The 112,523-nt window shown below is 41.2% G+C and overlaps 6 protein-coding genes and 2 long non-coding RNA genes across 12 annotated transcripts; 4 read left to right on the forward strand and 4 right to left on the reverse strand.

The window, feature by feature from the left end:
- Positions 1 to 2,328: 2,328 nt before the first annotated feature.
- On the reverse strand, positions 2,329 to 5,619 carry LOC111065713. Its single transcript, XM_022354080.2, has one exon. The coding sequence runs from the start codon at positions 5,470 to 5,472 to the stop codon at positions 2,950 to 2,952; it is 2,523 nt and encodes an 840-aa protein (XP_022209772.2). The 5' UTR covers positions 5,473 to 5,619; the 3' UTR covers positions 2,329 to 2,949.
- Positions 5,620 to 5,653: 34 nt separating this feature from the next.
- On the reverse strand, positions 5,654 to 40,012 carry LOC121404760. The gene is made up of 2 exons (XR_005968192.1): positions 39,398 to 40,012; positions 5,654 to 6,766 (listed from the first exon to the last, which is right to left on the reverse strand). It is a non-coding gene; the product is annotated as an uncharacterized LOC121404760 (long non-coding RNA).
- A 4,460-nt stretch (positions 40,013 to 44,472) lies between these two features.
- LOC111065103 (seminase-like) lies at positions 44,473 to 45,471 on the forward strand. Its single transcript, XM_022353090.2, has one exon. It carries the CDS (start codon positions 44,513 to 44,515, stop codon positions 45,395 to 45,397), a length of 885 nt encoding a protein of 294 aa, XP_022208782.2. The 5' UTR covers positions 44,473 to 44,512; the 3' UTR covers positions 45,398 to 45,471.
- Positions 45,472 to 45,851: 380 nt separating this feature from the next.
- Positions 45,852 to 47,144, forward strand: LOC111065094 (proteasome subunit beta type-2-like). Its single transcript, XM_022353076.2, has 3 exons — positions 45,852 to 46,099; positions 46,168 to 46,350; positions 46,405 to 47,144. Exons 1-3 carry the CDS (start codon positions 46,011 to 46,013, stop codon positions 47,069 to 47,071), a joined length of 939 nt encoding a protein of 312 aa, XP_022208768.2. The 5' UTR covers positions 45,852 to 46,010; the 3' UTR covers positions 47,072 to 47,144.
- Positions 47,145 to 47,309: 165 nt separating this feature from the next.
- LOC111065085 (protein HGH1 homolog) lies at positions 47,310 to 48,915 on the forward strand. The gene is made up of 5 exons (XM_022353064.2): positions 47,310 to 47,470; positions 47,576 to 47,763; positions 47,828 to 48,331; positions 48,400 to 48,617; positions 48,679 to 48,915. The coding sequence occupies exons 1-5, from the start codon at positions 47,386 to 47,388 to the stop codon at positions 48,788 to 48,790; spliced, it is 1,107 nt and encodes a 368-aa protein (XP_022208756.2). The 5' UTR covers positions 47,310 to 47,385; the 3' UTR covers positions 48,791 to 48,915.
- Positions 48,916 to 50,015: 1,100 nt separating this feature from the next.
- On the reverse strand, positions 50,016 to 50,707 carry LOC111065125. Its single transcript, XM_022353129.1, has 2 exons — positions 50,607 to 50,707; positions 50,016 to 50,524 (listed from the first exon to the last, which is right to left on the reverse strand). The coding sequence occupies exons 1-2, from the start codon at positions 50,611 to 50,613 to the stop codon at positions 50,085 to 50,087; spliced, it is 447 nt and encodes a 148-aa protein (XP_022208821.1). The 5' UTR covers positions 50,614 to 50,707; the 3' UTR covers positions 50,016 to 50,084.
- Positions 50,708 to 50,819: 112 nt separating this feature from the next.
- LOC111065107 lies at positions 50,820 to 69,951 on the reverse strand. Of its 3 annotated transcripts, none has more exons than XM_022353118.2 (5): positions 69,674 to 69,951; positions 53,061 to 53,238; positions 52,826 to 53,002; positions 52,619 to 52,733; positions 50,820 to 52,464 (listed from the first exon to the last, which is right to left on the reverse strand). In XM_022353118.2, the coding sequence occupies exons 2-5, from the start codon at positions 53,134 to 53,136 to the stop codon at positions 52,323 to 52,325; spliced, it is 510 nt and encodes a 169-aa protein (XP_022208810.1). In that variant the 5' UTR covers positions 53,137 to 53,238; positions 69,674 to 69,951; the 3' UTR covers positions 50,820 to 52,322. The 3 variants fall into 3 exon arrangements, with proteins under 3 accessions (XP_022208810.1, XP_022208796.1, XP_022208804.1); XM_022353104.2 differs by having other exon boundaries at positions 69,589 to 69,951; XM_022353112.2 differs by lacking the exon at positions 69,674 to 69,951 and adding an exon at positions 69,083 to 69,190.
- Positions 69,952 to 93,412: 23,461 nt separating this feature from the next.
- LOC111065135 lies at positions 93,413 to 95,739 on the forward strand. 3 transcript variants are annotated; one of them, XR_002606963.2, is made up of 4 exons: positions 93,413 to 94,299; positions 94,358 to 94,734; positions 95,263 to 95,371; positions 95,428 to 95,739. It is a non-coding gene; the product is annotated as an uncharacterized LOC111065135 (long non-coding RNA). The 3 variants fall into 3 exon arrangements; XR_002606961.2 differs by having other exon boundaries at positions 93,413 to 94,734; XR_002606962.2 differs by having other exon boundaries at positions 93,413 to 94,734; positions 95,302 to 95,371.
- The last annotated feature ends 16,784 nt before the right edge of the window (positions 95,740 to 112,523 follow it).

Below are 112,523 nucleotides of genomic sequence, written 5' to 3' on the forward strand. Positions count from 1 at the left end.
TACTGGTGCCTGGTGCCAGGTGCCAAGCGATTAGTCACGCCTCCCATTTGCCGGCAAAACTGCAATCAGAGTTGTCAACGCCCATGCGCGCCGCCGCCACTTGGCTTCATCTGGGTACTTTATCTCTAGTTCTCTCTCCCTCTGATGCTAAATGTTCGGGTGGTGCTCGACTTTTTTGTTTGTTTGAGTAGCAAACCCGTTGATGCCAATCACCGACTCCCATATAGAGCAGACATCTCGGTTCCAGCTGCACCTGCCCCATGCCCGTGGCCATCATTTGTGGCAATCATATTATACAATATATCCAGACCGAGAACAATTCATTTTTTTGAATTTTGTGTATTATGAAATGAAACACGCGTTCGCCTCAATCAGACCAAATCAAATGTGTATGGAATATTGGTTGTTGCTGCTTGCTGCGGGTATTTCTTTTTGGTTTTATGAATCAATTAATACGCTTATGGGCAGAAGCAGAAGCAGAACCAGCAGCAGAGGCTGAAAATGCTGAATGAAATGTTGAACTTGTGCGCCCCTTTGGTCTGGTTAAGTGTTTGTTCGTGTTCTAGAGCTCTTGTCGGCAGGGCAGGGAAGTTGAGAGCAGTGCGAATATGTCGAGTAGAGTTTGGATCGATGAATTCACTCGCAGAGTGTTGGTTGGCAAATTGCTCTGGCATCCAATATGCTGTAAACTTTCCGTTGTTCAAATTAATTGGTTGGTGAAAATGTTTCAGCTCAAAAACTCTTCGCTCCTCTGTCGGCTGCAGAACGGATCTGTGGCGTGGGTTATAGCTTAGCGGCAAACAAGTTTCAAGCTTCCAATTGAAATGCCCTCCCAATAAAAAGTCAGCAGATTAATTCTTTTAAGACACATAATCTTTTATTTGAATAGAGTTTTGTTGCTTGGTGTGTTGTTTGGTTTGGTTGATGTTTCTTTTTCTTTCGATTTTCGATTAATAATTAATTTGCAGTTATTATTTTTTTCTTTCTCTTTCTCTTTTCTTTTTTGCTGCTGCAATTTGGGTTTTTGTTTCGGTTTCTTTTCAGATTAAAAGCTAATTTGTCACATTGAATTATGTTTTTGTAGGTTTTGTTTTTGCTTTTGCTTTGCGCTTACAATTAATCGTAATGTTTAAGCGAATGACAGTTGAAATAAATTTGAAAAAAAAAAATATCACTATATACTAGTAATGTATACATATATGCTTTGTGTGTGTGTTTATGTATGTAGTATATAAACTATTAATACATATGTTTTAAGTTATTTCTCAATGCATTTCGTAAAGACATTCTTACATTCTTGTCTGTTGGTTTTCCTATCCGCTCAACATCATCACAATAATTGGTTTTGAAATACATTTTCTTTGTCCGAACACACATGCATAAATATTTATAGATATACCGTATGGTATATGGTATATGTATGCACACACACTCCATCCATGTATATAAAATATAAACTTTAGAAATATAAATTCGAGGTTGGTTTTTTGTGTTGTATTTTGTTTGTGTGTGTGTGTGTGTGTTTGTGGAAAGCGAGTCAGTTTGGGCAGCGGATAATCAAAGCGGGCTAAAAGCGAACTTAGGATATAAAGCTTTCTGGCCTGGAGCAAACGGCCAAGCGAAAGAAGAGACAAATGCCAGGGCCATTAGAGAGCACTGCAGACCCAAGTATGTTTAATACATGAGCCGAGGCCCCCCCACCAACGAGGAGGGGGCTCTGACTTCTGACCTACTCGCACAGCCGCCGTCCATTTCTCACTTGAAATTAAAACTAATGAGGTATTTAGCTGCACGCAATGCCATGAATTCTATACAAAGAAAATTGACTTTAATGGACCGACCGCCCGCTCTAAAATAAGTTACTGACTGACTGACTGACTGACTGTCTCTCTGGCTGTCACTCTGGCTGTCTCTCTGGCTGTCTGACTGGTTAAGCTGCGACTACAGCTGCAGCTGAGGGCGACCATTGCATTGATTGACGCGCTTTCAATATGAAAACTGCGGCCATGCAATGGTCGCACCCTAGGCCACGGCCACAGGACACGGCAGACGAATGGCCAGACGGGACAGACAGGGCGACAGTTTGAAAAGCACTGCTCGGCACTAGGTGCTCGGTTGTAAGAACTACTACACTTATGGCTCGTATGGCTCTAGAATACACATATGCTTTGCACATTGACTTAATTAACTTATAATTGAATGTTTAGCGTTTCTCGTTTCTCGTTTCTCTTAGCCAGAATGTTTTGGAGTTAAAGCTTTTCGTGTTTGTTTGTTTGTTTTGTTTGTTTGTCTAATAAATATTTACACAGATCTCTCTAATAATATTAATAATAATAATAATAGTTCTAGTATAAAGTTAATATAAATAATAAATTAGCTGGAGCTTTCGTGTGTGACTGGTTTAAAACTGTGCTGTCTTTGCTATATTTTCTCGATTGGTTTTTCGATTTGTGTTTTGGGTTTTGTGTTTGAGTAAAAACATTAAATGTTCATATGATACTTAGGTACATTGATTCCTATCCTTGGCTTGGTTCCAGTTTACAGTTTGATAATTTCTTATACGAATTTCATTTAATTTGACTTGTACACAGATGTTTCTATATTGTTTTGTTAAACTTTTTCTTTTTAAAGGTACTTTTGTTTTTTACGCTTATTTTTTGTTATTCTTTGTTTTTTTTTGTATGCACATCAAACTGTTTGAACAGTTTGACAAGCACTCGCATATATCGTTTTTCTTTCTTTCCTTCTTTCTTTCCTTTTGTTTTTCTTGTTTTTTTTTTGGCATGAGAAGCTTCTAGGACAGCATTTTTTCGGCTTACAAATTCAAAGTCAAACACTTTTTGTTGTCTTTGCTAATTGGTAACTTACAAATTACGAATACTGTTTTTAGAATTCTTCAGCAAGTGAGTGTACTCCGTTCTCCGTTCTCCGCGGGCAGACCGACCTCCCTTAGACCTCTGTGGGCATGCCACAGTTGGACTGCAGCTTCTTGGAGCCGCGAAAGAACATCTCGAAGAGGCGGCCATGGCGCGCCTGGTACTTACGCGGCGTTGGCGGACTCAGTGAGATGTGCTCCACAATGGTGATGCCGCGCTGCAGTTTGGGGCGCATTTGCCTTGTCTGCGACGGTGGTGGTGGTGGTGGTGGGGCTGGAGCCGTAGTCGCTGGCGGCGAGGGCAGGTCCTCGGACTCTGCCGATCCTCGTGTTGTCGCCCCAAAGTTGATGATGGTGCTGCAGCTGCTGTTGGGCCGCAGCGTCAGCGTTGTGTGGACCGCTGCGGGCTGGCACTGGCTGACGAGGGAGCTCTGGGGCGTCAGATAGCGACAACTGTTGCTACTGTACTGGGAGAGTTTGCTGCTGTTTCGCTGCAACTGGGCGGCATGGGGTCCGGCCACGATTCCGCCCCCACCAGTGCCATTGGTCTTGATGCTGCTGCTGCAGTGGCGCTGCAGGGAGCTCGACGAGTCCAGGCCAAAGAGCCGCTTGACTCCGCGGCGCACCCGCTTGTTGCGGTAGGCGAAGATGAAGGGCGAACTGAGGTTGGCCAGCAGTATCATGAAGATGGCCAGCTGCGAGGAGCCCCCAAAGTTGGCCGCCGAGAGGCGTGCCTGCAGCAGCACCAGCAGCCCAAAGGGCAGGTAGGAGACCACGAACATGATCACCACCAGGATGCTGATGCGGGCGGCACGCGACTCCTCGCGGTACTTGAACAGCGAGCTGGCATTGCTCAGTCGGTGACGCAGCGAGCTCATGTAGCTGAGGGCCTTGGGCGAGGCGTGGATGGCGGGTATCTGGAGGGCGTGGCCCGAGGGTCCGCCCAAGCTGCCATGCAGCTGGTGCTGATGTTGCAGCTGCTGGTGGCGGGGCGAGCTAAAGTGCGGGTGGTGCTGCTGTGGATTCTGCAGGCTCTGCTGGTGCTGGTGCTGCTGCTGCTGCTGCTGGTGATGCTGCTGGATCGACTGCTGCTGCTGGAGCTGTGCGTGCCCCAGCAGATGCGGCGATCCACACTCGTCGCTCAGCGAGTCCTGGCGCAGTTCCGTGTACTTGTGCAGATTGGGGGAGCTGTGCACCTGGCGGATGCCCTGCAGCCGGTTCGTCTCGCGCAGATCCTGCGAGGAGGTGCCCAGCAGCGGCAGCTGGCGGGCCGAATAGTTCCGCTTGATCTCGCCGCTGGCTGTCTGGAGGGTGAGCAGAATGTTCTGGTTGCGATCGGCCAGCGTCTGCTCCGGCACGGGCATTAGCTGGATGCCAACGTTGCTGTCCGCATCGGCGTCCGAGCCTCCGTCATCGGAAATGGTCGGCAGGAGCACCTTGGCCGCCGAGTCGCGGCGCAGGCAGCTGGGTGAGCTGCGCTGCTGGCGCTGATCGATTTGCATCTGAAGACCGCCCACACTGGCGCTGCCTCCACCGCCGCTGCAGCCGCCATGGGAGCTGGCCGAGGAGATGGAATGCCGGTGCACGCACAGGCTGTTGGCATACTGGCTGTTGGTCTGTGCTGCCTGGTGGGCTCCCGTCAGATTGAGGGCGCTCTGCAGCAGCGGCGAGGATCCGTTCTGCCGCATCCGCAGTCCGTTGCCGCGTGCCTCGCTGAAGATGCGCCAGTACATGCCGCAAACGAAGCCAAAGGGCAGCAGGATAATCACGATGAAGTACACGCAGGCGTAGATCACACCGAAGATGCTGTTGGAGCTGGTGATGTGGAAGAAGGTGGCCGCCAGACGCCGCTGCCGGCTCAGCAGTGTGTCCGCCTCAAAGTCGAGCACCCGGAAGGCGGACAGCGCCCCAAAGAGTATGCCAATGACCCAGGTGAGGGCGATGAAGACCCATGTCTTCACGCCCGAAATGCGGCTGTGGTAGCGCAGGGGATCGGTGACTGCACACCACGTGTCTCCCACCACGAGGAGCACAGCGAGGGCGCCCAGGGCGGCCGTCATGTCGATGGACCAGCAGCGCATCTCTACAGGCGGCAGCACCAGCGCCGGTGTGGGCGCCGGACTGGGTGTGCTGGCAAAGGCGCTGAGGTTATCCCCGTGGGTTTCCGTCTCCGTGATGACGATGCCGCCATCGCCCCGCTCGTCGATGGTCAGCTCCTGGCAGTAGGTGGCATTGCACTTGAAGATGGTCTCGATGGTGTCGCCATCTGTGACGTTTCGCCGCACCACGATGCCGTCCTGCTCGACCACCTGGCCTTGGCGTCGGATGGTAACCTGATGGTTGCCCGGCTTCGAGTAGAACTCGATGCTCTCCGCTGCGGGACTGCCGGACTGAGCCTCGTTGAGGCTCCTGACGCCGCCCAGAAAGAGTGTGGGCGCGAGAATGCAGCAGCCGATCAGATTGATGGCCAGCAGATTGATGGTGAAACGATTGGCTGTGGTGCGGAGTCCGGGCGTGATCCAGAACGCGCACAGCGCCAATAGGTTGATGAGGAACGAGACGAGCAGCAGGGCCAAAATGAGAAAATCTATGGCCATTCTTGTGGCTATTTCTGTTGGAGTTTCCCGGCAGATGGTTGCACGCACATCACTTTACAGTTCGACAGTCACTCTGTCTGTCTGATTTCGAATTTAATTTTTCGATATTAATTTTTGTTTTGTTTTCTTTTGTTTGGTTTTATTTTGGTTAGCTTTTTTTTGCTGTTGCTGTTTTGTTTTGGTTTTGGTTTCGGCTTTGCGCTTATGTGTGTTTGGCTTTGCTTATGACACAAATTTCACTCGCTTTTAACGTTTCTTTTCTGGTATCTTTTTTTTCACAAACTTTCAGCCAATTTCTGTTGTATTTCTGTTGTATCTTTTCCCGACAACAAAACTTTTCGTACTTTTGTTGTTTTTTTGGTTGAAAATGTTTGCCGTGCCGCGGTACGGATTTTTTTTTGTTTCTTGTTTCTTGCGAACGCTTGCTAATTTACACGCGAAGTTCGTCGTCGTCGTCGTCGTCGTGTTCAACAAAATAATACGATATTCCCACTGCCAATATGTGGTTTCGGTTTGTGTGTTTTAAGTGATTTATTTCTCGCGGTGTAGGGCGCGCACCGATCGAGCACGATCTTCACTGCGAAGCGTTCCAAGCACAACTGTCGTGTGGGGCTGCCGAAGCGCCCCCAAATATACGCGAAGCGAGACTGGCCGACTGGGAGACTGGGAGAGAGCGGAAGGCCCCCCACAACAGGGTATATTTTATGGAAGGGTATGGCGAGCGCTGTGAGAGCGGTGAGCGCTGTGAGAGCAAGCGAGAGCGTTGTGGCTGCCTAACTGTGATTTGCAATTCCCACGCTCCGACTTTGAATGCTGCTGCAAGTTGTTCCTCTGCCCGCCTCCTGCTGTCTGTCTGTGTGCGTTGCCAGCCTGTTGCCAGCCGGTCTTTATCACAGAGTCTCTGCCTCCGTTTGTGGCTCTTGCTGCTACTTTTGCTGCCGCTTCTGTCCTAGTTCACGATGCCCGGCAATACAAATTGTATAATCTCTTTTTTCTTTGTTGCAATGGCAATTGCCGCTTCACTTTTGCTCTGTATTACATCAGAGCTCGATGCTACTGGAGCGGTAGTTGGCTACGTTGCGGTAGGGGGTGGTTGGGTGGTTGGGTGTTCTCTCTGCAACATCCAGTGCAGTGCTGCAGCAGCAGTGGCAGCAGCAGTGGTGGGGTGGCCACGCTCTATTTTCCTAACCATAAAAATTGCATTTTTATTGGGCCGACCGCTGTGCAAATAAACAACGACACAACACTTATTGTTTCGCGTTTCTTCTCCTTCTGCCAGCTGATGAAATTCTCACTGCAAGAGAAAGAGAGAGAGATGGAGAGTGTGAGTGTGAATGAGAGATATACATAAAGAGAAAGAGAGAGAGAGAGAGAGTGAGAGGGTGAGATATGTAAGCGATAAGGCTGTGATTGTGGGGACTATGCTATTATTATTATTTCTGTTTTGATTGTGAAATTAAAAGCAAATACAAACTGGACCAACATGAGACAGCAGATATTCGCGTGGAGAGAAGAGAGAAAGAGAGAAGAGGCTGGCTGTCTGGTGCCCAAACCGCTTTTACGAGTGTACCCTGTAGTCGTAGAGCACAAGGGTATTATGGTACTCGAGCTTCAACTCACTATAAATAAATAAATAATATTGCCTGCCAAATATTTCTGCCAGAATTAATTCCCAAATTAATATCCATCCAATATTTAAATATTCCATTTAATGAAATGGTATCCAATAGTCTCTAGACTCTAGACGTGTCTTCCCTGTGTTTCCAACCCACAATGAGTCAGACGCGGTGTAGCTTGGCTTATATATTTAAAAATGGCACGCGTCTGCTATGACTACATTTCTTATCGACTGCATGATAAGGAAGAAATATTTCACAAGGGCAAGGAAGCAGCCAGAAGTGTCTCTCTCTCTGTGTGAGATGGACTTCAGTTCAGTTGACATGGAAAACAAAAACTAGTTGTTTACCAACTACGCATTATACCCCTTGGCGCTCGGCCCTCGGCCATCGACCGCCGATCAGCCGCTTACAACATGTCTCCAATGAGCTCATCGTCATAAAGTATCTGACGCAGTAGCCAGAGATACAAACACTCGAAGCCATTTAGCCAATTGCCTCTACTCGAGATCATCCAAAACGCTCTATGGAACGCACACGAGTCCCATCTTTATGCCGATCAGCGTCAGAATTAACCACCAGCACATCACATCATTGAACACGCGACCAACGACTGTGAAAAATCAACAGAAATCGTTTTCATCTTGGGCGACTTTTTTTTCTGTTCATTTCGGTGTCAGGCCTGAGCGGCGATTGCATGCCCTACTTACACTCTCGTAGGAGATACATATAGGTATATATTTTTATAAATAGCCGGCGTGTCCACAAATGAGTCGTGAAAATGCCAGAAGATGCCAATGAAGGATGGCCAATAAAGATGGTGCAATTAATTGCTGATTTTACTCAGAATCAAGTCAGGGCTGAATTATTACAATTATGTATATCTCTACGATAATTATGGTATATAATTCATATTTTTTGTTGACTAATAGAATATCATCAGGGTTAAATGTTCAACATCAAGGAAATAGTTGATTGTAAATAAGTTTTAATATATTTAAAAAATAAATCTTAACCCAATCTGATACCCTGCCACAGCTGAAAAGTTCAAAACGAAAACCTCCGCCCACTAATTTGAGTGTTATCAGTCAACTGAGAGTTCGATCAGTGTCCGTCAGCCATCGATCAGTCATATGTTGAAGCCCACACCCCCTAGAAACCAACCAATCATCTATCCATCCATCCATCCATCGCGTGTGATGTTGTGTCAATAAGGTGCCTGCCTAACTAATTCGTATTTGCATTGGGTTCAGTGAAAGATACGTGTATCTATTATCTACGGCACTTTAAAGTGTGAGAGCGATCTTTTAGCGGCACTTTAGGGGTGTGAATTTAACGCTCGTTTCAACGCCTCATCATCCAAGTAGAAAAAAAAAATGCCATCATCGTGGTGATATGATATTCTTTACTTGAGTCTGAAAACTCTTATCAGTTATATTGAAGGCAGTGCATTGAAATATTTCGATTATTTATTGATAGTTGAACACAAAAGGCAATTTGCACTTGATCAAATATGAGTGCAAGTGTTGATAATACAATACAAACACTGATTGTTAAGGCATACTCGTACAGAGGCAAAACGCAGTTTTGAATTTACTTTGTTCTCAAATTGGAGCTTCCGCTCGCGTGCAGAATCTAAAATTCTTAGAATTTTATTAAATTCATGGGGAAGAATATGCCTATAAGTATATGCATACATATATATTCAGACTCGGGAGATCAAAGTCGATTTGCCGCACAGAAACGTGCTATTCTGTATATATTATACTCTTGCAGCGGGTATTCTAATTAGTGGGGGAGAATGCTGCCATTAATTGGAAAAAGAATTTCCAAATATATTTACAAAGCAGAATGGATAGAGCCAAGGCACAGCATCGGCTGATTCATTCCCTATAGTTTCTGAAATCTGCAAATCTGTTATTTAAATTCTTACGAAAATTTTATTTATTTACTTGCATAAACAATTCAAAACATAGCTAAAGTCTACGTATGAGTTGTTGCTGAATTGATGAATTTTTTTGTTCTGATTTAGGTACAAAAAAATGCCTATTTTCTTTAAAAATATTCCTCGCGAAAATATGCTCATTTCCGGCTTTATCTGGGCTTTTTGATATTAGTGGTGTGTCTCCGTTTTCTATATGCACGTATCATACATATATCCAAGCTATCCCAGTATCAGATACAACGCCCTTTTGTTGTATAAATATGCTTTTTATTAATCGCGACAATTGCATTGAGATTTGCCGGAACAAGTGTTTGCGGCTCCGTCTGGAGGTGGCTGGGATATAAATATACCGGCTTCTGTCTATTTGTCCGGCTGTACGTTGTCTAGGGCGTAGTCTTAGTAGCTGAACTGCCCGCCCTCGTAACTGTTGGACTGTTGGCACTGTGTCTGGCGAGTCTGGCGGGCAAATAATTTGCACATTTGCATGACTTGGCATGAAACAGTCACAACATTCGCTGGCATTAATAAGATAAATTTTGCAGCATGAGTAAACGAATCGTTAGAACTTCTTCGCCTTAAGCCACTCCCAGGGTGAAGCGCAAAAAATACCCGAGAACAAAGTGCCTACACAATTTACATGTTAATGTCAGGCGGAAAGTTGTGCGCTGGCCAACTAAAGAGGCTGGTCGGGTCTTCGGTCAAACGGCGGTGAGTCCCCAGCAGGCACGTGATCTGGACTGATCACTCGATCAATGTGAACAACATGAATAACAGCAGCAAAACAGCCACAGAGATACACAATAATAAAAATCTATATCAGCGTGATTCCCTGGCCTGGACAAAGAAGTTGTGAAGCAGCTCTACGAGTAAGCCCCAGCCGGTTTTCGTCTCTCTCTCTGTCTCTGTCTCTCTCTCTCTCTCTCTGTCTCTTGTTTTTAAGCAATGTGACGTCACTTTTAACGTTCGTTTTTGTATGCATTTCGAAGCTTGAATCTGAAAATATTTAAATAAAGTTTTTGCACTCACTTATGGACTGCACCCAGGGTATCCCCAGTCCCCTCCAAGACCAAACACATAAGTTTATCAGCAGCAAAATTAAAGCACTTAAGACCCATAAGACCATAAATAAAATTCATATAAATGATATTTAACCCATATTTGTTGCTGGGCCGACAGCCACCCCCACACCCACTCCAAAATGGGTGTGAATTTCGTTTTGTGCACTTGTCCATACGGTTATGGCGTGTGCATTCCCCTACCCCCACTCCACCGCAAGTCCAAAAATGGGCAGACTGCGGCGATAGGGACAGGCCCTGACTGAAGCAGCAGAGTCATTAATTTACAACGCCATGGTCCGACCGTGGTGTGCAGTCCAGTCCAGACCCGTCCCGTCCCGTCCAGTTCAGTTCAGTCCAGGGACTTGTACTTTTGATCATCATGATGTCACATGTCCTTGGGCTGGTTAAATGCTCATCAATCGCAGGGTAATAATGATGGGCCTCATCGAGTCAGTTGATTGCATTGCCCGATTGGGCGAAAGCTGGGGGGGATTTAAGACGAGTTGAAGACCTGATAACAGCTGCGCAGTATGGTAATGCAGGCATAATGAATATTTGCGCGTTGAAATGATTGCCAATGAGTGGGCACTTCTAGGCCTGAACACTTTTATTATATAACTCTGCACACTAAAAGCTGCTTGAGTGATGGCTGTACCGCCACTTCCGTTTCTAAAACTTACACAATCCGCCCAAAGATCAACAATCAATAGCAGCGATTCCATTAGTTATATTTTTTTTTTCATCTATATATTTTCAATAGGCCCAGTCAGAGGCGCTAATTGGTTTGGCACTTGGTCAGAGTCATCTTGGTTCTCCAACTCAAAATAATTAGACACTTTTATAATGCCTAGTGCCTAATGCCTTCCTTAGCCTAGGTATTTTCTGTTAATTGACAGCCCTACGCTATACGTTGGCCACACCCCTCAAACTGGGGATGACTCGCAGCGAGGAGACAGGTTGGACAAAATGTGTGTCATTTCCGCTAATACCCATATTTATTGAATAATAATGGAATATTGACAGTTTCCGTTACATGATAAGATTACGCAGAAAGGAAACTGCGGGCAGTACTCCTACTCCTACTCATATTCGTATTCGAGAGAGACAATCAGAGAGTAAGCCCAGCTTGGCCACTCCACATCCACAAACCCCATTCAATTAGCTCTGACCCTTGGGCTTAGACTTTCTCCTCTCACGGGGAATATGGGGAATATATATAAACATTATTTTTTTTTTTCTTTTATCCGCTTATAATTGAATCAAATGCGGTATAGTCAGTGCCATTGGCATCGCCAACAGCAAAAGCAAAGGCAACAAGCAAACGCAAAGGCAAAGGCGAAAGCAGAAAGGCAAATATTGGCACAACTTTTTATCTGAGGGATGTAACTTTGTTGTCAGCTCCAGCTGGCATCACCCACCACCCTGACATGGGGTTACTCCTCTGCTGTGCCATGCTATCAATATAAGTGTATCTATAAGTATGATAAATTTTCTGTTACAAACACACAGATTCATAAACATTCCATACGTAAAAAAAAAAAAAAAAAAAAAAACAAATTGCAGTTGCTGCGAACTTTTCCTAGACAAACTTGTACATGTTACAATATTTATACTGCTCATGAACATATATTGTTATTGCGGTTTGGCTTTTTGCGGTTAACGGAATGCAAATGTACGAAGAATACGATTTAATTGCTGTTCATGTTTTCCAGAATGGAAAACTTACAAAGCAAACAGGCTCCGAGGCAGGCGCTTATGGGCATTATGGCCCACTCATTCACTCACTCACTCACTCACTCTCTCTCTCTTCGCTCACCCTATTAGTTCTAGTGGAAAACTTTTCCATTAACTCGTTAACTCTCTGGAACAACAATAGGCTGGCGCTGCTGCTGCTGCTGCTGCCGCCAGGCTCGCAGCCACGACATTAACATCATTGTCTCTGTTTGTTGTCGTCGCTGTCTGGCCGTCTGGCCGTCTGGCTGTCATCAATTCTGTGTGACGTTTTCTTCCTATCGAGCAGCAGTGGAATAAAATTGATATTATGCATACATAATAAGTACAACTGAAGTCCACAGAAATTAAACATGCAAATGCACTGAAATTGCTGAGTGGCTTCGATCAGAAGTGGTAGCGTGCGGTTAATTCGATTCGACTGCGTTGGGGGAGTCTCTCAATAGCTTTAGCCAGACAATAACATGGCTAACAGCGTGTATAACTACGCAGCGTAACGGTTTAAATGCCTCGCTAAGCTTGACCTTGAATTGAAATCAACGGTGGCTCAACTCAATCAGAGCTTCTTCCACCCAAATCCATATCGATTACAAAGCACATAGAACAAAGACCAACCAGAGGTATACCAATTGCGTTGAATTCAATTAAAAACTTCAAAGTTTTAGGGCAGAGGGAGAGCAGCCGTGCCAATGCATTCTGTCAGACAATAGAGCTGCGCTCAGTATTGGTTGATTGGAAATATTTGCTGTGCCTGTCAAAAGTGAAATGAGAACAGCCACCAACCCATTCCACTCTCTCTCTCTCGCTGACCTCTCAAGCCTCCCATCGGTGACCCTCAACGATGCCTGAGCACTAACTAAGCTAATCAATTACCTAGTTCTGCCAGTCGACAGCATAATTAGTTAGCTTGTTCAAAGGCTGGTTTCAATTACAGCATGGGAACAGCATCTCCAAAAGGTGTACGACTCAGATAGCAATCTCTCAGAATTAATTATTATTTTGCGTTTGGCTTTAATCGGCGCCCTTTTTTGTGTTCAACAAAATTACATCTTTATTTGATATAATTGTCAATATTATTTTCACATTATATATAATATATATAATTATCCCAATTTTAAAATGAAACAATTTGTACACAAGCAGCGAGTGGCTGCCCTCTCCTTTTTTTGATTTTGATAATAGTTTTCAGTGGTATTAATTCCATATTTAAAGTAATTTTTAATGCGCTATATTAAAACACATTGTCACATGGAAATAATACCGGCATTTCATCAATTCATATATGTTTTATTTATAATCCTATCATTTGTGTATTTCTGCCCAAAAAAAAAAAATAAAAGAACCTAAAGGAAACACCTTTAAAGACTCATTAATTCTGTGTCAATCATTTGTTTAACAATATAATTATATAATGCATTTTGAATGATAATATGGATGCATTTGCTAATTTGCATGACGTTGTCAGATCGATGTGGTAATTTGCTTTCTGCGAATTCCAATTTATGGCTACCCGCCCATGCGAGTGCCGTGAGGGTTCAACGCACTTGCAGCATTGTCATCGAATTTCAGATTCAAATTACCCAAGCGGCAAGAGGCGACAAATTCATCAAAATGGAACTACATACTCGTACTCGTACAACAAAGGGGGCTGGGGCTGGGGCTGGGGCTGCCGCTCTGGGCCGGGGAAAGTGGGGTCAAAGTGTGGTTTTTTTTTCGGGTCATATGAAGGAGAGCCCCAGGGCTACATACACACTTCGGACCAGCTCTTGTCTCTGTTTCGTCCTCCTTTTTCCTCCTGGCTGTTGACATTTTAGTGGTGCTCGAACTTAAATTGAGTTTTGAGGTTTGCCTTTGTCACACACACACACAGCCGGTTAATGGATGACGGCTCCCGACTAATTGGCAGTTTTATTTATCTTATTGTGACCCAATTATTTTCCTATTCTGTGACTATCCAGGGCGAGGTCAGCCATCAAGAATGAGGCCTACATTGTGCGTCGCTTGGCTTGGCCTTTTTCCCAGTGGACAAGCAAAATATACGACAGACTGTGCCCCATTGATAATTTATGGGAAAACATCTTGGATTCACTATTCAGTTGGAAATAGTTTCCCTTGAGTCTGTTTGGCCTTAGCCAAGACCAGCCACGACCATGTCAGGCCTAGAAATATGATTGACAAGTTTGGCGCATTGAAAACAAATAGCATTTTAAATATTTCACAATTCAAATTTCCACGTAAATGTGTCGAGATCGAAAAGAGTTATTGAGCGTTAATTATAAATTCCCAATACCATCGATATGTGCGGAACTAACGAAATCCGTCCTTGTCTTTGCACTACGCCGCCGATAAGGTGGGTTCTTCAACCTGCCGCTTCTATCTAGCACGTGGCCGGATGAGTCAACATATTCAAATTTCAATAAATCAGATAGGTACATATTACTTTATATATATTTGATTGATGGATGCGGCTGGCGCCGAACGCAGCTTTTAGAAAGCTAATTTTTAGAAATTAACATTACTTTCTGGGAAATTTCTGGGCACATCTTTCATTTATATATCTTATCACAAGCAAAAAAAAAAATGAATTTCTAGATATGAAATTACGAAAAATTGATAACTTGATAACTCTCTGTTGACAATAAAAGTCTTTAGATAAATAAATCCGAACTCTGGTAAAAATATTGCTCTAAGTGCACAAATTTGAAAATAAATTTTAATTTTAATTTACATTTTTGTATTAATAACAAAAAATTGTTCCCAAATCTTATCTTTAATTTAGAACCAAATTTTCTAGAAATTTTTTTATTCTTGTATGATAATTTAAAAAATCTTGTAAACTTTTGCCTGCTGCCAAGAATCTCTTACAGCTCTTATCAGTTTGTTATCTCGCTCGTGTATCTTGTATCTTTTGCTTGTGTCATGCAGCAGACAAGCATGTATCTATTCTATTTACGGTTATGTGGCTGACAATTTCATTTCATCATGTTGTTTTGCATGCACGAAATTTTACTTTCCTGGCATGGTTTACTTTTATTCCTGAATATATAAATTCTTTATTGTATCTGTAGTGCATATTTTATGATTGATTATAGCCCAAGCAAACAAAATCTCCTGACTGGAATAAAGTTTATCACATGTCTGTGTTCTCTGGTGAATTTCCACCGCAAAGCAATTAAGTTCTTTATGGCCGTCAATTGAGATCACAAAACACCCAGATATTTGTCACTTTCCACTTGCCAGTCACCTTGAATCATGGCTCTCAGTTGGGGGCTTGCTGCATTAGGTTTGGCTGATGGGTTTTTTCAACATACCAGCGATAGCCATCAAGTGCTGCGCCCTGCGACTTATCAGTCTAGCGATAAAGGTTGGGGAAAGGGTGGAGACTGGAGACTGAACTTTGAGTAAATATTTGCCAGACTCTGTTCGGTTGCTACCTGTGTGGGCTGGGCCGTGCGCTTAAGGGAGCCGCCCTTCATTAGATCCGCCCACATATAATGACCCAAATGTCTGGCGTGGAATGTGACAGAGATTACTATGCGACTCTTATCATCAACGCCCCTGCGGTTAGGTGTCGTCTTATCAAAGAGTGCGAATTAGTGGGCGTGAATGGTGGTGGGTTGGGGCAGTCATTAATTAAATTCATAATTGTTGCACTTGAGTATGGGCCAGGTTGAGGGTTTTTCTTAATTAAAACCCATTTACATTTACATTTACGAGTGCCAGTGTGAGTGCGAGTGGGGGTACCAGTGTGTTCGGTTAACCGAACCGTTTAGTTTTATTGGCCTAAATAATATTGTTAAGCGGCACGCTAGGCCGTCCAGCAACCCCCTGCCTTTCCTTTGATTCCGAGTAGCAGTAGGGCAGCGCACCAGCTGTCGACCACAATGGAGGCCTTTTGTTGGCGCACTTCATAAAACAGAATGAACGCTGAATAAATAAATATCTGTGCGTTTGTGTAAACAGAGTTTAATCGGGTTGGTAAAACAGTTTAACCAAAAAAGTATTATTTTATTTTATTATTTTATAATTGCTTCAGACTGCACTTGGTGCGACCTCTTGGCGGCTTGCCTCAGCTATTATTGTCTCCCTGCTAGCCGCCCGCCCTGCCTCCCGCAGCTGTGTTGAATGGGCAAGAGGAAAAAACCCCAGCCGGCACACCACGCTCAAGGCCGTCGAGTCTCTCGCATGGAAATTGTGTAAAAGAAAAGTCCCAGCCAGATAAACAGTTCAATGCTCTACGGCAAGTTCTCGTCCACTCTATCGCAACAGATGAGTAATTTATATGGAAACACTTCACTCCACACGGCAGTAACAACTTTATTTACAACTCTGATGGCGGCTATATTTTCATTTAACTTTAGTAAGCTACAATGTACTCGCGTATGTCTTTAAAAAGTCATCTGAATATGGGGAATGAATTGCATTTTGTTAATGAACACTAATTGCACAGAAATCATACAAATTTTGTTACAGATCTCAAGCTGAATGATCTGTTAATGGCAAGACTTAAACCAGATGAGTAATTGATTTTCGAGAAGGTTCATACAGTCGTGTAAATGGTAGTGTAGCGAATCGAAATCAGAAGGAAAAGTTCACTTCATTTGAAACGTTTAATTTTCTTTAATTTTAAAGGTGATAATTTATCTATAGCGTAGAATACTTCCAGCTTTATAGCACTTTAATTTATTAATTTTGCTATGAACATAAATATTTGATAAAAATAGATTTCTAAAGGTGTGAACCGAAGAAGTATTCCTGTCTTAATACGCGAAACCTCGAAAACTCGAAACCTTTTTTCTCAATAATTACTCAATATTTAAGCTGAATTAAAGTTAAATCAATTTGTCAGATAGTTCTTGTGCTCTTTGCTGCTTAGATTCCTTTCCAAACATATCAAGGTTAAGAATCTGTGCATTAGTCAAGCAGTTTATATTATAATTTAAATTTTGTGAACACTTCCCCTTCAATAATATTGCGTTAACCATAAATGTCCATAAAAAATATAAGTAAAAAGACCAACTTTGCGTTCAACTTGTAAGTCGTTAGAGATATTGTTGGAAATAAGTTGCTTGTGTAGTTGAATCTGTTGGTATTTATAGAGTTTTGGTTTCGTGGCATAGTTGCGCCAAAGTTAGTAAATTTAGTTGCCACAGATATATACATGTGTGTGTGTGTGTGCACGACCACAATGAAAAATACAAAAATGTAATTAAAAGTTTGTGATTATCCCACGTAAAAAAGTAACCAAAATCGAACAAATGCAAACAAAGTTAATTGCTGGCCAATTGTTATTATAATCATCGTTTGCGGCTTCCATCGAATGACGTTTCTAACGAAAGTCGGGAGTTCAATGAACTGGGTTCTATTCGGCACCGGAGTAGTTGCCACTTGGGCTTCAGGTTGCCAACTTGGAGACCGACCTCCTCTGTCCACTCCCCAGACCGTTCAACGTCCAACCAGCCATGGCTTTGGGTAATTGCTGTTGTTGCGGTCATAAAATGCAATCGTGTAGAAAATTGCAAGGTTGCAAAAAAAACTACGGCAACAAATATTATACTCAAATGAGCAGCAGCAGTGACAGCGCCATAGGAAAGTGCCTGCCACAGAATTCAGCACAGAATCGAATTAAACTGTTTGATTAAAGTTGCCATAACGAGGCAAACTTTGACCCTTGACGTAGGTTGCGGCTGTCATCGAAGTTACTGGAAGCTGATCACATGGAAAGTGCCCAATTAAAGGCGATACCGATCCACTGGTACCACTGAATATTCATAATCAGCAATTTGCCAATGGTCTCTAATGGGTGCTACTCACTCCGGATATTAACAAAGGCGGACCTAAGTAGACATTCCATCCGAACCTGTTATTAGATTTACTCTGGAAATTACCTCATAAATTGAAGTGCAAGTCATGAACTGGGCTAAATATTCAGTTACAAAGGTGGCCAGCCAATTCGTATAAATGGGAGGGATGGGGAAGGGTCAATGGATGTCAAGCTCTAGAAGATATTGCATCTAAATAAAGGTAAATAAAGGTGCAAGATTTGATTCAAAATAATAGAAAACTTTCTTTGAGGCTGATATCTATAAGAACGATATTTAAAAATAATGAAGAGCAATTTATTAGAAATAAACCAATTACCAAGCAATTATTATATAATTTATGCAAAATACAAATTAATTGGCTTTTTAAAGCGTTTAAAAATGAATCTTTCAGATTAATTTGTTCCTTAAATTTCAGAAAGTGGGAATAACATTCCAAATCAGGTCTTAGATAATAGCATACCATTAAATACTATAGGTATATAAATATGTAGTAATAAAAATAGTCAACAGGAAAACTGTAATAAAATTACTTGAGTTTACAGTCCGAAGAAATTGCCCCTTCGATGTTTTACAACAAAGTTTTGGACCGGACCATTTTTCTGTATCAATCTCACCCAGTATTTGCAAACACAAAGATAGAATTTATTACTAAATTGTTAAAGTATTCAAGAGTATCAATTACAAATATTTCCTCCATTAGGAACTCAAATTACGCCGCAAATATTAAGCAGCCTCTGCGACTTAATCAAATTCTTCGAATATCTTCAAAACAAATCGAGTTTGAAACGCAATTGTCCCAACCCACAGCTAAAACTGACTTTAAATCTTCAATTACACGAACTCAACCGAATTATTCGCTTTGATTGCTTCAAAACTTTGTTTTCGTTGATTTATTCTTTCAATTTCCTTTCGTTTTTGTTTTTTTTTTTTTTGCGCCAAATGGTACGTGCCACAGCATAACCCAAAGGAATTTATATTTCATGTTTTTCAATGAAAAACAAATTATATAAAATGGTGAAATGCCAGCCAAAGAACCCGCAGAGACGTTGATGGAAAAAAAATGGTATATCAAATGGCATTTAATTCCGCGGAACAAGTGTTTGCAGTGTAAACAGACAAAAAAGTAAAGACAATTGCTGACCGGAGGCCAGTCGGGCACGCTGATAAAGTTAACACCTTTAAGCCAAAGGCGAAAGCCGAAACCAAAAAGAAAAAGAACAAAAAAAAAAACAAAGAACAATTCGCAGACAAGATAATCGAACAATTTTGCAAACACGAGTTCCGTCAGTCAACTGACACTTTTTCGTGTCCAATTCGAAGAGGGGGGAAGGGGAGATGTTCGTGGTTAGAGGACACATGGCAGGCTGACAATCGATATGACATGAAGGAGAACCAGGGACAGTTCGTCTGTTACGCAGCCTCTGGGCACCTTGGACATCCGTATCCGAATGTGAATCTGAATCTGAATCCGAGTGGGAGTCAAAGGCCCAATACCAGAGAGAGAGAGAGAGAGAGAGAGTGATGGATGAGGCCAACACTGACATGGAGAAAGCCTCAATCATGTCACAAGCGAAAGGTACATAAGTAGTGGCCATGATTAGAAAGTGGCCACGGGACTGAGATAAGGTCGGACATTCTCTGACTGATAGCAAGTGCCTGAAAACGTGAGTAGAGTTTCGCTTCGTTTACTTTTGGCAGCCAGCCAAAAGACAAAAACCAAATTGTATTTCTATTAATGAATGAAACGCACATATACTCATGCAGTGGCTGGGCGTGTGTGTGTCTCCCCTACCGCTGATTGAATTGTGGCATAGAGGCAGAGGAAATATCGCCAACGCACAGCTTGAGTTAATAAGCAGACGCACGGCACCACACGGCGTATGCGTAATTTTTGTATTTTGTATTAAGAGAAAAAAGTTCCGTGCCATGCGTTTGCGTATTCATTTATTTATTTGTTGTAAACCAAATGCTAAGAATAGCCAAAGTTTGACGTCGCTTCTTGGCTGTGTAAATCATATAATAGAACAGCAGCAGGGAAAAAGGAAAATTCTTTCAATGACTTTATTGGAAAATTGCACCGTGAACGGAAATATTCACGTGGGAAAATCTACAAGTTTTTAGTTAAATTCTCAAATTTCAAATGTCAGGGTGAGAGACCTGCTTTGAGAACCCACAACGAATGACCTATATTTTCAGCTAGTATTTTCTCGCTCTCTCTCGCTCTTCATTTTTCCCATAAACTAAATGTGGGTGAGTTTGTTGGCTTAACCATAAAGCAAAATATACGGCAACAACAACAAAATTAATATTGGCTATATATTCTGTGTGTGTGTGTGTGTGTGTGTACTTGTACTTTGCTTAGGCGAACGTACTAAAACGTCTCTATAGCCGCAACATTTTGTTTATCGAACAAACATATAACGTCATTTGGCTGCTTCCTTGCTGGGTTCTCTGTTCAGCTGTTTAGCTGGCTCTGTGTGCGCCTCTCATATGATTAGCAATTTCAAAAAAGTTGACACTCGACTGACGCATGAGTCGTTTTGTTGTACCCGCTACCCGTGGAGCAGAAGGGGTATATTGTATGTCATCTGCCAAAGGGTAAGTACATTATAATCTTCTGAATATATTTTTTCTATTTCTCTGACTACTATTTAGTACAAGTTTTAGCTATTATAGCTTAGAATATGTGGAACTTTTGTATGGGGTTTTCACTCTAATTACAAGTAGGGAGTATCTTATAGTCTGCATATCAATCATAGCAACTTTTCATTGCCTTAATAAATATTATTGATGCTCTGTGCGGTCCACACAATATTCTGACTCTGGCCAGAGTCGTTTCTGTTGATTGGAAAAGCAATTAGAACTCGACCATTCATACAATCCATGCAGACCATGCCATGTCATGCTGGTGCGAAGAGGCTAGGGATATAGATACGGGATTAAACTGTAAGATTTATGGCTTAGCCATCAAAATTTATGGCTATGGAAAGAAACAATTTTCGCTCTCCAGCGTAAATGAAGAGAAGTGTTAAGTAGCATATAACCAAGCGTTTAATATATGTACACACATGCATGTATATCGCATATACATAGAGAGCATGCGGATATGAGAGGAGCACTTTGGTTGATGGCTGAATCTGGATGCCCCTAACAGCTTCACACGCGCTCTGAAAGAGAGGAGACCATGGCCAGAGCAAGTGGCTTCAAGTGGCTTCATTTTTATGGCATCTCATGGCAAGCATTTGGCTGCCGCATTAATATATCATCATAAACAGGGGGTCCAGCTAGGAAATATGAGCCATTAGCAGATCCAGTTCGCTACGGCAGAGGACCAAGGGTGCGAGGCAGAGAAATCGCACATAAAATGTGCAAGCTGGGCAAAAAGATTGCACTTCAAAGTAAAAAGCAATTGTGCATTGGACATTTATGAGTAGCGGAGCAGCAGAGCAGAGAGTGTCAGACACTTGCAGGGGGTGCAGAGGAGATTCCTTTGATAAGACGTTAAGTTACTCATCGACCTCAGACAATAGCATCATAAAGATAAGTACGAGATTACAGCGTGGATTTCTTTGCTTAGTTATTTTGAGCTGTAATCTAAATGCAAGATATAGAAAATAGCTGCACCATTAAATGTACTGCAAGGCAAACCTAAAGCTTCTAATTCTCTTATTTCCTGTGAAGGAAAATGCTAGAAGCTAGACTTGGATTAACTATAGCTATTAAAATATGATCGAACATTCTAGAGCAGCTTCTACATGATGTAATACAGCTAGTAAAAAGAAAGGCTTGGTCTGACATTTGCATGTAGTTTGCATATTGTGCACCCCAGACATGAGTTTACCAGCTAATCTGTCTGGAAAGGTGCAATTATCTGTGTAATACCTTTTTATTAACTGTGCGACCTTTCCCACTCCAATTGAAACATCGCCAACGAGCACTTACAGTACGTACTTCTGTGCTGTAGTAGTTCCTCAATGCTCAATCTCAGCCGCCTGGCAACAGCAACAGAATCGCCTGAACTCAACTTGAGTAGAGCAGAATGGGCTTGCGGAAAACTTCAATGCTGCAATGTTTGGCCAATGTTCAAAGCCTCTTGAAGCAGCCACTCAACAATAAATAGTGAACGACAATAAATAAGCTCAAGTGCTCAGTCGCATCGGCATCGGCATCCCCAGAGAGTGGCAGGGAAATAATAATAGTACGAGAGTATAAAAGGAAACCATCAATCAGGCAATCAGTCAATACAAAAGTGTGTGTTTATGTAAGCCGCTCTGCATAAAACACACATGGCCATGGCAGGACGTGGCCAGTGTGTGCCTAAAACTTGATTACTACATCTAGAGTGCTAATCAAAAGTTGCAATTCCAGTGGAAACAATGAGGCCAGGCCGGAGCAGAGCAGAGCAACACCAGAGGCTTTATGTAACTTTTAGGGATTCCGGATGTCAGGAGAATTTCATAAAATTTCGACAGCAGCTTGGCCTGGTCAGGGGATTCTTTTTCGCTTGCGCTCTCACACACACTGCCCTGCTCTCCCTCTCACTCTCTCTCTGTGTGCACGTGCCTGGAAAATAACTATGATTTTCGGAAATAATACACACAGACACACAAGACCCAACATGTGTTGGTGGTGGTGGGGGGGGAGGCAAAAGCTGATTGAAATTTTTTGGGCGCCAGGCAAAGTCAGCAGCTGCTATGGCTAAGCCTAACAATCACTCGAATACTCTTTCAATAAAATGCAGAATGCTAAAACTGATTTAGAGAATAATAATAGAAAATAGTAAATAATTTCTTTGCATGCACGAAAACTTTATAAAATAGTTGATGCACTCCACACTCCACTCAATGACATTGGGAATGCTGTTTTTTGCATATGAAATTCTTTTCTTTTGTAACAATTGAAGAATGATTGCCAAACTGTGGACAGTGCCTGGTACCTGGGGCCAATTACGTATTCTCCTCCATCTCCACTGGCCGAACACAAAGGACTACAAAAGAGTGTCCTACCCTGCCCCAAGGCCAGTGTGTTCTTTTATTGTCATATACTCGTAATATATTCATTACTATTGCGAAGCAATTGCTTTTTATGTACCCATCTGCTTGAGTCCTCTAGCGCTTATTCCCGTGCGCTCAACTTTAATTGAAATTATTCGTAACAGAGGCACAAGTTTTGGGAATTCATTTCGTTCACAGTTTCAGCTAACAAAAGGAAAAAGTATCTCTGGAAAATACTTAGTTAACTTTATTTCACACAAAGAATACAGGAACCTACGTGATTTCTGTTAATAATTGAATGGGAAATAGTTTTTTCCTTCACCTGAATATTGGAATGCATATATGGAGGTTTATTTTACCTTTGCCACATGGACTGGTAGGTTATTTACATATTTATTGGCCAATTTCTGTACGAGTATATTACTTTGGGGTCTCGTTGACTTTTGTAGTCCCTTTTGGTGCAGGCCGCACCATCGACTGACCGAGCTTCAATTTAAGGAACTCATTTCATTCTATTTTTATTCAACAAAAGGACCCAACAAAAGGGTAGAGGGACATAGTTGTAGTCAATAGACCTCTAATGAAGTTTTATCCTTTTTCAAGCTATACACAGACCATCGAAGTGATTTCCCATAATAATTGAATGAGAATGGTTTGCCCTTTCCTTACAAATCACCGCCACGTGGAGGGTATTCAGTGATTGGCCTATGGCCTGCTGGGATATCCCATCCCCATACCCATCCCATTGGGGATTGTTTGCAATTGCTTACCCTTCTGGCTGAGTCCTCGAACACGCCTGCCTGCCTGGCTGCCTGCCTCTCAAGCCCCAATGAAATTAGCCCCCGTCGAGTGGATGGCAGCGACAACAGGCGGCGTCCTTGACATTGTGGGCTGGCAGGCAAACTGCAAAATAAACAGGCAAATAACAGTTTAATATGCAGCCCGCAGTGGCAGTGGCAGTGCCAATGGGTGTGGGTGTGTGTGTGGGTGTGCAGTAGGCGTCTTGGCCTGCTCCTGACTTATTAACATTTTATGCGCGGCTCGAGAATCGAAATGAGAATTCCAACTGAAATATGACAATAAACAAAGTCTCCACTAAATAGTTGTGTCAATAGAGCGAAAAAGCAATAATATCTTTATAGTCGCTGCTGGCTCAAGCTCTGGGACCTAACTCAATTTTCTGTGACACGTAACGAAGGTCAAAAGGTGGCTTCGAATAAAACTCTCAAATGACAATAGAAGTTGGCCAAAGTAGCAAAGGTTGCGGGTCATAAATCAATGGATAAAGGACTCTGATTATGAACTAGGTCTCCGGAGGTCCTCGGAGGTCACCGGAGTTCTCCTGCTTGGGGAAATTGTTTGTCCAAGGCCAAGGGTTCAAGTTATGTCAGCTAATGTTCAACAACTGACTCATTCTGGGCAGACCAGGCCCATGGCTGATCCGTTTTCCCCTCTTTACACCACCGCGCAATGTTTGTCAATGACAAATTGTGAAGTTGCCATTTCGCATTTACCTGTCGTCTCTGTGAGGGCATCTTGAGTGGTTCCATTTAAAACGATTAGTGAAATTGTTTGCGGCCCTTTGGCAGGCTGACAGACTGACTGACTGACGGACTGACTGACTGTGTCTGTTGGCATCAGTATCAACATCGGCATTGGCATTGGCATCGGTATTTCCATCGGCAAAAACTCGTATCAATTGAAGCGAAACTTCAGCAACGTCAAAGTTCAAAAAGTGCCACTCAACGAAGTCTCCGCTCCTTCCCAGCTATTGAGAGGTCTACCAAAATATTTTCTCTGGCTCCCATCGGATCGGGATGGGGGTCGGGGTCGGTGTCGGAGGTTCTTCGCTGTGTGTATTTGTGTTGAATGAAGATTGACAGCTTAATGTATTTCGCGCTCATAAGAACTCAAATACTCGTGCAGCCACTAGACGAGAGGCCTCCTCCTCCTCCTCCTCCGCCGCCGCCTCATCCTCCTTCTGGCCTGCTCTTTTTGTGTACTAATTTCCCGTCGGAGCCATTATTTGATGTGTGGCAGGCAAGCAGGCAGCCGGCACGCAAAATTCACATTTGTCTGCAGCTCGGCCTTAAGTGCAACAATTAGCAAATTAAATAACAACTTTTGCATAAGCTTCAACTTGGGCATTGGCCCATGCTCAGGGCTCTCTGTGCTCTCTGGGCTCTCGAAACTTTCTTTGTTTTTTTTTGTAGCTCCATTTACTGTCACTGACATTGAAAGGCAATTAAAAATAACGCTGCTCCTGCTCTCGAGCTCTCGCCCCGGGCCAATTGTGCTCGAAGAAATTCTTTTGACTGTTCAAGTTTCCGTGGACATTTTATACTTTCAAATCAAATTGCTGGGGCATAATTTCTAATTGAAAGCAGTTAAGGCCTTTTCATTCCCACTGATTTATGAATGTCACCCGGGTTGTCTGCGGTGGCTCAGCTGATGCCATAAATTACGGGCAAATCAATTGGGAGGGGAATTCTACGATTGCACAATCCACGATTTTGGTGTGTGTGGAATTTTTCTGGAAGCATTTTGCGAGCACGCTCTGGCTGCATGATGGATTTGGGAGTTCACGAGCTGAGCTCAGCTGAGGCCTAAGTCACGCATGTCAAATGTTGTTTTCATTTCGTTTTTATTATGTGCGAAGCTGCGAGCTTCAATAAAAACAAACGCGCAAGAGTTAAATGAGCTTAAAGTTTGTGTACATCATATAAGATTTTTTGTTTTATTTTTGTTTCGTTTTGTTCCTTTGATGCTTCATTAGCAAATTTATAAATAATGCACAAGTCAGCGGAAAGAGAAGGAACTGTGCCAAAATAACTTATTAATCATTGCAATAGTTAAAACGAATCTTTAATTGATCTTTGGCTACATTTTTGTGGGAAATGTTTTCGCGCTACTATCGAAACTATTTTCATAAATCTTTACTCAAAATTTCCTTTTGAAAAATAAATTTCCGAGCGCCTGAAAGCTACGCAATTCGTTAAATTCTTTTAGTAAAATCATGTGTCATCTTTGCACAATATTTTCTTTTCATTTTTTGTCAAGCTTTGTCGACACACACAGAACTTGTTGCTTGGAGAGGAGAGGCTACAAAAATCAGGCACAAAACACACAGATTTCCATATGCATACAAAACTTAAAAGACAGCAAGAAAAAAACCAAAAACATAAAAAAAAAAAAAAATCACCAAGCCAAGCCAGCCAGTCAGCCAAGTAACCATAAAAAAACGAAACCAAGTCAAAAGGCTGACTGAGGGAGATTGTTGTGGGGATGAGCAGAGGTGTTAATGGCCTTAATAGCCAAACGTGACGAGCGTCAAGTGGACAAACAAGCGACAGAGTGTGAACCAGCCAAACAAATCAGCTCAGAAACAGTGACCAGAAGAGCGAAGAGGGGAGAAAAAACATTCCCCCCCAACCACCACCTCCACCATCAACATCGATGTATGCTTTAGATTGGAGTGGGGAACAGGATGCCGGCACGTGGCTAAAAACGAACTTAATACGCTCAGAGCGATCTCCACTGCAGGGATGCTGCTGCCTGGACGAGCCTCTCCTCGGACAAAAAGGATTGAATTACCCACAGTACCAGTCTCAGTCTCCGTCTCCGTCTCGTGTAATGTGTGGTATGGTGTGGTGTGGGTTAATGTCCTGCCGTACCTTAACCTCTGGGCGCTGGGTGCTGGGTGCTGGGTGCTTAGCCTGTGCCTCCATCTGGGTTAGTGGCACAAAACTATTGAGAGCCCATCCACATCACTATTGACCATCGATCGTACATTTCGGTTCGCACTCCGGACTCTTGTGTGGCCTGTGTGGTGGTCAGGCCGTGTCAGGTCATGATGCATGGGCCGGGGCATTATTGATTACAAATTGAATTATGCAGCTTTCGTTTGGCCCTTTGCGACATCCATCATACGCCGCACACCAACCAAACTCTATGTAAATTACATGCACACACGGCTGATTGATTGAAACAGAAAACTGTAGGCTGCAGGCTGCAGCTCTCGTTGCCGCTGCAATTTGGCCTTAAAAGCACTCCGGCAAACGCAATTACAGCTCGGCGCCAAATTCAATTGATTTAAATGCATTTATTTTAAATATTGCATTACATTTCCGCTGATGGGAAAATGCATTTTGTTTTTGCTTAAACAAATTGGCTCGAGTTAAACAGAAATATTTTAAGTTTGCTGAACAACAAAATGTAGCAAAAAAAAAATAAAACAAAGAGTAAGCGCGAGGGTCGAGACTTTAAATACCCTTACATCGATTTTTTTCCAGCATTTTGGATGCAATTTTCAGTAGCTTTTGCTTTGGAAAAATGTGTAAATAGAAACAGTGAAAGCTGCGTAATAATAATTACATTAATGCCGATCGAATCGGAAATGTTTGCTTCCCTTTGTAGCAAACTGCTGCGTAAAATCATTGCAGCCGCTGGCAAGGGTATACAAATAATAGCTTTTCGACTGTTTGCCTTTTGGCCACGACCTGTCCAGGGGATGCTCTCAGAGGGGTAGACAGATTGAGAGAAAGGGAGCTGGCAAGCTGGCAAGGGGTTGAGCCCAGAGGCAACAGTGCGGTTCATTAAACTCGTGCAAATAAATAATATGCAAATAGCGTTCATAATAAACGCGATAAATGCAAGCACAGTTTTCATTCTTGCAAATATCACGCCAAGAATTGCACTTCTTAACCCGCTGCCACAGCCACAGCCCCACCCACACTAAGGTGCATTGGCTTTTTGAAAATTTAAGGTTGAAGGGCGCACACACGCAGCTCGGACACGGGCAGGGGCAGGGGCATGCTCTGCTCTTCTGCGCCTCAGGATTATTATTGTCTGAGGCATTGACAGGCATCTGGCGACAATGGAGGCGACTCCCGGCAACCGGGTTCAAGGTGCACGTGGGCGATGCGACTGGGGTGAGTCAACCAAGCAAGAATATTGCAAAGAATACTGAATGGCATATCCAAAGGTTGAGCATCAATAGACGAGGGGTTTTCTCTAGACATATTGTTCCTAGATGAATCCATGAAAGTTCACATTTCTAGCAAAGGTTTAGCGAGCATAGAACATATTCTGCATAAATGCAAATAGTTCTCAATTCGCTGTTGGAATGGAATAAGTCGGTAAATTCTGTATCAGCAGAACTCCATTCTATGAGACTGAAATAATTATTAAAGTTGTTCCTTTGATTATTAAAAGTTCTTCTTACTGTTCGCTCCTCTCAGATTTTGTATCCAGGAAGCACTTAAAAACTTCTTTAAATAATTAAATTGGTTCATTTCTGGCCAGTAACCGAACCAGTTTCGCTTCACATTTAACACTTTAATTTCAATATTTGTACATCTATTCCCCAACACTCTCAAGTGCCAATCCGGCGTACAGTTGCCGCAAAATGTAGCGCCCAGCCAGCACATTCCGCACTTCGCTATTGGCTTCAAGGTGAAATCGGGCAGCACCGGCTAATGCCCCATATTTATGCATTAACAGTAACCGCCGTTCATCCGCAGCCACACCGAACCCAACCCAACCCAACCCAGTTTCAGACACGCGTCAAAGTTTACCTTAATCGCGAGCAGAGCTGCACAAAATTTCGCACAAAATAATTCTACGAGAGAGTAGGCGTCGAGTGTATGACATGTGATTATTGTTGTTGTTGTCTGCTGCCTGCCATATCATCAATATTGGCGATAAATATTCATAAAGGCCAAGAAAAGGCAGGCAGCGGGCAGCCATAAAAAATGTTTGCCCAACCATTTAGCAGGGCTAAAGCTGCCTTTTCGCAGGCATGTTGCTACACTTTGAGTTTCCCTCTCCCGATCTACGAGCGTATGTTTTTTACTATTGTTTGATTTGTTGCCAAAAATATACGGCGTCAATTGAATGTGCAAATAATCCCCCTCGGGGTTTTATATTGTTTTTTTTTGCTGTTGTTGTTGCCATATTCAAAGGGAAGCTATGAGCACGACTCGTTTGTTTGGGGACTGCGTTTAATCTTCTCGATTGGCAGGGAAATGCCAGTGAAATTTATGTGACTTGTGGCGCAACAAATGGGACACATTTTCCCTGGAAGCAGCAACAGCACTAGCAGCAGCGCTGCCTTAAACACTTTCCGAATGATTGATTGACCCCTGACTTTGTGCGCATTAACCATACCATTCGCTTCACTTCACACACACAAGTTGCTCCATTTTATTGCCTGGCCTTTTGCTGTACTGTCCCCGCCAACGCCCCCTCGGTCAATTGATTCGTATCTGTAGCAGCACTTTTCACTCTGCTCTTTGCATATTCTCAATAACAACGGGATCAGGATCTGGCATTGAGCCATTTTGAATACTGATTTCCCAGCCCCTTCCAAACGTTTTCTGGCAATCGCTGGTGTGATTTTCTGATGAGATTTTGTGGGGCCTCCATCAAATGCCAAAGGTGAGTCGACATGCCCACACTGAACAGTGAACTGACCAGCCGCAGATCCACTAATAGCATTTCAAGTTTCATATGCAAGGACACGACCTGTATGCGCATTTTCATATTTGATTAGCTGCCACAGTGTGTTCCATTCTGGGGCTGCAGTTCGCTTGGCTGGCCACAGAGCGAGAGTGGTGGCCTTTTTAATATGACAATCAACGGAGCAGAAGCCAATCAGGCCACCGGGTTGGTGGGGGGGGAACAATGGCTGCAGATATCGGATCAACTGGAAAAAGAGATGACATAAAGCCACAAGCGCTCGATGATGCGATTATGGGGGATGCCAGAGACACCAAATGGGATGGGTCTGAGGTGTCTTTTAACTTTTGCCTTGGGCCATGCCATGCCATGCATTGAACTGTAACAAAATTGGCTTCTGGATCAGAGAGAGACAGAGACAGAGACCCGTTGCTGACAAATGCCAAACTTTGATCTGGGGGTGGAGCAAACAAAGAATGCAACACAATTGGGCATCAATCATGCGCAAAATTGATTAGTTTAACATTTTTGCCAGAGTCGTTTTGTCCTAGGGAAATATTTGTGTGCGCTTCTTCTGACACGCCTCATCGTTATTAATGAAATTCTCTAGCCAGATATAGTGGCAAGGACCTGGGCGACTGCCGCCCGGATGCAGCACAAGTGTCGAGTGTCAAGGCGAAAAGGAAAACTGAGATGAAGCTAGCTGGCTGGCAAGTGTTGAAAGCTTAACTTTAATTTCCGCACAAACATGCTGTTCAATAGATAAAACGTCTGTCCCCGTCCCCGTCCCCCCATCAGTCAGTCATTCAGTCAGGCACACGGCTTTGGTAATGGCCAGCAAACTAAGCCGGGGGGGAATGGCTGTGCAGAATGTATAGCATACTCTCGAGCGCATCGCAACGCGACACTGAACACGCGCTGCTCGGGCAGATTGCGTCAGGCACTTGGCCAATTCATAAAAGCCAACAGCGATGACTACTCAAAGCCATTTCCGTTGCATTTCAGTAAAAATGACAATTTTCGCATCGTGCTGCAGGCACTCCTCAAAGTTCCTCACGCTTCCTCCTGTTCCTGCTCCTCGTTAAATATTTTCTGTAGCGGAAATGCACTGGCAAAGTGCAAAAGGATTTCCGGCTTAGGGCTGCTCTAGCTCCAGTTCCAGTTCCACTTCCAGTTGCAGCTGCAGCTGAATGCCTTTGCCCATATCAACGCCTCGGTTGATTAATGCCAAAGCGATTGGCTGGCTGGCTGGCGAAATTGCATCAAAGCGTTGAGTGGCGGAAACTGCATTTCCTGTGGCACGGCTGGAGCATGGCAAATGAATGCAATTAGCGGCACTCTGAGAGCCTGTCAGCTGGGCTCAGCCTGCCCCCTTAAGCCTGGGCCAAAGCCATTCACACGAAGACATCTCAGTTTATGGCTCACACACACCCTTTGGGCGACCCCCAAGGATGACAGGCTGTTCGCCGTTGTGTAATTTACGAGTCTGCAACCGCACCCCCACAATCTGCACCTTTGCAGGCTTCCGCTATCTGTGGCTGTGGCTGTGGCTCCTTCCACAAATTACACGCCCAAAGTATGCATTAAAGTTTTATATGTCACTCATACGCCATGTTGCACTTTCCGATGCCAGGCCCAGGCCGTAAACATTTCCCCCAAGTGTTTTTTTTTTTCCAGCTGACTCCTTTCAGGAGGCGCACAAACTTTACACGTCACTGTTTTTTTTTACTTTTTCCTTTATTTTTTTTGTTGTTTGTTGCTGTTGCTGTGAAATATGTTGCGGGAAACGTTGGAAAAATCGTTGCCCAGCCACTCAGGACAGCAAATGCGCATATCGGAAACAAACTTTGTCTGCTGTGCCTTTTTACTTGTTGTTAATTTAGTGGAAAATTGTTTTTGCTATGTGCAAAATGGCTGGGCGAACGGTTGGCGTGTGGTGTTGTGCTTGCGGTTTGTTAGGTGTCTGATTAAAATTTCCTGTCTTTGGGGACGAAACAGAAACGACCACTTAATGAACATTATTTTATCAGAGATTTATTTATTTTTTGCCACCTCTGACGAATGCCTGTGGTTGCTTCTGGCTGCTGTCTAGACATGGACACTGCACGCACTCCCACAGCAGATCCTAACTCATATGTTTGCCTATTACTGGCAACTGGAATGGGGAATAAACAGCTAATATTTGTCTCTCAATTCGACGCCTCGTGTGTCAGCGATTACCCCGAGGCTGGCTGGTTATTTGCGGCTGCCATTGTAAATTAGAACACTCATACGCAGTGTGTCTACGCGCTATCTGTCATTGACAGCCGCATCATCCAGCCACCAGACCAGATCCGACGACCCAACCAATGACGATTAGTTGGCACGTGGATAAATGCGGCTGCTGGTAAATCCTCTGACGTGGATACCGACGAGGAGAGCGAATGTTTTGCATGTGATTATGCACTTGCCTCCAGGGCCCACGCGTATCGGGCTTCCTTCACGTGTTGCGACCGCGTAGGGTTTCACGTCACATTTTGTACGGTTCGTAAAATGCTTTTTCACGTTTCGTGTGTCCCCGAACACGTGAGACGGTCTGACACGTTTAGCCCAGAGTCGAGGAAAAATATAAATATAAAACTCAAGCAATGAAAATTAATGTACATATTTTCATGACATGGCAAACAATTTGCATATCAAGTGCCAGAGCCAGTGCCACAGCCACAGTCGCATGCAACAAACAACAAAACAGAATGGAAGCCGAATGGATGGCAGAGGGAAATATTTAAAATATTTTATTGTTTTTTTTCATATGCATATGAATGCTGATTGCCATTAGCCGTCGAGTGGCATTGCGATTGTGCGAGTGTGTGGCGGCCGGAGAGTCCTTCAAGTGGTCCCACAAAAACTTTGCAGCCGGTGCAAACACAACCCCAACTCGGGCTATGAATGAAGAATAAATAGCGCACAAATTAAATTTGGATTGTGATTTCCCCCATTCCCCCCTTCTTCTCATTCATATAGCCGACCAAAGGGAGGGAGAGCAAAAACTGTTTGGGCATCCAAAAAATACAAGAGTTTCCGGCAGCAACACAAAGCAGTTGAAAACAAAAATAAGGCCCGCAGTCATGCAAAAATTATATTGGCTTTGTTTTCCGAGTGGTGGCTGGGGGTGCTGGCTCCATGGCTCCTGCCTTCCGGCTCTCTTGGCTCAGCTGTGTCCACTGACCGAGTTAGGACTGTTAAGGAGTCCACTCGCCACCAAGGGGAGAGCTCTGTTTATTCGGCATCAGGCAACAGGCAACAGAGTCAGAGTCAGCAGCTGCTGCTGCTGCAACAGAAGCAGCAGCAAATAAGCCACACAATGCGAGCTCCTGACTTTGGCCCTGAGCAACACAGCAGCAGGAGCAGCAGCAACAGCAGCAAAAGCAGCAGCAGTTGTACCACAACCTGTCTAGATATTAGTTTGGGCTTCTGTTGCATAATTTTGGGCTTACAGTTGACAGGACACAACTCCTGACTGCCAGGCAAAGGCAAATTCAGCATCAACAAACACACTCAAGTGGCCACCACCTACCTGTCCACCTCCAGCTTCGCGCCAGCCAGACCCAGACAACCTTTTTATTTAAGTAATTATGCGTAGATAAAAATTCTCCGAGAGCCACACGGAAATGGGTTCAACCTTTGTTGCTATGGCAGACAGCTCTTGGCTGTGTGCGTGTGTGTGTGTGTGTGTGTGTAAGTGAGAGCTGCTTAAGTGCTTGCCGGGGCTCAGCCGCAGCAGTGCTGCTAAAATGCTTGGCTTTTTCTAGCCAGCTGGAAAAGAAACCAAGCTGTAGGTAGTGAGGAAAATTGTGCATATTTTTTAGCAGTGGCTTTGCTTAAGCCATCACTGTCGCTTCGTTGTTAAAGCACATGCAACACACATGCGCCTGCCTGCCTGCATTTCGTTTTTTGTCTTTTGCACTGGACTTGTGCAAACATCGCAGTCCAACAAAAAAAGAAATATATAGAAAAATAGTCAAATAGCAAAAGTAAAAGCATTTACCACCGACAAAGTGTCTGTGTGATGTTGTTAGAAGCTGCCCCCCTGCTTCATGTCACCTCTGGCACTGTCGGACCCCACAGAAACCTTCAGTGCTGTCCTCAACGCATTTTTCTTTTTGTTTCTGCTATCTTTGTGCAGGGACAAAAGCGTTTTGGTCGAGTGCGACGACAGTAGCATATTTTGAGCTTGAAATACAGCGAAAAAAAATGGGACAGGGAGTGAGGCAGGGACAAGCAGCGTAGACAGGCATTTCACCTTCGCTGAAATGTATGCCAGACGTGTTCTGGCAGAGAGAGAGAGAACGAAAGGGTTGCTGTTGGTTACTACTGGGGCTATAAGGACGCACGACCCACGCAGCTTTGGCTATGCAAATCCCGCTGATGGAGTAAGGACTTATAAACAATTTACGCTTTGAACTTGAGCTGAAGCTTCGAGGTCTAATGCAATTTGTTTGTGGCATTGAGAGGATGCTGAAGCCAGCGCTAGAGCTGGAGCTGAAGCTGAAGCTGTTGCTGAGTATATGAGTGTCATGAGCTTGCACATACATAATTGCATTTCATTGTGATTGCTCGTTGCCGTTCCCATTCCTAGCCTTGGGCGCCACCACCACTCAATCCTCCCTCTTATCTGTCCAGCACTGCGCACTGCACTTAATCAAATTGAGCGCCCTGGCAAATGTCAGTGAACCTTGAGGGGATGCGATGTGGATTCCATGCAATTATTTGCCACAGTTGTCCGCACAGTTGGCACAAGGTTCAAGAACAACAAAACGGAGCTGCTCGGCATGAACTTGACGATTGTCAGGACATTCGCCTGAGTGCTGGCGGAGAGCAGTAAAAATGGGAGAAGCAAAAGCACAAGTAGCAAAAAACCAACACGCCATCGTCACGTACAAAGCGCTCTCAGTCTATCCCACTCTTCCCCCGCTCTTTCTGTGGGTGCGAAACTAGTTTTTGCATGCCCTAGGACTAGGGTCCATGCCGGGCAGCCCAGAGATCTGTCACCTGAAGAATTCTGCGTTTGAGCTCTGCGCTGCTATGGTCTCTGAAATTTTACATTTTACATTTCCGTTCTGCTGCCCGCTGGCCGAGACGAGACCAGACCAGACTATAAAGTAATTTGTTTAATTCCATTAGGGCACTCGTCTACGTGCCCGGCATGAAAAATATCCGCACAGCGATGGGCCACCCAGGGTACTGGGTACTGGGTACTGAGTCCCGGGTCCGGGTCCGATACACGCAGCATGCATCGGGCATTGAAAATTTGTGCCAATTAGAGGCGCCTTGTTTCTGGTCTATGCGGGCACCATGGGGCGTCCCGACATGGCCAGAGGGCAGAGCGCGCTCTCTCTCTCCCTCTCTCTCCCTGCCTTCAATTTAAATCAAATGTTTTGTTTCCTTGGACATTTTTTTGAGTCCCTGGTGGGGCTGTGGCACGGCGTGGAGTGTACATATATTTTAATGAATTTTTAATGCACTCTTGCCTTGCACTTTCAATCGTGCCCGTGTTTGCCAACTTGTCAAGTTCGATGGCAGGCACTGGGGCCAGGCACCAGCTGCTGGCAGCCCGTTGCGTAAGTCCGGGCTTGACACAATTGGAATGCGCGTGGACATGTTGTCACAGCAGCACAGGTGCTGCTTGGATTAGCATTGAAAAATAGCTTCTTGTGTGTCAGCCAGAAGGAAAATAGGAACAGGAGCCAGCACCAGGAATTGATTGTATGAAGCGGAGACTAACAAGACTGCCTGCCATAAAGATGAATGGCAGTCAATCAGAACTAACGAATATCAATGGCAGTAAGGGGTTGGGGTTGGGGTTGGGTTGGGGTTGGGCTTGCTTCCAGCTATCTAGAACATTTTCATTAGCCATTCCCCTGGCGATACATTAACGTGAATTATTCATGCACGATGACAGCTATGCGCCTCTGTGTGTCTGTCTCACTGAATGATGGCCATAAATATATTACCTCTGACTGCCACTACCAGCAGCTCATCGCCTCCTGCTGCAGGTGTCTCGCGTGCCACAGAGCGAAAGGATAAACTCGGGTTAGTTGTGGACGCTCAAGGAGCTGGGCCAATTAACCGCCGCGGTACACCTGCAGCTAATGGCTGGCCACTCTAATGCTTTTGTGTTGGCTGCATGCGATGCGCTGGTTATATCATCAGCAGCACAGGTTAAATATAAACCAGCCAACACACGACTTTAATATCAATAAAAATAATACTATCAACCTACACGTGGATGGCCATACCCCGTTGCCACATACGCAGACACTTTACGGGCGACTCGTATTCCGAGTGTGTGTGTGTGTGTGTGTGTGTGTTTGATAACCATAAAAAAAAATAAAAAGGAAATAGAACTGGGTGGAGTCAGTGTCCGGGTTCCATGGATAGTTCCACCTCTGGCCTGCATTCTATTCTCTTTTACTTTTGACGCCTTCCACCGGTGTGGCCTGACTCGCCTATCGATTTTCCAGTTAAACCGCCGCCATTTTTAATGGCTTTCATTACTTGCGCTTGTCTTGTCTTTACCTTTTACTTTTACCTTCATCATTTTTTTTTGCGTTCTTCTTTCCCCCTTGCCCTGTTGCTCTTTCGCAGCCTTTTTTGCTGACTTTTTCTGCGTGAGTTGATTAAGAGGCGGCGGGGGGCGAGCCATCATCATCCAGGCATCCGTCTTGGCGTCAACTCTCATTTATCATGGAATTTAATTATGATGCGCATAATTTCTTCACCGGCAGCCTCCTTATTAAAGATGTCACGTGTACGTGGCAGCCAATGGTGCGGAATGGAGCCCTGGACAAAGGCGAGTTAATAATGCATGCTCGACCATTTGGGTGCCTGTTGCGTGTGGACTGAGAGACATTACGCATACGCCGCATGTTACGATAAACCGCTAACGGGCCACAAAATACCTGCCAGCAGCCAATGCCCTCTGCTGGTCCACACTCCCGTACGTAAAACACTTCCGGCTAGAAGAGAGAGGGTCCAAAAACCAAAGGCACCTACCTAGGGCCAAGCAACCATGACGCCATGACGCCATGAGGCAGCGGCAGAGGCCAGCACACACTTTCAAAAAATCTGTCTGTGGCGTAGGATTTTCATCATTAAATATTTACACTTTCATAAATGTGTGAGTGCATTCAGAGGTGCTTAAATATTTTACGGCCATAGCGGCAGCCAGTGAAGGTAAAAGTCTCCTCCGCTGCCGCTGCCCCACTGCTGTTCCGCTCCTGCTGCGATACACCAGCCCAAAAAGCCAAAAACAAATGTGAAAAGCAACAGAGAACTCAGGACTTGGGCTTGGGCAAAACCCATGCAAGCGTGAAAATTTACAGCAGCAACAACCAATGCAATGTTTGTCAGTCATCTGTGTGACGCCTCCTCCCACTCGCATCTCACTCTATACATTTCATTTGTATATTTTTGGCTCATTAAAAGGCAGCACAAAAAAGAAAGGTACAAAGATGTTCGGCATCGTAATTGTTGTGAAGTGACAGTCGGACACAAAGACTGAAAGCTTTGAATATGATATGGGGGTAGGGTGGGCAGGTTTTTGGGTCTAGATCTGGGTCTGGGTCTGGCTCTGTGCTCCTGTTAACAAGTTCATCTGTTGCTGTTTTTTTTTTTTCAGGGCGCAGTTCATTTGTGTGGGGATGTCAAGTTAGTTCATGCAGAAAAACCGAAATATTTTAATGTAATTATATGGAAAACAGGCGGATAAACAGATGCGTAAGTGCGTATGTAAATTATCGCCACTGTGTGGCATATTTACACCATTAAAACTGTGCAATTGTTAGGCAGCAGCAGCGCACTCAATAGCCAGCCAAAAGGATTTGATTTATGTATGTGCTCTGCCCCCCCACTTAAAAGTTAATCATATTTATGGATCAATCACTTAATTGCTACACTCCGAACTGCCATTGTGGGCGGCGGCTGCTCTCGAAATAGATTTGCATTTGCCAACTCCCACCCCCACCCATTAAATGCAATTGTAATGGCCATTCGGCCTCTCTCGCTCTCTGTGTCTGTCGGCTGAATAATTTATTATCTGTAATGTGTTCGTTTCGGCCCCCATTAATATGATGCTCGAGAACGACCAATAAAAATACATGCGACAATTTTCGACTAATGTTGACCATAAAACAGGGCACAAAAATAACAATAACAATAACAACAACAACAAAAGTAACCAACCATAAACATAGACAAACAAACCAAGAACACATGGATATATTTTCACAGGCGCTAATTAAAATATACAAGCCGCAAAATGACAGCAACAGCAAAAATAGCAAAAACAACAACAAAAAGTCAGCCAGTCAGCCAGCCAGCCGCAGTACCCACAATGCGTCAAATGTGGCGCATACGTAATGTATAATTAAACACACACAAGCAAACGCCACACACACACACATACCACAGAGTCACACACACACACACGCAAAGGGAGTAAGTCTAACCAAGAAGCGGTTGGTACCAGGACTACCACTAGTTTGGGTTGCTATTTCACCTTCCCCTTTCCCAATTTCCGTTTCCTGTCATTCCCTCAGCGCTGTTCGTGCGTTTGCCTAATTGAAAGTAAGCAACAGCATTACAAAGGTAAAAAAAATACCTACACTGCTGCTATATATTTAAAATCTAATATTGGTAGAATTCTGTGCAATCCTAAATTTACTCAGGACATCTTTAAGTAGGCGTCCCGAGTATCCCGTAGATGCCACGTAGTTGGCACAAATTGTTCGCAATTTTCTACGATGACAGCGCGTTAAGTTTCCGGAACTTCATGCTAATACAGACGGATATCCCGTCCCGTCTTGTCTCGTCTTTGATGACCAATAATAGCTGGGAGTCGGGTGGCCTTCAGCCTGTAGCTACAAGTAATCAGCATACCCATGACTCTAACCGGGTAGAGTCATTTAAATTACTCACAAGACGCGTTTGCTGCCAAATGGGGCCATAAAACTGCATTGTCTTTATTTTTAGTTTGATGCCAAGGCACGTAATGTTAATGTTTGTCTTTTGGCTTGACACAGAGCCCACAACAGACACTAGCAAGCAGGCATGCAGGCAGGCAGGCAGCAGGCAGGCACAGGCACTCCTCTCACAAAGATACAAAGGCAGTAAGTTAAATTAAAATTTCATGGCTGCCCGTCCGTGCTCGAGGAGTCAGTTGCTTTCATCTCATTGGCTCCTTCTGCTCGGCACCTGCTAATCAAATCAGCGACATTTCTGTGTATAAAGGGAATATGCTTTGGCATCTGTGGCATCCTCAAGGAGCTTGTCTCACATGCCAGGCAGCTTAATCGTCAGACAGAGCGGATTATCAAGTGAACAGATTTGTCAGAGAGTTTTGTAATTGAACGGATTCCAAATAATTGATGAGCATTTATCACAGATTGACGTGTGCAGATATCGAAGGTATCGTAAGTGTATAAATTCTTAATGCGAAGTTTAATTTAACTTAACTAACTTAATACGAGTATGAGAGAAGTTTTATAATTTCAACAAAATATTTAATCATTAAAAATATTTGGAAATAGAAAACTGAAATTTTCTATCTCAATTATTGTGTGATCCAAAATATTTATAATTTGATAATAGGCAAAAAAAAAGTATATATTTTCGTATATAATATATATATACATCTAATTTATGTTTCAGTGTTTAAAACAAATCACAGCTTCAATTCGTAATTAATACAAAATTAACCCCTTTATAATTTAAAACTATTTTTCAATCGATCAAAAAGAAATGTCACATACGAGTATTTTAAAGGAGTATTTTATCCGAGGATAAATTAGGAAAGCATAGTCCGATAATAACCACTCCATAAGAACCCAAAATAAATTACCCAAAATGCATTAAAAACTGTACAAAATTCATGCAGAATTTTCACAATTTGCCCGACAACAAAATACATTTTTAAATACTCGCAATAAATTCTAAGGCTGTCCGAACTCATTCCACTAAACTTTGACACGTAAAGCTACTGGTTAGCTCTCAAAGAGAATCACTGAGCAAAACATTTCATAATTACTATGCAGAAATCCAGAGTGTCGACCAGCACTCTTCACGAATTAAGTTTGGTCAGAAAGCACTCTGGCTGGCCGCACAATATTCACAACACCAAAACCGAGGAAAATATTTTCCAAAATTTAATTAGATTTTCTGCGGCGCAAAAACTTTTGAAGGCCTGAATGCACAAAAGTTTTGGTAAACTATTCAGGCTGAACAGGTAAGCGAAAAATAGACGACAAAAATTACTCACTTAGTTTGTAGTTCTGTGCGGATCGGAAGAAGTTTCGTGCGAGCTTTCACTTTTAACTGTCAGAACTGAGTGGCGGGTTCGTTATTATTATTAAATGATATGATAGGCGCTGATCGTTAATTAATTTTTACAATTTACTGGACTGGCTGCTGCGGTTATTAATGCACTCCGTGAGGGACTGTTTTGCACTGTCTCCGGTCTCCGGTGACAGGAGATGATAGAGAGAGAGATGGCTGGCAGGCAGGTTGCTGCTGCTGTCTCGTTTATATGCAAATGACCCAACAAGTCGGCGGCGACTGATTCGAAACTTCAAAACTCTTGGCGCAGCGAGTGCAGCGGCGGCGGGACCAAGCCCGAAACCGAAACCGAACCGAACCCGACCCGAAGTCGAACCGCAACGAGTCCTGAAACAGGAACGAGGACATCCACAGCACAGTGTTACCAACAACAACAGCAACCCCCACTGCTTCTGTGCTCTGTGCTGCCATATCGACAGGACTGGCAGTCCTGGGGGACTGGGTAGTTGGTCTCGTGCTCGTGCTCGGAACTCGGAACTCCAACTCGGTCACTCGGGTCTCGTGTCGGGGGGCTCTGCTGGCTGCTTGCTGCGTTCAGGGTTCGTTGCGAACTGTTGGCTTATTTTTTTCTGCACCCGCCGTTGGTCCGCGTTCCGTTTGCTACTCACTTCCTGCACACACGTTCGAGTTGCAAGCTCCTTCCACTACGCCAGGGTGGCTGGTAAACACAACATGGATGTGGCTATGGCTGCTGACAGCTACGTTTTTTGGCACTTTCCTCCCGACGTGACGTAACTTTTCGCTTGGCGGCGACACTTGTTGGATCGTTGTTGTTGCCATTAACGCGTACGAGTAGTCGTAACTGTGCAGTCGTAACTTGGCAGAAGTTGGTTCATCTGTGAGCAGCAGCTTCCTTGCAGTGGACATGCTAATGGAACCGGAAAACTTCCGCCAAGTTTCAGACTCTACAGAAAAGTTGACAAAAGTTTTGTGGCGTTCTGAGCTTATTGATTATACATTGATTTCGGCTACGGGCACTGTTATCTGGCTGCCCAATTTACACTGTCTAATCTTCAGTTATCTGTGGATAAAGCGAAAGAAGGTCAAAGGTTACACAGGCCACTCCACTGCTGCCTCTCTCCGATTCGGCGGGGTTCCTTAAGGGGTTCCCATATTTCATTTCCCGCACCCCCAGCAAAACGTCAAAGACTACCGCAACAATAAAACGTGTAGCAGCCCCAACAACGCAACACAACACAACACAACAGCCACCCACACCCACACCCACACAGACCTGCCCAACCCACACCCCAACCCATGGCATATCCCTGTGCCACATGTTCGCTTGCAACACGTTCGATGTGGCAGCTACGTCTCAGTCACAGAGTGGATTAAAAACGTTAACTTCGCCGGTTGAAAGTATTTTTGGGTAGGGCGGTAGGGCGGGAAGTGAATGCTTAGGCATGCCCCCAGTCGTTTAGGGGGGGTTAGGTAACTTTTGCTTTTAATTGGGTCTTGAGGGTGCTGCAAATGCACCTTTGCTAGGGGCTCCAACCCTAGCATGGGGCTAGCTATCACATGTCCGAGTTCATGGCGGTCATTAGCTTCGATACTTGAGGGCCTTTGGGGCAGCCGAAAAGGTCAGTTGGTCACATTAGCAAAGCGGAGCAGCATCACCGAACCGACATGGACTCAAAGGCGGATCTCATAAAAGTTTCGATTACAGGTTGCTGGATTTTTTTTTGGTCCGTTGCATAAAAGAAGGTTTTTATCTCAAGCCAGACGTCGGTCAAGCACCTCTCTCGACTGCGTGAGAGATTGTGAGGCTATCGGGTTACGCAGCAGCCCGCAGCCAGTCAAGTTATTAACCTCAGGCTTCAGGCCTGATCTCGGGCTAACAGTGCACAAAAATTTTACGGCATGTTGGCATGGCAACAACAGGAAACTCCAGCAATTTGCTAGTTGAAATGAAACTGTCAAAAAGCCATCGCAGTGGGGAACACCCACAAACGGAAGGTGCACCACACAGCTCCGAAATTGTCACTTGGCTGTAACTCAAGATCAAAGGAAGACCATTACACTGATCAATGAACCCAGAGTCCGCTACCAGCGACGTTCCGGATCCAGACATCAACGTCATCTCTGCCTCTGCTTCCGATCTGTCTGCACTCGATCGGATCTTTGGGATCTTTGGGATGGTTTTTTTTTTTTTGAGCTTCCTGAAGAATCAATTACACATCCAGTCTCTGGAGAGCAACAGATGTCGCCCCGGCAAAGAGATCACTAACCAGCTCAAATTACACCAGACACGACAGAGCAATCATTTTTTTGTAGCCTTCATAAAAAAAAAAAAGGAAATGTTCCTCTTCCTTTGCATTGCGGAATAGTCTATGCAATAAAAGCTGCAGGACAATGGCAGTGCCATCAACAGGGATATCAGATGAAACACGTGGCTCCCTGCACCACCACACCACTGCTCCCCTTGCCAGAGATAACTAAGAGGAATTGTTTTCAGTTGCATGGCAAACAAACAAAAAAAAGTTGCTGTTATTGTTGCTGATGCGACTAGCAAAATGTAAAAAGTAAAAAGATTTCTATGGAAATCATTAAAAATGCGGGACTTTTCAGTTTTAATAAGACGCACACAGTGGGTCGGGGGGTGGGGAAAGGGAAAGACCCCCCCCGCAACTTAAAGAAGGGGAAGTTGTTGCCAATCGAAAAACAAAAGCAAGTCACAAGATTTTGTACGGAAATTACAAACAATTTGTATGCAGACGGTCGGCCAACATTTTGTTAAAGATTTTAGCACCACAAACAGAGCGCAATAAAATGGGGATTTTCGTATTTGATGGGCCAACCGAACAAATGGTAATTATTCATTGGGCTAATGACACTTGGGGGGTTTGTGCGAGTACAGTGAAATTAACAAGTAAACAATTAAACTGGTGCAAATATTCTATATGTATATTCCATAAAATTCCGCAAATAGTTATAAATAAATATAAATTTGCTTTAATTTCAAATGAATTGTCTTGAGCAAAGATTTTCCCCAGACAATTGAAGCACAGTGTCAGCGTAAACGTTTCCATAGCTATTCAATGAGTGAACAGTTCCACTGAATAGCCCCTGGTGATGGGCTTCCTGGTGCTTTATGCTGCGACTGGGCTAAATAGGCAAATGGGGTAACGAACGTCAGAAGCGGGCCGCGCACGCGCTCTGCGCCACATTTGGCATGCCGAGCAGCACCCCGGCACGGGAACGTTCGCCGAATTATGTACGAGTATGTGACTAATAAAAGTACGCCGGAACGGAGCGGAGCGGGGCGGGGCGTGCGAACCGATCGAGCCGCATGTTGAGCCATTATAAATGCCCGATGGCAGATGGCAGTCCAGATTGCGATGTTGGGTGCGACAGCGCGTGGATGGACTGACAATGCCGGAATGGTCCAGTGCGGAGACGAGTCACAGACCGTTGCGGTTGCGCTTGCGGGCCTACGTGATCAACTGGACATCAGCCAACAGCAAATAGCCGGAAAAATGTTTGGGAGTAGTTGCCCTACGAGCCCTACGAGCCCTACGATCAGGAAGTGGGCTGATCGACGTCGTCGACCGGGTTCAGTGTCCAGTTTTTGTACTTGAAACCCAAATTACGCAGTTCCCCACCAAAATACCCCGATATAAGCAGCGCGCGGGCACATCCCCTCGTTATTTTTGGCCAGAACGTAAAGTACCGCTAGGCGGGCAAGTGCGCAAGTGGGCCGCAGCAGCAGTGCCGAAAACCCGGTTGTGATGTCACCAGGTGCTAAGCGGGTTTTTTTTTCTCGTTCGTTTGTACCCCAACTTACACTTGAACTCCCCCAAAACACGCTGAGAGGCGATGATTAACGCAGTCAGCCCAGCCCAGTCCAGTCCGCCCCCCCGAACGTATCGTTCTGGCAACAGTTGGAGCAGCGTTCACGTCAAAGGGGCTTGCATTGCATAAGAGACCCAGATCACATCGATTGACACGCCCCTTTAACCGATTAGTCGTGCAGTTTCGCTGTCTTACCCCCAACCCCCCAAAAAAAAATATATTTGTCTCTGGGCAGGTGCGAATACATCCATAGGGTTCACAAAGAAGACACTCAACTCCATTTTAAGGCGGTCAAAACAAATGACAGGCTAACAGATAATATCTGCATAGCTATCATAGCTGTCCTATCTAGCTAATTATCAGGCGCTGAACCCGTTTCGTTTTTAGCTCGTTAATCATCTTCGCGTTTGGTTCAGCATTTAAAAATCAATTAAAACCGAAAATTAATTGCGCGAAAACACGATACCAGTAAAAACAATGACAATGACTGCGTCTCTGATGACACACATCGCTGATACTCTCAGTTACTCAGATACAACGCACTTACGCACTCGTTTGGGGGGGAGGGTTGGTGCTGATCCCAAAAATAATGCTACAATTCTGGCATCATTTATTTGTAGCCACTGAATCAACTGGTTTTTATACCCGTACTCAAAAAGAGTTAAGGGGTATATTAGATTTGTGATAAAATTCTAAAAATTCATAAGCTCAAAAATGTATATACTGACTGAATACGGGTATAAGTAGAGTCGCTTCCCCAGAAGCGACTCACACGTTCCTTCTTTTTTTTTCTTCAGTTTTATTGTTGCTGTTGTCTCATAAAATAACGAGCGGAGCAGACAGAACGTACGGGATTTTAATGAGCTATAGCGTATCTGAGGTTATAGGAGATCATTAAGGGTTTTGAATGGGTTCCCCAGCATGCCTAAGAGTGCAATAAAATAAATTAAATATACAAGCATGGGCTATGAAATGGTTCAGTTATGGTAACTTAATGTGGCAGGTATTCGATTTGTTGGTTAAATTCCCACAGATAAATAGGCAGCAGTGGGTCGGATTGGAATGCATCCCAATCCCTCTTGGGGAACTCCTTTAGTTGCGCTCATTTATTAACAAAGACTCAGTAATATGCATAGCCAAATAGACGTGACATTTCAGCTTACAAAAATTACGTTTCCCAAGTTATTTTTGCCACGAAAAATGGCAATCAGTTGACCAAAACTTACGAATAGATTAGGTACAATCCATGAATCCCAACTATAGAATCTTGATGTGGCTGCAGCTGCTATTGCTGCTGCCAGCAGGACTGGCAGTTAAGCATAAGAAAGTTCTTTCGGATCCCAATTTGCATGTTAAGCGACTCGTACGGACCGTGAACACAAATGGCTACCAGCGGACGGAGGGCGGCCACGTGGGCCGCTGGCTGCTACACGTCATGGATGGGGAGCATTTCGCCTGCGGCGCCTCCTACTACAAGCCCCTGTATGTGCTGACCTCGGCGAACTGCATGCACAGGTACCGCAAGAAGCTGAACACCATGAGCGTGGAGTTCGTCAATCCCGACATGGATGTGGCCAGCAAGTACGCCATGATCGAGAGCGTCAATGTGCCCAAAAAGTATCGATATCCGGACAACTACATGGACATTGCGGTGATCAAGTTGCGCCAAAGCCTGCACGACGACAGCCAGCAGCCCTTTGTGCAGCTCTGCAAGAATCCGCTGCGCACCTACGAAACGCTAACGGTGGTGGCCTGTGGCGTAGATCCCACGGAGTCCTTCGATCGCACCAGCACCGAGGATATCGCCGTCATGCATACAACTGAGTGCCAGCCGCAGTACGCGAGGCACAAGCTGAGGATCTCCGAGACGATCGCCTGTGCCCGAGAGTTCAACAGCGGCCGGTACCGCATGTACGAGTTTGGCTGCCCCGTGACGTCCGGTGTGGACGAGCTGTGCGGCATTGTCGCCTGGGGACCACAGTTCCATGGCGCACATCCAGGCCTCATTACCGACATCTATCAGGTCAAACCATTCATCGTCAAGGTGGTAAGCGGCATTCTTGGCGACAGTCGAGGGCTCTTAAAACGCTCGCGCCGCATGCGCTCAAAAAGGGGCAGGCAATTGGGGTAGATAGTAGGCTGCTGTAAATTTAATAAAACTAATAAAATGCATTGTGGATAACGCTGCAATACTATCTCTAAAAATAGAGATTTATTACACACAGGTTTTACTGTAGCTATAGTTTGGGCAAAGACATGCAGCAAAAAAAAGATTGAATCGGCATCGAACCTTTTTTGTGGGCTGTATGCAGGAAAAACTCCAGTACTAGACATAACTCTAAAGCGAAAAACAGTGGGGACTGTGACCTTGAACCCCCTTTTTTATAAGCTACGTAATACATTTATTAGTATTTATTTATTATTATTTTTTTTTATATTATTTATTATTAATACATGGTACACAAGGTTACACCATCCACCAGGTTGTATCCGCGTTACCAATTACAATAATACGTAGCTACTGGTGCCCTTATAGCATATTTAAATGCTGACTGTAGCCCAATCTTAACACCTGGTTACGGGGCACGGGGGATGCTAGAACGAAAAGCTGGCCTGGCTATTCAAAATGTAAACGTCAATCGATAAAAGCTGAAACAGCCATCAAAAAGATCACACGTAGTCCGTGCTCTAAACACATTCGAATATTAATCTAAATATCACATAGCAAATCGTATCCACACTGAATGTTCAACGCAGCAGCCACGTGGCAGGCGCGCAGCCAATCGCCGCCACAAAGGAGCTCAACCGGCTTTAGTTTTGTCAATCGCGAACGGTAAGTGTGTTGCCTGCTCTCTCCGTATTGTTTTACATGCCAATACCCGAAACGAAACCAATCTGCAGCAACAGCCAATTTGCACAGTGCAATGGATTTATTCCAATGCCGCCAACGACCACGGGCTCCACTGTCGTGGGCGTACAGTACCGTGACGGCGTCATCATTGCCACCGACAGAAAGGGCACAGCCGATGGCATGGTCACCACCAATTGCATGAAGAAATTGTATCGCTTGCAGGATAATATTTAGTGGGTATTTTCTGGTGCTCCTTACCGCTCCACTTACCGTTTTTTTTATTGCAGCGCCGGTGGGTGCGGGGTCTGCGGTGATCTGCACCAGCTGGCACGCCTCACTCACGCCCAAATGGAGCTGCACCGCCTGCGAATGCACGGCCATGTGCCTGTCGTCTGCGCCAATCAGTTTGTCAAGCATCTCTTGTACCGCTATCAGGGCCACATCCAGGTCAATCTGATCATCGGCGGGGTGGACAGTGGGGGGGCCAGTCTCTATGCCACCCGCTTCGAGGGCACCACGGATAAGATTCCGTTCGCGGTGCAGGGATCGGGCCACTTGGCCGGCATGGCTGTGCTGGAGAAACGCTGGCACGCACGTCTCGACGAGAAGGCGGCTGAGTCTCTGGCCATCGATGCGGTGAGCTCTGGCATACGAAACGATCTGTTCTCCGGCTCGCCCATCCATATCTGCGTCATCCGCACCGACTACTCGGTTGCCCTGTACGACAAGATATTCGCTGTGAATATTCCTCCCAGACAATCCGCACTGAGAGTGAAAAGAGACTTGCCCAAAGTCCTTTTCGCAATGGATCATCCCATAGAGCCCGTTGACAACAGCTTGTACACACCTCCACTGGACTCTGATAAGCTCTTGCCTAAGGGCTCACGGACCGCACTTGCGTTGGCCCGCCACAGGAGCAAGAAAAATAAGCAGCCAAATCAAAGCGATGCATAAAAATTGTCTAAAACAAGTTCAAGTCAGTTTTGTTTACAGTTTTTGTTCATAATTATAGCCCAATTAATGCTTATTTTTACTTGTTGAGACTGTATTAAATTAATCTATGAAATTTGAAAATTACGCGCCCACTCGTACTCGATTGCTGAAATACTGCCCTGAAAATAGTGCTACCATACTCGATTCGGAAATTTTAAACCATTTGTGATATTTACGGTATATTTTTCAGGGACGGACGGTATATTTTGTCGATAAATCCGCGGTCACACTGAACATTACAAATTGTACAAATAATTAAAAATAAATACAACGAAATGGAAGTTGTGAGCGAACTGGTGCAGTTTATGCAGCCCAACCAACGGCTGGACCTCAAGGCGGTGGCGCTGACACACGTGCTGGGTGAGTGTGGTGCACAAACAGGTGGTGGGCCAACGTTGGCACTCCACGTGCTGAATGTTTTGGTTTTTGTGGGCAACAGTGACGTCACATGCCTTTCTCTTACAGGTCTCACGGGCAGTGCCGAGGGAAAAGCGGCAATACTCTCGCTGGACGAGCTGCTGATGGCCATCTTCGGGCTGACATTCGACGAAAACCACACGGTGGCCAAGGATGCAGTGCTCAGCCTTATCAATCTCACGGCAGAGGAGGAGTGCGCCACCAAAGTGTTTAATCTGGCCAAACGAATCGAGCCTGTAAGACGAGCAGACAGACCCTGTAAAGGGTTCACACTTATACCCGCCCTTTGATCACTTGCAGCCCTTTGCCATTGTGGAGGTGGCTGCCACACAAATTGGCGACGAGCAGTCGCCGCTAGCAGATCCCTGGAGCATGGTGCTCAGCAATCTGACACGCGTGGAGAGCCTCGTACACGAAATACTCGACATACTGGAGCGGGGCGAGCAGACGCTGCCACGGCTGGCCAAAGCCTTTGCCCAGCTGGATTTCAACAAGAAGAAGGCGCGTCTCCACTACCTGGCGCCCATCTTTTGCAACCTGACGCAGGTGCCGCGCGGCCGGGAGCTGTGCTGCCATGCGCGCTACCAGCTGTTGGAGAAGCTGCTGCCCTTCGCCTCGTACGAGGAGAACGTGGTGCGTCGCGGCGGCACCATTGGCATCCTGAAGAACGTTTGCTTCGATGCTGTGTACCACAGCGTGATACTCGGCGAAGATGACAACATATTGGTGGCCATTCTGCAGCCGCTGTGCGGCCCCGAAGAGTTTAGCGACGAGGACAACGAAATGCTGCCCATTGAGCTTCAGGTGAGTGAGGTCAGCGCCCCGTCTGCACAGTTGCATGGCTAAGAAACGTCTCTTTTCGGTTCGCTTAGTACCTGCCCGAAAGCAAAAGACGTGAAACGGATCCAGATCTGAGGAAGATGCTTCTGGAATGCCTCCTCCAGTTGTGCTCCACGCGGCGCAGTCGGGAGATTCTGCGTGCCAAGGGCGTCTATGAAATACTGCGCGAATACCACAAGTGGGAGGCGCGAGTGGGCCTCGACCGTGACTGTCTGCTGGCCTGCGAAAATGTCGTGGACATTTTGATCAAGTTTGTGCCAAAGGAAGAGCGCTCTTTCGATGCCCTTGTAATGCTCTCCGTTTTATTCCAGAAAAGAGGAAGAAATCGGTCTGGATGACTACAAAAGCGTTGAGGTGCCCACCGATCATGCCGAGAAGTTTGTGCAGGAAGACGCCGACTATGTTAAGAGTCTTTTAGATTAACAAACTCCCAGTGCCCCCTCCCAACCCCACCTTTTTTGACTGTAAATACGCGTAGTGTAAGTTAAACTCATAGACGGTATTGAATTTTCAATATATGTATGCGGTTTTTATTCAGAAATGCTGTTAGTTGTTCATTCATTTGTTTTTGTAATGTTTGCTTTGCTTTGCTCCAAAATGTTGCCCAGAAAAGTTGTACGCACGCACTTAAATGCAAGAGAAACAATTTGGATTTTCGTTCAATATTTTTGTTTGTTTGATTAGTTCAAGTAGCGCGATATCTATTTAGTTGATCTAATTATGCTCCCATCCATAGTTTTGTATTTTTGTATTGTATATGTATAAAGTTCTCTTAGGTGCTAGGATACGTTCCGTACATGCGTTCAAAAATGTCATGAAACTTCATTATTTTAACAATCATTTGCTTGGTCGTTCATCGTGTGTGTGAGAGAGGGATTCGAGGTGCGTGTTAATTGTTTGCTTTTCCTTTTGATTAGGTTTTGCGCTTAGCTGTAGTTTCTTAGTTAGTTGCACTGCAAGCAAGCGATCTCAGCGCAATATGCGAGTGTGTGTGTGTTTAAGTGTTTGTCTGCCCGAAAGCAAAAACCGTTTTGTTCTATCAAAATTTCTGTGTGTGTTTTGATTGCTGTCATCATTTTGATTTGCGGAAACCATTGCGCAAGCTCGCTTAGACTCGAAAAAAAAAACCAAATACGAACCACTCGAAATCTTAACTGAAAATTCATACAAATGTTATGTGTGTGTGTGTGTGTGTGTGTGTGTGTGTGTATGGTTCATTATTAAATTCTATTGCTGTTGTTGCCTAGCTTAGCATATGCCCAGTACTACTTGCGTAGTTCTTGTTTTTCCATAATTTGCTTAGTTGGTCCTATTGGTTCTTCTTTCGTCTCCTTGCCATATCAAAATTTAGTTAGACTTTATAATTATTATTCCCTAGGCTAGGTGTAATTTTGCAAGTTAATATAGCACTACGCCCCCCCCCCATAATTATTTTGGTTTTGTTAACTTAGAACTGTTTAAACGGGCACAGGGCACACTGCGAATGGGAAAACTGCGAACACAAGCTTCAAGATAGATAGATAGATCTCTCCATCCCTTCGGGTTGCCCTGGACAATGAGCCACACTTATAAATAGAGCGGATTTCTAGCGACGATAAGGTCTGGCCATTTTACAACCATTCGTAATCAGATAAGCACCACTTGTCGGTTTTCTATGAAAAGTATCAAATTTATTTGAAATTCAGCTAACGATTAACAAATGGTGCTCTGGGTAGACCTATCTGGCCATCATGCGGCGCGACAGAACCTCGTAGGCGATGAGCTTCACCTCCTCGGAATCGTAGGGGATGTAGAGGCAGCCGTGCGACGGATGCACCTTGCCCATGGTCAGAGAGCCGGCATGGTAGCCACGTCCCGCGTACAGCGCCTCACCATCGACGTTTTGTCCCACGCTAACGGCGCCGGGCGGCACCTCTCCGTTTTCCGCAGACACCCACTCGTAGTTGAGGCCACTGAGTGCCTCGTAGTTCTCGAGCTCCACCTCATTGCCAGCGTAGGCCACGTAGGCCTTGCCCTTATTGGGGATCACCTTGGCCGGCAGCATGTCGTTGCAGTAGAAGGCGCGTCCAACAAAGATGGTGTCGCCATCGGAATCGTGGCCAGCCACGACGGCGTTCTGGGGAACAGTTCCGTTACTGTAGTGCAACCAAGAGTGACCTGTAAGGGATGCGGATGCAGTGGTTGAGACCTCAGTGGACAGGACAGGCTTCCTGTGCTGGAGCAGAGCAGCTCCTCTTACCATCCATTTCGTTCGAGCTGTAGCAATGTACTAAACAAGCCCAATCGAGGGAAGTATTTCTTTTGGGCGATATTCTTTATCAGGTTATGCCGAGCTGGTCCGATAACGAATCAGATGCACCCACAAAAAAGTAGCTATATGTATTTTAATTTAAGCTTTCCAGCGATTCGCCTTAGTTACACCACACTCCAAAAAATAAAAGATATATGTGCTCAATTGCGGTAGTTTTTAAAACCATTTCTAATTATACATTTGGGTACTCCCCATATATATTTTAGGCCCGATTTATGATGTACTTCATTATCAATTTTTGAAGTGATTAAAATGTAGAGGCAATTTCCATAAAGAAATAAATTGAAGACAGCATGATTGACTTTCTAAAGTAATATTTTGAAAATTCTTTAAATAATGCCTGATATGTGAAACAATTTATCTTCTGGTTGGTAAAAGTAGTTGGTTTTTTTTAGAGTGTGGGGTGACTCAATATGTGTATATAAAAGGCAGACCGGCAGCGATAGCCATAGCAAAGCGGTAACTATGAGCGGATTGGTGTCTAACCATACATTGATAACCCTATAAAGAATGTTTTTGTGTCATTTATGACTGGCTTTTATGGCTTGATTTAAGGCGTGTGCAGCGCCGGCATACACTTGTTTTTCTTTAATGGGTGAAAAGTATGACGTGAGAATAAAAGTGACCTACTTGAATGAAAAAATAGTTTCCCTGTTTCTTGGTAAATTGATAATGTTTAGTTTGGATCGAGTTCTACATCCGTTCCACTGGTTCGCAGTTTTCCTTACAACTTTAGCCCACTAATTTATTTATACACAATTGTTTAATCTATAATCTGGCCTAAAATTCAGCGTTCATTGTTACAAATAATTCAATTTGCTTCTCTATATATATATATATATGTATGTAAGTATGTACAATAGTCGTCTAGGGAGGCGAAAAATACTCTAACGCATCGCATTAAAAATCGAAAAAACATTTGCTTTGCGTTTGCCCCCACAGAATTTTTTGTTTTTGAAAACTTAGCAGCGACAGCGACATTAAATCTAGTTACATTTTGCTTAGAAGCTTAAAATAATTGCAATTAGAATTTGAATTAAGTTCGCATTTAGTTGTGCCTTTGATTTTCGACTCTTTGACTCTCGAATGCTTAGCATATACTCGCACCTAAATACATATACATATATGTACTACATATGTAGTTCAAGTTTCGCTTGAGACTGCACTCCACTCCGCTTCGTGTTCATCAATTATTGTTAGATAGTTGTTGAGTATTCGTTTATAAATCACATAATTGCTTGATGAATTCCATAAAAAATACGCTCCATTGCCACTGTGCTGACTGTGTGGTGTTCGGGTGTCCTTGTGGCTTCTCCTTGCTGCTTGTTGCTGCTGTGGCTCGTGGCTCTGGTGCATTAGTATTGTAAGGTGCAATCCTAGACACTGAGAGAGTTTTGAGAGTGAGGAGGGATGACATGCAGGCAGAGACATCGGGTATAGGGCGCATGTGAGTGGGGGTGGGGGGGCATCGGCATAGCCGAACCAAAGGAAAAAAAAACGATTTCCACTCGCAGCTGAATTATATTAAATGCTTTTGCATGCTTTTTTTCACTTCGTTTCTGCTCAATATCTGCTCAACTTTAATGGGGGTTTCGCACCCATCTCGCACATCCTTATGGTTCCTGCAATGCGCTACTTCTATTGCTACCTTGCAGCTGCCAGCAGCAAAACCGCGATGCTAAGCAGATGCCGCATTAGCGCCTCCGCCTTCGCTGGATGCCGTCGCGACGTGGCCGTGTTGCAGGCATCCGCATCGCTGCAGCTCTGAAGGCACCCATGCACGTATCTGCGGGGAAAAGTGGGAGAGTGAGAAATGTCGGATAATGTTAAGTTATCAGTTGCATATACTATGAGAAAACTTCATTATCAGTTCTTTGCATATTTTATATTGAACTTGCTCAGCAAAGTGTTGGCTCTGAGTGGCACCCACTTCAACTAACCTATTATCGTAGTAGAACTTTCCACAGTGCGACATTCTTATTAACTCGGTGTCTGTGGTGAGGGTGCCGCTGTCCAGGGCACAGCCGCGCACCGTTATCGTTTCGCCGGTGTCATCTGCAGGCAGCCAGGGGGGGGTATAGGGTAGGAATTATATTAATGTCAAGACCATGCAAGCATCTCATCCATCATCCGAGAAATTCACTTACCATAATAGCCGGCGATCTTAATGCAGGCCGTGGCCGGAAAGAGGCCGTCGCGGCCCTTGCGACCACCCATGCAGGGCGACTCCAGAATGGCGGTGGAGTAGTTGTTGTGGAACGGATCGTCGCACGCCTTGTTGGCCCCATTATACGAGACGCACTTGAAGCAGTCTATGCAATAGCCTGTCGAATGGGGATATTAAATTCAATTGCCATCTTCTGATTAATTCGCAGCACTTACCGCTCCTGACGAGCAGCACGAGGAGCAGCAGGGTCAGGCATCCGAGGATTTCCATGATTGAAGTGGGCGCCGCCATTCTTCAGGCTTTCAGGCTTCAGTCGGGCACAATCACAGAACTCACAGAATAAGGCAATAAACAGATGACGGACACAGCACGTGGTTCATTTCGATGCGAAGTCTGCAAATGGAAATTCGTCAAAATTAGCAAATGGATTGAAGACTCTCCAACAACACTTAAAGTGCTCTCAAAGTTGTTCGTTTTTCTCTGAAAAATATTCGGTTCAATGCTTAAAAAGCTCATAAAAAGTTGAACGAAAAAAAAAATAAAATAAAAAGAAAAGAAAAGAAAGCGATAGTCATAAAAATTATATCCACAATCCGCAGATATGCAATTTCAGCGAGTGACACGGAGAGCAGACACAGACACAGGCACAGGCACACGGCACCCACCACAAAAGACAGAAAGCCAAGAAAAATTAATGGCAATAAATTGCACAACGCCATTCCTGACACAATTTCTGCTGTCTGGTAGGGGGGAATACTTTTTTTTTGTTTTTGTTTCTCTGCCTGCGTGTTCCATATTTTTATTGCCGAAGTGTAAATAATTGCTTTTCAGTCGATTTTCGTGTCGAATGCGCACCGCGCCATGTGCTCTCTGTGTTTTTGCTCGTTGCTTTCTTTTTATTTTTTTGGGGGTTCCTTTTAATGGCCACTTTGATAGCCCAAGGTGCTCTGTTTGGGTCAACATTTTGTCGGGGGGGGCGCTTTTTTTCTGTTCTTTCGATCCCCTTCTTGGGCGGGAATTATGACAAATGATTTTGACTTACGGGCTGTAACTGTAGCCAAGAATGGTGCTCGAAATTTATGGGTATTATGCGTGTAGATTGAGTGGATGATTTGGGGATAAAGTGTGAGCCATTGAAGCTTCAAACAAGACGGAGACCGTCTCTCTGCGAGGGTCAAAGCTTTAATAACACTTGCAAATCGATCAATTTCCAATGGCAACTAAATGTTGGGGTTGGAAATGCTTTAACTGTTTATAATCTGGGAGGGTATTAATGTGCAGAGTAGAAAAATCAAAGCCAAATGGATATGGCAAGATTCTCAGCATAAAATCTATGTACGAACTTAATTACTCATGGCATCAGAACAACCATAAATCTACAGCAGAGTTTGAACATTTCCAGAGAAATAAAATATTTCGTCTGACAGCTTTGGATCAATTTTTTATTGGAAATTATGGCACTGTCATGTTGCGAGGCCCCTGAGCGTTTAAGTGTTTCAAAATCCACACGGGTCCACAGGGCATACGAGTATGTAGGATGTATGTAGGTGTAACATCCTGTGGAGCCGCAAAATGCTCTGCATGCATTATGTGATTTTGAGTGTCTATCTGTGGATTGGATTGGTGTGGCAATCAGCATTACCCACAGACAGCTTTGACAGAATCTGTCAAAGTTTTGACACTTTTAACCACTCGCAAAATTAAATTATTTCTTTGTATTAAGCTCAAGATGAGGTGCTGCATTGCTGTGCTACGCTTTGTCGTATCCGAATAATGTAATTAAAAGCAGCTGTTAGCAGCTCATAGCTTCAGTTAAGGACAATAAAGTTGAGCCTCAAGGTAGCTGTAGGTAATGAGATTCGTAATTAAAACGTAATAGTATAGTCAGTCTACTGTCAGAGCAATAATTATGTGGCACATGTACATCCATTTGCAAATTAACCACTAAGCAGTCGAACGAGGCTGCTGCCAGGCACATTTTCCTACTCTGCTGTCTGTCCTGGGGGCCAGAGGGCTGAGAAAGAGCGGAGCGGAAATGGTAGTCAATGGCAGTGTTGACGGAAACGGAAGTTGATGCCGCCTCCATCCTGCCCTGCCGCCACTGCAGTGGCTTCTCGTCTTTTGCCAAATGAATTTTACCTTTTGTTCCTTCTGTTTGCCGTCTGTCAATGTATAGAACTATACTCCCTGCCGTACTCTTCTGTGGCTAATAAATACCTTATATATATATGTACTACTATTTATAAAAGTTTTTCACTGTCTTCTATATCCTATCCAGCAAAGGAGTCTACCATTGTCCTCGCTTAACGGCCGTCAATGTACAGTGAGAGCACCTTCTGCTGCTACTGCTGCTGCTGCTCCTGCTGCTCCTGCTGTTCTTTTGCCAGTACTTAATCAATTGTGTGGCTTCGCCATGGGACTTTTGGGACCAAGCCACAATCGAATCAGCAATGAAGGGACCAACCGGACAGCCAGTCAACTTTCTTTGGCAGCTGCCACATCGTAACTTTTACGACGAGACAAAGCCAACGGCAGTGAGGAAAGAGCAATATTTGTATGTGTGTGTGTGTGTGTGTGTGTTGTCAAACAATTAAAAGCCTTACGTTTAAATTGTCGTTTGACAGGACATTTAATAAGCTGCCTCCCCGCAAAAGCGCTCCTCAGATCCGCATCCCTTAGAATTCTACAACAAAGTTGGTGGCATCTAATCGCTTATTCATGGACAAACTTGCCCTGTGGCGAGCATTAAAAATGAAAAATGAACTTAAAGTTGGACCCAAATCTGCATTTGACAAAGAGCCTGCCCTGCGCTCAATTGGTGGCCATTAATTTCTTAATCTGCCTGTTAATGGCAGCCCAGGCGGAGTTTGAAGAGGGAGCACAGGGAATGAGGCAGGCCTCATTAGGCTCTGGGTCAGATTTGATTAAGTGACCAACACCTGGGGCTAAGTTTCGCAGACAAAAATGAGGGGCAGTATAACATTACATTACATTACCCCTCTCATGGCTGTTTGCATCCGCCATTTCATTTCATTAAATCATAATCCTGCAGCGTCTTTCAGTCTGCAGATAAGTCCCTTTCAAACGTCACTGAAGAGGGTGCGAAGCTTAAGTTTTCTCTTTCAATAGCTGCCATCATTTCTATTGAATGGATTTTATATGAAATTCATTTTACTACGACTTAATCTCCTCCTCCTTGGCTTTTCTTTGGTTCCTATTTGTCAGTTAAAGAATATTTTATATATTTTATTTAACAGGAAATGTATGAAGCTTGCAGCTCATAGCTTCACATACCCGGCTATCGTCATGGCAAGTGCTTTCAAGGCCAATTAACTTCTAATGACCCTGACTATTTATGGACTTTGATGGGCCCCAAACTTAAATGTTGGCAACACACGTAACGCGTTTGGGCATTCGATTTATGTCCTCTGTCGGACAGAGGGCTTACATTGATTTGGGTCCCCGTTGTCGGGGGGTTCCCATATGAGTGCGGAAATATTTGTCGTTGGGCTTATAGCCATGCTTACCGCTAGTTAAGCACATAAGCTATTCCATTTTGCCGGTTTTGTTGTTTTAAAGTTTCCAATCAATGAAAGTTTCAACAGCCGAGCCAATTTAAAATGATGTGTGTGTGGGTCTCGAGCCATTAAATCCATATAATCCTTGCCACGGAACACGAATACGAGGGGTAAATTTTAAAGTGGGAAGTCAGCTTATAAAAACACGAATATGGATGGTCTCAACTACCATGGGGATACATGACACTCGTATTGATTGTCGAATGGCCATGAGTCTTGTGGGAATTTAATTTTCTGATTTCTTCTGGGTAGCTTTTACCACAAATAGAACTCTGCTTTAACTCTCGCTTTCAACTTGAGAAAAGTTTGTCAGTTGTCGGCACATCTGAAATTTAAATGAGTTCATATTTTCAGACCAATTTTCACTTGAGTAAGGCATACAAATTGAGGTCAATGGTCAGTAATATTTAATTAATTCAGTTAAGAGGTCAGCCTCTACATTCCTTGAGAGCTACGCTGCTTAAGACATTTTGAGTTCACCTTGAAGCACCTTTTACCTTCCATGATTTTCTGGCTGCTTCCCCTTTTGCCGCCCTGTCTGGCCCTAATTGAGACTGTGATGATTGTCTGATAAAGTGCTTTTAGCCTGATACATAGGCAAAAAAAATAGCATACTATATCCAGCTAATATATAAATTAAGCTTAGATTTTAAATGTGTTTATTTGTAACATTGATTGTATACTATAATCACTTTACATTCATTTTTTTGTTTAATATTTACTTCCATATTAAATGCATTTTTTTTTTTGCAGTGTAGCCGTGGGAGTTCAACGTGTGTGCAATGTTCAATGATTCTTAACCACAATTGATTGAACAACAACCAATAATCGATGCTCTTCTCGACGCGTCTGTCACTAAGCGCTGCCACTCGCTTTTCATTGTTGTTCAGCACTCAATAGCCGTACGCTTCAATGGTCAAAGGCAGAGGCAACAAAGCCTTGGCAGAAGCTAAAGGTAGCTCCGATACAATCCTTAGCTCTCTCCCTCTCTCTCTTTTCAGAGCTTAGAAAACACTGACGTTTAATTGCTGGTTTACTCTGCTCTTCTGGCTGCTGGTCAGCTAAATTAATGAATTTACTCTTCACTTTAACCATCGCTATTTCAATGGCTTGGGTTGGGTTGGGTTGGGGGTGGTGCTTTCTGTAGTGCTGCTGGGGGGAAGCTGCCTATTGTTTGTTTCTGTTTTGGCTTCTTCTGCGGTTTTTAGCTAATAGACAAACAGGACAATGGCCGCGGTTGAAAATCAGGGCGGACTGTGGCTGTTTCTCGCTTCAGAAAATTCTTTGCAATTAATGTAATTATTTTCTAAATATTTGATCACGGCTTTCAGCTGGATTTGTTCATTAAATGGTAGTGGGGAATCAAAAGCGAAGCTGAGATTAATTTACCAAATTGGAATTGACAATTTGACTTTGTGTAAACTACCCTCCTTCCCCTTGAATGACAAATATCAACAATTCTATGAATAACTGAGTTTTATGAATAGTAATCCGTACATTTAAAGCGGTCTACAGCCAGAGAACAAGTTGTTTTAAATTCCTCTGTCTATGTTTTAGTTTCTTTGGTGCACAAAAGTTTTGCTCAAGGATCTAAAGTTCCGTTGGCATGACTGAATGACATATTGAATAGCTGAGTGAGTTTTCTCTGTCAGTCCTGCCACAAACGGAAAGTTTTTATGCCACAAACAAAAAGTTCTAACCAAAACGGCCATACAGCCCCCTCTTATCCCATGTGCCATGCAACCCGAAGGGATTTGAAAACTGCAACGTGTTAAATTCAATCTTTTAATGAACATCTACATATGTTCCCACAATGGGAAAAATAAAATTGGCCACAGCATATTGAGAAACCACAACCATGTTTTGGGTTGTTAGTATTCTTCAGCTGAAAATAAACAAAAATATATTTCATGCTTAGCAAACAGAATGTGGTTTCAGCTAGTTTCAGATTCGGCTAACATTTGATGACATTTTGACAACAAAAATCCAATTAAGTGCATCTGATGGGTCACAGAAGCGGAAGCAAAAATATCCACCTAAGTAAACAGAAACACTTTGAGGTATTCAATGCATTTCAATGAGGATGGCCAGCAAAGTGTGACACATGTGCAAAAAAAAAGGGCCATGCTCCTGTGAGCTGCACAATTTATGGCATAGCTATACATTTCTTTGGCAACAATTTATTACATATACATACAGGCAATATTTTGAGTGCACAACACAAAACCCAATGAGGCTGAAAGCGGATGCTGATGCTGCCATTCGGACCGAGATACTGTGGCCCAAACAATCTCAATCTCCAACAGCTTGCTAAGACATTTCCATTTTAAATAGCAAACCACAACAAAATGAAATTCATGCTCAGTTAGTCTCAAAATGTAAATATTAATTTGTCTGTATGCTTAGTTAATTAATTAAATACAATTGACTTGCCAATCTGCACAAACTACGATGTGGTACTTTATTCAAGGAAGCAGGTGTACGAATTTCCGTTGTTAATTGCTTGAATTAATTGCATCTCTAAAATATAATTCCAATAATGAAGAAAAATTCCTGTGCTTTGAAAGAGCACCGCTCTGGTTTTTAGTTGACGCAAAGAGGAATGAACATTTTTCATCCGACAGAGTGAAATCTTAAAGAACTTGTTTATTTCTTCTTGCTGTTTCTCTTTTTCTACTTTTCTACCCTTTTGCTCATTGTATATTTTCTGCAATGTACAACCAGCAAGGTGTATAAACAATTTTTCTTAGTTTTTCCTGCTCTTTTTACAGACGTTGCAGAATGCCATTAAGTACGCAACCAGCAAGTGTGAAAAGTTGGAAAATCTCACTGGCAATGTAGAAATGTTTTCTCCACAGCCATTTGCAGTCGAGTGTTAAATTTAGTCTGAATTTAGCAGCTATACGTACTTTAATATTTGCCCTGAATTCTCCACAGTGAAATGGCCTGGTACAACATGAAGCAAAACTATCAGATTGATGACAAGGGAGTGGTAATTACATTAACAATGCAGATGTATACGTTGTGGCACATGTAGAAAAATGATCGAGGAAAGAGATATAATAATTGATTAGAAAGTGTGGGGCCACAGCACGCAGCTTGTTGAAGAAGACATGCAACTTCAGAGCACAAAAACGTGAGCTGTAAAGAAGATTAATGGCATCGGGTACCGATTTTCCACTCTCAAAAGAAAATTGTCAGAATTTGTTTAATTGAAAAGTTAGTTCTCTGTAAGACTGATAATACTTAAAAGTTAATGATATTATTCACTTGTCAACCAAACTTATTTGCATAATTAACAACAACAAAAAAGTGAAAATCACTTAAAAGAATCGTGGAATTTTCTTGGAAATTCATTACAAAACACAAAATTCAATTTGTCTGAGTACAGAAATGAAAAAATAATTAAGGCGTGCTTCGAACAAGTAATGAACTTGTTCAAATTCAGCTGTAAGAAGTGGAAGGAGAAGCTGCCATAAAATTATGAAATGCCGCTGAAAATGAAGAAAGTTGTTGCCATTTAAGTGAAACTTTTGCTGGGTAAAACTTTTACAAAGAAGATGTCGGTGCGAAAGTTTTTCAATACGCGGTCCCTGCCAAAAACAATCCAAAGCGAATTCAGTCAAGGGGATAATGTCTTGAAGAAAAAGAAGAACTTAAAGAGGTTTAAGTTGAAAAAAATATGTACATATTGGACTCTCGCGAGTGGAACGGCTGCCAAGGACACACACACACACACACAACACAACAATTTATGATCAGCCAATAAAAATAATTGAAAAAATCATCAACATGAACAGAAACTGCACGCAGGCAGTCAATGGCCAATGCCACTTGGAGTAATGAACCTAAGAATGTCGATGTCCTCGTCCTCATCAGGGCCGCAGTCGCAGCCAACGCCTTCATCGATTGAAGTCGGGAAAATGGGAGTGAAATCGATGCCACCACAAAACGGAGGTACTGCCATGTTGTTTATGGAAGTACATATAGAAGCCGCAATAAAAAGGCGAGACGAGCATAAAAAGGCAAACAGGAATTTATATATAAAGACAACCAGGAAGTCGTTGGTGACGGAGCCTTCAGGCCTTCTCCATTTGTTTTGGGAAAAGGTTTGAAATAAATAATATATGGAGCTTTCTGTTTCCGTTCTCGGGGCAGGGCGTGGCTGCTATGCGGCTCAAATAAAAATAAATATTGCATAGGCCATTGATGTTTGACTTCTGCTACGTCTTACATTTCATAAAAGGGGTTAGATCAATCAGATATATGGCTCCACATATATCAAAGGACTTTGGGACATTTGCTTGGTATTGCATGATGCGGCATTAAAGGTGGCATAAACTAAATAGCTGTAAATACATGTATTTCACATTTGCTTTGGTCGCTTTATGACACCGTAAAATAATACTACAAAAAGTCCTCATTTTATTACTTGTTTAGAGAGGGAAAAGTACTTGTATTGCCGCATAATTTTGCCAGAGATTCTTTTCCTTTATTCTGAGGTGTTTTGGGACCAGATTTAACAGCATCAGGTTCCCTCCACTTGATTTCAAACACACTTGAGGCTCATTTTCTCCGCCACAAAAACGAGGGAGCGTCAAATTTCACAGCTTTTCTGATCTTTGGAGTGTACGTTTATTGTCTTTCATGTCTGCGTTTTGTTTAATACAGAAATTTAATTTAATATATGTACCGATGATGATACATAATACATAATGAGTATAAGAAGACTGAAAAAATTATGTTAGCCACATAATCAATTGTTGCAAATTAATATATTTCGCACACGTGTTTTTTCCGCTTTTTTCTGCAGAAAAACAAATATTAATTAACAAAAGCCACAGCAGGGATTATTGTAATTATAAAAACAGGACCTTTACGGGACCTAAAGAGCCCTGAAATTAATTTCTGTGAAGTGACCTTTTTTGTTCACACTTTTAGCTGACTCGGAGAGGTACACACTGGAGCACCGTCTCCTGGGATTGGGAAAAACAAGGAAACTTGTGGCGAAAAGTCAGCGACCACAGCAAATGTGAACCACTGCTCTCCCCCATTTTTTTTTTTTTGTTGGTACTCGACAAAGTTTTGATTAAAAAGCCGTCAACAGAGCAACTCAAACTGCAACGCGACAGATTGGATTGGCAGTCGGCACATTGGGTATATTTTGGGCACGTAGCCATAGCTGAAAAGAGTTTTCAATTCGAGTGCAACTCTTGATGCTGCTGCGGCAGTTCTGACAATTAAATGGGTTGTAAATGGGGTATATTTTGGGACTTTGTAGGTGGTACTCTATGTTTTTCAGATCCTATGTTTTTGCTCGATTATCTCGCCGGTATTTATTTTGGGGTTTTCAAATATTTCCTTGACTCTGGATATTCCTATTTAATTGTTTTAAATTATTCCACTTACCTACTTTTAGGGAATCTCATGGATACCCCCACGGCAGAGATGAGTCAGTGGCTCCACCATTGTATATTTAAAGTGAGAGAAAAACATGTCTATCGTCAGGCCATTAATCTCATCAATAGAATTCACAGCACGAAAACATTCCTACTTCATCCACATTCAAAACATTTTCTTATTTACTGATTATTTTCCATTCAAGTTCATTTGTTTATACCCAAGACTTTCGAATAATATTTACGTACGCCAAGCGAAAAATACAGCAAAACTCAAAGTGAACCTAAACACTAAACAGAAGTGGCCAAGAAATGAGTAAAGTGGCACAGTCGCAGGCTTATAAAAATAACATCAATTTGCATAATTATTCAAGCAAAATTTCATTAGCACTCGAATGCCAGGGCCTTTTGAGAGGAGGTGGAGCCTGTAGGCAACAGAGGCAGTACAGAGGATTTCAATAAGTGTGCGACATTTGGTTGGAATTAGCTGGAAATGTTAATGAGGTGACCTCCATTTGTGCCACCTAACAACATTTATAAATATTATTTGTAAGCTCCGTAATTTCTTCAATACTTTTTATTATCACGATAAATCTGGACAAAGATTTACGATGTACACGAGGGCACATGAAAAATGGCCCGAGAAAGGAGAAGGAAGTTTCTGCAATATCCCTAAAAGCCAAGAGGCGTGAGCATTTTACTGAGCAAACACAAAACACATCCGCCAACGGAAGCAATCTACACAAATTTTGAAGCAATCTTGCCAACTGACTCTTTCCGCTGCCGTTTCCTTCAAAACTTGCCCTTGGCATTGTCGTTTCATCTTCGTAGAAAATGTCGAGGAGGTAGTGGAATATTTTATCAACCCTTTTTGGTGGCGTGGCTTTTGTTCTTTTTATGCAAACTCAAAAAGCCAGGAAATTTCAAAATAAAAACGACTTCACCTGGCAGAAGCTCTGGCCACTTAATCGCAGAACTTTTGCGTTGAACGTACTTGATTTTCCTCCAATCTATATCTTTCGACAATTTTTCATTTCTGATGAGGCACTTCCGTATCCGGAAGGCAAATGAGTTTGTTAGCGCATAGAAAGCGAAAGCAAAGACTTAATCCAAACGGTGAAATGGCTGCTAAGTGTACCATTTTCTTCATCGCCTTATTAATGATGGTAATTTAGGTTCACATTATTCATTGTCCGTGTTACGGCACACCTGAAGGAACTGTCTGAAAAGGAAATAAAGTTGTCAGCAAGTGACGACTTTACATCCACTTAGGGGCCCCTGACTTTGAGTAAAAAGATTGGCCAACAGAGCTGAGTTATCTTGGTTTTGTTTTATTTCCCTTTTTCCTTATACAGGCAGTCTGCCCCGTGTACCATACAATGAAAAACAATCTTAAATTGGCTTAGTGACTTGAGCTTTATGGCCAGAACGTGTTCACAAATGGCAGCCAGCGAATGTGCCAAAGGGATAATGAAAGTGGCAGCCAATTAGAGTCAAACTAAACGATCTTAAGCTGTAAATTGAGGTGTAAGGAAACCAGAAGCCAGAAGTCATGAAAAAAGACCAGAACAGAGAACTGACCACTTCGAACCAAAAGTAGAAAACTTCGCCGGAAAGGCAGATGAAAAACAGACAACAAAATAAAACGAAACTGTGGCCAAACAAAACAAATAGCAATGGAAGCCATAAACCAACAAAACACACAAGTGCAACAATGAAATGCCAAACTTTTGGAGAGAGAGAGAGGAATGATGGAAGCTGCTGGGAGAAAGTTTTGCTATGCTAGTTTAAAAATTTAAACAAAAGCCAGACCCAAAAGGAAAATGGGTCTGTTCCCCTGAGTTTTGGGCACCAACAAAGAAAAATAAACTAAGCGAACACAGAACACAGAGCAAACAGCAACAAACAGCAGTAAACTACAACAAGCATCAGCTGTAAAATGGGAAAGTTTCGTGGCAAGGCGGAGGGTCGAGCAGGCCCCATAGAGTGTCCTGTGAAATTGCTTGCCAGCCACTTTTCCCATCATCTGCGCCTGGTGGGTGTAACGTAGTTTTCAAAGGGGATTTAATTATTTCTGCTAGCATCTGTCTCCCGTATTCATTTTTGGGTTGAGTAAAATTAATGAGCTGACCAGACAAGCAGCTTCTTTGTGGTCCCTTTGAAGTGGTCTGGCAGTTGACTTTAAATTAAGTTTAAGCGCACGATAATTCAGATTAATTTGTGTAACTGACAAAAGCCGGAGCATCAAGCAGGATGATTGAATAGAAAGGGAAAAACAAGTTTATTACATACAACGACCTATTAATAGCAGCCAAGAACAAATATCAGTAAGGAAATGATAGGATCAGACGTTACTCAAAGGTTACTCATTTGAAGCACCTTTACATTGAGGCGTGAAGTCAAAGCACACAACAACCCATTTTGCACGTCATAAATCTTACAGTGCAACATCGTTGGTTTTCCCATTTTCCATTCCTGTTTCTCTGTTTGCTTTGACACTTTTGCTTTTGTTGATATTACAGAATGGACGGAAGGACGAGGAGTTGGCAACCTAACTGAAGGCAAACTTTGGCCTCACCTTCTGGTTATGTTTGTTTTTCCCCCAGAAATGTTGCGAATTTTGTAAAAAGTGGCTAAATAATATCAAAACTGACACCCATGTTCCATTTCCTGGATAGGTGCTGGCAGCAATTCTTCTCCGAACTTTAGAAACCTTTTTCTCATTGAACTCATTCTCCCCTGCCCATGCTACATTTTCTGCTTCGTTTTTACATTTTCTCTATGTTCTCTGTTGCCGGAGAATATTACATTTAATACCCCATGAACAGTTGAAGCAGAATAGAGCTCCTTTCGTTGTAGCACTAAAAAAACAAATACTCCAGATTCTATCGGATATAATAAATATTCTACCATTCAACTTAAAGTTTCTCCTCATATGGTAAAGATTCTCAGACGATTTATTTGTTTTCCATTGTCTAATACGCTCGCCAAAAGGCCCAGTAAAGTCCTGAACTGGCCATTGTCCATTTCCCTGATGAAAACTAACTTTTTTTGTGGGTCAAAACTGGGGAAAAACAATGCCCAGGCCAAAATCGATTAGCCCAAGCAACACGTACTCCATTTTTATTGAATTGGACGCCAGAGAATGGGGAAATGAGAGAGCAAAAGAAATGCCAGAAACGATTACCAAAGCAAACAAAACAAGAAAAAAGTAAAGCAAACTATGCCAAACCATACAATGGAAGGGGGACGAAGAGAAAACGAAAAGGCAACAAGGAAAAATGAGTAAGAAAAAGAAAAAGTGAATAAGAAGCTAAAATGTAAATCGACAGCAATCATAAGTTTAGATTTCTGTATCTAACTAGATGATCTTTGATCTCCGCTGCAAGAAAACGAGCTCTCCAATAATTCAAGGAAAAGTTCTTAGCTGTTGGACAAACGAATTGGATTAAGTGCCTTTTAAGGCGGTGCCATGTGATATTGCCCCAAAGATCCATTCGGGCCATGTCAATTACATCATTAATAATGGCGGTGCGACAGATGCACCCCTAGATGCCTGACAGAGTCCAGCAGCTGCCATTTCTCTGCCTGATGTCCGCTCATATAAGTATTACAAAACGTGGCCAAGCACGGCACAAGGATCCTAGCTGCAGAGTGTGTGTTTTGTGTCTTTGAGTAATGGCTGGCATTAACAGCAAGAGATTTGCAGACAATAAACTCAAATGTAGGGACTGGGGCTTGGACTCACACATGACCCTCCCTCCAAGGAAGGGGTAAGAGAGACGAAAACATAAGTTTTATACGAGTGTCGAAGTATAGACGTGTTTTGCATTTCAACGTAGCCACAAAATACAATGCCCTCAAGTATATAATTTCCGTGACTTTTTGCTCTCTTTATCCAGAATCGATTCAAACCCGAATACTCAAAGAAATGGTTACGCCTATTCTCACAGTAATTATCTATTTATGAATCATCAATGCACAGCCAGCGTATTAAAGTAGTACAGGATCGTCCAAGAAGAACGACTATAATAATTTCATTCCACAGAGCATGGAATATAATAATAGAAAAGCTGAGCAGAGCAGCCCGAATAAATGACAACAATAATAGAGGAATATATGCAGGCATGAGGAATCTTTATGGCTCAAATGATTTGCATATGAAAGGCCCAACGCATGTCCTAAGAGGAGAGGATATTGCCAGAAGGCAGCAACAGGAGAGGCCTTAGAGTGCTAAGCCAGGCCAGGGCAGGACACACAGAAATCGCTGCAGGACGCCATAAAATATGTAAATTGCGGAGCAGTCAATGCTATGAACGAAACCTTAGGTGCCGCATTCTATGTAAACTGGTTTCATCATATGGAAAACTTGCGTTTGTTGCGTATACACGACGTGGGTACATACGCCGACAACACCGTGGCAAAAAGGGAGAAGGAAAAGCCATAAATTTTCCAGCCAAGAACGTCAAAATTATAATTTACTTCCGCAGCATGCAGAACAAAACATTATGCAGACAAAAAAAAATAAAAAATAAGCCGCATTCCTCAACCACTGATTGTTATTGTTTTTGCGGGTTAGCAAAATTCAAATTTCATTACAAGCAAGGGGAAAACTTGAATTGAGTTAAGGGAGGAGGAGGAGACACAAGGACAATAAAATATACGACAAGAAAATGATATGCATGAGTTTTCCTTGGCATTTCGAAACAAGTTTAACACTTCGCCATCGGCATTTGGCCAAAAGTTGTCCTTAGATTTTAGAACCTTTCAGAACAATCAAGACTAAAAGCTATTATCTTGATAAAATTTTCTTCTGGGAAAACATGTTTTTCTTTGAGAATTTCCATCATTTACCTTTAATACATATATATGAGTTTTTATAGGGCTTTAGCTTTTATTTCATGTAATTATACTTGCACCCATTTGCAGGATAGTTTTCTTGGGTTACGAGCTTCAGTTTTTACTTTTAGCAAAATTTAATTCAATTAAAAAAGTATTTCATTAAAATCCGGAGAAGTGCAAGCATATCTTCTCTAAAGAGAGCGCTTATAAACACTCGGGACATTGAAGACATCCAAGCACAAGCTTGAACCACAACCTGTTGAATCCGCCTGCTTCTGTCTGTCCTTTTATTCTTCAGAGTATTTCTATCAAAATACGGAAAAAGTTCAAATGCTCAACGCCCACTAAACACCTCAAACAATTCAATTTGATACGAGAATGTGACAGTTTCGAAAGGATTTCATATTCAATCTGACACCGATCAATGATGTCAATTTCCACCTGAGGAGCGTAAAGAAGGTGAAAACATGAAAATCCAATTGCTGTCGGGAAACAAACTCAAACATTCAACATGGAAATCCTTTTTAAGACCTTCAACCAATTCTTTGCCAGAAGGAGAGTGGCAGGCCCTGGCAAATTGTTTTCCAATTTTTTCGACTGTTCAAATGTTAAAAGGTTTCTTCGTCTAGTCAGTCTACGTATATCATCCTTTGAAGGAGACTTTTTGTGTGTCAATACGATGAGAAAACAGCTGAATGGCTGAGAGTTTTTGTGGTTCCATTCAGCTTCAATAGAAATGGAGAAAATAATTCATACTTGCTTCTATGCAGTGTATTTTCTGTATTAGCCGCCAGCATAGTTACTTGAGTTACTTGTTTCTGCAAATGGCACCGCAGATAAGTCAAAGCAAACGATAACTTTCTCAAATTTAAGTCTCCAGTCGGATGACATTGCAGAAACACACACACAGCATGCGGTACATAAATTTCAAAGCGTGGCCCATGGAGGAGGTTGGCTTACGTACTGACAGAATGACAGAATGACGCAATGACAGTTGCATGGAGCAACAAACGATTCATGCATTCCTTCGAGCTGTCTTGACACTGAGAAATGGGTGCTTGGATGTGGGTTGCAGGGTACATGAGTCGTCCTTATGTTAGACTCCTTTCTTCTTCTACTTTGTGAACAAGCAACATCATCATTATGGATAGAGACAGGCGGCAGCAGCTGGTCCCCAAGCTGGATTCCAGACATTTCTTCAGCGCTGCCCACCTTTCCCTCTCTCTCTCTCACTGCCTGAGAGCGCATATATAAAGCTGAAAAAGTGGCAAACACGTTGAAACTATTGTGGAAATCAGCGTGTTTTCTTTTCGCACCTCGGGCCCTGTTTTCGATGTTAATGCTGATGAAAGCCAGAGGTGTTAGATTTACCACCATTCACTTGACAACTATCTGTGGAATGTTACAAATCCGATTCCTGTGGGTACTGAGGATTGCCGCAGGTAAGACAGAAGAAAAGGTGGCACCTCTACATGTCACCAATATATAATTTAAATAAGAAACACATACAGCCATGAGACTGATACAAGTACGTATATGTGTATCAGTCTCGTGGCACAGATACGTTCTGCTGTGGTTCGTGGATCTGAGAACATGAATCTATTAACCGCATGAAACTAATGCAAATTTTGAGTCGAAATGAAAACAGGAGCTGCCCCAGAGGGAAGCGGGAAATGGTGTGCGAATATCAAAATACACAATATGTGCCAAATGCTGTCTGGCCATGTCATTCCAGTTCAACATTTCAGCAAATTGGCTTTATATGACAGCCAAATGTGTGTGTAATTATTCCTGTCGAATGTCGAAATGGATGGGGCGGGACCTTGGTCAGTCTTGGTCGGAAAAGTGCCCCCAACAATTATTATGATGGTGGAAAAAGCCTCACTCACACACATACTTATGGGTCACGCGTGTGTACTAAAAGTGGACTTGGGGTTCGCTTTGCTACGTGACTGTTGGTAATTTTCGTTCACACTGCGTATACGTAATACGCTGGCGAACCAAACAAAATGTCCTGATGCACCACTAACGCATGACATTTGCGAGTGGTTTCGGTTCTTTTAGACCTCCATTCAGGTTCCACATGGGGATTTCTGGTGGCTTGTGTACTCACTGCCTAGCGTTTCATCGCGTTTAGCCACATTATTATGGCGTTTGTGTAGCTCCCCGCTTACTGCTTCTGGTAACACAATGTTGCCAGGTTACAGGTTCTTTTGTTGTTTCCCTCTGTTTCTTGTATTGTTTTATTTTTATTGTTTATTACCCTTTTATGGTTATTTCTGGTACATTCTTTCGCTCTATATATCTATAGCTAACTTTCTATATAAAAGGAAAATATTTATAAAAGTATGAAATTGAATTTGTAGTAATGTACAAATATTTTACATGCTTTCTTCTAGTGTACATATATATACTCACTTTAATCGTTATGTTATTCAAATTAAATCCTATAATTGATTAGAGTGCTTCATATTCGTGGCAGCTGCTTCTCTTGGGTCTTTATGATAATTATAAATTTACGTAGTTTGCTATTTAGGCATTCAGTTGATTCAGATAGTACATAATTCACATCACAATGAATTTAATGGGTATATATAAATGATTTCAAATATGGAAGGAGGTCCTCGACTTTGTTTTACTTTATGATTTTTATTTAAATATTCCACCACAGGTTATTACTCGTATGTTCACTGCGAAGCGGGTCGATTTTTTTTGTATTAAAATAAAGCACACTCGAGTAATTGTGGGTGAATGGGCCTTTGCGTCTCGCTCCTTGGATAGTAAAAAGGTCGGTAAAAATAAAACACGCTAAAGGGTCTGCTTTTTGTATGGGTGTGAATAAATATGTGCATGACTGTGTACAGGCGTATGTAGGGGAACAGTAATGTGGAATAGAATTTATATATTAAGTCTAGTTTTATTACTTTCGCTTTCCTGCTATTTCCATGTACTGTTTAATTGTATGTGTACTTTTTTTTCGAATGGAATTTTATATTTAGTTTCACATACACGTGTCGCGTTACGCAGCTCTTTACGTAGTTCAGCCACGTGGCGTAATGTTCTGTTCCGTACCGTGCCTTGCCGTTGCGTTGCTCATGAAAGCCGCATAATGACTGAAGTCTCATCGGGCTGTCGAGTGATTTCGTTTGAGGCAGAGACTCTGGCAGCGGCAGCTCTGCTAACTGCGACGCAGACGGAGTCTGCGCAGGAAAAGCCGTGAAAATGAAAACAAATTTAACACGCCAATGGTGTCCGAGGGTATTAAACGGTATCCAAAGTTTTTTTGTTTTGTATGTTAGTTTATAGTTCATAGCTGAAAGTAAAGTACAACAAATTTGGGATATTCATTTTATAAAACATTTTTCCATTTTTAGGGATATTAAATTATAATTATTACTGTGTATACTCGTGATATAGCGACAGTCGATAATCATCTGGTGGCTTCTCTAACCATATAATAAATATAAATATTGACCGTTCAATCGCCCAAAAATGTTCTAAATAATTTCTGCAACGCAGGCAACTTTTGATTACACTGCGGTACTTAATTGAGTGCAGAGTTTTTATTTGTACTTTTCGTGCATTGTTTGGCTTTAATTTTGCCTTCTGTGCTTTCATTATACTATTTTTAACTTTGGCTGTTTACATTGTGGAGAATGCATATGATGTGGCTGGCTCACTGTACCCGAACAGCTACAAGCAAAATAATCGCTCTAAAGCTATAGAATTTCTTTGTGAATTACGCACAATAATTAAATTGATTCCGCAGTATATACGAACTTTAATATGCTACACCTGCTGCCCTCGTATAATGCTCTTAATTAAAAGCAAGCAATACGAACAATTCCATTAAATTATGGCACCTCTACCACTTCTATTGTTTTTAAAATCTTTTTGTATATCGACTACAATTTATCATTTTAATAGACAACATTTAGATGATTGATTGCAGAAGCAAGTATCATGTTATTTCCGTTCAAACAGAAAAAATATTTGGAGTCCACTCAAAATGAAATCGCAATAAAAGAATAATTTAATTTTTGTAGAAGTGTGGGAAGTCAAAGGCTGCTCACCTCCGTTCATTCACCTTTTTGGGGATATGTGACTTTTACAGAATTATCGCCAATTTACCCAGCAAGGCATCAAAGGGAAAACTCGTGTTTCCACATCATTGCTCGGTGACTGTTGCTTCTCAGGTGAGAAATCATCATCATTCATCAGTGTCAGATTGAATATAAAAACCTTTCTGGTCAACCACAGGGGAAATTATGTTTCCTTCAATAAATAATTGAACTGTGACAGGTTGAGATTTCTGATGATTGCATTGGCTTTTGTAATTTTGTATTAAAAGACCTTTTAGGTCCTTCGATTTAGTACAATTAAGAGGCTTAGATTTGCTTTAAATATTCCATTCCACCTTATCGTAAAATGTTGAGCATTTTCATTCTTTAAGCTTGCGACGGTTTATTGCCATGTTACCAATGCTTTTTATGCAGAATTTAATTTGCATACCTTTACCTCAGATTTAGAGTCCGGATAAAAGGCTGTTCACACCTTACATTGAAATACTCTTTAATATATCCCTGTAAGAAGCTTTTCAGCTTCGCATATTTATATGCAAAGCACACGAAGCCGGATTTTTCAGACATATCCCTTCTATTATTAACTTCGAGTGCTGAATTATTCAGCTGCGGCCCTGTCCTGTTCTATTTCCGAATGCTAAACGATATTTTAAATATTAAAATGGTTCGACGTTATGACGGTGAACTGCGGCTACAACTATTTGTACGCTGCCAGCTGGCACCAATCCATTTTTCCTTTTCCATCCGTTCACTTCCGCCACAATTACAGCTACATTGTGTGGTGGCCCTTTGCCAGATGTTGCCACAATCATGAAACGTAATAAAAGTCCCAGCCACACTGTACTTGGGTCCATTCTTGGCATAATGAGACATAACAAAAGTCGTTTTCTTTTGGGAAGATACGCCTTATTGACTGCTAACACGACAATTGCTGGAGGACATTTTCTGACACTTACTTTACGGCCAGACAGCCAAAGATTCACAATCTTAAAGCAAAATATATAAACCAGTTGCGCAATCATCTGGTTTGTATCGATTCCTGAGTGCAGACGACATAAATCATGATACCTTTTCTAATTTTTTTATTACTAGAAGATATATGTATATATTAAGACCTATCTTGTCCATCTTGCCCAAAGAATTCTGTGCTGGCGAACAGATTGAACAGACAATCGGTTTGAGTTTTATGTATCTGAGTTTGTCTGAATCTGTTCATGATTAAAGTGATTACTGTTTGTTTTTACCTCGCCCACTTCTGCATCTAGAGCATTTCCAGATTGCTTACACATTAAATTATAAACATTTTCTAGCTAACGGAAATTGGGCAGCGGCGTGGAAAAGATCGCCATAAGCCGGAAGTGCTTCTATTAAATAAATTAGCCACTCGTATTTCTACTTATCATTTTTGGATCATATATAACATTAAATCTAGCCATTAAAGCTTCCCATCTCGCCAGCATTTTCATTATTAAAGGAAAATAACAAATTAAAAAGAGAAACATCTGGCGAAAATGCTATACCATAGCCATCTGGAATTATAAATGAATATAAGACGGTCCAGAGCATGTGAAGAAGTTAGCTTATATGCGCCTTATGGTAAAACTTTTGGTTACATATGAGTTAAGCCACCAGCTCATTCCCTAAACGCAATAAAATAGTTGGTGATTCTCTGCAAAAACAGTGAAAGGTCTCGACCATCTCTTTGTCTGGTTGGTATTTTCCAACTTATCAGAATATTCACTTAATGAATACAAATACAAAATCTTTAATTTCTGCCTTATTTATGTATTTTGAAAAGCTTTCGCATTTGAAATTTTTTTCAATTAAAAGTCTGAAAAATCCTAGTCAGCAAAATGCCACTTCCAGGAAGGTAAAGCATCGTTTGGTGTATGCATTGGACAGGTGATGTGACACAGGATGCGATGACCAGCATAGATTAAAAACAGCATCTTGTTGTTTTTATTTTAACGATGGCTTATGCAAAACGCCATGCAACACATGTCGCCCCCGGGTTGGGGTATACACATAACTGTCCAGCAGCAGCAGCAGCAGGAGCCGTAACTTTTATAGAAGGCCAATCATCAGATGCTGTGCATTCATGGCGTAATGCTGTTTTTATTAAAGCCAGCTTATCCTTTGCTTCCTGTCACGCGGCTTCACAAAATGAAATGAAAATTCCCTTTGGCAACCACAGACGAAATTTATAATTTTATGTAATTTATTAATTTGTAGCTCTGTTGATGATGTGGTAGAAATACATATGACATATGAACACGTTATCAGAGAGCTCTGCCATAGCCCTTTTTGTGCACTTGTGCACTTCAGACTCCCTGTTGGCGATGAGCTTTATTGCTGCTGAAAATGGGAAATATTTGACGCACTGCAGACAGGCAAAAAAAATGTCTGTTTGGTCGAAAGTCAGAAACCTAGAATATTCCAAATATCAGCTTTATTTGCCACAGAATTATATGAACAGAGCTTCACTCCGATTCTTTAAGCATTTCGCTTATTTCATCAGACGTACGTGTTGCGATAAACATAATGAGATAAGCCACTCAGCCACAAGGAATTCACAATTCTAATCTCTGAACAACACTTTTCGCATAAGCTGCCAGGAACCGTGTGTAAAAGATTTCCACAACGTTTAAAAATGTTAACCATGAGAGTGAAGCCAGCAGGAAACAGGCAGCCCACAGTCTGTCGCTCTTCCGTTGCTTCTCTCTCAGGTGACAAGAGACAAACTTTGTTTTAACAGCCACACATCTGGCTCAACACGCCCAACAAAAAAGCCGCATCAACATTTGGTGTCGGCTCCCTAATCTGGGCATTAAACACCTACTTATGCGCTCAGACATTATTTTCAAAATTTTAAATTGTGAAATGTTAATTTTCTACCGCACACAAAGGATTCATCGCGCATTATAGGCGCATTAATTAGCGTAAGTATTCATACAATTTGTATACGATTTTTTATTGATATTAAATAAATGAAATAGTTTCTGGAATGTTGTAGTGATATGTACATATGTAACGTTATGTTATATATATATAAATACATATATAAGACTAAGAACAAACAGATAATACCAATGTCTTTCTTTTAGATGTTCCTATGTCATTTCTTTAGTCCTTGCTACGAAACTTAACAAACTGATCTCAAGCTCTTCCAAATATGCAAATAAAATGGAAATTTATTCATTTATTTTCACATGCAACTGTTGAATTTTCCATATCATTCCGGTCCGATGGAAGAAAATTCATGTTTCAAAACTTTATGAAAAGCACTCTTTTTATTACCACTGACTGAGGCAATACCCGTATTCCAGCTGACCGAATCCAAAGAGGGAGGACTTCAGTACCAGAGAAATGCTCCAACAATTATTAAAATGGCTTTTATTACATACATGCAGCACACACACAGACACATATATAACTGCACACAAAGAAATGAGGGTTGAATACGTGACTGTTGGTAATTTGTCTGTGTGCACACTGCGTACACGTAATGTGGAGCATACAAACGCCAGGAATTTGAAACTGCCTTGGCCTCATGGAGGGTCTCCACCAACCAGGTTCTCTTCCTGCCGCAGTCCCTCTCATTGTCGATTCATGTATGCTAATGTTGCCTGCCTTTTGCCTTGTGGCCTTCTTTTGTACTTTATTATGCTTTTAATTATTTCTTTCTGTTCGTTCTGTGCCTTTATGCACATTTCATTATTCCCATCAAATACGACAACTATGGTGTCCCTCATAACGCATCAGCTGCACGGGAAGCTTGGTTACACAGCATGGAGTTACACATAACCATCATGACTAAATTATATGCAAGCAATTGTATTCAGAAAGTTTTACAAATTTTTCAATTCATAACCAGAAGGGCGGATCTTGGTACGAGTATGTGAAGAATATTTCACACTCGTGTCATGACCACAACTACATACGAGTGTCACCGCTCCTTTTAAGGCTCGACGTGTGAAAAAATGAATGCTCAAGCGAAAAACGAGCTGTTACTTCCCAGTCATTCAGGACTGGAGTGGAGTGACATATGTCAGTGCTGATAGGGACACAGACAAACGCCTCCGACGACGCGACGGGGTAAAAGCAAGCACGGAAAATGTCAAGTGGATGGTGACAATAGAACAAACTACTTTCGCTCCCATCGCAATCATCATCATATTTAACACAAGCTGCCTGCCAGAGGTATGGAACAAAATATGAGAAATATTTTCGAGACTGGCTGCTTCTGGGTGGCGTCGGAAACAAATGATGTTATTTTTCTGACGAAAAGATATAAGCAACAATTTCTCATTGTCAGGAACAATGCTTCCCGCCTGGAAATTTCAACCTGTATAAAATCATACCTTCCTTTTTTTTTGCAATAATATCTGGCATTAAGAAAAAAAAATTATATTATCCATATAATCAAGCCCTGGAAAAACTTCTTGCGGGAATAAAACTGTGCTATGGGAGTCGATTCGATTACCGATACGGCAATAAAATGTAATTAGTATGCCAGCACACACGCATTTACAGAGCAACGTCAACATATTTATGGTCGATGACTGGTCGAAACAGAAACAGCAGTACTCCAGAAGGAATATAATATAACTAATAACTATAAATATAATGTAAAGCATACTTTTGAAAAGAAAAGCTCTCACAAGTGCTCCACGACCATCAAAGAGCAATGGAAAAAACTTCAAAGTGTATAACCCTAAAAGTTTGAGGAAAATAAAGGAGATGTTAAGGAGCTACAATAAAATCGGAATGAATGCAATTTAGAGAAAGACCCTATAAGTATATAGAGTGAAAATAAAAGCTTGGTGATGGAATAACGCATGCAAGTAAATCGAATTTGACGAGATCGACTGTTGCATGATCCAATATGTTTCGAAGGATTGAATACATTTGCTTGACTATGTACATTGATTGCAGTGCGCCAAGGGGTTTGAGCAATGTCGTTTGACAGCGACCGAAATTCCTGGCACGACCTTAAAGTACTCAACTGCCCCCATGCCCCAGCGGAAATTGGAGTGCACGCAGTGGAGGTTGTGCCTGCCTGTCCATCAGTCTGTCCATCAGGCAAAGTCCCACTTGTCTGATTGTCAGTTTGCCTCTATTGCAATTCCCTCATCCCCATCGAGCGGGTCTGTCTCCACGTTTCTTTGATGCGCCTTTTGCCCGCGTAATTGTGCGTAGCAACAAAACCAATAGCCAACATCCCAAACAGCCACTAACGCAGTCCATTGAAGCACCATCCCGCACATCGGGAAATTGCTTGTTTCCTCTGCAAAGAGTTGGACGGGAAATCGACATTCAAATTGGCATGGGATTGGCCATGCATTCGCTGGCGCTCCGAGGATTTAAACAGGGCAACATTGTTGTACGTTATCGGATATCCACGCAATCAATACGATATATTTTTTTGACTAAGTGGTAACAATTAACAATCAATTAACAGGCGTTCCTGGGGTATTATTTATCAGCTAAAATGGCGAGTACTTTAAATTAATATACAAGTTTCAAAAAAAGTATCCGTTCTTCAATAAATTTGTAATGTTTAATCTTCTTAATAAAAAATAGCGTTTATTGCAGCTTTAAGTGGTAAACAAGCTCTTCCATTTTAATTAACTCAAATTTAAAATGGTTTGGACTGTCAACAAAATAAATCAAATTAGTTCTAGTTCAAAAATCACAGAACAGGCCACTACTCTTTTTTGGGTTCTGGTGGGTGCTGTTGCAGCCTAAAAAATAATTTATATTTCAAGACAACACTTGCACCCTATTTCATCTGATATTCTCAGTATATAGCGGCGTATTTGCATGTAAAGCTTTTTTGACTGTTTTTTATTCAATAAAATCCATAGGCTCTTAAAAAAGGTTCCTAGTAAGTTTGTGAGTTAAGTGAGGCAACAGGGGAAAAGGTTTGCTCCTTGATATAAGATCGTGCTACCTGTCAGCAAACAATAATATCAACAACAACAACAAAAATCTGCATTTTCATCTAAAAATTAATTAAAGCCGAAGAACGTACAGTCAACAAAGCATTTTGCAGACAAACCCTAAATGAAGCTGGAATAAAGTTGGGCTGCTGTCCGTGAGTTGTGGCAACCGTAAACCTGCTGCCCAAATCCCCAATTTAAAATACGGCACACAAATATTTACTTTGGTCCCACAATGAAGCAGCTGGTGGTTCCGTAAGTTGGAAAATGTAACAAAAGGTGGAGGAAAAAAAGAAAAAGGTATTCGAATTTGGTTGTTATAAATGGTTTTAGTGTAAGGTTAAGGTACATTTTTGGGGATTTAATCAAGCCAAGTCCCTGCAGCATGTAAGTTGAAACACAATTTTCAGATACTGATGGAATTTTCTCTCAGCTCACGAAAGTTCTTTGTACAGAACAAATCTCTATTGTGTACAAAAATCATCAATTAGATTGCCATTCGGTGAGGCATGCAGAAACACTGCCCGCTTTACCGTACCTGCTACCATTCATTACTTTGGCTTGCCGCATTGCATCCGCAACTTGATTACAAAAGTTTCGTTACACTCACGCTTTTTGTGGAAATTTAATTATCACACAACATCACGAGTCCTCTGCGGTTGCTGCGCGTGCTGCAAATGCAATTTCCGTGCTAAATATTTTCACAAAGCGAATACTTTCTTCTTTTTAAAGGATTTTCCATGTGCAGCAGCTATATTCTTTTCTTTTGAAACAGCTGCATAGCTGAAAATAGTTACACAGTCACGGCTAAATTTTTCGCATACCAAAATTGATATTGAAAATTGCCCGCACAGCATAGACATTGCACCTGCAATCAAATTCAGTTTTCATTCAAATTGGATTCTCATTATTGGCCCCAACATTTGGCAAAGCAATTAGCACGTAACTCGCAGTGGACCGAGAGTTTAATTGGATTGCTTTGTGGTTCCCAGTGAGAATTTAGAGCCTGAAAAACACCAACATGTCGCACTGTTGAATTATGACCACAGGCCATGCCCCGATGCGGACACAGAACGTGGCCACTGAGGTCAATGTGGCAGTGGCTGACATCCGGGCCGGCACACGCGGGGATATTTAACACCAAATACATACCAAATATGCCAAGCCTGTGCCCAACCCACGGATTTTTCAAGCCTTTACAGATGGATTGACTAATGGTAGGCGTAACACGGAGCCGCTTCAAATACGAGTACATGCTGGACTCAACTTTTTGGAATTTTACCGCACCTTCAAACTTTTATTATTTGGGTACTTCTAAAAGATAAGTTATTTTCATCCAAAGCTAATACAAAACTCAGCAAAAAAAATTAAGACATAAAAAACAAAAAGAAACGTAAAATTTGTATAAAAGAGAAAGAATCTGTTGAATTATTTTTTGTAAGGCATTTTTAAGCGAGTTAAATTCCATTTAAGTTTATGGATAAGATCGGAATGATTTGTTAAAGCATTCTTCTGCTGTTGAACAAAGTGAAATAGTCAACGAGCACTGTGTGGAAAATTCAATTAAATTCCATATTTTATCCTGCCTTACCTCTCTTACATTACTCTGCGAAAATGTATATGATACTGATACTTAATATTTAATTAAAGTTATTGCATGTACGCCACGCAGACATGACCACATAAAGGCAAATACACAAAGCTCTGTATGGCGCCCTGCCAGACAAAGTAGGTTAACTTTATGGCGGGGTTACGAACCTCTATAAAAACGACTGTTTCCAGGCGAGGGCTTTGGCCATGAGCTGTCGAAAAGGGCAGCAACAGTAATTACCAAATTAAAGGTCAGACAAAACAATACTCGAAAAAAACATTCAATGCGTCTGGCACGTGCCTGCGCTGTGGTTTTGGTTACAGAAAATTCGATTTTCTAAATATAACTAAAACTAAAATAATTAATTTTAATGAAAGTCTAGTAAAAATAATCTGGGATGAATTAAGGTAAAACAAAACAATACTCGAAAAAAACAATCAATGTCTGTGGCACGCGCCAGACAAATTCAACACCAAGAAAAAACGGAAATTTTCCTGTCTGTAGCGTGGAAACACTGCAAAATTTGAATTTTGTGGCATTGACGTATCGCGTGCACTGGTATTCTGTAGTGTAAAGTGAAGCTCACATGTCGTATGTTTATTTATCCATTTCCACAGACTCAAGTGTGGCCAGGAGTGGGTTGCCTCTTCAATCGGATTGAAACACTGACCGTTATGACTGCAGCTGTCAAAGCTTCTTGGAACTGTGGCACAACTCAATTAATACCTACATGCATAATATGTAATTTCGTTTGAAAATAAAGCTGGAGAAGATGTAATCGAATGGCAGGCTTTCTTCACCCGAAATTGACTCTTAACCAGCTAAGCCTTAACCTGTAATCCTCTTACATTTAGGTAATAAAATGTGCTCTTAAGAAATGGGGAAATATGTAATTAAATCACAGGAGTTTCAGCGGCATCGAATCTGCTGGCTAAGTCATATCTATAAGGCACAGTTTCAGTAAGCCAATAAGAAGACGATGAAGCTGCCAAACACATTGTCCTGTTCCATAGGGAATCCAAGAGAAAACAGACAATGCTGAAACGGAAGTCGATGCCGCCCAAGTCTTTGGCCAAATGAAGTAAATGTTTTGTTCATTTTGTTTGCCATCTTCCCATATAAAGCATTGTGGTCTCGGTCTGTTCTGCCACCCATAAATAGCTTATAAAAGACTGGGCCACCGCTTTTCATATTCCGTCAGGAGTCTTCCAATTTCCATTGTTAGCGGCCATCAATGAGTACTTGGAAGAGCTTCTGCTGATGCTCCTTTGCCAGTACTTACTTAATTGTTGGGCTTCGCCATGGCTTTAGCCCAGCAACAATCGAATCAGAAAAGCAGGAAACCAACCAACGAGACGGCAAGTCCATTTTAACAGCTAGCACATCGTTACTTTTATGACAATTGAAAACCAAAGGGAGGAGATACTTGTATCTGTTCCAGCAAACAATTAAAATAAATAAATTAAAAAAGGCTAGTGGTCCCCTGTTAAAAGAAAGTCTCTTCGACTCCCAACCCCACTGGTTGGGTAAGAAGGCATCATTATGATTTGGGGAATCTTTATGAGTAAACTTGTGAAGGAAAATACAACTGCGCTACTTCTGTGGGTTCATAGCTTCATACCTTCCACCCTTTCCCAAGCACGAAATGATTTATGACGAGTACATACTCACATGCTAGCAGCTTTGACACTTATAAGCCAGCAGCATTATCTTTTCATAATGATAAATCAATCAATTTTATCCGATTACGTATTATCCCAATCATTTTCATTGTCAAATGTTTATTTATCCTAATAGCTATTTAATATTTTCAAAATATTTACTGTTCAACAGATGTTTAAACTTTAAATACATAGTTCATTGTTCTGGAATATGTATTCATCTGTTTTAAGTTTTCTTCGTAATTTTTAGTTTAACTCATTTTGCAGATCCCACGACCTCAAGTGAATTTTATGTTGCCACGACCCTAATTTGAATGTGAATTCTCTCCCCAAGGGAAACCAAAATTTCACGCACTGTGCACACTAAAATGTATGTAAATACATACATGCATTCATATATGACCGACCACTATAAAATTGATTATAGAATTGAATTTTCTGAACTGCAGCACTGAGGAAATTTCGTGCGGATGAAAAAATGCGAATTGCATTAAAGATTTTCAGTTTCAGAATGATGATGCGTTTAAATTTGCATATCAATCAATACCAGAACCAAAGAACAAAAGTCTAGTTTGTTGAGTGATTTCATTAAAAATTTGTTGTCGTTTAACTTAATCAAATTCTGCGCCCATGATGGGCGTTACGGCCAAAAACTACTTAAAATGCAAATTGAATCAATTAAGTGTGTAAATATTTACAAACGGTATTAAGCGATGTTTGTAGATCATGATTTCCCTTATGTAGCCATCCATGGGATGTACTTGCAAGTACATTGAACTTTAGTTATGCATGGCCATATAATCTTTAGTCATTTATCTCATTTTTATCTGTCTCCCAAAATTTTCCTACTCTGGATGCTCCTTATTTTTCCTGCTCTGTTTAAAAAAATAACTTGAGAACTAAAAGAACTTAAAGCCATCATCAACAGCTCATTTCTCATGATACGAGTATTTTCTACACTTTATCTTCTACTCTTCCATTTTCTCTAGTGCATATTTCTATTCATTTTCACTAGTCAAGCGGTGGGGCTTGCAAACAATTTTTCATAGTTTTTCCACTTTGCAGAATGCACTTCAGTATGCAACCGGCAACTCTTAGAAGTTGTAAACTCTCTGGCAATGTTGAAATGCTTTCTTCATTGGCCCTTTCAGTTGCAGCTGCAGTCAATGTCGACAGAAAAAATATTCCTTTTCAGTTTTAAAAGTGGTTCTTTACATACTTTTTACTTCAGCGAAAATATATAGCAGTGAAATGCACTCTACAAGAGAAGGCACAACAGTAAAAATATCTATTGTGCCACATGAAAAATAATAATGACACGAAAGAGAATAGTGAGTGATTAGCAAATTGAAATTACCCCACTAGAGGAAGGAAACACGCGATCAAGAGCGCATGCAATTTCAGAGCGGGACACGCGAGGAAGAAGATTCATGGCATCGGGGAAAGACACGCGACTCTCTAAGAATATGTGCGGAGTCTATTATTATTAGTGATGATCTAATCATAAGCTACCAATACTTCAAGTATCTTATTTTCAAAAAATTTTTGTACGGCATAAGAGCCAAAGTACCAAATAAATTTTTCGTTTTACAACGAAAACTATTCTCAACTATTTTCCTTCGGATGACCCATAGAAGATGTCAATGAGAAATATATGCAAAAACAAACCAAAGCAAAAACAGTCTAGCGGCTAATTTAACGAAAAATTAAAAGTGAGAGGTGTCCAAGGAGAATATATGCTGAAGGGGGTCCTCAATATCTTCTTAGTTCCCCTATAAAGGAATTTGTTTATGTTCAAGTTTCCTGACCCCTCATTCTGTTTAGATCCCTCTCAGACAACCCAATCTCATGCACATATAAAGAAGCAACAATAAGCCAAAAAAAAAAAACGAAAATACTTTTTTGGATATCCCACAAAAATCAAAAGTACTTAAACGAGTTTAAAGCAGACTACTCAATATTTAACCCACATTGAATTCTGTGGCAGAAAGTCTGCGACCACACTAAAAGAAAACTTCCGTTCTCTCTTTTTGTTTTGGTTCCTGGTAGTTGGAAAAGTTTGATTAAAATGCCGTCGACAGAGAAACTCAAGTTGCAGCGGAACAGATTGGAAAATGTGATGGCAGTTAGGAAATTGGGTTTATTTCGGGCACGTACATGGCTGGCTGCCTTAAAAGAAATTGCCATTAAAGTGCAGTTTTTGTTGCCAATAGAGTGCAGTGCTTTTAAAAATTTAAAAATAAAACATCATAAATAAATAAAATATCAGACATAGCTTCTACGATATTTGAACTTGACTTTTTGAAATGGATGGACTATAAAACACTAATTTTCTTACATCAAATAGTTTTCACTAAAGAACCAGCATACCTTTACCAGAAACTTAATTTCGCTAACTCTGCGCGAACCAACAACATAAAGAGCATTCGATACAAAACATTGAATTCAGAACGGCAATATTTTATAAATGCAATTCGCATATGGAACCAGCTTCCCCATCATGTAAAGTCATTGAGCAACCCAACGCAATTTAGGAAAAATTTAAAAACACACCTACAATCATAACACATAAAACTAAAAAAAAAAAAAAAAATATATATATAAAAACCTAAAATAAGAATAAAAATGAAAAAATGAAAAATTGAGTTTAAATTAAAGTATATTAAATATTATATTAAATATTAAATACAAAATAGATGAAATAAATTAATCTTGATGTATGTCAAATATTGTTTAGAAATAAGAGTAAATATTGTAATTGTAACTATAACTCTTCTGTGACTAGTGCATTAAAAATAAGTTTTACTTGTAGCACTAGGAAAAATCAAAATAAACATAAACATAAAAAAAAACAGATTTTCTGGAAACATTTTTTATTTACTTTTTTCATCCAAATCACTTCAAAGGATAAGCAAAACGGAGAGACCGGAAAAAATTAATGTCAAAGGCTCTATCAGAATGGTGAAAATGTCTTCATAATGTGCATTTGTAACCTTATTAATGCTGGCAATTTAAAACCTCTTCATTGCTTGTCCCTGCAAATAATGAAAAGAAAATGGCAGAACATGGAAAGTCTCAGTCCTGTTAATGCACTTACCATACTCCTATACGGACGATGAACTCGAGCTAAGCAAAGGTGAAGTTGTGTGTATTGGTTTGATAAAGAAATTTTAAAATATACAATATAGGTCGAGTGGAATTAGGAAAGTGAACCAAGCCAGCATACAGAAAATAAGCTCCAGAGCTGACCGTTAAGTAGTTTTATATAAGCCGAGAGTCAGTTGTAAAACTAAAAGCAAAATAAAGCAAAACTTTGCAGAAAAAAAAATTCTGAAAGGACATAACACATAACAAAAAACACACAAGAGAAACAACGAAGTCTGAAATTGTAATACAAAATTTCAGATAGCGCAGCTGGTTGGAAAAAGTTGACGAGGTTAGTCTCAAAATTCAACAACGTCCAGACCAGAAATGAAAATGCGAAAACTGCCACAATAGAGAGCAAACAGAAAGAAAAAAAAAAAAAGCATAAGCTGCAAAATGGATAAGTATCGAGCTCCGAGGAGACCTCATTGAGAATTCTGTGAAAGCACTTGTCATAGTGGGTGGTATAATGTTTTTAAAGAGCGTTTTTCTAGTATCCGCCGCTCGTGTAACTATTCCACAATTCATTTATGGTCAAATGAAATTAATGACCAGTTTTCGGATAAAATAAGCCCGTTAGAAAATGTCTACCAATTGACTTTAATTTCAGCTTAAATGCTGTAATTATTTCTGATTCTGATTCATTTGTAGGACTGAAAGAAGCCGGGGCATCAGAATAGGCAATGATTATATATTATACAATACCCAATAGAAGGGGACATTCGTCCTCATTTGGAGCTCACTTGTTGTATCTGATTGCGTGAGAATCGATATCATTCAATCGAAAGTGGGTCAACGATGAGCAAACAGAAGGAAAACTCAGACAGTCAGATGCGCCAGTTCATGCTACTCTCTCCTTACACTCAATTACCTCTATTCGTTTCAGCCGACATAGAAGCCATTGGCCAATTCAGTTCTTAGGTTTGGTGGCACTGGAAAAAAGGGTGCGGAGTAGCTGGCTGCAAACTGGTCTAGTCTGTCCCTCATTGTGCTCCCTGGCACGCACAATTACGCGGCAAAAGAGCGCATCAGGCAGAGTGACAAAGATGGGGTGGGGGCATTGGCAGAACAGCAAACACATGAATGCGTGTACGTAGTTTCCACGTTTTACTCATCTTTTCTTTGCCACTGAGCAGTAAATAGGCGGTTAAACGGAAGTGTGGAAGATATGTAGTAGGACTCAGAGCAGAGTACTTTGTGGCACGTGATAGGGCTTGAGCCATCTGTCATATTAAACGGCCTCGGAAATTTTATATATTCCGCGTGACCCAATACTGACATCAGAATATGGAAATATATCCCACAAAAAAGTCAAACAAAAAAGTACAAGAGGGGAAAAGTCGAGAAAATTGAGTTGAGGTGATGTGACGACAGGGTCTCAAGGTAAGTGTTCGACTGCAAAGCCAAATTTAGACTGTTTAACATAATTATATGCTTTTTATCTACCTAATCAGCAAAAGATCACATACACAGTTCAACAATTAGAGTGGAAATGTCGGAATGGTATGACAAACAAGTTCCATATGAAGCATATGAAGTGCCATATTTCATTCTGTTGCTCTATCTTCCATGCGGACCATGTCAAGTGCATCATTAATAATGGCAATGTGCCAGATAGTTTCTACCCCGCCAGACACAGTCCAGCAGCTGCCATTCCCCTGCCAGATGTCCGCTCATATATTACAAGATGTGCCTAAGGAGGGGTCAAGCATCCAAGATTGAGTAATGGCTCACACATACAGCAAGATATTTACAGACAATGAACTCGGAAGGAAGGCATGAGGCTGGACATGGTCCAGTCCATGGAGTGGGTTTGTTTTGGTTTCCATTATTTGTAAAAGTGTTGAAGCTTGGACGTGGCTGGCATAGAAAAATATACAAAAAGAAAATCCTAAGGCTCACTTTCAATTTTCTTTTTCTTGTCCAACTTTAAATTTAGCAGAAAAATAAGTATAGGTAAGCAAAATAAATATTATGTGTGGTTTCGACTTAAATTCAAAATTGGGAAGGGTATACAAATAGTTTAAATGTGCTTCGTTGTATCTCAGCTTACATATATAAATATTAAGACCAATTTTAATACATATTTAAAATATCATTCCAGGAAACCAGAGAGAGCATATGAGTATGTGAGCAGGACTCGCTGAATAATTCATAGTTGAAGGAATATGATAGCCTACGGAGGAGCATTTTCATCATATGCAAATTTCACGTTTGATGTGCATACGACCAGTGTGCCCAACGACAATACAAGCCGCTGACGTCGTTGTCTCATGCATGGCTAATGTGAGTTAAAAAGAATGAGAAAGTCGAAATTCTAATTTACTTTCTGTACACATAGATGAAGATACACTCCAATGCACAGGATAACCAAGGGAAAACCAAAACAACAAACCCATTTTTTGTTGTTGTTTTGATCAAACTAAAAAAAATATTTAAAATTTCAAAACAAAAGTGGAAAACTTAAAGCTTCCAAATTTAATATATTATGTAACGGTTTTTTGTGGTTTTTTATTTAGTGATTCTCAGTTCTCACGCAGTCGGACAGACCAATAAATTAAGCAATCTAAAGAACAAAAATATCAGACTGATGAAACGATAGAAATACTGAGCTACAAAGAGTTCATGCATTCCGTTGTGTTTCCTTGAGTTGGATATCAAAAGATCATTAGTCGTTTCACTGTCAGAATCTTCCCGCTAAGCCATAAGCAAGGAACATCATCATTATGAAGCACATTTAAACAGGCAGCATGGAATAGCAACTGTTGTGAAAGTCAGCGCTTTTCCTTGACACACCCTTGTCTGGCTCTGTTGTCGCTGTTGATGATGATGACAGGCAAAGGTATTTCTTTGTTACAGAAAATGTTACTGAGATTGTCACCATCTATTCAAGGCTTTCAGCGCACTCAACTATCAGTGGGAATGTCACGAATGACAGATTCTGCGGTTTGTTAAGTAAAATGAAGATGAAATGTGGGGTAGTGACATGTGGACGTGTTCTATAAATACATGCCCCATTAAAGAATGAGCGATAATATTATTTTGTTCTTTTAGCTTTATTTTTATTATTATTTTCCAAATGCTAATTTAATCATACGGAAATTTAACTCTAAATAAAAACAAGAGCTCTGTGTTTTTCCGAAAATTAAAAGACAACTGACAGCAAAAAAACGCTGTTCTGGAGAGCGTAGGCATGGTCTGGGACCATCAAAATACACAAAATGTGCCAAATGTTGTCTGGCTGTCATTCCAGTTCAACATTTCAGAAAATTGCCTTTTTCTGACAGCCAAATGTATGTGTAATTATTCCTGTCCACTGTCGAAATGGACGGGGCGGGACTCTGGTCATTCTTTGTCGGCAAAATGCCCCCAACAATTATTATGATGGCTCCCTCCCACATGAATACTTTTGGGTCACGCGTGTGTACTAAAACTTGGAGTTCGCTTTACTACGTGACTGTTGGTAATTTTCGTCCACACTGCGTATACGTAATATGGCAGCAGCCCAAACTAAATGTCCTGTTGCACTGCTGCGAGTGCTTTGGGTTCTTTTAGCTCTCCATTTAGATTCTACAGGGGGGATTTTTTTTGGTTGGTTTTGTCCTTCCTGCTCCCCTCTTCAACGGCCTTTAACATATTATTATGGTATTTACGTGGCTCCCTCACCATTTTTCTGGTAACACAATGTTGCCAGGTTACAGGTTCTATTGTTTTTACTTTTACTTTTTGTTTCAATATTGTTTTTTTCTTGTGTTTATTGCCATTTTATTGTTATGTCTGCTGCTTTCATTCTCTTTCCTTTTATATGCAACACAATTTACATTGCGAAAGGTATACAAAGTTCCTTGTTGAATTGCCAGATCATTAAATATTCGGCCAAGGCGGAATGGAATGCGATGACTTTACACTGATAGGAAGATGGCTTTAAGCTTCTGTAACTTTTTCATTAGGTTGGGTAAGTTTAAGTTTTAGATCCACAACTGCTTAAATTAATGTTTCTTTATCAATATATATGCTCACATATGAATACTCACTTTACCCGTTCCTTTTAGTCCAATTCCATCCTATAATTGACAGCTGTTTCTCTTCGATCGTTATGATAATTGCAACTTTACACACTTTTTGATTAAGTAATTCACTTAACTGTAACCCTAATTGAGATTTAAATAGTAATTCACATCCTAATTAAGTTAATGGATAAATACAGAAAAAATTAAAATTTTATTGGAGTCGAATTCGTTTTACTTTGTGATTTTCATTTAAATATTCCTCTGCATAGGTTATTTCTACTATATTAACTGCGATGCGGGTTGACTCTAGGCTATATCATAGCACACGCGAGTAATTGTGGGTGAAAGGCCTTTAGCGTCTCGCTCCTTGGACAGTAAAGAGGTCGGTAAAAATAAAACACGCTAAGGGGTCCGCTGTTTGTATGGGTGTCAATGAATCGCTACATAGTATATATGTAAGAATGATTGTGCATGAGTTTATTAACTTAAATATACATAGAAAGTAATATATAAAGTATTTAAACAAAGTAAGGCGACTGGGGAGGACAACATATGGAATAAAATTTCTTTATTTAGTCTCCGTTGATTTAATTTTGCTTCCCTGCTAATTTTTCGCACTGGTTACTTGTATTTTTATTTATTCCTAATTATATATTTTATTTTACTGACACGTGTCGCGCTACGCAATCCCTTACGTAGTTCATCCACATGGCGTAATGTTCTTTACCGTACCGTGCCTCTCCGTTGCGTTGCTCATGAAAGCATTATAATGACTGAAGTCTCATCGGGCTAACGACTGAGAATTTCAGACCTTACAGCTGAGGCAGAGACTGTTGCAGAGGCAGCTCTGCTAACGGAGTCGGAGTCTGCGCAGGAAAAGCCGTGAAAATGAAAACAAAATTAACACGCCAATGGTGCCTGAGGCTTAAACCAAGGGCCATAGCTATGTATCGAATGATAGTTCCTAACTGAAAGCAAAGAAATACAAATTGTTTAATGGTAATATCTTTATAATAATTTAGAAGATTCTAGAAGTTGCTTGCGAAAGCCAACCACAAAAAATATCTCAACCTTACATATACCATATAAGTATCACTTACTTTTCTCCCATTATTCTTTGAGGAGAGCTGCACTACAATTCAACGGAATAATCCCTGAGCATTTCGCTAATTCCAAAGCGTTCGTGATACGATAGACTTAATGCGATGAGCCAACTCCTCCCCAAAGGATCGAGCACTCTAATCTCTTAACAACACTTGTCGGATAAGCTTCCTGGAAACGTGCGTAAAGGATTTCCACAACGCTTTAATATTTTCACAATGAAAATGAAACCAGCAGGAAAGAGGCAGTAAAGAGGCAGCCCGCAGTCTGTGGTTCCTCCGTTGTGTCTCTCTCAGGTGATAAGAGGCAAACTTTGTTTTAACAGCCACACATCAGGCTCATCACCTCTGACGAAAAAGCCGCAATCACATTTGGTGTCGGCCTTCTAATCTGTGCCTCAAACATCTGCTTATGTACTTAGACATCATTTTCAAAAGTTCCTTGTGGAATTTTAATTCCCTACCGCACACACTCCTATGGTAGGAACTTCCGATGCAGACTCAGTTAAAATTTTGACGCTGCCACTGAAAATTCCGAGATAGTCCACATATTTAAGGAGCACATGAAACTAATTGGTTCTTTGGTTAGTTAAAAAGTGTTTTCTTCCTTCTCTGTTCTTAGTTTTATTGGTTGCGTTGTGAGTGAAATAAGTTATTGACACAGCAGGAACTTGCACAGATTAATACTAGTTTGAAATATTAAACAAAATTGTTTAAAAAAACATTAAAATTACTCATGCATAGATAATTTAAAATAAATAAATATTGTGTTCTGTGTTCTGAACTGCTGCTGCTGCTGAATATACAATTTAGTCATACATTATTTGACACAAATTGAAATTCAATTCCGTATCGATTAATAGATGCTCTGTGGAGTCAGTGTTACGGGCCATTAAGGCATAATGACAAAAAAAACCCTGCCTTGCCCAAGTCCAAAAATGTGCCCGTCTGCCCTGTTTTGGCCTTGACTTTGACTCTGGGTGAACCATCCCTTGTCAGCAAAGCGAATGTAAAGAAATTGAAAGCGATTTAGCTGATAATATCAAGGGTCTATGTGATTAATCATTCACTGGATGTGCAGATTATCATTGTCAAACATTGAGCTGAGCCCATAATAAATCAATCGTAATCACCAAAGAATGACCTTTAAGTTTCCTAAGTAAATAATTTCAGGAATGATTACCTATTTCGACTCAAAGGTTTTGCCTAATAAAAGCCAACTTAATATTAAAGAAAATATTAATTAAAATTGGCATATTTAAATAGAGATAATATTTCAATATACTTAATAATAAGTAAGTTTGCTCAGGCATAACTTTATATCCTGACATTCAGAAACTGGCAATGTCAGGAGCCTGTAATTGTTTTGCTGTTGGATGATGGGGAAAATTGTTCACGGCTTCGTTGGCAGTCTGTTTTATTAGCCCATTTTCTGCTCTGTCATAAACGTCGACAGCTCCACGGACAGGATGCTGAACATTAAAAAAAACCACAGAATTATATAAATCGAACAATAGAAATTTCACTTCCCCCAACAGGAAGATGGCAAGTCGTTCAAAGGAAGAGTAAAGAAGAGCGAAATTTCATTTTTTCAGAGGGAGTTGTGTATTTTTGAGAACGTATTCGTACAATAAAAGTGGAAAAAGGTAAAATTTATTTTAAAAATTTCAATTAAGTCGGAAAAAGTTTTGCTTTGTATGGATGGGATGGTTAGAGAGATTGCTTTCTACCCGAAAAAACACGTTGTGACTCGGGTTCATGGTACCGCATCAATAAATCAAACAAATATATGGAGGAATAGAGCAATTCAATTTGATTTCTGGCTTCTGCAAATATTATCTCTACCGTTTTATTGGCTGACATTGATCGTGTTTATTTATCATACATCACAAAACTCCTCGTAATTTGTAACATGGCTGGGAAGACGTCTTTAATGTTGAAACGAAAGTCTTTAAATTCCACGCTCGGGCTGTCCCACTTTCCAGATCCCACTAGTGGCTGCTGTTGTTTTCCCTCGAGCCTTTCGGTTGCTGTCAGCGTCTCCTGTTTGAATAACCCAGTTGAGTGGGTCCGTTGCTCGACGGTCTGCCCTGTTGTCTGTATATATTGCTTTGCTTTGCCAAAGCCTGGTCATAAAAAACTGTTGCAAAATGGTGCACAAACAAACAAATCGAAGGGACTCTTCAGTGTCCCATTTCGCAACGACTGAGCTGGCAAAAATTCAGAATTCGGGTTATTCTTTGCTGTGTATACTTACTTCTTTAAGGGATAGCAAAAGTAAAAGTAAAACAGCAATACTTTTTACAGTCGTTATTTTAACATATAAATTTAAAATTTTCAATCGATTTGTGCCCAAAGCCAATTGAAAAAGTTTACTGTTGACTTTCCATTCAGTCAGGACTGTGTATGTGCAATATTTTAAATATTCTTGCAATTATGGCAAGTTCCGTTTCACTGTCCCTGAACTTTAGTGCCAGATGTGTTGGATACACCTCAAAACTGGACTGAGATATATAAATACATACGAGAATACTATGTTGGATCTCGATGTTATTGTTGTTCTGTTGGGGGGCTGTCTAAGTCAGGCAAGCAAATGAACACACAGCCCGCAGTATCTAATGGCAAACATTTGTACAACTGACACTCCTCCCCCAAGCCCCAGACAATGTTGCTGCGGGCAATGTCAGATTGTCAGACAAACAAGGGGAGCATTGGGAGTGGTAAAGGCCTTAGAGACTGAGTGCAAAATGTCACAAGGCCACCCGAGCGTGTAATCAATTTGCTGATGTGATAACAAACCAAAATTGAGCCTGTACGCTACAGAGCTCAAATATTTGTTTGGCTTTACACAGTACAGGAAAACCAAGTACCTACTTGAATTTAATTGTGTGTTTTTCTATTTAAAGAGAAGTAAGCTCCCAAAATCTGATCTATTAAGCAGACAGTTGGCCAATGAAGCAAAATTAATTCAGTTAGAGCCCAATTCCATTGCTCAGCTAATGATCTTTTAGTTCTAAGTTGACGCTGGAAATGTAAGAATGAATTGAATGGAATAATTTCAGAAAATACTTCTAGGACAAATTTTTGGTTTCTAAAGCTCTAACTTGTTTTAAGCTGTGGCAGAAATTCCTCTGTGTACTCGAACTTAGACCCAACATATCATCATCGTCAGTGAAACAATATTATCGTTACGAATAAAATCTTCCAAATATCGAGACATTAAAATGTAATTAGGATGGCAACACACAGGCCCCGCCAGAGCAACATCAGCGTATTTATGGCTGATGCCTGTTCGCAGCATGCTCAAGTAGTACTTCAGAAAGGAGGTTAATACTTTTCCCCATTAACGACAGAATAGGTATCTCGCTGGCGGCCTGCTGTGGGCTGCTTACAATTTGTCAGCCAGTTTCCAAAAGCGATTTCCAAAAGGAAAACCATAAAATAAAATATCTCTACAAGAGACTGAACCCAGCTACTCGTTCTTTTATGTTTAGGCTCTGCACAATGTTAATGGGTTATCGACCAACAGCAACATGCCTTCACAAATTTGACAATAAGCCACAATTAATATCGATCAAAAAAGCAACTGTCCAAATTACGAACACAAACACCAGTTGCAATAAATTAAAGCAGAAAATTACCATTTAAATCACATTATATGAGTACGAGCATGCATACAAAACGTTCAACCGGCAGGAGCCCAACAAATCTGTTGACTGCACCATAGGGAACGATGGATTATACCAATTTTCCACATGACGAATGCATGTTTGATGATTCTGCCCCACAGTCCGCATGCCGACCATTAATTCACTCAATGGTTATGGCTAATTGCCTAAATGAGTGAGGCTCAATGCGATGAAAATCACACACAAATTCCCCAAGCAAATTATTCCCTTATTATCATTTGATGATTCCCCTTTAGGGTTGGGTTTCAGCATTTATTTTCCAGCGGCCGACTGGCTTCATAAATTATTCAAAGAGAATTTCGTACACACATTATTCGTATAGAATAACCGAGTTGGTAATTTTGCCGCTAAAAGCATCAAAAAAATGTGTGTGAAGGAGTTAAATTTTTGTATCTCAGATATGGACTGAACTTGAAGGTACTCATTTCGGATTTCCATAAATTAAACTGCAAGTAAAGTATTCATTTTTTAACGCTTGAAAAATTAAAAAAAAAGTTTTTTCAAGTGGCTTTTTAGATTTTTAGATTTTTTAGCTTACTTAATCGCTTGCGTACCACATAAAGTTTTAGATCTGCGTCATGCAAGGGATGCAGCTTTCTCACCCATTTCGTATTGCGACAATTTTTACCGCATTCATCCATCCATTAAGTAAAGTTTCTTGCTATGCGGAAACTTTACTACAAAGTTGTGTCACGCTTCCGCTTATTGTGGGAGTATAATAAACACATAATATCATGAGTTCTCTGCGGTGCCTTCTCTTGTTGCAAATGGAATTTTCGCGTTCAAATATTAACCAAACTCCCTCGTGCCTATGCATAAACTTTTTATTTTACTTAGCATATATGATAATGCCGGGTTGATAGCTACAGAAATATTCACACCAAAAATGATTGCCTAATCATTTGGAATACAGGCTTCGTGACACAATTACCTCATTTAAAGTGTTCCTAAATTTTCCTATTTAATAAAAAACTGCTTCGATTTAGCCTCATGTTCAACTTAATCGCATCAGTTTCCACCAGCAATGAAGATGCCAAAAAGTAAGAGCCACCGCATTTGATTTGAATCTTCCATTAACACAGCATCCATCTTAATTATAATCCAAATTTAAGAAAATAATCTTTTTCGTCCAGAGAATCGGAGCCAAGGGCCACTCAAAAAGAATGTCGAAAAAAAAAAAAAGCCCAGACTGCGTTTAAGAACGATTTTTGTAAAGCTGAAAGCTGCTTAGCACATTTAACCAGCTCCTTGACCTATATGCAAAGCAGCTTAGCTTCCTCCCAAGAAGAGTCCTTCTCTGGGTGCTCCTCCTTTTGCTGTTCTGAATGGCTTATTGAGGAGCTGGTAAATGGCTCCCGTCTCAATGGCCATTGACTTCGATTTGTTATAAAAGATAGGCGTGCACTTGTATGCATTCACAGTTCAATCTCTTTCGTCTGCAAAGAACAATGACCTATAATCTGTATAGGTATATTTTTTGTATTCTTTTTTTGATAAAAACCTATAAAAAAAAGTTGTAGAACTAATTGTAGACAATTCAATTTATTTAATCAAATTCATACAACTTTGGTTTTAACTGACATTTTTAATATCAGTGCTGTTTCGATATACTACTTGTATATATAGAACATAAAGTATATTACTTTTTGCCGTTGATGTCCGTGTAGGCTGAGAAAGCGCCCCTGTAGGCACTAGCCGACGACACGAGGAGAGCAGCGAGTACAAATGCGAAGACCTTCATTTTGTTTGAATACAATGAGACTTAGGAAACAGCTAGAGTTTATATAGCAAACCAATGCAGACTAAACCGCACGGACTAATGGGCGAATCTAAATTATTTAGCGGAATAATTGTATCGGAATGCATTAAAAAATGCATTTAAATGCATTAGAAACACATTCCATTCTCGTTTGTTACAAGCAAATTATCCATGCCATACATACATGCCAAAAAGTTTTTCATGACTCAACAGCTTCTAGGGAATTCTCGTTTCTTTTCGGTCCTTTTGTTCCTTGGGTATGTTCTCCAGCATATTGTTCCGCAAATCTTATTTATGCACTCCTTTATAAAAACATTGTCTATGTAGGCTATGTTGTATTTCAGAATAGAGAAGTAAATGATTTGAGCTAGTTAGTTGTATAAATTCCCTTTAAAGATTTATTTTTATTCTCAACAAAAAACAACACATTATTCATTTACATACATTACAATGGGACGAAGTTACCTCAATAATTGGACCTACTAAAATGAAAATAATGATAAGCTGGTCAAGGGGATACTACAAACACAAACTGCATGGCTCTAACGGCTAATGGCACTTGGAGTAGTGAACCCAACCAGGTCGCGGCCCACTCCCTGGTCCTTCTGCTCCTCAGGGTGGTAGCTAACGCCTTAATCGATTTTACCTACAAAAACGGTACGTCAAAGTGAAGTCAAAGCCACCATAAAACATGGTAATGCCATGAGGTTTATAGAGAAATATTTCAAAAGCCATTGATGTGTGGTGTCTGTCACAGCTGTCACAAGGAAAAAAATATATAACAAACCCATTATTTTTCGACAACGCAAACAAAAATCAAAATTAATAAACACAACACGAATAAAAAATTTGCAATTTATTTTCTGAACAATGAACAACAATGGATACGAGGGCTCAGCAGGAGGGAGATGATTGACATTGTGATAAACAGGAAAAAATAAAACAACAGGATTTTAATCGTTGCGTACACAAAACCCCAATGTCGATCCTACCTGCTGCCATTTTTTTTACAATAAGAGGGCCGCCTCCTCTGAAAATATCTTCGCTTCTGTAATGTGGACCTAACTGAGCAGAAAATAGCGACATACTGCGGTGAGTGCTTTCTGTTACGTGATAGAGATGCTTAAAAATTGCATACTTTTCGTCTGTAAAAATAATAAAGCAGCTATCAGAATGGGACTTTGTCTTTAAATTTACATTTCATTTGAGATGTAGTTACTGAAAGGTAATTAACACGGAATTCTGTGTGCCGTGTAATTGTCAAGTGCTTCGTAGAAAATGCATCAGCATCTTATCACATTTCCTTACATATTTTCTTGCTGCCTTTTCTGTTTGCTCTGCCACTTTGTCTTGTTTGGATTAGAAAAAGGGAAGAAAATCGAGTAAGGAGAGCAGGTTTCCGAGGAAAAACTATAGCCTGACATGTTTATGTTTGCTTTTTCTTAAGAAAAGTAAAGAATGTTCCAGCAGGGCTAACAATATACGACACCGACACCATTTTAATCCTGTTACAACATAACGAGGATACAGCCCATGCTAACATCCTCCCATATTGGACCATAGCAGACAACCTTCTCGTTAATTTTCAACGTTGTCCTGCCTCCCCTTCCATTAATTTAGTCGAATCTATTTTCTGTTGCCATAACCCTAATTACGCAGATGCAAAAACTATGGGAGTTGCCTGATTGTATCTCTTTGGGAGCAAATATTCCCATTCCCATACATATGTGTAAGAAAGACAAAACAAAGAAATTTTCCATGTCCCTGATGAAAACTTTTTTGTAGGTCAAACAGGGGAAGCCAACATCGATTAACCCAAGCAACACGTACTCTATTTTTATTGAATTGGACGCCAGAGAACAAAGTCACAGGAGGAAGAAGAGAAAAGGGGCAATGGCACCAGCAGGAATGCCACAAACTATTACCAAAGTAAACAGAGCCAAACAAAAACGTCTCTGGAGGAAAACTATGTGAAAAGAAGAAAGACACACACAGAGAACAGGCAAACAGCGTGTGAGCTGAAAAAGAAAAAAGAAAGAAAAATGTGCAAAAGAAGAGTTGACATAAGGTGTATGCTCCATCGAATAAAGCTTTTTCTCAATACGTTGACATGATTTTTTAACAGATAAGAGATGCTCTTTTAGTTATTTATAATAAAGTTTTCCTGTAACTTAGATATGGCAAGAATATATGACTAAAGAGTGGACTAACTCAATAACTTTGTGGATGGAAGAGTCTTTCTTTATAAATTTTGAAGAGTGTTCAAGTACCAACGAGTTTTGCCATTCAAACTTTCAAGTTTATATGTGTACAATTTATTTGTTATGAGTAGGCGAAATATGGGGTAAAAGCGATGTCGATTGAAGATGCAGGGTCTGTTCGATATGCGAGAGAAGTGAGTACTAGATCAAGACGGTAGAACGTGAATTTGATAATGATGACGATCATTTAAAAACTGAAAGTACCGGTGGGCGTACCGGATTGCCCGTGCCCTAGTGCAAGCGAGAGAGAGAACGAAGCTGCAGTGGCAAAATGAAGAAGGAGATATAAAGAGACGAAAGAACGGCCGCTGCCGTGAGTAATTATAGGCGGTAACAATATTTATATGCATGCATTTATATGTTGGGGAATTTCAGGCTGGGAAACCAGACATTTTGATATGTAGATGTAAAATTGTTGACTTTTTACCAACTGCAGCACTTTCTTCTGCCCAATGGTTTCAATAATTAAATACATTTAAAATAGAATGTGAATCTATGATTTTTCTGTGAGGACCACAGACACGTTTTGCTGTGGTTTGTGCAATTGTTTTCAAATTCCTGCTGGAAAAAAAACAACAATGCATGTAACGATTTACCAAAAAAAAAACTGACAGCACGTAGATTGAATCTATTCCAAATTTGATTTTAATAAACACAAGAACTCCGCTTTTTTCGAAAACTAAAATGGAAACTGACAGCACATGAACACAGACCAGACACCCGAAAGGGGATACATGTTCTACAACAATCAAAATACACACAATGTCTAACGTTTTTTTTTTACAAAAATTCCCGTTGAATATTTTAAAAAGTTTTTTTTTTGACGAGCGTCAAAATGGATGGAGCGGGGGCGGCCCGGAAAAGTTTCAATTACAAATGTTTGATGCTGGATAAGCATTTGTAATAAATATAGTAAATATAACTAAATTGCTCTATTGCAATACTAACACAGGAGTTTTTAAGTGCTTTACGTTTTTTAAGTCCCTATTCAGCTATCTCTCTCTTTTATTTTTTAACCAAAATGCTCTCTTTTTGCCGAGGTTATTCATTTTATTTTATTTTCGTTAGTCTATTTATATCATTAATTGCCCTTTAACTGTTATTTCTGGTGCGTTCACTAACTACAATTAATTTTGTTCACAACTTTTACTTGTAAAAAGGAACTGAACTACGAAAATTGTCTGCTGAGGGGCATGCGAGAGGGGGCAGAAAAAGTATTGACTGACTGACAGAATGACAGCCCAAAAGCAAGAAATTCCAGGAATTCTTGGAATTGCTTTAGTCACCGTTAATTGATAGCCGAACAAAGTTCAGAAATATAATTACCTGCCATTGCAGGCACGCGTTAGGAAAGTTTTCGGTGCTTTGAGAAATAAATGGGAACTTTCCTTAATGTTTGCAAATAGCTAAATGTACAACAGGGTAGAAATTCAAGCAAAAGTGATGTACATATATATGTGGAAAATATGTATACCAGTATTAGAGCAAGTGAAAAAGAATGGAATGTCCGCTGTTTTCCCTCGTTGTTCCGCTTGACTCGCTGTCATTCACTCCGTGGGGCCTAATGTTATCCTTACGAGCACGTTCCTAGATCCTTGAGGTCAAGGACCTAAATTTGCATTTTGCTATTCGGCACTTTTAAATTTGTTTATCTTACGAGGAGGCTTAAAATATGAGAATTAATTTAGCCTATTTTGAAATGTTTTTTCTTTTGATTGAATTTCTCAAGTACATAAATCTAATGAATACAAAATTCAAGTTTGTGAAGATGTAGGAGAAACCAATTAGTTTTATATCGAAATCTATAGAATAGTAAACACTATCCATTTTAATGTCGCTCTAAAAAATACTGCAGTTCTCAAGTCAAAAATAAAATAAAAAAACGAGAAGGAACGTGTGAGTCGCTTCTGGGGACGCGACTCTACTTATACCCGTACTCAGTCAGTATATACATTTTTGAGCTTATGATTTTTAAGAATTTTAGAAAAAAAAAAATTTTACATTTTACATTTTTTTGCTACATATGATATCTACATCTACATATACAATGTATATTCTACATCTAACATGTAGATTTTACATGTTCCAATTAGATTCTACATCTCCTCCGCTAGGGGTTGCTCGCGCACTGAACGCGGCAGAGTGTGCGAGAGAGAAGGAAAATGAGTTGTGTTGTCTCGGCGGGAGGGGGAGGGGAAGCAACTGAAAATTAATTTCTTCATTCTGGCTATAATTATGATCCGATCTAATTCAGATTCGGCAATCTGGTAGATATGGGCATTTTCTACGATACTGCGTTTTTAGTTTTATCGTATCTTTAAAACTGTGCCTGCCACAGATTTTCGTCCTTTGTGTGGGCGGAAGGGGGCGGGGCGAAATTTTGAAATACACTTGTAGCAGTGGGATATCACATGAGTCTGGAAACCAAATTTGGTTTCTCTAGCTCTTATAGTCTCTGAGATCCAGGCGCTCATCAAGACGGACGGACGGACAGACGGACAGACGGACAGACGGACGGACAGACGGACATGGCTATATAGACTCGGCTATTGATGCTGATCAAGAATATATATACTTTATGGGGTCGGAAACGTTTCCTTCTCTGCGTTGCACACATCCACTTTTACCACAAATCTAATATACCCCTTAACTCTTTTTTGAGTACGGGTATAATAAAAACACCGTGGCTCAACATCATTTTAAAGCTGTGCCAAAGGAGGACCGACTTTATGCCGGAAAACTATCCTAGAACTGGCTACAACTTTTTTCCTGCCAGCTGGAACACAGCCAAGTCAGTCCAACCATTTTTCCGCTCCCATTCATCCATTTGCGCCACAATTACATCTACATTGTGTGGTGTTTCTTTGCCAGATGTTGCCTCAATCACAGCTCGTAATAAAAGTTTCAGACAAACTGCTCTTGGACCCATTCCTTGCATAATGAAACATCAAAATTTGTTTTTTTTTTTTGTTTTTGGTGGAGCCACTCCTCATTGATAGATGACAATTGCTGAAGCACATTTTCTGACGCTTCATTTGTATGCAAATCAACGAGCAGCAGATTTACAGTTTTAAAGCAAACTGTGAACTGGTGTGTAGTCTACGCATCTGATTTAATGGCTGCCTGTGGAAGGAAAGATAATAGAAAAAACTTTCTGTCTTTCCGATTGAAGCCAAGCTACAACTTAAAACAAAATTTTACGATTGTTTTCGATTTTAGTTTATTTTTAAAGTTAGCTTATAAAAAACTTCCACAAAATACTTCGTACTTGTTGCTGGTCCGTTATCCAGCATACATATGGATTTGAATTGTAAAAATCATTCATAATATCTCTGCCAATCCATGTCTCAAAATTAATTAATGGCACAGAAAAAAGAGTCACTTTAAGGTCGAAGCTGTGAAAGCCATAAGTAAGCAAACATCTGAACTACTCAATTTAAAATACAGCAGACAAATGGAATGTACATGTAAACTTCGGCCCCACAATGAAGCACCTGAAGCCATAAAAGGGGTTCAATTTGGCTCAAAATAAAAGTTATATTGGGGATTCAATCAATTTAATTTTCAGCCTACACAGTTGTTTAATATTCAGACTCAATGGCTTTGGCAGGTATCATCATCATTTCTCCCGTCTTCCTAAAACTTTTTGTTGAACAAGAAACCTGAATTTTTATTTAATTTTCGAAGACTTTAGAGTTTTTCTAAATTTTAATAAAGCCAATTAAAATAAATTTTCTTTTAACGTAGATAATTTTTGTCGTATTGAAAACTATTTAGACGGCTGCGTACTAAATTAGCTATTTGTTTATAACAAGCAAGAATGGAATGCGTTTCTAATGCATTTACAAAAGCTATTTCCGTTTATGTAATGTGTATTATTCGTACCAATCGCTGCATTTTGAAACGCTGACTAAATTAGATTCGCCCATTAGTCCGTGCGGTTTAGTCTGCATTGGTTTGCTATATAAACTCTGGCTGTTTCCTAAGTCTCATTGTATTCAAACAAAATGAAGGTCTTCGCATTTGTACTCGCTGCTCTCCTCGTGTCGTCGGCTAGTGCCTACAGGGGCGCTTTCTCAGCCTACACGGACATCAACGGCAAGAAGTAATATGTATATACAAATATATACAAAGCCCTGATATTCCATTGTTAACACTATCAGCGGCGCTTTAAATAAATAATCATTGTACAAAAACGATGAACTAAAAAAGCACGTCTACAATTTATTCATAAGCAAAAACCCCAGAATTTACCTGAGCAAAGCTTTTAAGGTTGCTGCAGCAGGGACATTACCATTGTCTTATATACATTGCCGACATGTTAGTTTAGCTGAACAACAGGCAGCTTTCTTCACTACATTTCAACACATCAATGATTAATGCAAAGCAAAACTATATAGGTCCGAGTCCCTTCTGTCCAAGTTCATTTTCTGTAAATCTTTTGCTGTAAGTGCGGGCCATTATGCCAAAGGCTGGCTATGCATACTGGTACTCAGATAAAAGCACGTCTTGTAATATATGAGCAGACATCAGGCAGAGGAATGTTAGCTTTTAGACTGCATCTGGCGAATAGTTCCCATCTGGCACACTGCCATTATTAATGAGGCACTTGACATGGCCCCAATGGAGGTTAGTGCCAAAGCAAGATATAAGAAAACGGAAATTGTTTCGAATCGCGAAATTTTGTGCTTTTTAGCTATATATGTATATCCCTCTATCTAGCTCTCTCTCGGTGAGAATCGTACTCAAATAATGTTTGCCATCACAATCGTTCCAACTTTTTTCCTATTCGAGAACATTCTTATTCTTGGTCCTTCCAATCTGTTGCTTCTCACTTCTCTTTCCATAGCGTTCATAGGTCTCGAAGCTGTGGGTGGCAACCATCATGTTACCTGACCACATTTTACATGCAGGTCATCTAATCAACTTGTTCGACTTGCGAAAAAAGGGAAGGCAAAGACGGAATAGAAAATGTCATGAATGTGTAGAAGCAAAGGGAAAAAGCTAAAAATAACGTGGGGGGACAATCAGCCACCTACGGCAATGGCTACTTACGGGGAAGCACACCAAGCGGCACGCACGATCGACGTCTGGCATCAACAAAGGCAGCGGCGGCGATTGTTTAACTCAATACAGATCAATACATTTTTATTTTTTTAAGGATAACAAAATTTTCTTTAATGTTCTAACTATTTGGCAAACAAATCGAAACTAGTTTCGTCTGAAGTTATTTCTGTAGTTCTAGCCTCCATTTAGGTCATGTCAATTGCCTCATTAATAATGGCCATGCCAGCAGCTGCCGTTCCTCAGCCTTCTGTCGTCAGCTCATATATTACACGACGAGTCTCAGGAGGAGTTCAGGTTCCAAGCTCCAGTATGCGTTTGCCTCATGTCTTTGAGTAATGGGAGAAGTACGAGGATACGGCTAGAGATTTTCTGACAGTGAACTCGGAACTCAGAGCGAAGGCATGGATATTTAAGGCAGGAAGACTTCAAGGAGGAGACAATAAATGTTTTTTTTGTATTATTTTTCAGAGTGTTAAAGTGAACAAGTTTTAAGAGTAATCACAAGATTTGAGCCCCAAAAAAGGATATACAGGCCATAGAAGACACAAAAGCCATCGCAATAGCCTGTTGCAATCGTTTCATTTTCTTTCTGGCTTTCAGATTATATAATCGATAATATATACGAGTATATACAGCTCAAGTGCTCAACGGACTAGAGAAACCACCCTACTTATCAAGCCCATTCAATTTGTTATGTGGCAGCATAGAAAGGTTTTCATATTCAATCTGACACTCATCAATGATGCCAATCAATCGTAGACAAGCAGGAACTTGGAAATCAAACTGCTGTCAAGAAATAAAATCATACATTCAGCATGGGAATCCATTTTAAGACTCTCAAACAAATCACTGCCAGTGGGTGAAACGGCATTGGCAACTCTAGTAGTTCTGGTAATTTTAGTTGGTATTCGTATGGCAGTGAAGGAAGGGAAAGTGAGGGAAATCGTTTTGCACTTTAAGACATTTGCTATTAATGCTGATATTTCTGACTGTTATAAGCGTCTTAAAGCGTCTTCGACTCAGCCTTTACCCTTAAAAGCGATAGTTGAAAATGAGGAAATAGGGTAATTGGATTTGGTTTTCTCGTCAGTTCAGTGATTCAGACAAAACAATTAATGAAGCAATCTAAAGAAGAATCTAGTTAACGGCATACTTGTAAAGGATAAATAGTTTAAGTGTTAGGTTCGAGTCGGATGACACAGCAGAATAGACAGGAGGAGGAAACACCATGGAGGATGCAGAGTGACATACTGACAAAATGACAGGCTTGCAAGGAACAGCAAACGATTCATGCATTCCTTAGAGCTGTCATCACACTGAGATGTGTGTAAATGTCAGTGTCTTCTTTCACACTTTTTCCTTATTTTCTTGAACAAGCAACATCATCATTATGGAACAGATTGTGACACGCACAAGATGCTACTCTGCAAACGAGATTGGAGACATTTCTCCAGTGCTCCCCTCTGTCTCTAGTAGAGGCGAATGCGATGGAAAAGTAGCAAAGATATTGCAATCACCGTAGTCAGGTTCAGCTCTCGATGTTTATGATGATGACAGACAACGGTGTTTCTACGTTTTTGAGGATGATGTTGGTGTGGTTGTCACCACCTACTTGACGTTTTTAGCGCTTGAGACTGAGAGTATCTGCGGAAAGTCACGACAAAGAAATGTCTGCGGTGAATTGCTGAAGTATATCTGACTAGCTTTAAACTTGTGAACAGAATTCCGAATTCTTTTCGATTAACCAATCGTAACCACAAACCATTTAATTGAATAAAATAAAAACTTTTTAACTTCAAATTAAATTCTTTATAAAATCAGGTTCAAGAGCAAGAATAAAATTCTTGCGCAATCATTCTGCAAATTAGCTTTTTATAACAGTCAAATTTGTTTGCCATTACTCCAATCGACTCTCGAAATGGACGGCACCAAGGACGCAATCAGGCGCAATTATAATTGCGGATAAGCCCAAAGCACGAATACTTTTGGGTCACGTGTGTGGACTAAAAGTAGAGTTCGCTTTGCTACGTGACTGATGGTTATTGTGAGTGCTCGTTGCGTATACGTAATATGGTAAAAGAAAAGATTCAAACCCACAAAATTTGCGAGAGATTTTTTTGGGTTTGACATTAGTCAGCGAATATTAATTTAGGCACGAAGTAATATTGTTGACCTATAATTGCGTTCTTCTGTTCTCCATACAATTTTAACTTCTCAACGGTGCAAAACCACGACTGACTGACATAGTCTCAGAAGCACACAGTGCCCTCTACAATTATTTTTCACCATTTCTATAGCGGTGACCAGGACTGGGCTTAACTTCCCAGACATTCAAACTGAGACTGACATGTGTCCCTGGGTGTGTGACCACAGACAAAGTGGACACTGAAGCCGTCAAGTGAATGGTGACAGGAACACAACCGACAACAATGTCTTCATTATTTATGACAAAGTGTCTAGCAATGGAACTGATTTGATGTCAAAGATAGGAATACGATGGGAATATTCCCAGGAAGCAACCGCTGTTACGGCGTGGAAAACGTCTGAGAAGCATGTTCCCATAATGATGACGTTTGTGATGATTTGCCAACATTTCACATTGCCTGTGACGGTCATAAATTAAGATACCATTCGCATTTTCTCTTCAGAGAAGAATACCGCAGAAGATACCGTGGAAGAAGCGATAGCCCAAATATTTGAAGCATAATTTAATTACCTACAAAATATCTGCGACCATATGGAATTTGTTTGTCATATATTCACAAGGCTTTTCTTGAAGGAATGTTCAGCAGAAAGGTTACTGTTAACCTTTTGGGATCAAAGAAAAACCCATGTAGAAAGGGAAATCTCTTCTGCTTCCACGGGGCATCGGAATAGGTACATTGTCAATTTTATGCCAATATAAAGGGCTTATAAAGGCGGCTCTCAGTCTTTATAATATTGAGATACTTTCAAATTTTCATTCCTGCAAAAAGCAAAGGACGCTTGCCTTTAAATTTCAGTCTCGAATTGTGCTAGTTTTACCACCTCTCTTGGGGCTACTTCTGTTCGCCCTCTAGGCATCGGGCTGTTGTCAGCATCTCCTGTGGCTCAGACAACTGGACGTTAAGGATGTTGTTTTCCTTTGGCTGAGAGTTCATTATACAAAACCGTTTCAAATGTGACGAACAAAGAAACCGAAAGGCCGCTCCATTTCGGGAAAACTGCGCAAAATTTGGGTTATAGTGAGACTTTTAGTTCTGAGTTAGATTAAATATAAAAACCTGTTATGGCTCAATGTCAGTTTTAATTTCTACTTTGGCTTTAACCTTCCGATTAATCAAAACCTATTTCTATTGCGAATTTTTAAAGGCAGGGCCCTAATGTTCCCTTTGAAGTTGCGGAAAAATTTCGTGTAAAAAGAACTTTGCCTTGTCCCTGGCGCCAACACCTCATCATCGTCACTGCCAGTCGTGAGCACCTCGTTACCGTTTCGCATAAAAAAACTGACAAATATGAAGCCATTAAAATGTATTTAGGATGGCAGCACACATGCCCAGCCAGCTTAACATGAACATATTTATGGTTGAGGCCTGTTTGAGACATCCTTAAAGAGTACTCCAAGACGTTAGTGCTTTTGGCTATTAGAGTCAGAGTAATTCACATTAATTAGCTAAATTAACGTATTTTTTTTTTATATCGGTGAATAAATGAAAACAGGTAAAAATTGTTTGAGTGCGCACAGTAACCCAGTAACTCGAAACACCCAGACGCAACCCGATCAAAATCGCAATGAGAGAGTAAAAAGCATAAGATTAGAGTAAGATTAACAGATAATAAAATAGGTGCTACTGTACGAGTAATCATTCAAAGCGTTTATCATATATAGTAACATGGCTAAATATTTGCAAATATTTGCAAGTCGCTAAGCTGTCGAATGAATTGCCAAACACATTCTTCTACTGTGGTCTGGCTGGTTGCCAGGAGGACGACATATATAAAGCGGAAACGAAAGTCGATGGCGGGTCCATCCCTCGCTCATTATATCTAGCCAATTGTGGTCTACCTTTTGTTCATGTTGTTTGCCATCTTTCAACATACAGCAGTGTGGACTAACTCTGGTATATGCTCTATTGCTACCTTATATACACACAAGTCAGGAGTCCACCATTGTCCGCTTTTAGCGACCATCAATGTATCGTTGGAGATGCTCCGCTGTTTCTGCTTAATTGTGTGCCCTCGTCCTGGCTTCGTTCCAGGCACAATCGAATGAGTTCCGGAGGCAAACAACCAACCACTGCAGTGCACTTGAAAGCCAGTCAACTTCCTGTGCTAGTTGACACATCGCAACTTCTATGACAAAGCCAAAGTCAGTTATGGAAAAGGTATATCTTCATATGTGCAAACAAATTGAATCTCTCTTTGGAAACATTGCGTTCGGCAAGATATTAAACTGAAACTGAAAGTTTTGCTAATATGTCCTGGAGAATATACCTAAGGCTAAACCCCTTCTACTTTATGCAGACTGTAGCTTATAATTTGCAGTGCCCAGCTATCCATGGAATGCGTTTTCAAGGTCAATTGGTTTCTAATGACTCTGGCTATTTATGGTCCGTACTTAGCTATTTGGCAAGAACCTTTTTAATGGAACAATGGAAGTCTGCTTATGTTCTGTATAGACCACGGAGCTTACATTGATATGTCTTCTCGATAAGCGTACCATGTGAGTGTGGAAATATTATTAGCTGTGCTTGTGGCCATGCTTCCATAAGTAAAGCACTTAAGCTAGACTTTTTTTCTGCTTACAAATTTTCAATCAATGATGCGATATTTGAGGCTACTTTAACCGCCTCGTGGGGCATGCAGAGTATTAATTAAAAGTATGCAGCGAATACTCTTGTGCCGAGAATTCTATCCCACTACATGATCCACTTAATCGAATCTAATCCTCATTCTGCTCTGTCTAGCGTGCTTATTTAGACGTGATAGCCATTGACATCAATTGTAAATACGCGTATGCATATATGTAGACATCAGTGAAATTTTCAATGACTCTCGACCGCTATCGGTTGATTGCACCAATATTGATTTCTACTTCCAAATAACAAAATGTCCTGTCATTGACATTGTACATTGAATAACTTAGTGAATTGCTTTTCCAAGGCCTTCCAAATCGGAATGTTTTCAGCTCACAAAAAAAGAGACTAACAAAAAGGCAATTAATTTTATACATACTTGTGGCTGGGGGCTCTCACGACAGTGATTTTGAAATGCCAACGTGTTAAATTCAGTTAATTAATGCGTCTCTAGAGAGTAAAGGCTTTTTTTTGCATGGCATAATCGGATTTAGGAATAACAGCCTAGGAGCCAGACTATTTTGTATTCTGAAAGTTTAAGCTGGGAAATCGTTTCATTCGTCTGGCTTTTTAATTAAAACAAATCATTGGGCAAAGCTAAGGATATAAAGACAACAGATACAGATGGCCAAAGAAATTCAAGCCCAAAGATAATATAATAATAATAATATGAAAATAATATTAAACGAATCCAGAGCTTTTCAATGTACGATATACTGTAGAAGGAACATTAATTTACGCAATTTTTCTTTCAAATATTTATTTTATAAAATATGCTCAATGTTGCTGAAACTATGCATGCCAATGAAGTTGAGAGCGGCTTTTGCAACTCCGACCAAGATTCTGTGGCCGGAAGGGAAGTGCCTTCACAATCTCCCCAGCCCCCTATCTGCTAAGCAATTTGTCTAAGCAAAAGTCTCCTTCTAGCTGAAGAAAAACAAACTTCATTGTCGGTTGCTTGGTGGATATGAATAGTAAATGTTCTCAATTTTCATTCAGATGATCAGCCATACTGTCGTTAACCCTTAGTGTACGCAATAATAAAGGGTTCTTGTGAATGAACAACTTTTCCGTATACCATTTAAATTCTTGAAAATTCAATATGGAGGCTGAAATCAGGAAATGATTTGCGACTCTCCATAAAACATATCAAAATATATTAAATAAAATCGTGCTGCACTCCTCGACGTCTTTTTACTTTGACAAAAATACAATTTCTTGAAAAGTATTAATATAAAAATATTTTAAAAAGCTGTAAGTCCGTTCAAAGAGCAGAAAATCTCCACGCTTAAAATATTCATTTGAAAGCAAGCAGAACCCATAAGAACAAGTTAGTTTGTTTTTGATTTGAAATGCAAAACTAATTAAGGCGTGCTCCGAACAAATAATGAACTTGTACAAGTTTTTTACTTTCCTTTTTTCCACAGCTGGAGTGAGTAAGCAGAAGAAACTTCTGGCAAATTTTAGAACACTGTTGAAAATGCAGAAAGTTGTGGCTATTTAAGTGAAACTTTGGCAGTAAGACGATCCACAGAAGATGACAAGGGGAAAGTTTTTCAATAAGCGGCCCTGCCAAAAACAAGCCAAGACCAGCCAAAGCAAATCCAGTCAAGGGTATCAAGTGATGAAGGGGAATTTAAAGAGGTTTAAGTTGCATAAAAATGGATGCGGTTCCGAGAGGAACAACGTCTAGGCACACAGAACCTTATAATTTATGATCAGCCAATAAAAATAAGTGAATAAACGATAAAAACTGCAGGCTGGCTGGCTGGTATTCTCCTCCAGCCAACGCCACTCTCAATTGATGTGAATAAATCGAAGTGCAATCGAAACCATGACCTATAAAGTTGCAATAATAATGTTCATCAATCAGAGATGTTGTTTAACATATATGAATAAAAATTGGTTTGGTTTACATGATTTCATGCGACAATTAAGGTGATATTAAAGGAATCATTCCCTTTGTTCGGTTTAATGTTGAGTATTAAATTGAATAGAAAAATCTTTTATTTTTCTACAAAAAGTTTATGTTTGTTTGGTTTTTTTGTTTGGCTGAATGAGTATTAGGATGAATAAGGAAACCCCTTTTACATTATGTTCAGATTATGTTTAAAACCGCTTTAATCATTCCGTAATTAATTATTCTCACACTAATCAACCGCATGACAAGCATTTTACAACGGATTGTAAAGTATTTTAGCCACATCATAAAATATACTCAATTTTATAACATTTTCTAGCATTTTTTTTCAATTTTCAACGCACACAAGCGAAGATTAGTTAATAAAAAGCGCAGCACGGCATCCAAATATTCCGTTATTAGTTTTTGGAACAATGCACAACGATGGGGATGGAGGATCAGCAGGTGATTGACATTTTTGTAAACGGCGCACTACCATATAACCAAACTAAAAAGCCATCGCCATAATCCGTCCATCTACTCCCTTTGACCACAACCTGTTTCAATCTCTGAAAGGTGCAGTGCGGTCTCCATGGCCTTGGATAGACAAGGAAAATTGTGAAAAAATGTCGGCGACCACAGTAAGAGTGAACCTCCTCTACCTCCTACATCTCTTTCTTTGCTTCCTGGCACTCGACAAAGTTGGCTTAAAACCCTGTCAGCAGAAAAAGTCTACGAAAGCGCAACGAAACAGATGGCCACAACTGGTGGCAGGCAGGAAATTGGGTTTATTTGGGTCACGTAGCCTGGCTGAGTCTCTGAATTTGAAGTCTCAGCTTTTGATGGCGCATCGGCTGTTCTGACTGTTGAATGGAATGAAAAGTTTACAAAGAAATGAAAGAGTTTTAGTTATAATAGAAGGTGACGAGGTGAAAGATACTTGCTAACAAAATAATATAACAAAGTGTTGATTTCATTACTTCGTTATATATTTATTTGATTATCCTTTAAGGAAAGTAAATAGCAGACGCTGCGGGAACATTTTCGCACTCTCTGAATGTAGCCAAATATTTACTGTATAACCTTCATTGATCTTTAATAACACTCTTCCACTTATCTCACCACTCTCAGGGTCACTTATTACCCTTTCTGACGTTGCTTCCTTGTTTGCTCGTCGCTTTTTTTTGTTTCTGAATCAACACTGGCTGAACCTTTATTGAATTTACGAGGCCTCAAAGTGGGCTTCACGAAACCTTTTTCAATTTCGGCGCCATTAGGGGTGGGGATCTAATGTCAGAGTTTGTCCCATGAGAGTTGGAAAGTTTGTTTATATTCTTTTGTTTTGTTTCTTTTCAGGGTAAGATTATTCACTGTAAAATCCATACCCTTTTTGCTTTAATTCAGAATTATTTTTTACAGAATTAAATGGGAGGACTTTAATATGGTAACGAAATTGAAGCACGTATTTTAAAGCCAAAGAATGAACAAAGAAACCAAAAGCAATAAGAAAAATTGAATAAAACACACGGCACAGGCCTTGGCTAATAAAAACCGAATAAATTTGCATAATTATTCATGCCGAAATTCATTAACACTCAAAAGGCACAGGTTTAAGACGAAGGTGGGGCGGGCCTCTGGGCGGTGCTGAGGATTTTAATAACTGCGCGACATTTTGTTGGAATTAGGTGGAAATGGCAATGTGGAGATTGCCTCTTATCCGGGGAATGGAAATGCGGAGAGCAACTTACATTTTAATGACTGTCATTTGCTCGTTTTCATCTCCGAGACATTTTAAATCCTTTTTTGTTCCACGTGAATCACGACAAATCATGAGAATCTACACAAGACAGTTGCTGCTTCTCATCTCGGTGGGGTTCACCCTCAATCGAGGCAATCTACACAAAGTTATTTGTAAAGCAAACTTGCCGACTTCCTGTATCCGCAGCCATTTCCTTCCGCAACAAGGGGACTTAGGAGAAGGCACTTCATCAAGCCTATTTAAAGGCAAGTGTTTTGTTCTTTTTGGATGTTAAATTTCTCCTAATTTAAAGGCCAAACATTCAAGTGCCACACCAAGTGCCACACATATACGTAAATCACAGAGGCCACAGGCCGACCTGCCAGCACATTTGCATAATGTTTTGGTCAGGTATGGCCACTTATTTACCATACTTGGCGACGACCATAAAAGTCTTCATTTGTCGACAATTTTTCATTTCTGACGACGCTTTCTCCTATCAACCTGGAAAATAAAATCGTTAAAGGTCTGAATGTCCAAGACTTTTCTTCTTTCTTTTCTTTGTACTCCCTGGTTTTCTCTGCACTTCTTTGGAGCAAAAGGTAGAGAAGGAAATAAAGTTGTCACCAAGTCAAATCGTTTTACATCCACTTAGAAGGAACACCGACTTTTCCTTCAATGGAAACTCCTTAACAAAAAAAAAATTTTTCCTCGTTTTCTTTATTTCCGTTCTACCTCTCTGTTGCAGACCAATGCCCTGGGCAAGATTTAATTACAAACGCTGAGAAATTGGCTTAGTAACTGACAGAGAATGCAAGTGGCAAAGGAAGCCAATTAGATTACAGCAAAATGGTTAGGAGCTGAAAAATTTAGGTGTACGGTTACTTTTCAAAAGAAATTTGATAAGAATCAAGTGAGATCGAGCGAATGAACATCCCGACTTGGCCGTAAAAACTTTGAAATGGTCTGCAAAAAATGATGAAAACTAGCAAGAAAAATAGAACAATATTTTTCACAGAACATAAAACACACCAAGTGGCATAAACAAAAGAGAAAGAACGAAACTCACAACTTTAAAGCTGAAGCTAGGAATGGCTAGGGAAAGTTTATGAGATTAGTTGAAACCCCAAAGGAAAACACAAAGCTCGTTTTCACTGAGTTCTGTGGTTAAAAAAAAGCACAGAACAAGCTGCAACAAACAAGCAAATGCTCCAGAAATGGGAAGAGGGTACTGTCCTGTAAAACACCATCCTTTCGACACCATCTGTGTTAGTAGCGATATTTTCTAATATTTTATGTCTGACGAAAACTCGAGTGTATGAGGAGACGATGCTGGAATGAAGTGCAAACTACATTATCCAAGAAAACATAGAACATTGTGTACCATTGGGTTGAACTTGTTGATATTAATTGGCTGAAAATCGATATGATTACATGGAAATTGTGTCAGCAATGAGCAAACAGATGCGAAACTCAAACAGTAATAGGCCACGTTAAAGCACTTAAACCTTTCGTTCAGTTACCACTATCTCTTTCAGACTTGACAACAAGCATTCCTAATCCAATTTGTACTCATGTTCCTATATAAACTGGGGCTATTTGGTATTTGGAAAGGGCTTGCAGCAGAGCTGTCTCTACAACTGCTGGTCTAGTTCTCTTTGTAGACTTTGTTAGGCACAATTATGCGGGGCAAACAGCGCATCAGGTGAAGAAGAGAGCCAAAAACAGGAGAGCGATTCGCAAAAACAAATGTTTATTGGTAATTTCAGCTGTGTCACGGTTTGCTTTTTCCGCTGATGTGTACTGGCCCAATATTAAATAATATTTCGCAATGCTGTTGCTCATATGAAACACAAGCATGTAAAGGAATAGGAAGCAACAATCCTACGTAAACATGCCATTTTGGCCCATCGTTTATTGTGTCGAGTCATAGTGGGATGTGCAACATCTTCAGCGTTTCCATTTTGCTTGTTTTTATACCCGTACTCAAAAAAGAGTTAAGGGGTATATTAGATTTGTGGTAAAAGTGGATGTGTGTAACGCAGAGAAGGAAAATTTTCCGACCCCATAAAGTATATATATTCTTGATCAGCATCAATAGCCGAGTCGATATAGCCATGTCTGTCTGTCCGTCCGTCCGTCCGTCCGTCCGTCCGTCCGTCCGTCCGTCCGTCCGTCCGTCTGTCCGTCTTGTTGAGCGCCTGGATCTCAGAGACTATAAGAGTTAGGGTAACCAAATTTGGTTTCCAGACTCATGTGATATCACACTGCTACAAGTGTATTTCAAAATTTCGCCCCGCCTCCTTCCGCCCCCACAAAGGACGAAAATCTGTGGCAGGCACAATTTTAAAGATACGATAAAACTATAAACGCAGTATCGTAGAGAATGCCCATATCTACCAGATTGCCAAATCTGAATCAGATCGGATCATAATTATAGCCAGAATGAAGAAATTAATTTTCTGTTGCTTTCCCTGCCCCCCCCTCCAGTCAACGACAACTCAACTCATTTTCCATCTCGCTCGCACACTCTGCCGCGTTGAGTGCGCGAGCAACCCCTAGCGGAGGAGATGTAGAATCTAATTGGAACATGTATGTACAATCTACATGTTAGATGTAGAATATACATTGTATATGTAGATGTAGATAGCATATGTAGCAAAAAATGTAAAATGTAAAATTTTTTTTTTTTCTAAAATTCTTAAAAATTATAAGCTCAAAAATGTATATACTGACTGAGTACGGGTATAAGTAGAGTCGCGTCCCCAGAAGCGACTCACACGTTCCTTCTCGTTGTTTTCTGTTTTCACTGCTACTTTGCTTGTTCATATTACGACTAGCAGGATGCCAGCACTCCTGCCATGTTTATGCTTGGTTTTCTCCCCACTCTTGTCATGTTACAAATTATGTTGGTCGGCCCGCACAGTGTCCTGACTAAGTGCCAGCATCCTCACCTATTTTAGCTGGAGATCTGCTTATTTCTTTTTTCCTTTTTCCCCTCTCTAACTTTATTACCGTTGCCTTATCCATTTTTCCGCTTGCCGGCTCCTGCTGGCTAGACAAATTGAATGGGTGAACTG

The sequence above is a fragment of the Drosophila obscura genome, unplaced genomic scaffold (genome assembly GCF_018151105.1).
Source record: "Drosophila obscura isolate BZ-5 IFL unplaced genomic scaffold, ASM1815110v1 contig_4, whole genome shotgun sequence".
In the NCBI taxonomy this organism is placed as follows: domain Eukaryota; kingdom Metazoa; phylum Arthropoda; class Insecta; order Diptera; family Drosophilidae; genus Drosophila; species Drosophila obscura.

Coding starts and splice junctions, on each gene's coding strand:
- LOC111065713 (XM_022354080.2), bottom strand. CDS start 5,472: ATGGCCATAGATTTTCTCATTTTGGCCCTGCTGCTCGTCTCGTTCCTC.
- LOC111065103 (XM_022353090.2), top strand. CDS start 44,513: ATGAATCCCAACTATAGAATCTTGATGTGGCTGCAGCTGCTATTGCTG.
- LOC111065094 (XM_022353076.2), top strand. CDS start 46,011: ATGTTCAACGCAGCAGCCACGTGGCAGGCGCGCAGCCAATCGCCGCCA. Junction 46,100..46,167: donor AGTTTTGTCAATCGCGAACG/GTAAGTGTGTTG, acceptor ACCAATCTGCAG/CAACAGCCAATTTGCACAGT. Junction 46,351..46,404: donor CGCTTGCAGGATAATATTTA/GTGGGTATTTTC, acceptor TTTTTATTGCAG/CGCCGGTGGGTGCGGGGTCT.
- LOC111065085 (XM_022353064.2), top strand. CDS start 47,386: ATGGAAGTTGTGAGCGAACTGGTGCAGTTTATGCAGCCCAACCAACGG. Junction 47,471..47,575: donor GGCGCTGACACACGTGCTGG/GTGAGTGTGGTG, acceptor TTTCTCTTACAG/GTCTCACGGGCAGTGCCGAG. Junction 48,618..48,678: donor GTCGTGGACATTTTGATCAA/GTTTGTGCCAAA, acceptor GTTTTATTCCAG/AAAAGAGGAAGAAATCGGTC.
- LOC111065107 (XM_022353118.2), bottom strand. CDS start 53,136: ATGGCGGCGCCCACTTCAATCATGGAAATCCTCGGATGCCTGACCCTG. Junction 53,003..53,060: donor CGTGCTGCTCGTCAGGAGCG/GTAAGTGCTGCG, acceptor CCCATTCGACAG/GCTATTGCATAGACTGCTTC. Junction 52,734..52,825: donor TAAGATCGCCGGCTATTATG/GTAAGTGAATTT, acceptor GGCTGCCTGCAG/ATGACACCGGCGAAACGATA.